General features: G+C 42.6%; 1 protein-coding gene and 1 long non-coding RNA gene across 5 annotated transcripts; one reads left to right on the top strand and one right to left on the bottom strand.

Annotated features, from left to right (window-relative positions):
- The first annotated feature begins 33867 nt into the window (after positions 1-33867).
- On the top strand, positions 33868-122559 carry TBC1D1 (TBC1 domain family member 1). 4 transcript variants are annotated; one of them, XM_081924368.1, is made up of 22 exons: positions 33868-34517; positions 47261-47718; positions 75429-75962; positions 78008-78097; positions 86150-86254; positions 86438-86570; positions 87995-88086; positions 88905-89015; positions 90252-90380; positions 90792-90878; positions 93331-93605; positions 96548-96703; positions 98039-98158; positions 99739-99878; positions 102645-102830; positions 105839-106000; positions 108028-108186; positions 111847-112091; positions 112737-112896; positions 115941-116110; positions 117644-117814; positions 120347-122559. In XM_081924368.1, exons 2-22 carry the CDS (start codon positions 47302-47304, stop codon positions 120548-120550), a joined length of 3846 nt encoding a protein of 1281 aa, XP_081780494.1. In that variant the 5' UTR covers positions 33868-34517; positions 47261-47301; the 3' UTR covers positions 120551-122559. The 4 variants fall into 4 exon arrangements, with proteins under 4 accessions (XP_081780494.1, XP_081780495.1, XP_081780496.1 ...); XM_081924369.1 differs by lacking the exon at positions 96548-96703; XM_081924371.1 differs by lacking the exons at positions 33868-34517; positions 47261-47718 and adding an exon at positions 64249-64533.
- LOC309377429 lies at positions 96604-102683 on the bottom strand. The gene is made up of 3 exons (XR_014171562.1): positions 102552-102683; positions 97999-98115; positions 96604-96690 (listed from the first exon to the last, which is right to left on the bottom strand). It is a non-coding gene; the product is annotated as an uncharacterized lncRNA (long non-coding RNA).
- Positions 122560-144179: the final 21620 nt, after the last annotated feature.

Here is a 144179-nt window from a genome sequence, read left to right as displayed (position 1 = left end):
CATTTAGGAGTGAGATGGGACGGTAGTTTCTAAGTTGATTCTTTTCAGTTTCCACTTTGGGTATCAATGTGATGAAAGCTTCTTTCCACGTTTCCGGTGCCCTTCCTCCCCCCATAATCTGATTGCAAACCTCCATTAATGGAAGAGTCAAGTAGTCTTTTAATATCTTGTAATACTTGGAGGTGAGCCCATCTGGGCCTGGAGATTTGCCCAACTGCATATTCTGAATGGCACCCTCAATTTCCTGTTGTGTTATTTTACAGTTCAAGATTGATCTCTTCTCCTGGGATAGTTCTGGTAGACCATTGAGTTTCAGAAATCGTTCCATCTCAGACACTTCCTCAGGCCCTTGTGTATACAACTTTTTGAAGTATTTCTGGAAGCACTTTCTAATTTCACCTGGTTTCTGGATATTTTTCCCTTCCACCTCTAGATTGGTAACGTAATTAAGTTTCTGTCTTTTTTTCAACTGCCATGCCAGCAGTTTTCCACATTTGTTTGCTGACTCAAAGGATCTTTGTCTCATTTGTTTAATTTTCCATTCCACTTCTTGGTTTATCAATTTCAAATATTGTGCCTGATAGAATTTGATTTCTCGCAAGATCTCTTTGGATTTTGGTTTAGATCTCAATCTTTTCTCTCCATCTCTTATCTTCTCTAATATTTTATCCTTTTTCCCATTCCAGAGTTTTTTCTTAATTGTGTTTTGTTGTATCAGAAGCCCCCTCATTACAGCTTTGCTAGCGTCCCATACTGTTCTTTTTTCCACTGAGGTGTTCAAGTTGATTTCAAAATAGTCCCTTAATGTTTTTTGGGCCTTCTTTACAAACTCTTGATCTCTAAAGAGGGTGTCATTCATTTTCCATCTGAAGGATCCGGCTGGAGTAAGTCTCAATTCCATTTTCAGGGCGTTATGGTCGGAGCAAGTCTTTGGGCAGATTTCCACTCTTATAATCTTCGGTGCCAGCCCTCTAGTTGTCCAGATTTGGTCGATTCTCGTCCATGACAAGTGGGCCTCAGAAAAGAAAGTTCCCTCTCTACCTAGGGGATTCCTTGTCCGCCAAATGTCGATCAAATCCATATTGTCTGTCAGTTCAAAAAAAGTTTTCGGTAGTCTGCCATCCTTAGTTAAATTTTGGCTCTGTGACTTATCCATCAAAGTGGAGACTACCCCATTCATATCTCCCATCATAATGATGTTCGAATAGTCCAGATAGTCCAGTAATGTCTCGTGCAGCTTCTTATAAAATTCTGCTTTCCCCTCATTTGGTGCATAAATTCCTAATATCAAAACTTTTTCTCCTTGGGATTGTATTTCAATTGCCAAGATTCTCCCTTGCTCATCTTTGAACAAAAATTTCGGTGCTAGGTTCTCCTTTACGTAGATCACCAGGCCTCTCTTTTTTACTTTGTCTGAGGAAACAAATTCTTGGCCTAGTCTTTTGTTAATTAGTACTTTCCTGTGGAGCCTAGTCACGTGCGTTTCTTGCAAGCAAATTACATCCAAATTTTCCTTTTTCAAAATATGAAAAATCTTTTTTCGTTTTTCCGGGGAATTTGCGCCGTTGATATTCCAACTGTACAGCTGCAGAGACATCCTGTATCAATCTGTTGTTGCTCTCTATGGGGTGTCCTCCTTTTTATCCGGGTCCGAGGGAGATGGTATTGGTTCCAATCCAGGCTGTGGAGGAGGCCAAGGAACTGCTATTCCCTTCTGAAGATCCTCTCCGTGATCGTGCAGGAACTTCTGGTTGTCCTCTTTTGTCTTGATTCTAACCTTCTTTCCTTTGTATTTAAAAGATAGGCCTTGTGGGAACTCCCACCTATAGGGTATTCCGTTGCCCCTCAAAAGTCTAGCTAGGTCAGTATAGATGACCCTGAGATCCAGTAATTGTTTTGGTATATCCTTATAAATCTCTGCTCTTCTATCCTGGATCTCAAGTGATTTATTAAAGTGAAGGTCAAGTATTTTGTCTCTCTCCTGTTTAGTCCTTAGGATAATCAAGCAGTCTCTTGGTCTGTCCTTCCTGGTGACACTTCCCAATCTAAATGCCGTTGTTATTTTGAAGTCTTCGTCCTCCTTTATTCCCCAGAATTTAGAAAATTCTGCTGTCAAGAAACCAGTCAAATCTTCCTTTTCAAGCTCTGGGATAGAGCGTAATCTTAAATTATTTTCCCGGTTTCTCAGTTCCACCATAGACAGGTAGGCCTGCTGGTCACTGATGTGCTTATGTAGTGGCCTTACCTCTCCTTTCAATTCATCCACTTTTTGAATTGCTTGATCAGCTTTTTCGTTTGCAGCTTCGGCCAATTTCCGATTCTCAGAAGTAGCGTCTTTTAAATTCCCAATTGCTTGTGAGTGCTGTACCACTTGTTCAGATAGCTTTGTAATGGAGGATGTGGCTAAATCAATTTTTGCTGTTTGGTCATCAACCTTCTTATTTAAAATTGCAAATTGTTGTAGCATTTCCTTCAGAAGTACATCAGATCCACCTACAGCCATATCCTCTATTGCTGGTTGTTCAGCTTCCTTTAGTTCAGCTGTTATTGAAGGTTCAGTTCCCTTCAATTCAGCTACTGTTGGAGGTTCAGTTCCCTTCAGTACAGCAGGAACTGATGATCTACGTAACTGGGAAGTCAAAGTTGTTTGCACAAGCTGGCCTTTTGCTGCTTTCGCTTTTGCAGATCTTGTTTTCGGTTGGCCACTCATTCCCCACCTGTCTATGAGTCAAGGTCAAGCTGTCCAATGTTCCATGGGAAGGACAGACCTCAATGTAGATAACCACCGCGGAGAGACAAAACAAAGTTAGTTCCCAAGAAGTTGTAAATCCCAGTCTCCACCAGAGGGAGAACAGTTAGAGGGAGTACAATTGGAGTTCAGGAGAGAAGGAAAAAAGTTATGGTCGCCATTAAGGATCCTGCAGCTAAATAGTTGACCAATAGTCCTTAAAACATTTTTTCCACCAGCAGAGCCCTTCCAAAGTTGCCAGAAATGTCACCTCCCAAGGCGCAGGATACAGTTACTTAGTTATATAGTCCAGAGTTGCCTCTATGTATCTATCTCAATTTTATAAATTGTATCCGCAAAAGACATTCTTTTCCCCTGCCGTCCCGAGGCTGGGTTTTAAACTTTAAAGTCCCCAAAGGAGAAGGTTCCACACTGTAGAGTAAATTAATTAAGAAGAAAAAAAAAACTTGCCTTTCATTTCAATCCTCAGTTCTGTCAGACGCATAATACTTCCACTTTTAAAATCCTTTTCTACTGCTTCCAGCCTGTCGGTTCCTTTGCCTTTGATCTGTAAGCTTTGCCGGGAGACGGACTTCCTCTTTTTCGTCTCCCGCTTTCAGCCGAATTTCAAAATTTATAAATCCAAAATAGAGTAACACTTACTCACGAGTAGATAATTTAGAATCCAATGGTTGAGGAAGAAAGGTCGGCGCTCATCGGCAGCAGCCGCGCGGCTTCGCTCCCGCAGAAAGAGCGATGAACTCTCAGCACCGCTTCCCCTCTGCGCTTCCGGAACCCCTTACGGGGTCCCTTCTTCGTTTCGGGGGTCGCTCCAGGTGCCCGCTGAGTCCCACGGCCACGAGCTCACTCTGCTCGTGGTTTTTCTCAATGGATCGTCGCTGAGCCGTAGCAGACGATCCTTTTCTGCGGAGCCCCTCTTTAGAGACTAAAGAGGACCGCCATTGCCATTTCGCGCCGCCTCCGGAAGTCAGTTTTTTCTTCTTTTTTGACGGCATTCTTGTGTTCTGCGATACGTGCATTTATTCGTCTGTTTGTTTGTCCAATGTACGTGGCTGGGCAGACTTTGCAGGGTATTTCATAGACCCCTTGGTTTTCCAACTGGATTTTATCCTTGGGGTTTCTGAGGATATTGGCTATTTTTTGGTTGGTGCAAAAGGCTGTTTTGATATTGTGTTTATGGAGGATTTTGCTAATTTTATCTGTAGTGCCCTTGATATAAGGAAGGAGGGCCATGCCATTGTTTTCTTCTGTGTCTTGGTTTTTGGGGGGTGTTTCTTTTTGGATTAGCTTCGTAACCCTGTTTTGCTGGTATCCATTGGCAATTAACACATTTGAGAGATTCTGTAACTCAGTTGTCAAGTGGTCTTTGTCAGCCAGGCGTTTGGTTCTGGAGATGAGAGTCTTGGCTACGGAGTTTATTTGTGCAGGGTGGTGGTGTGATTGTGCATGTAAGTAGCGGTTGGTGTGTGTTTTTTTCCGGTAGATAGTGTGTCCTAGGGAGCCATCAGGTTTTTTGTAGATTAGGACGTCAAGGAAGGGAAGTTGGTTGTTGGCTTCTATTTCCATAGTGAATTGTATTTTGGGGTGTAGGCTGTTGAGATGTGTGAGGAAGCTATCCAGTTTTTCCTTCCCGTGTGGCCAAATTATCATCTCCAGAACCAAACGCCTGGCTGACAAAGACCACTTGACAACTGAGTTACAGAATCTCTCAAATGTGTTAATTGCCAATGGATACCAGCAAAACAGGGTTACGAAGCTAATCCAAAAAGAAACACCCCCCAAAAACCAAGACACAGAAGAAAACAATGGCATGGCCCTCCTTCCTTATATCAAGGGCACTACAGATAAAATTAGCAAAATCCTCCATAAACACAATATCAAAACAGCCTTTTGCACCAACCAAAAAATAGCCAATATCCTCAGAAACCCCAAGGATAAAATCCAGTTGGAAAACCAAGGGGTCTATGAAATACCCTGCAAAGTCTGCCCAGCCACGTACATTGGACAAACAAACAGACGAATAAATGCACGTATCGCAGAACACAAGAATGCCGTCAAAAAAGAAGAAAAAACTTCCTCTCTTTTCCAACACATGAAAGAAACAGGACACGAAATTAATTTTGCAGATTCCAAATTGCTCTTTAACATGGAACATCACCACAAGAGAATAATCATGGAAGCCATCGAGATAGAGAAACACCCTCACAACATGAACAAGCGTGACGACACATCCCGCTTGCCAGACATCTGGAAATTAGCCCTCCCCACAAAAACTGACACCAGATCCAGAGGCACACAGAACGCTATCACCAATCAACCACACCAGACCCAAACCCAGACCCTCTCCACAGATAAATTACAGACACCATCCAGTAGCCAAACCATGGTGGCACCTCCGGATGCTGCACCCCCCTGCAATCCCTACACAGATCTGGCTGACACAGGCCACAAAACCACAGCTCGCCCCTATACACGAAGCCAAGCCAGAGCACAACTAAGTGCAGTACAGCCATCTTCTCAGAAAAACTCTTCACAAAGTTCAAGAGGTCAAGACACAAAGACTTTAGCAACTAATCCACACCTAATGACCCACCTAAGTGGTACTCAGGATATCACTCAAGAAATCACTCAAGATATCCCTCAAGTAATTAAGGAACAAAAGAAGAAAAGGCACACTAGCCTGGGAACTTCCTCTCTGCCCAGAACATTGGAGGCTATACACCACACCCCCTCAACAGTATTTATAGGAACTCAAACACTGAGATCCTGCTCTGTTCCAGTAACAAGAAGCCGAAAGCACCAGCCTGAAGATGACGAGTGAGACCTCGTCGAAACGTCGCCTAGACACCCCAACTTTTACACGGGAAGACACCCGAGGACACCAAAACCTGCATTCCTGTACCCGTGAAAATCTACGAAAGCATATATATATATATATATATATATATGTCCAGTAGCACCTTAGAGACCAAATAGGTTTAGTCTTGATATGGTTTCTTCTTGTTCTTCTGTGCATGCACACGAAAGCTCATACCAAGAACAAACTTGCTTGGTCTCTTAAGGTGCTACTGGACTTTTCTTAATTTTTTAAAAATATATTTAACATAATGTCCAGATTGGCCGCAAACGCCAGAACACAGGCAATGCAGGCCTATTCCTGATCAGTTAATTAGTACTGGTCATGTACTGGTCTGTTTTAGCACTGGGCAATTTTTCAGTATCTTGACCAAAATCCTTATAGTTAAGAAGAAAATTAATATTTGATTCTTGATTTTGTATTGTGTGCTAGTTAATTGAACAAAATAAACCATCATAGCAGATATTAATCTAACATCAAATAATGAGCCTACCTAAATATCTTTCTCAGTCTGGTATCTGAGGCTGACCTTGTGGGTGCCATGAATGTTTCCCTGGCGAGAGCATTCATTCATTCATTCATTCATTTATTCATTCCTTATTAAATTTCTATACCACCCTTCATCCAAAGATCATAGGGCGGTTCACAACGTAACAATATAAAATGAGAATTCCAAAAAACAACAACCAACAAGCCGACAAACATATTGTTTTTGCTTTATTAATGCTTATGCACCAAGAAGATACACAAAAAGAAATAGACATCATCCCCAAGGGGCCTAATTCCCCCCCCCCATTGTTTTTGGTTTCTTCCTCGCACGGTAAGGGTGAGTCAGCGGTCAGCCTTTCGTCCCCGCCATTTTCACTTCTCTTCAATCCTTTCTCCCTGTTAAGTTGTGGGCAAACATGTCAGACGACACAGCTCTTCTTTAAACAGCTCTTCTTTATTCAGATGCCAGAACAGAACTAGGCTGAGGAGCTCAGTCAGCCTGCTTATATAGAGCTCCAGAACAATGCAACTGTTGCCATTTTCTAAAACTATCCAATCACTGAATGTCACTTTTCAATCCTTCATATATAAGTTGGCCGCTTGGAAACTCTGCCAGACCACCGGGGACTGGTAGCCAAGTCCAGGGGGGGGGGAGACACAATTCTTGCTGAGGCTGTGGTGCGACCCTAGGTGGCGTTGAAACCAAATCCCCTGGATCCGCTGCTGTGGGTGGAGCCTCCGCAAGTGGAGTGGTCTGAGCCTTTAGTGAGTCTGGCAGACCCTCTAAAGTGGCTTGGTTCGGCTCCACGCTGGCAGTTTGCGAGGGAGGTGTAGGTGAAGCCTCGCCATCTGTAAGTGTCTCTTCCGGAGCCACGAGTGCAGTTGGGGGCACCACGGTAGTGTCCAAGTCCCCAACCCTGCACCTAAGCTGGTCTATGTGCCAGCGCCACAAGCATCTGTCTTCGAGTGCCACCTGGTACGAGCGAGGTCCAGTGACTCCCACTACTGTGGCTGGCACCCAAGGAATGTCCCCCACATCAGGACACCCATTCGTCGCAAACAGGCCTCGCAGCACCCGGATGACGGCCTCGGTAGTGGTGGAGGGCATAAGGGCCACCTCCAGCCATTTGGAATCGGCGTCCACCACAACCATAAAGGTCCGGCCGTGAAAGGGGCCGGCCAGATCGATGTGCACCTTCAACCAGGGTGTCTTTGGCGTCTCCCAGGTGTGTCCCTTAGCTGCCGGTGGTGCAGGCCTCGATTCTTGGCATGCTTGACAGGCGGACACCCAGGCAGTGATGGCATCGTCCATGTTAGGCCACCAGACGTAACACCGAGCCAACGCCTTCATTTTGACGATTCCCGGGTGGCCAACGTGCAGAGCCTTCAGGACACGTTGACGGAGTCTTTGGGGAATCACGATGTGGTCTCCCCACAGCAGACAGCCGCAATGAGCCGAGAGTTCATGTTGTCTGGTTGCGAACGCTTGGAACTCTGATGCAAACAGCTCTTGTGGCCACCCCCTCCACACCCAGTTGAGCACACGGCTGATGGTGCGATCCTGGGCAGATGTAGAGGCCACAGTGGCAGCTGATACAGGTGCTGCCGGAAGATCCTCAATCAGGAGGAGCAATGAAGCTGGAGCCGGGTCTTCCACAAACACTGGAAGAGGGCAACGGCTGAGGGCTTCGGCATGGCCCATCGATTTCCCAGGGCGATGAACGAGCCGGTAGTGGTAGACAGCCAGGAAAACAGTCGATCGCAGCATGTGCGGCGAGAGGACCGGTGGAGTTGGACGATCACCGGCGAGGAGGCCCAGGAGCGGGCCAGTGCCTCCTTGTCGAGCTGGCTGTAATTCCGTTCACTCAGAGTAGCGTCCTGGAAAAGTAGGCCAGCTGTGCTTCTCTTCCGTCTGGAAAACGGTGACTAAGGACAGCGCCAATGCCAAAAGTTGAGGCGTCGCAGGCAAGGAGCAACGGCCTGGATTCACTGTACTGTACCAGCACACTGTCCGATGAAAGGAGAGCCTTGACCTCGTTGAAGGCCGCCATCTCCCGATGACCCCAGGACCAAGGCGTCTTTGTGCTGGGGAGTCGGTGAAGAGGCTCAGCCACCATGGCTTTGTGGGGCAGGAACATGTTATAAAAGTTCAGCAGCCCCAGGAACGCCTGTGACTCCGTCTTGTACCTTGGGATGGGGTCCTGCTGGATAGCGCGGATCTTGGATGTGGTCGGGTGAAGGCTGGAGGCATTGATAAGATAGCCCAGGAACTGCACCTGTGGAACAGCGACCTGGCACTTCTCCCTCTTTACCTTGAGCCCGACCTCTTGGAACCTGGTCAGCACGGCATGGAGGCGCTCGAACGGCTTCTGGTGTGAGTCTGTGGACACCAAGACGTCATCAAAATATGGTACCACGCCTGGAAGCCCTTGCAGGAGACGCTCCATAAGGCTTTGGAAGATGCCAGGAGCCACGCTCACCCCAAACTGCAACCGGCGGCAATGGAATGCCCGTCGGCGGGTGACGATCATCTGGGCTTCAGCAGTGGCATCATCGACAGGCAGTTGTTGATAGGCTTGGGCAAGGTCGAGCTTAGCGAAGAGCTTACCCTCACCCAGGGAATGCAGCAGGTGTTGGACAATAGGAACTGGATAAACGTGCTGCTGAGTTGCCTTGTTGATCGTGCAGTTGTAGTAAGCGCAGATTCTCAAGTCTGGCTTGACAGGCGTGACGATGGGGGTTTCCCACTTGGCGTGGTCAACCGGCTCCCAAACTCCTTGGGCAATCAGCTTCTCCAGTTGTTCGTCCACCTTAGCCTTGAGAGCAAAGGGAACCCGGCGTGGCTTTAGCTTGATGGGGGCGACTTGTGGATCAAGACTAAAGGAGATGGGCGTACCTGTCTATTGCCCCAAAGTGCCGTCATAAACCTCGGCAAAGTCTTTGACCAGACTCTCAGTCTCTGCGTTAGAGATGCAATTGATGCCGGTGATTTCCAGGCCGAGGGCATCAAACCAGTCTAGCCCTAGGAGGCTTGGCCGCTGACCTTCGACCACCACCAGTCGGAGCAGGCCCCAAAAATCCTTGAAGGCGATGTGGAACCGGCCAACGCCTACCACGGGAATGTCGTTTCCCTGGTAGTCTCTCAGGTATACGCGGTGAGAGTCGAGTTGCCTTTTGGACACTCTGCGTACCAGTCTTTAGATGGTGCTCCAAGACATGATGGACAGGGCAGACCCGGTGTCGATCTCCATGTCACATGGAGCTCCTTCAATGATCACCGTGACGTTCAGCTTGCGTCACTTAGGCGAGTTGGTTTGGCCAATCGTGGTTCCAGATGGGCTGCGGCAGTTGGTGAGAGCGAAACAGCTTTCCTTGGCAGACTGGAGTGAAGACTTGGACTTGCGAGTTGGTGAAGGGGTGTGTGTCAGACGGAGCCGATCGGCAGACCTTAGCGATGTGGCCCCTTCTGGAACACGTCCGACAGATGGCGTCTCTGAATCGACACTTGGCACGGGAATGGTTGCCTCCATAGCCGGCGCATTCCGGTTGGCCCTTGGACTTCTGTTGGAACTTCCTGCGCTCCCACTTTGTCTGGTGCACATCATCGTCTTCACTGGAGGATGCCTCATCACTGCTGGCCTCTTCGTGATGCACGGGAACTGGCTCCCTAGCAAGACGCGGGCTGCTGGCCTTGCGGATCTCCTGCGCAGAGCGTTCAGCAGCTTCTGAGGCCACAGCCTCCTCAATGGCTTTCTGCAGCGTGAGGTCTGGCTTGGCGAGGAGACGCCGTTGCAGATGGATGTCCTGGACCCTGCAGACGATTCGATCCATCAGGGCATCGTCTAAGTCTCAGAACTCGCAGTGCATTGCAGCCTGTCGCAGGGCGGTGGTGTAGTTGTTGATTGACTCCCCCTCTGCCTGGTTCCGGTGGTAAAACGCATGGCGGGCAGCAATCTTGGATGGTTTTGGTGCGTAGTGGTTGCGGAGCTTCTCTTGGATCGTGTCCCACGGTGTTGCCTGGACTGCTTCAGGCGCAACCAATGCTCGGGTCGTCTCAAACACCTCAGGCCCACAGAGGCTGAGGAATAGGCCCCGCTTCCGCTCTTTAGATACTTCTGTCAGCTCGTTGGCTTGGAGGGAGCAGTTGAACCGAGCGAGGTAGGAGTCCCATGAATCAGAGGCTGGCGCTAACGGCGGTAGAGGCACAAGTGAAGCCATGATTAAGATGCTGGCAAGAAGGGCGATGGATGGTTCTGTTCAGTGATTTCGCTCAGTGATTCAGCTCTGCTCAGAGGGTGGCTGCATCTGGCTGTGCTCTGATGTCCATCAATCCCACCTTCGTCGCCAGTTTTAAGTTGTGGGCGAACATGTCAGACGACACAGCTCTTCTTTAAACAGCTCTTCTTTATTCAGATGCCAGAACAGAACTAGGCTGAGGAGCTCAGTCAGCCTGAATAACTATCTACAGTATCCCCCTGCTGGCCCAGGGTGAGAACTTCAGTACATAACACTCCCTCCTTCCTTGTTTTGCTGGTCCCGTGGGTTACCCAAGAGGCGAGGTCCAAGTCCGGTCCGTGGCCAAAGCTGCAACGTGGAGGCAGTCCGTAGTAGCTGAAGCTGGGTGCAGGGCAGGGAGTCCGGTGAAGTCAGCAACAGGCTTGCAAGCAGGGAACCAGGGCGGGTCAGGAACTCAGGCAGGAAAGCAGGACAGGGTTCAGGCAGGAACTAGCAACCAACAATGTTGCTCCCTCAACTTGGGACTGGGGCTGGCCGGCTTTTATCTGCCCCGAGGCATAGGGCGGGCACGATCCTCTGGTGACTCGCCTCTCCTGGTCTGGAGGTGACCACTCCTCCTGCGGGAACTTAGTTCCCTCTGCAGCTCAGGAGAGGCTGGAGGGTTACCTCGATCTCATTGCCCTCGTTCTTCCCTTACTCCCTTTTAACTCCTCAAAACAAAGCACCTTCTCTTCACCCTTCATGCCGGCAGCTCATTCCAAATCTTCTACAATTATGTCCCCTTCTTCAGGTGCTGGCCTAATACGGGCCCGGTTTCGGGCTTTGGCCTTCGCCAGCTCTCGACAGTTCTTGAAGATTTTTGGCACAACTGGTGCCAGAGGAGGCTGCTCCTTGGGCTGGAGCGGGGCCACTTTGTTCCTCTTTTTGAGGTGCATTAGGCCTCTCAGTCTCCTCAGCCACTCTGTCCCGCGAAGGACTAGTCTGCCAAACCTTCCTTCTTCCTGCATGTTTCCTGCTGGCTCCGCCTCCTCTTTCAGCAGTCAAACTCGGAAGAAAATCCAAATACTCTGATTTCTCTCTTACCGCCAACCACACCTATACACCTCTCACCACCTCTCCTCACAAACCCACAATGGACATCTGTAGTTGGTGGCTTTTAAGGGAGAAGCAGGTGATGTCACAAAGGAGGGCAGGCCATTGTTACCATGGCAACCCACCCACCTTGACCCTGGGCCCAACTCCCCCCCCCCCATGTTTCTTCAGAACTTGGAAGAACCTGCTGTTCCGTCTGCAGGTGAAGCTTCTCTTTTGGAGCTCATGTTTCTATACCGGATCTTTCTTCATTCAGCCCCATTTCCAAAGGGAGACAATCCCAACAGCCCTTGAAATGCAGTAGAAGACTCCCAAGTCTAGGGGTGTCCATAGCACAGGATTAGACAATCTGCTTTGCATTCTCACCATCCTCATAGATAATCCTGGATTACATCTCCAGCTGGGGCAGAGAATGTCCCCTGTCTGAAACCCGGTCAGTTGAGACGATGCTGAGCTGGATGGGCCAATGTCTGACTCTGTCCAGGGCAGTTTCCTAGGAATATTCCTCTTCAGTCATTTACCCTGAAGACAAGCAAGCTAACTTCTCCACACGACCAACAATCCATTTCTCCACTAAAAGACAATATGGAAAAGTCCCAGTTTTATATACAACAATGCAAGGATAAAAAATCTTGAATATCAGAGGAAGCAAAATTCTGGCCTCTGTAATGAAGCAATAGGCAAAGGGTCCTGAAGGAGAGCAAGTTGGGGGGGGGGCATCAAACTGGGATTCCTGCATTGCAGAGGGCTGGGCTAGATGGCCTTTGGTGTGGCCCCCAGTTCCACGATTCTGTAATTTGAGGATTGTACTCTGTACTGGGTCCTGTTAGATTTATGCAGCATCACTTTTCCTTTTCTCCTTTTTTCCTTTTGCATTTTATTTGTTATATTACATCAGTAATCATTCTCATATTACACTACAGGACTTACTATAATATAATTTCCAACATGTATAAAAAAATCATATACCAATTTTATATACCTAGAAAGAAAATGAAACAAAAAAAAGAATGAACAAAGAAAAAACAACCCCTCGAAATCATATACATACCAACACCTAGACTTCCTGTCTATCCCGTAGTATATTCCTTTTTTTTAACAAATGAATGTACTCTTATTATTGTATAATTCCTTGCATTTTATCTAATACATTCCTATATCAATATGTGCGTTTGTGTTATTTCAAATCTCAGTCTCACTCCAACATCAATCAAATACTAGCATAAATAGCGAACCTTTACTGTATTTTTGAACATATGTTTTATATCTTTCCCACTTTTCCATAATTTTTTGTTTTGAATTGCCCCTCAGGGTATTTGTTGACGGCGCCATTTCAGCAAATTCTTGCAGCTGGTAATGCCAGTCCATTATTGTTGGGGCTTCTTGTTCCTTCCACCCCTTTGCCACCCAAGTCTGAGCTGCGGCCGTTGCAGATAAGAATACCTCCCTAAAAGCCTTCGGGACGTCCCTGCCAACAAGGCTTAACAGGAATGCTTCTGGTGTTTTATAAAAAGTTATTCCAAACATTTTTTCAACTCTTTGTAAATTAAGCCCCAGAACACTTTGATCTTACTACATGTCCACCACATATGATACTTGTCGCCATTACTCCCACCACACGCCATTAAACTTGTGACGCTTTTTAATTCTATCTATCACTCAGCCCTTGTACCTAAGTCGTGGAACAACTCAATAGTGGTACCGATCTTTAAAAAAGGTGATAGGAATTGCCAAGAGAATTACAGGCCTATAAGTTTGTTACCATGCATAAGTAAAATCTATGCCAAATCTCTGCTTATTAAATTGGAAGAATGGATGCTGACAAAAGGTCTACCTGGTAAAGAGCAGGCTGGTTTTAAGGCAGGATCGTCAACTCTTGACCAGTGTCTAGTGCTAAGTCATCTTGTGGATAAATATGTCATGAGAAATAAACGAAAACTCTTTGTGGCATTTGTGGATTTAAAAAGTGCCTTTGATTCGGTCGACCGCAACAAACTATGGACTAAACTAGAACACCTTGGTATCGACCCATATCTACTTACACTGATTCAAAGTTTACATTCTAATAACCAAATATATGTGAAAGTATCAAAAGATGGTAGACTTGCAGGTCCTATTCTGAATAATCGAGGAGTTAGGCAAGGCTGCATCTTGGCCCCTACCCTATTTAATCTATTTTTATCTGACCTACCATTACATCTTCAAAACGCAACTTCTCATACTCCTTATTTAAACAATAGCCCACTCTTTTTATTACTTTATGCAGATGATGCTGTAATTATTTCACTCTCTGTTTTGGGTTTAAAAAAATTATTTAAGAGTTTCTCAAACTACTGCTCTCTCAATAATCTCAAAATTAATTATGATAAGACAAAGATTATGCAATTTGGAAAGAGAGGGAACCCAAAAGGCTGTATAATTAATGGACATCTAATACAGGAAGTTAAGCACTTCAATTATCTGGGAATCACATTCAAAAATAATATGAATTGGAATACACATATATGTGCTGCAATAGTTAAGGCCAAAGTGACAGCCCACCACATTAAATCCTATTTTTTTTCTCCAGGAGGAAACAGATTTATTCCAGCTGTATTGCAAGTGATTGACATGAAACTTTGTGCCCAACTTCTATATGGCACACCAGTGTGGATTTCAGGTGACCTCAAGAGGTTGGATAAATTTCACGCATCCCTTTTGAGGTCATTATTAGGACTTGCAAACTCTGTAAAATATGAAACAATATGTTGTGAGCTGGGAATATTGCCTTTATCAGTAAGAGCATGGCTGAGCACCTTGAAATATTGGATCTTCCTCCATTATAGAGCCCTATCCCCTAATTCTCTACTTTACGATCTTTTAAGTGATAGTGCAATCTACAATCTATCATTGATTTGTAGGAGAAAACTGGATTCGATAGGGCTCACTCTAACTGACTTTGAAATCTCTGATCCCAAAGATACATGGGATTACATTAGGAAGACTCTCACAGAAAAAAGTGTTCTCGCCATGCTTGAGGTTGCAAAGCACAGCACCTGCTCTCCTATCCACTTAAATCTCCCTTTGTGTAGAGATTTCCAAAAGGGATACATGACAAATCTGAAGAAACATGAATCGTGTAGGCTGTTTATGTTGGCCAGATTTAACATGTTTCCCTCGGTGGTAGTGAGAGGAAGATACTTAGCTATCCCAGAATCAGAGCGTCTCTGCAAATGCAGAAAACAGGAACCCGATACTCTAGAGCATATATTCTTTTCCTGTGATTTTGGCAGTTACGCCAGAAGACAATTATTTGAGGCCCCAAAATTTAATAGACAGATTTTTACACAACCAACTGTTCAGGACCTGCTGGCGGACAGCGATGATCAAATTACTTTAATAGCGGCTGAATTTTTAAGCGCTGTCCATGAGGAAAGAATGGGCCATGACAAAAAGACTTGGTGGTTTTTAATGGTAGGTGATGTTGCTGTGTTGTATTATATTATCTATGTACATCGATTTATTTCTTGGAGCTAAGAATAGGACTGGGATAGATTGTGTTCGCTGAGCCCGTATTTTATACAGTCTGTATATGATGTTTGTTTGTTAATGTGTGGTGTGCTATGCCTAGTAAAGGATTTTGAATTGAATTGAATTGAATTACTCCCACCACACCTCCAACAAGTATTCGCTAAGTTTTTATACATCTTCGATAGTCTTGAGGGGGTGAGGTACCATTTGTGCTGCATCTTTAACATATTAAAAATGCCGTGAAATGTTAATCAGCCAAACATTTTTGCCCGTCACCTCAAGGTATGAAACAAAGGCACCCAGGCAAGACTTCCTGAGGAGATCATTCCGCAAGTGGGGAGCCACTGTGGAAAAGGTCAGATCTGTGGTGCCACCCTCTGGACCTGTCATGTAGAAGGCACAACAAGAAGGGCCTTAGATGATGATTGCAGGGTCCAGGTCAGTTCCTATTGGGAGAGCCGGTCCATTTCACGAAGCAGTATCTCTTGTTTTGTGACTGACCCTGGAGCTCCTCATAATCTGCACACACCCTGTCCAATCCTGTCCAACTCTGCCCCGACCATGATTCTCTTCCACTTGCCTATCCTGACTCCAACCCCTCCTCGCCAAACCCTGATTTGAACTTCATTTCCTCATACAAGGGATCTCCACCTTCCCCCTGAGGATCCTTATACATTGTTAGAAGTGGGGAGGAGAGAACTCTTTGTTTGACATGTGCCCCCCCCCCCAGAAAACTTTCAATCAATTAGGGTATTTCAGGTTGGGTATAGATTGATGATATGTCCATCCCCTCGTTCTGTTGCTCTCCAGCCACCATTGTCTACTCACCTGTCCAGGCAACAGGCAAGAAGTGAATGAGCAGATGACAACCAATGTTCTTTCTCCCTTGTCCACACTTGCTTGCTCCCTCTATCACTGAAGGGAAAAGCTGGATGAGCAAACAGGGGGTGATGCCAAGCAGCAAGAACTGGCAGTCTGATGACCATGCAGTGGGAGGGTCCTTGTGCAAGTGCCCAACAGTGCCCAACAGTGCCGCCCTGAATCCAGCGGTTCTCAAACTGTGGGTCCCCAGATGTTGTTGGACTACAACTCCCATCATCCCTGACCACTGGTCATGCTGGCTAGGAATGATGGGACTTGTAGTCCAACAACATCTGGGGACCCACAGGTTGAGAAACACTGCCCTAAGTTGAAATCTCAGCTCTTCCTGCTTGCACCAAGTTCTACTTAATGTGATCTGTGTGTAGTGTAGTGTGGTGTAGTGGTTAAGAGCGGTAGTCTCGTAATCTGCAGAACCGGGTTTGATTCCCCGCTCCTCCACATGCAGCTGCTGGGTGACCTTGGGCCAGTCACACTTCTCTGAAGCCTCTCAGCCCCACTCACCTCACAGAGTGTTTGTTGTGGGGGAGGAAGGGAAAGGAGAATGTTGGCCGCTTCGAGACTCCTTCGGGTAGTGATAAAGCAGGATATCAAATCCAAACTCCTCCTCCTCCTCCTCCTCCTCCTCCTCCTCTTCTTCCTCTTCTTCTTCTTCTCAATTACAAAATTGCATGAAAGTAGACTGTGGGGGAATGCTGGAGAACATGGCATTCTGAGTCCCATTCTGAGAAATTCCTTGCATGTAAACCCTGGTGTCTCTAAACAAAGCAAGAGCTCAGCTAGCAAACGCAGCGGCATGGCAGCTAGAAGTCAAAGGATCCCGTATCTGCCAAGAGCCAAGGTAGTGCTGTTCACTATCCATTTCTGAATAGACTTAGTTCTAGATGCAGGGAAGTAGCTGTGTTGGTCTGATGGAGTAGAAATATATATATATATATATATAATGTCCAGTAGCACCTTAGAGACCAACTAGGTTTAGTCTTGATATGGTTTCTTCTTGTTCTTCTGTGCATGCACACAAAAGCTCATACCAAGAACAAACTTAGTTGGTCTCTAAGGTGCTACTGGACTTTTCTTAAGTTTTTAAAAATATATTTAACATAATGTCCAGATTGGCCGCAAATACCAGAACACAGGCAATGCAGGCCTATTCCTTTTATATATATATATATATATAATATCTTTATTGAGCAATTTTTTAAAATATACATAAAAAAAAATACAGAAGAAAAAGAAAAAAGACAAAAAAAAGGAAAAAGAAAGAGAAAAGAACTTACAGACTTACAAACAATAGACCTCCGTCCAACTCGGTTTAGGCTTGTATCCTCTTATACTCTTTCTGCAGTTGTCATTACACTAAATCTAAACGTCGTAGGTGTTAAATACCGTCTGCTGTTAAATTATTAATTCCCAAATTAACCTCAGTGTAACATATAAATTTATCCCAGTCATTTTTTAGTTTTGCGTTATTGTGATGCCTAATTCTTTGTGTCAATCTCGCTAGTTCTATATATTGAAACAGTCTCGCTTGCCAATCTCTAATCGTAGGCATATCGGGGGATTTCCAATTTTGCGCTATTAAAATCCTCGCCACCGCCGTGGCATACTGAAAAAAAGTTTGGTCTACATTCTTTATCTCCTCTCCAATCATGCCTAAAAGAAACGCCTCAGGTGTTTTAGGTAAGTTATACTTCAATATTTTTTTCAATTCCTCATGAATTTGTTCCCAGAATTTTTTCACCACGCCACAAGTCCACCAGATATGGAAAAAATTCCCTACCTTAACTTTACACCTCCAGCATGTGTTGTCTCCGGTCTTGTACATCTTCCCCAGTTTTGCCGGGGTCAGGTACCAACGGTACATCATTTTTTCTAAATTTTCACGAAGAGCCGTGCATGCTGTAAACTTCATGCCCTTCTTCCAGAGTGTCAACCATTTATTATATTCCACCTTGTGACCAAGATCTCTGTTCCATTTAACCATAACTCCCTTCACCTTTTCATCTTTAGTGTCCCAGTCCAGTAGTTGTTGATACATTTTGGAAAGAAGTTTATTGTTACCTTCTAAAATTTCCACCTGGTATTTCGAATTTTTTTCTCGCTCATCCCTAATTTTTTATGTTCCCACCACAATGCATTGATTTGGTGGAACTGCATCCATTCCTTGATCTTATCCTTCATCTCATCATATGGTTTAACCTTCCACCCCTCTTCTGTTTTAACTAGGAGATCTTCGTACGTCCATCTTTCACCTGTCATATTTAGTTTTTTTATTTTTATAATATCAATTGGGGAGAGCCACCAGGGGGTGCCTTTTTCAAGCAATTTTTTGTTCCTATTCCAGACTTCAAGTAGCGAACCTCTAATAATATGGTTAGAGAAGCCTCTGTGGACCTTGCCTTTCTCCTGCCACAAATAGGCGTGCCAGCCAAACCTGATGTTAAAGCCTTCTAGGTCTAATAAATCTGTATTCTTTAGAGTAGCCCAGTCCTTTATCTAACATAGGCAAACTGCCTCGTAGTAAAGCCTTATATTCGGGACTGCAAAGCCCCCTCTCTCTCTTGAATCTGTGAGGAGTTTAAACTTAACTCTAGCCCTTTTCCCCTGCCATATGAATTTAGCCAAGGTTTTTTGCCAGCTCTTAAAACGTGTAGTACCTTTAATTACTGGAATATTCTGAAATAAAAATAGCAATCTCGGAAGGATACACATCTTAATCACGGCCATCCTTCCTGTCCAGGATAATTTCAACCTATGCCAAGTATCTAGGTCTTTCTTAATTTCTTGCCACACCTTGTTATAATTATCTTCCACTAAATTTATATTTTTCGGTGATATCCAAATTCCCAGGTATTTTACCTTATTTACGACCTTGATACCTATTTTTCGCTCCAGTTGAATTTTAACATGGTCATCCAGGTTCTTTATTAAGATTTTAGTCTTTTTCCTATTTAATTTAAATCCTGAAAGTTTACCAAATTCCTCCAAAAGTTCTATTACACTACTGGCACTATCCACTGGGTTCTCTAACGATAAGACCAAATCATCGGCGTAGGCCTTTAATTTATACTCTTTTTCACCGATTCTTATCCCTCTTACATTTGATGTTTCCCTTATTTTATTTGCGATTACTTCCAGAACCATGATGAACAACAGGGGTGACAATGGGCATCCCTGTCTTGTACCTTTCATAATCGTAAAGGGCTTGGAGAGATTGTTATTAATAATCAACCTAGCCCGTTGCCCTGAATATATTGCCTTTATACCTTCCATATAAGAGCCTTCTATTCCTGCCGTTCTCATACATTGTACTAAAAATTTCCAAGAAACATTATCGAAGGCCTTTTCGGCATCAATAAAGATCAGGGCTGCCGGGAAATGCAGGCCTATTCCTTATCAGTTAATTAGTACTGGTCATGTACTGTCTCTTTTAGCTCTGTGCAATTTTTCAATATGTTGACCAAAATCCTTATAGTTAAGAAGAAAATGAATATTAGATTCTAGATTTTGTATTGTGTGCTAGTTAATTGAACAAAATAAACCATCATAGCAGATATTAATCTAATATCAATTAATGAGCCTACCTAAACATCTTTCTCAGCCTGGCTGACAGTGTGGGTGCCATGAATGTTTCCCTGGCGAGAGCATTCATTCATTCATTCATTCATTTATTCATTCCTTATTAAATTTCTATACCACCCTTCATCCAAAGATCATAGGGCGGTTCACAACGTAACAATATAAAATGAGAATTCCAGAAAACAACAACCAACAACCCGAGAAACATTGTTTTTGCTTTATTTATGCTTACGCACCAACAAGATACACAAAAAGAAATAGACATCATCCCCAAGGGGCCTAATTCCCCCCCCCCATTGTTTTTGGTTTCTTCCTCGCACGGTAAGGGTGAGTCAGCGGTCAGCCTTTTGTCCCCGCCATTTTCACTTCTCTTCAATCCTTTCTCCCTGTTAAGTTGTGGGCGAACATGTCAGACGACACAGCTCTTCTTTAAACAGCTCTTCTTTATTCAGATGCCAGAACAGAACTAGGCTGAGGAGCTCAGTCAGCCTGCTTATATAGAGCTGCAGAACAATGCAACTGTTGCCATTTTCTAAAATGCCTGAATGCCACTTTTCAATCCTTCATTTGCATACAAAACTATCCAATCATTGAACGTCACTTTTCAATCCTTCATTTGCATAACTATCTAAAGTATCCCCCTGCTGTCCCAGGGTGAGAACTTCAGTACATAACACCCCTCCCCACCGAGATAAGGCGACAGGTTACAATGGTAATGTTTTCCTTATATACAGCACTACACGTAATGGTTCAATTAGGCACTAAAGCATATTGGTTACATTTGACATACTTAGACCAACAGTGATACATATCCAACAACATAGTCCTTTAAATAGGTTGGCCGCTTGGAAACTCTGCCAGACTGCCAGGGACTGGTAGCCAAGTCCGGGGGGCCACACAATTCTTGCTGAGGCTGTGGTGCGACCCTAGGTGGTGTTGAAACCAAATCCCTTGGATCCGCTGCTGTGGGTGGAACCTCCGCAAGTGGAGTGGTCTGAGCCTGTGATGAGTCTGGCAGACGCTCTGAAGTGGCTTGATTCGGCTCCACGCTGGCAGTTTGCGAGGGAGGTGTAGGTGGAGCCTCGCCATCTGTAAGTGTCTCTTCCGGAGCCACGAGCGCAGTTGGGGGCACCATGGTAGTGTCCAAGTCCCCTACCCTGCGCCTAAGCTGGTCTATGTGCCGGCGCCACAAGCGTCCATCTTCGAGTGCCACCTGCTACGAGCGAGGTCAAGTGACTCCCACTACTGTGGCTGGCACCCAAGGAATGTCCCCCACATAGTTCCGAGCAAAGACCTGGTTTCCTGGAACAAATGACCGTGGCACGTTGGCACAGCCTGGGGGTTCGGCCATGGCAAAGTCCGGGTGCAGCCGGTCGAGCGGTGTCCTGAGGCGGCGGCCCATAAGCAGTTCAGCAGGACTCCGCCCTGTGGCCGCATGACGGGTGATGTGTTGCACGAAGAAGTATTTGGTGACCCGCTCGTGCCAGTCTCCCCGGTCCAGGCACGCAAGTGCCTCTTTTGCCGAGCGCACCATTCTCTCCGCTTGCCCGTTGCTGGATGGATGAAATGGTGCCGTTAGGGCATGGCGGATGCCCAGTCCCAAAAGATACCACTCAAAAGTGCCTGACGTGATCTGCGGTCCGTTGTTGGAGACAAGGACATCAGGACACCCATGTGTCGCAAACAGGCCTCGCAGCACCCGGATGACGGCCTCGGTAATGGTGGAGGGTATCAGGGTCACCTCCAGCCATTTGGAATAGGCGTCCAACACTACCATAAAGGTCCGGCCGTGAAAGGGGCCGGCCAAATCGATGTGCACCTTCAACCAGGGTGTCTTTGGCGTCTCCCAGGTGTGTCCCTTAGCTGCCGGTGGTGCAGGCCTCGATTCTTAGCATGCTTGACAGGCGGACACCCAGGCAGTGATGGCATCGTCCATGTTAGGCCACCAGACGTAACACCGAGCCAACGCCTTCATTTTGACGATTCCCAGATGGCCGATGTGCAGAGCCTCCAGGACGCGTTGACGGAGTCTTTGGGGAATCACGAAGCGGTCTCCCCACAGCAGACAGCTGCGATGAGCCGAGAGTTCATGTTGTCTGGTTGCGAACGCTTGGAACTCTGATGCAAACGGCCCTTGTGGCCACCCCCTCCACACCCAGTTGAGCACACGGCTGATGGTGCGACCTGGGCAGATGCGGAGGCCACAGTGGCAGCCGATACAGGTGCTGCTGAAAGATCCTCAATCAGGAGGAGCGATGAAGCGGGAGCTGGGTCTTCCACAAACGCTGGAAGAGGGCAACGGCTGGGGGCGTCTGCATGGCCCATCAATTTCCCCGGGCAATGGATGAGCCGGTAGTGGTAGGCAGCCAGGAAAACAGTCCCTTGCATCATGCGCGGCGAGAGGACCAGTGGAGTTAGACGATCACCAGCGAGGAGGCCCAGGAGCGGCTTGTGGTCAGTGATGAGGTCAAAAGTCCTGCCATAGAGGTATTCATGGAATCTCTTCACTCCAGCCACAAGTGCCAGTGCCTCCTTGTCGAGCTGGCTGTAATTCCGTTCAGTCAGAGTAGCGTCCTGGAAAAGTAGGCGAGCGGTGCTTCTCTTCCGTCTGGAAAACGGTGACTAAGGACAGCGCTGATGCCAAAAGGTGAGGCGTCGCAGGCAAGGATCAGCGACCTGGCTTCACTGTACTTTACCAGCACACTGTCCGATGAAAGGAGAGCCTTGACCGCGTTGAAGGCCGCCGTCTCCTGATGACCCCAGGACCAAGGCGTCTTTGTGCTGAGGAGTCGGTGAAGAGGCTCAGCCACCGTGGCTTTGTGGGGCAGGACCATGTTATAAAAGTTCAGCAGCCCCAGGAACGCCTGCAACTCTGTCTTGTTCTTTGGAATGGGGGCCTGCTGGATAGCGTGGATTTTGGATGTGGTCGGGTGAAGGCCGGAGGCATCGATAAGATAGCCCAGGAACTGCACTTGTGGAACAGCGATCTGGCACTTCTCCCTCTTTAACTTGAACCCAGCCTCTTGGAACCTGGTCAGCATGGCATGGAGGCGCTTGAACGGCTGCTGGTGTGAGTCTGTGGACACCAAGACGTCATCAAAATATGGTACCATGCCCGGAAGCCCTTGCAGGAGATGCTCCATAAGGCTTTGGAAGATGCCAGGAGCCACACTCACCCCGAACTGCAACCGGCGGCAACGGAATGCCCCTCAGTGGGTGACGATCATCTGGGCTTCAGCAGTGGCATCATCGACGGGCAGTTGTTGATAGGCTTGGGCAAGGTCGAGCTTAGCGAAGAGCTTACCCTCACCCAGGGAATGCAGCAGGTGTTGGACAACAGGAACCGGATAAGCGTGCTGCTGAATTGCCTTGTTTATCGTGCACTTGTAGTCAGCACATATTCTCAACGACCCGTCTGGCTTGACAGGCGTGACGATGGGGGTTTCCCACATGGCGTGGTCAACCGGCTCCAAATCTCCTTGGGTGATCAGCTTGTCCAGTTGTTCGTCCACCTTAGCCTTGAGAGCAAAAGGAACCCGGCGTGGCTTTAGCTTGATGGGGGCGACTTGCGGATCAAGGCTAAAGGAGATGGGCGTACCTGTATATTGCCCCAAAGTGCCGTCATAAACCTCGGCAAAGTCTTTGACCAGACTCTCAGTCTCTGCGTTAGAGATGCAGTTGATGCCAGTGACTTCCAGGCTGAGGGCATCAGACCAGTCTAGCCCTAGGAGGCTTGGCCGCTGACCTTCGACCACCACCGGTCGGAGCAGGCCCCAAAAATCCTTGAAGGCGATGCGGAACCGGCCGACGCCTACCACGGGAATGTCGTTTCCCTGGTAGTCTCTCAGGTATACGCGGTGAGAGTCGAGTTGCCTTTTGGACACTCTGCGTACCAGTCTTTAGATGGTGCTCCAAGACATGATGGACAGGGCAGACCCGGTGTCGATCTCCATGTCACATGGAGCTCCTTCAATGAGCACCGTGACGTTCAGCTTGCGTCACGTAGGCGAGTTGGTTTGGCCAATCGTGGTTCCAGACGGGCAGCGGCAGTTGGTGAGAGCGAAACAGCTTTCCTTGGCAGACTGGAGTGAAGACTTGGACTTGCGAGTCGGTGAAGGGAGGGTGTCAGATGGAGCCGATCGGCAGACCTTAGCGATGTGGCCCCTTCTGGAACACGTCCGACAGATGGCGTCTCTGAATCGACACTTGGCACGGGAATGGTTGCCTCCATAGCCGGCGCATTCCGGTTGGCCTTTGGACTTCTGTTGGAACTTCCTGCATTCCCACTTTGTCTGGTGCACATCATCGCCTTCACTGGAGGATGCCTCATCACTGCTGGCCTCTTCGTGATGCACGGGAACTGGCTCCCTAGCAAAACGCGGGCTGCTGGCCTTGCGGATCTCCTGCGCGGAGCGTTCAGCAGCTTCCGAGGCCACAGCCTCCTCAATGGCTTTCTGCAGCGTGAGGTCTGGCTTGGCGAGGAGACGCCATTGCAGATGGATGTCCCGGACCCTGCAGACGATTCGATCCATCAGGGCATCGTCTAAGTCTCAGAACTCGCAGTGCATTGCAGCCTGTCGCAGGGCGGTGGTGTAGTTGTTGATTGACTCCCCCTCTGCCTGGTTCCGGTGGTAAAACGCATGGCGGGCAGCAATCTTGGATGGCTTTGGTGCGTAGTGGTTGCGGAGCTTCTCTTGGATCGTGTCCCACGGTGTTGCCTGGACTGCTTCAGGCGCAACCAATGCTTGGGTCGTCTCAAACACCTCAGGCCCACAGAGGCTGAGGAATAGGCCCCGCTTCCGCTCTTTTGATACTTCTGTCAGCTCGTTGGCTTGAAGGTAACAGTTGAACCGAGCGAGGTAGGAGTCCCATGATTCAGAGGCTGGCGCAAACGGCGGTAGAGGCACAAGTGAAGCCATGATTAAGATGCCGGCAAGAAGGGCGATGGATGGTTCTGTTCAGTGATTTCGCTCAGTGATTCAGCTCTGCTCAGAGGGTGGCTGCATCTGGCTGTGCTCTGATGTCCATCAATCCCACCTTCGTCGCCAGTGTTAAGTTGTGGGCGAACATGTCAGACAACACAGCTCTTCTTTAAACAGCTCTTCTTTATTCAGATGCCAGAACAGAACTAGGCTGAGGAGCTCAGTCAGCCTGAATAACTATCTACAGTATCCCCCTGCTGGCCCAGGGTGAGAACTTCAGTACATAACACTCCCTCCTTCCTTGTTTTGCTGGTCCCGTGGGTTACCCAAGAGGCGAGGTCCAAGTCCGGTCCGTGGCCAAAGCTGCAACGTGGAGGCAGTCCGTAGTAGCTGAAGCTGGGTGCAGGGCAGGGAGTCCGGTGAAGTCAGCAACAGGCTTGCAAGCAGGGAACCAGGGCGGGTCAGGAACTCAGGCAGGAAAGCAGGACAGGGTTCAGGCAGGAACTAGCAACCAACAATGTTGCTCCCTCAACTTGGGACTGGGGCTGGCCGGCTTTTATCTCCCCCGAGGCATAGGGCGGGCACGATCCTCTGGTGACTCGCCTCTCCTGGTCTGGAGGTGACCACTCCTCCTGCGGGAACTTAGTTCCCTCTGCAGCTCAGGAGAGGCTGGAGGGTTACCTCGATCTCATTGCCCTTGTTCTTCCCTTACTCCCTTTTAACTCCTCAAAACAAAGCACCTTCTCTTCACCCTTCATGCCGGCAGCTCATTCCAAATCTTCTACAATTATGTCCCCTTCTTCAGGTGCTGGCCTAATACGGGCCCGGTTTCGGGCTTTGGCCTTCGCCAGCTCTCGACAGTTCTTGAAGATTTTGGGCACAACTGGTGCCAGAGGAGGCTGCTCCTTGGGCTGGAGCGGGGCCACTTTGTTCCTCTTTTTGAGGTGCATTAGGCCTCTCAGTCTCCTCAGCCACTCTGTCCCGTGAAGGACTAGTCTGCCAAACTTTCCTTCTTCCTGCATGCTTCCTGCTGGCTCCACCTCCTCTTTCAGCAGTCAAACTCGGAAGAAAATCCAAATACTCTGATTTCTCTCTTACCGCCAACCACACCTATACACCTCTCACCGCCTCTCCTCACAAACCCACAATGGACACCTGTAGTTGGTGGCTTTTAAGGGAGAAGCAGGTGATGTCACAAAGGAGGGCTGGCCATTGTTACCATGGCAACCCACCCACCTTGACCCTGGGCCCAACTCCCCCCCCCCATGTTTCTTCAGAACTTGGAAGCACCTGCTGTTCCGTCTGCAGGTGAATCTTCTCTTTTGGAGCTCATGTTTCTATAGCGGATCTTTCTTCATTCAGCCCCATTTCCAAAGGGAGACAATCCCAACAGCCCTTGAAATGCAATAGAAGACTCCCAAGTCTAGGGGTGTCCATAGCACAGGATTAGACAATCTGCTTTGCATTCTCACCATCCTCATAGATAATCCTGGATTACATCTCCAGCTGGGGCAGAGAATGTCCCCTGTCTGAAACCCGGTCAGTTGAGACGATGCTGAGGTGGATGGGTCAATGTCTGACTCTGTCCAGGGCAGTTTCCTAGGAATATTCCTCTTCAGTCATTTACCCTGAAGACAAGCAAGCTAACTTCTCCACAAGACCAACAATCCATTTCTCCACTAAAAGACAATATGGAAAAGTCCCTGTTTTATATACAACAATGCAAGGATAAAAAATCTTGAATATGAGGGGAAGCAAAATTCTGGCCTCTGTAATGAAGCAATAGGCAAAGGGTCCTGAAGGAGAGCAAGTTGGGGGGGCATCAAACTGTGATTCCTGCATTGCAGAGGGCTGGGCTAGATGGCCTTTGGTGTGGCCCCCATTTCCACGATTCTGTAATTTGAGGATTGTACTCTGTCCTGGGTCCTGTTAGATTTATGCAGCATCACTTTCCCTTTTTTCCTTTTTTATTTTGCATTTTATTTGTTATATTACATCAGTAATCATTCTCATATTACACTACAGGACTTACTATAATATAATTTCCAACATGTATACAAAAATTATATACAAATTTTATATACCTAGAAATAAAATGAAACAAAAAAAAAGAATGAACAAAGAAAAAACAAAAACAACCCCCCCAAATCATATACATACCAACACCTAGACTTCCTGTAGATCCCGTAGTATATACCTTTTTTACAAATGAATGTACTCTTATTATTGTATATTTCGTTGCATTTTATCTAACACATTCCTATATCAATATGTGTGCGTAGTCTTATTTGTGCAACAATGTGTCTCAACTTTATAATAACTTCTCAGGAAGGGTGTAGCTAGGCAGAAGTGAAAGTTTTAAAATGCAGATCTGAAAGTAAGACCGCGAGAATATGTTGAAAGCAATATAGCAACATTGATCAAAACATCACACAGTTGGTCCTATTGCTCGATTTGTTGTCAGCCTCTGAAATTGGTTAATATGCAAAGACTTAACTGATTGGAAAAATGGGATCAAGCAGATTTTTTTTTGCTAGCAACCCATTTTGTGGATGAGCAGAAAACAACTTCTTTATGTGATGCTGAAGAAAATGTTACTAGCTTTGCTACATTCATTTAAGTTCGGCTTGTTACAACGCAGTCTTCCAGTCATGATAAGTAAAAAGGTCCCACTCAACTGCATTTTAAACAAGTTTTAAAGTTAATAATAATAATAATAATAATAATAATAATAATAATAATAATAAATTTTATTTATATCCCACCCTCCCCAGCCGAGGCCGGGCTCAGGGCAGCTAACAACAATAAAACAGTACAAAAGTACAACACAAACAACACTCTAAAATCATTCATTATAAAATTAATTCAAATCAAGCCACTGGCGACCATTGGGCCAGAGCTCCGCGAAAATTGCTGAGGGAGGGAGTCAGACTGTGCCTTGGCCAAAGGCCTGGTGGAACAGCTGTCTTGCAGGCCCTGTGGAAAGATGTCAAGTCCCGCAGGGCCCTAGTCTCTTGTGACAGAATGTTCCACCAGATCGGAGCCACAGCTGAAAAAGCCCTGGCTCTAGTTGAGGCCAGCCTAACCTCTCTGTGGCCTGGGACCTTCAAGATGTTTTTATCTGAGTTGCTGAATATAACTCATTTCTTCACATTTACAGATCTTAGAACATGCAGCTTCAACTTAAAGGGGAAAGATTATTTATTTCATTAAAAATTATATACCTCTTGATTGTAGAAAAAACATCAAAGAGGTTATATTGTGTGTAAAATATCCAGTGTTGTATCTGCCTGTTTGTTGCATTTGTTGGAAGTAGGTTTTTGCCTAGGATAACTTATTCCACGACAAACTTGCTAGTCTTTAAGAATGCTACAGGACGTTGTTCTGCGGCTGCTGTGTTGCAACTGTGCTGAATCACTTTGGAGTTGCTAGGGAAATTAGCTGTGTTAGTCTTGTACACCTATCTGCTGGTGTAAATACTTCAATTTACAGTGCTAGTAATGTTAAAGTCATATGTAGAAAGGGATAGACCAGCCTGATTTGAAACAGCAGGTTACCAAAAAGCAACAACATGCTCTAGTCCTGGCAAGGTCAGTTCAACCCTTATGACAGCTTTGTTATCTGATCTCTTCCTTGCTTTAGACTATAAAGTAATACTGCCCTTATATCCTCGCAAAGCACACAACATTCAGGTTCTGCATATAGTCATAGCTTTTACAACACAAAAATAGACCTGGGAAAATAAGCATGTCATTAGAAAAGAATTTTCAAGGCCTGCTGAAGCCAAGGGAAAATATTCCAATCACTAAGTTGGGTTTAAATCAGGCGCTCATTAAGGAGTATGTTTTCTGCAGCAGCAACCAATCAGAAATACCATATTTTTTGCTCTATAAGACTCACTTTTTCCCTCCTAAAAAGTAAGGGTGTTGTATATGTGTGCGTCGTATGGGGTGAATGCAGGCTGCGCAGCTATCCCAGAAGCCAGAACAGCAAGAGGGATTGCTGCTTTCACTGCACAGTGATCCCTTTTGCTGTTCTGGCTTCTGAGATTCAGAATATTTTTTTCTTGTTTTCCTCCTCCAAAAACTAGGTGTGTCTTGTGGTTTGGTGCATCTTATAGGGCAAAAAAGACAGTAGATGCTTTTGTGGTTAAAATGGTTTCCTTTAACTGTTCCCTGTTCCTTTACAATCTTGTCACTGGTCAAGAGTTTCCTTTTTCATAATTATATTCAGGATAAAATACTAATTATTGTAGATTCGTGCAGGAATTGTTCTCATATCTACTTGGTAGAAATATAAAAAATCCAAATTATTAATATCTATTTGTTGATTTTTTAAAAAGTGGTGGATGCAGGTAAAACCATGAACCAGAATCCCACAAGTCACCCTATACTGTATTAAATAAACAGGTTTCTCCCTTCAGTTCTCCCTTATAATGTCATATTTCCCTAGTTGCCTTTTGTAATGTTTAGAAACCATTGTGTTCCTTGTTGTGTATGGTTGTCTCAAAAGCTGCTAACATGGTTAAGGGTATGAAAGGCCATATTCAGATTACTTTTGGGGGGATTACTTATTTTGTGCCAATTTTAAACATTATTTTTTTCAAGAATCCCTGAAAAATAATTAAACTTGCAGGGTCCAGAATGAGGATGGCATTCCTCTATAGGTCAGTCCTAAAATGCATATAGTCTTTGCTAGATGTGAAAAACGTTAACTGAAATAAAAATATTCAGTTAGAAGAGGGTTCATTCAACCAAATGGAGCAATTTTAACAATTTGTACTTATGACAATAGGTGAGACAACATGTCAATGCAGACAGCAGGTGGACATAAATGCAAGCACTTTTCAGGAGGCTTTTGTGGGGATCAGATGCTCCTGTTTCATTTTATCCTATCTGATTTTCCTGCCTCTCTGTATGATAGATGGGAACAATAGTGGAAATACTGGGTGTGGTACCTTCACAATCCAGAATGCGACACCAGTAATACTTTCCTGTGTATTGTACTGCAGCAAATGGTGCTGTACTGCAGCACCATCTTCCCCCCAAAAAAACTTTACAAAGTTCTGATTTACTGTCAAAGTTGAAAGTGGGAGAAGCTTCCATTTTAAGTGCCGTATTTTTCGCTCTATAACACACACCCGACCATAAATGCACATAGTTTTTAGTGGAGGAAAACAAGAAAAAAAAATTCTAAACGAAACAGTGGATGTATGATTTTTGTGGTTCATGCTGTGGCCACAGACATGTGATCTGACGGTGAGTTTGGGGTAGCCCAATGCAAAAATCCTGAGGATCCATGTGGATCCATGCTTTGTAACCACGTTTTTGCACCACTGTGGCCCCAGGCTACAGTGGGTGCGTGATTTTTTTGGTGCAAGCTGTAGCCATGGACATGCTATGTGATCTGATGGTGAATTTGGGGTGACCCAGTGCAAAAATCCTGAGGATCCATGTGGATCCGTGCTTTGTAACCAGGCTCTCTGTCCCTCTCTTCTCCCGCTTTGCTGTTTCAAAGTGAGCAAAGCGAGCCACGGAGGAGGGAAGGAAGGGGACCCATGGATCCTCTGCTCACAACCGCCATCCGTAGGCATTCTCTCCATAACACGCACAGACATTTCCCCTTACTTTCTAGGAGGAAAAATGTGAGTGTTATAGAGCAAAAAATACGGTATGTCCTTTGAACTCAGTGTGAGGGTGTGTGCTGTCATCCTTCTGGTTAGATAGATCTCAATTGTTTTCTCCCCACAATATTGGATCGTAGTCTTAGGTTCTATGGCTTGCAAGGTGATTGTGGAACAGAAGGGAGAAATCCATATGATCAGATGGATTCTAATAAACTGATCAGAAATGTGCAGACGCAAAGGAAAGAGGGGGCTTTGCCCTGCCAGACTTAAGGCTGTATTATGAAGCCGCAGCTTTCTGCTGGCTGAAAGATTGGCTACTTCTTGAAGACACTGACGTGCTAGATTTGGAAGGTTTTAACAATGCTTTTGGGTGGCACGCATATTTGTGGTATGACAAAGTTAAGATAAACAAGGCCTTTAAGAACCATATTGTCAGAAAAGCAGTGTTTAATGTCTGGACAAAATACAAAGACTTATTAGAAAATAAAACTCCGAGGTGGCTTTCACCCTTGGAAGCTAAGGCTTGGAAAAGACCCAATATGGAAGCCTACTGGCCGAAATATTGGGAATTGTTAGAAAAAGATGGGGACAACTGGAAATTGCAGAGTATGGAGAAAATGAAGGATAAAGTGCGAGACTGGTTACATTACGCTCAGATTAAGGAAATTTTTAAAAGTGATAAAAAGCTAGGATTCCAGGTGGAGAAATCGAAGTTGGAGACAGAGCTGTTAGAACCTAAGACTAAGGTACTTTCAAGAATGTATAATTTGCTGCTGAAATGGAATACGCAAGACGAAATGGTTAAGTCGGCTATGATAAAATGGGCACAGGACATTGGGCATAACATTATGTTTGAGGACTGGGAAAGGTTGTGGACCACTGGGTTGAATTTCACTGCATGTAATGCTTTGAAAGAAAATGTAATGAAAATGATATACAGATGGTACATGACCCCAGTTAAACTTGCCAAAATATACCATTCGTCTGATAACAAATGTTGGAAATGTAAAGAAAATGAAGGAACATTCTTTCACCTCTGGTGGACTTGCCCTAAAGTGAAGGCCTTCTGGGAAATGATATATAACGAGTTGAAAAAGGTGTTTAAGTATACCTTTACCAAGAAACCAGAGGCCTTTCTTCTGGGCATTGTAGACCAGAAGGTGCTAAAGAAAGATAGAACATTTTTCATGTATGCAACAACAGCAGCAAGGATACTACTTGCTAAGAACTGGAAAACTCAAGATCTACCCACACTGGAAGAATGGCAGATGCAACTGATGGACTATATGCAACTGGCGGAGATGACTGGCAGAATCCGAGACCTGGGAGAAGAAAGGATTGAAGAAGATTGGAAGAAATTCAAGACCTACCTGCAGAAATATTGTGATTTAGTGGAATGTTAAGAAGGATGCTTGGTTATAAATAATTGGCCATCATTAAAATAGATTAAGAATCGATATTTAAGCATGTGGTCATAGATTTGGAAATAAGATGATAATTTGCTTGACAAAAATTATTAAAGATGCAAATGGGAGCGGGAGGCGTGAGGAAGCTCAAGAATATTATGAAACTTTGTTAAAACAAAGCAATAATGTTCATTATTATTGTATTTTCTTATTAAAAAACCTTAATAAATATTTATTTAAAAAAAAGAAATGTGCTTCTTTGCAAATCACAATTTTATTTTTCATATTATATATTTTTTTAAAAAAGCTCCCTGTTCACTTCTGACTTGGTGAAATGGATTTTTGCTAGTTTGAAAAGGGCCAGGTTGCCCTAAATCAAACTCTTAGCTAGCATGCATTGTAGTACCATTCAGAGGTGTCTGGTTTTGTACACGAAAAGTCTGCTGTACCAGACCATGGCTTGGTTCACAAATATTAAGCGAAACTATGGCTTGGCATGAAAAGGAAAGAAAACGATGGGTATTTCATTCTTTACTCAGTTCTGTGGTTGCTGTAGTACCAGAAGCCATGGTTTGCCTTAGCATTATGCCTGAACCTAGCCTTGTGTTTTGTTTTGTGTCAAACAAACTAGCCCGTAACCAAGGTTTGTTCTCGGCTCAGTGCTTGTGGTTTGTTTGAGTAGTGATCTTGTGGGAATTCACAACAAGAATCAGAAGAAAGTAACTGCAAAGCTTGAGCATGGCTGGAAGGCCGCAGGTTTCGCCTCTCTGAATTAGAAGCTTAAATAGAAATTTCCGTGCTATAGTTTATTCTGTCAGAAACTGGCCATTTTAAATTGTTGCCCTAAGCAGCAGAGTTCAAGTCTATTAGTCTTCAAGAAATGGTTCAAGATACATTTTCACAGGATAATTCTTGAACTAGATCCCTTTTTAAAGTATGTTTCTAGCCCTCAAGGAGAAGACAGCTGACATTTTCAAAAAAGTGTTCTCTGCTGAATCTCCTATTATTTGGATCCTGTAACGAAAGCTTTTCAGGATTAAACTGGGTTGCATATTACCCCTTACTTTCAGCCAGGAGAGAAAAGGGCAGAGTCTGAGATTCTGGTTCAGACACACAAAAAGCAGTTGTCACATGTGCAATGGGGCAAAGTCCGCGAGTTCATACTTGGGATCCTGTAGCTGCTGTTGCAGCCTCAGTCATGAGGAAATGCAACATTAAAAACAGTCCGAGTCCCTTTGAAAATGTGTCTAAAAGCACCAATAAAGGTTTAGGGGTTGCTACTTCTACCAGAGAGGTCCAATCTACATATGCACACAAACAGGGCACAAATATTGGAAACTAGTAGCACTGAGCTACTGTTAGAAGATGGTGACCCATGCAACTCTCACAAAGGCTTAGAGTCAAAGAAACGTAGAGTTGGAAGGGGTCACAAGGATCATGTAGTCTAACCCCTTGCAATGCATGAATCTTCTGCCCAGTGCAGGGCTCCAACCCACGACCCTGAGATGAAGAGGTTGTAATTTTATTTTTTTACTTGGGCCTTTTGTAGCACATACAAACGAAGTGAGCGCTGATTTTTCCTGTACTTGTGGCAACGGCTTACAATGAAATCCGAGGCGTGTCTAGAACCAAATCCCACCAAACCCTGTGGCAAATCCTGCCTAGACAACAGGACTGGGCCGCAGTCAAGTTAGTACAGGCAGATGTGACCAGGGACTCAGTTATACAGCTGTAAATATTTAAATCATAGCTGTCAACTTTGAGATTTGAAAATAAGGGATCAGCAGCCTCGAAAATAAGGGATCAGCAGCCTCACCTGTCCCGGGGACAGTCTACGGGATATCTAATAATCCGGGATAGCAGCGGGAAATGGCGCTGGAATAACGGAATTTCCCGCAAAAAAAAGGGAAGGTTGACAACTATGATTTAAATGTGTTGCAAAGTGCAATATAGAAATGTGACACTAGATGGCGGTGGCGAGCTATACCAAAATCAATGTATTTTTCAAAACGTTTTTTGAGGGGGGAAGCATTTTCACAGCGGTTTTAAAATATATGTGTAGATTCCACCTAAGTCATCACTCGAGGTGTAAGGGGGAGCACGAGGAACCCCCAAAGTTGATGGGTGTTGCCATTCAAATGAATCTCGTGATCAGCTATGGGGCTCACTCTCAAAACCCCTCCCCATATTTTATTTGTTCAAGTTGGCTCCCCTGACTCGAGGGCTTCTCTGCCCTGAACGTGAGTACTGTGCCTTCATCACCCTCAGGAGCCTTCGGGCTGAGGAGGGACGGCGGTGTGGTCAGGTCAGGGTTCGGTGTGGCGCCCTTCTGCCTCGAGCGCCCAACCGGCCCGCCTTTTTGTGGTGGGTTCCGAGGGGGGGGGGGAGCAAGAAAAGGCGGGAAAGAGAGAGAGGCAGGCAGGCAGGCAGGCAGGCAGAGCGCGCGCGCGCGCCGGCCTGCAGTGCAGCTGTTTCTCGCACATGACCGCGGCGAGACCGGCTGCTGCTGCTGCGCCACCTCCAAGTCTCTCACTGCGTGTGCTTTTCTCTGAGGCGATTATTCTGAGGGGGAAAGCGCGCCAACCCGCTTCGCCTCAACACCCCCAAGGCTTCGCTGGCGGCCTGTGGAAACTTCTATTTTTACAGCGCGCAACTCCTTCATGGCCCCTCCGAGGCCGCCCAACCCCTTCCCGGCCCGGTCCTTCCTCCTCCTCCTCTCTCCCTCGAGAGACGCGGCTGCTGGATAAGGAGCCATTGCCGCCGGTGCATGTGCCGGCTTGTTGTGGCTCTTCCCTCCGCCGCCTCAGCTGCGCCCTCGGGGGAGAGGCGGGCGCGGCGGGGCAGCCCAGAGAGGGCGCTGTGAAGGAGCCGCTCCTCCGTTCGTCGTTTCTCCCTCAAGGGGACGCCGCCGCCTCACCGCCCGCCCGCCCGCCTTTGACAGCCCCGGGGGCGGGGGAGCGAGCGACGCCGGTCACGTAGCGAACGAAGCAACAGGAGCCGCTTGCGCCCCGGCCAACTTCCTCGTCGACCGCGGGACATTGCCGTCCCCTCAGGGACGAGGCGGGAGGGTTCCGCCTTCCTCTCTCGGTCTTCATCTTCCTCGCTGACATCTCCGCAGACGGCGCACTTCCTTTCAAGGCACACACTCATCCTGCGCTGCTGCTGCTGATCGGTGAGTGATCTTATCTCACCGGCCCCCCCCCCCACGACGTCCCTTCATACTTTTTCTCCCTTTGCAGGTTGATTGACGCAGCTTCTGGGGGTGGGGAGGAGGGTGCAGCACCCACCTAACCCCCCCAGACACCCCCCCACCCCGTGGCGACGCGATGCGCCACGGAGCAACCACGTGTTGCTGTTGCTGCTTCCACTATGACCGTATGTGGGCAAGAGGCTTCGCCGAGGGACGTGGTCTCTCTGCCCCGAGGAGCTTACAGTCTGGATTTTCACAGGGAGCTGTGATGGCGCAAGGTGGCATGGAAATCAATGGAGGCTGTTATGCAATGGAAATAACCAATACCCCCCGCTGCGTTTGGTGGGGGTCGCCTCACCCTCCAGCAGGGGTGCCAACATAGGATTTTTGTTGGGGGGAGCAGGCTTTTGTTGGGAGGGGGCAGAAGAACCTCAGATTTGTATTGATTTGTATTGATAAGGAGGGGGCAGCTACCCCCCATGGCACTCCCTTGGGTGCCAATTTGAATAAATATTGGAGGAGACAGGTAAATCCTGCCCCAATTAATTGATCACGTGATGCAGCGCACACACAAACACCATTTGAATGGCAATGCCCATTAAGGTGGTTTTTTTGGGGGGGGGGTTAAAGGAACCTTGCCCACTAGGAGGTGGATCCTATGCCCTCCAGTAGGCATGCCTTGGGTCTCACTTCAATTGGGACTGAGGAATATAGATCTTACTCAGCTACGCTTTGGCTTTGTGGTCTCACAACCGCAGCCAGCTTTGCACGGTTAGAAGGAAGCTGCGGATGCCAAATGGGAACGTTTTAATAACTGGCACTGCTGACACTGACAACTTGCCTTCAATAATTGTTGCATCAATAAATCACAGTAGAAGGATTGTGAAAACTAGGACAGCTCTCTCTCTCTCTCTCTGTATATAAACAGTTTTAGGTCTACAACAATGCATTAAAATGTTGGGTTTTTTGTTTGCATGTTTGCTTGTTTTTGTCCTGTCTCAACTCGATCACCTTTAATCTATTGGTATGAGCAATGATGTCTGGTTGGAATCCCACAAATATTTGGTTAAAAACCTGTTTAATACATTTCCTGATGAACGCACCTTTTGCCACTTTTTTCATAAACACCCCACCCTGCTTTTCATCTAGCTCCCAAAGCTTACGACAGTACCAGCACTAAAATACTAATTAATGTAATATGCCAGGTGAAAGTAGCATATTTGGAAGTAAAGTTGAGTTTTGCTTTTTATTTTTATCATGTGGATATCATGCATATATCAAGATTAAAAAGAAGTGTTTTGTGTGCTGTGGGTTAAAGCCTCAGTGCCTAGGACTTGCTGATCGAAAGGTCGGCGGTTCGAATCCCTGCTGCGGGGTGCGCTCCCGCTGCTCGGTCCCAGCGCCTGCCAACCTAGCAGTTCGAAAGCACCTCCGGGTGCAAATAGATAAATAGGGACCGCTTACCAGCGGGAAGGTAAACGGCGTTTCCGTGTGCAGCTCTGGCTCGCCAGAGCAGCAATGTCACACTGGCCATGTGACCCGGAAGTGTCTCCGGACAGCGCTGGCCCCTGGCCTCTTAAGTGAGATGCTCCCCACATGCTTTTTATTGATTTTCAAAATAAAAGATACAGAAACATAATACACAAAATTAAATTCTCATTTTCACAGATTTTAAATATGACTTCCTTCAACCTTTCCTCAAATCATCCGTACTGACCTCTTTATAAGATTTCGCATTTGTTAGTTTGTAATGTCATTAAACATTTTGATTCTACCATTTCTCTTTCGACAATACCCTTTACTCTTTACAGAACTCCCTTAAAACCCACCAATGTTATTTGGCCCTCACTTAAATTTTCCAGATAGTTCGTAAAACTTTCCCAGTCCTTGATAAACCTCTGATCTTTTAAGTATCTGATTTTCCCTGTCATTTTGTCCATCTCCACATATTCTAGCAATTTTGCTCTCCATTCCTCAATCGTCGGCAGACCTTCTGATTTCCAACTTTGAGCCAATAGGACTCTTGCCGCCGTTGTTGCATACTGGAACAGCTTGTGGTCTTTCTTTTTTATCTCCTTCCCTAGTAGGCCCAGCAAGAAGGCCTCGGGTTTTTTAACAAAGGTGTATCTTAAAATTTTTTTCAGTTCGTTATACACACTCTCCCAGAACTCTTTAACCTTTTGGCAATCCCACCACATATGGTAGAAAGACCCCTCCCATATCTTACACTTCCAACACTTATTGCAGGAACCATACATTTTAGCTAATTTTGCAGGGGTCAGGTACCAGCGGTAAAACATTTTCATTAGGTTCTCCTTCAGTGTCACGCAAGCCGTAAACTTAATATGTTGTTTCCAAAGTTTTTCCCATTCTTCAAAATAAATGTTATGGCCAAGGTCTCTAGCCCAGTGTACCATTGCCGGCTTGACTTCTTCGTCTATTAAGTTCCAGTCTAGTAACAGGCTATATGTTTTAGATAGGGTTTTGTAATTATTATTAAGTGTCTCAATCTGGAATCTAGAGGGTTTATCGATATATCCTTTTTCTTTGTTATCTTTCTTAAACATGTTATTTATCTGCAGGTAGTGCAACCAATCGTAAACTTGTTCTTTAACCTGGTCATACGGCTTCATTTTCCACTTTCCTTCCTCTTTCATTAATAGTTGTTCATAAGTAGCCCAGTTAGCCCTCATATTTGTTTTTTTAACACTCATAACTTCTAGTGGCGACAGCCAATGCGGTGTTTTGGGCTCTAGCATGTCTTTATACCTCTCCCATACCTCAATCAATGGGCCCTTAAAAATATGATTTCCGAATTCTTTATGTGTTTTCCTGCGGCCGTGCCATAAATAGGCATGCCACCCGGACCGGTTGTCATGTCCCTCTAGATCTAGCACTTCCCTATCTTCCAGTTTTATCCATGTTTTCACCCAGCATAGGCATGACGCCTCGTAGTATAATTTCAGGTCTGGCAGGGCAAAGCCGCCCCTTTCCTTCGCATCTGTTAACAATTTGTATTTTATTCTCGGTTTTTTGCCCTGCCAGACAAATTTTGAAATCACCCTCTGCCAGTCCTTGAATACCTTCATGCCTTTAATCACGGGGATATTCTGGAATAGAAACAGTACTTTTGGGAGGACGGACATCTTAATTGTGGCTATTCTGCCCCAAAATGACAGTTTAAGCCTGCCCCATGTTTCAATATCTTTCTTGACTCCCTTCCATACTGTTTCGTAGTTGTTTTTAAATAGGTCTATATTTTTTGGCGTTACCCAGATTCCTAGATATTTTACCTTCCTGGTCACCTCTATTTCCGTTTCTCTTTGCAACTCCTCTACTTCATCCGTGTACATATTCTTAACTATCATTTTTGTTTTTCTTTTATTTAGTTTAAAGCCTGCCACCTTCCCAAATTGATCAAATTCTGCAAGTACCTCTTTTAGTGAATCATTTGGGTCTTCCATTGTAACAACCAGATCGTCCGCGAATGCCTTGATTTTGTACTCGTTTCGCCCAACTGTAACACCCTTTATACCTTTGTTTTCTCTTATTGAATTTAGTAGAACTTCTAACACCATTATGAATAGCAGTGGGGACAGTGGACATCCCTGTCTTGTTCCCTTTGTTATTGTTATTTCTGCTGTCTCCTCGTTGTTTATAATTAGTCTTGCCTTTTGGTCCGAATAGATTGCCTTTATCCCGTTGTAAAATTCGGTACCCACTTCCATGTATTCCAGTTGTTTTAATAAGAAGTCCCAAATTATATTGTCGAACGCTTTTTCAGCGTCCACGAATAGCAGCAGACCTTGTTTATCACACCTGTCCGTTAGGTATTCTATAATGTTTACGATATTTCTTATGTTGTCCTTCATCTGCCTACCCGGCAGAAAGCCCGCTTGATCTGTATTTATTCTTTCTACCAGAACCTCTTTTAGTCTCCTTGCCAGAATTCCTGCAAAAATTTTATAATCGATATTCAATAGGGAGATCGGTCTGTAATTCTTAATCAGTTGTAAGTCTGAGTCCTGTTTGGGGATTAGTGTGATTAATGCCTCCCTCCATGTCTCTGGGATTTCTCTCTCTTTAAGGATATTATTCATTACCTCTTGCAGTGGTTTCAACACAGCTGACTCCATCTCTTTATAGAATCTACCAGTAAACCCATCTGGTCCTGGGGCTTTCCCTTTTTTTAAGTCCTTTATTATTACTTTAATTTCTTCTTCCTCTATTGGAGCACCTAATTTTCCTTTCGCCTCTATAGGGATCTTTTTTATATTCTTAGCTCTTAGAAATCTTTCTATTTTCCTCAAGTTGTTCTTTTCGGTGTTACTAAAGAGCCCTCTATAAAAGTCCAAGAAGGCTTTCCTTATTTCTTTAGGCTTGTTTATTTCTTCTCTCTCCACTTCTATTTTGTTTATTGTGTTCTGTTCCTTCCTTTTTTTGAGTTGCCAAGCTAGTAGCTTCCCTGTTTTATTAGCATATTCAAAACTTCTCTGTCTTATTTTTTTAACTTTCCATTCAATTTCCCTATTTATCAGCATCGCATACTGAGCTTGCAGAACTTTAATGTTCTCTTTTATTCTCTTATTTTTAGGATTTTTAATCAGTTTTTGTTCGTTCTCCCTATCTGCTGGAGGATTTCTTTTTTCCCTTTTTCTCTTTTTTTGTTCTTAATTGCACCTTGTTGAATGAAGAAGCCCCGCATCACCGCCTTTCCTGCATCCCACACCACTTTTGGTCTAATTTCATTGCCTAAGTTATCCTCAAAGTATTCCTTTAACCTTTTTTTAGCTTTCTCTACTACCTCTTGGTCATCTAGCAAGTAGTCTTTCATTCTCCATCTATATGATCTTCTTTCCAGACCTTTCAGTTCCATTTTTATTGGGTTGTGGTCGGAAATTGTTTTAGCCTGGATCTCCACTCGTACCGATCTTGGAACTAATTCTGCTGAGATCCAAATCTGGTCTAGTCTCGAAGATGAGTCGTTCGGTTCTGAGTGGAAGGTGTATTGCCTTTCTTGGGGGTGTTTAAACCTCCAAATGTCTACCAGATTACAATTTTGAACCATTGAGAAAAAGGTTTGGGGTAACTTTCCTTCTTTACCTGAACTGTCCCTTAACCTGTCCATCTCTAGGGACACCACCCCGTTCATATCTCCTAATAATATAATTTTCTGGTCAAGGTAATCGGATAGCATTCCTTCTATCACCTTATAAAATTCCGATTTTTTGTCATTGGGTGCATATGTCCCCACTATTATTATGTTTTCTCCTTGCCAATTGATCTGTACTCCCACTACCCTCCCTTCCTCGTCTTTAAAGAGCTGTTGCGCTTCGATTTTTTTGTTGATATAAATAACCACCCCCCTTTTTTTGCTTCGGTCCGACGATGCGAATTCATTCCCTAATCTTTTATTAATCAGGATTCTTTTGTGCTTTCTTGCTATGTGGGTTTCCTGTAGACAAATGATATCTAAACATTCTTTCTTTAGGATGTGCTCAATTTTATTCCTTTTGCTTTTGTCGTTCAATCCGTTAACATTCCAGCTCCAAACTTTTAACGCCATGATTGTTTATTTTTATGTGAGCCTACTGTCTCCCCTTAAACCCTTCCCGCTGTCTCCTCCTCCTCTTCTTCTTCCTCCCCCTCTGTCCTCTCTGTTTCACCCTCTAGGTCTTTCTCATCTTCAGCCTCCTCGCATTTATCTTCTTCTTTTTGAATTTTTAGTTCTTTATATTTCCTTAGGAATTTACTGGTTTCTTCTAAGTTTGTCAATTTCTGTCTCTTACTCCTGTAAGTAAAGGAGACTCCTTCAGGAAACTCCCACTTAAACTCTATATTGTTCCTTTTCAATGTCTGGGCCAGTTCCTTGTATGGTTCCCTGCGTTTTAAAAGCCTAACTGGAATGTCTTTAAAGATTACTATGTAGTTTCCCCCTATATTCAGCCTTTTCCCTCTGTTTTTTTGGAGAATCATATTTCTCATTTCCTTATCCTTAAATGTAACTAAACAGTCTCCTAAAAATTTTTTATTTCTGGTTGGTTTTGCTTTCAATCTGAATGCAGATTGTATTACCTTTCCCATCTCTTCTATTGGGATTCCCAACCAGAGAGCTAACTCAGTTGTTAATTTCTCTTTTATGTTTTCTCCTTGCACTTCGGGAACGGCTCTCATCCTAAGATTGGCTTCTCTTTGTCTGAGTTCATTCATAGCAATTAAATCTCTCATATCTTCTTGACTTTTATTTAATTCCAGTATCTCGGCTTTTATCTTATCCTCCTCACGTCTCACATCTTTCATTTCTGATCTTGTCTTTTTCAAACCTTCTTCCACTGCCTGTGTCCTTCTAAATACCTCTTTTAGTTGGCCCTTCAATTCGTTAACAGTTTCATCTATTTTTTTATCCATTTTCTCCATTCTATTTTCTAATTGTTCTAATTTAAGCTCAACGTTTTTCTCACTTTGTTTTATCTCGCCAAACATTCTTAGAATCTCTGCCCTAAACTCCCCTTCTTGTTTAGATCCCTTTCTATCCCCTGGAGTTCCCCCTTCAGGCCTTTTCCCCGTGTTAGACATCTTAATTAGTTAAGGGTTCCGGGTACTTTGTACGGGAGACAATCTTAACTTAGAAACTTGTTGGCCAATTCCCCTTAAACCCTTAGTAGATCAGGAACAACGTGTTTGGCAGTCCTTGTCAGCTCCTCCTAAGAGTCCTTATAAATGTTCACATCGGTCAGTATAAGTGTATGTCTTTATATTGTCAAACTTAGTCAACTAGTCCCTTTCACGTTGAGTCTTCATATATTTGTCATGGGCTTACCAAAGTACCAAAGGTAGCTGCGAGGATGGTAGGCAAGATACTCTTGATAAGCTCCTTGAGGGTATACAAAGATAAGATAAAAGGACGCTCTTCAAAACCCCTTCAGTTCAAGCTAAGGAAGAAAAGAAAGTCGAAGAAATCAAGAGCATATGAAAATAGAAGTAACGCGTCCAGGGGGGGAGACCAAAGGAAAAAAAAGGAGAGAAAAAGGAGATCTGGTTGTAGTAGTACACTTTATCCACTAGATGGCGCTCGCTGTTGCTGCTCGACTCCAGGAGAGATCTCTCTTCCCGTTTAGACTGGGGGATGGGAGACTGTTGCCGGACGCTATATAGTCCTTGGAGTCGCCCTCGGAGATTAATAATCCGTTTAGATCAGCACCAAAACCTCATCGGGTAGGCGAGGTACAGCCAAGAGTTGAGAATCGCGCTGAACCGCGTTGTTGAAGTAGGTAGCCTTTGTTGTTTAATCTCTTCCGCGTTCCGTTTCTCCTAATGGCGACGGCTCCTTCTCTTCCGCTCACCCTTGCTACGAACAACGCCACCTCTCCACCTTCCCCTTTGGTCTTTAATCTTTTGGCCGGTTCTGGGCTGATAACTTTGCCCTCTGTCCCCTGTTTTTAACGACCGACAAATTTGTTGGTCGGGTAGTTTTGTAAAGTTAGTCTTTTCAGGGGAACATAAACTCACTGGTGGAAACTCTCTTATTTTCCCGGCTCTGAGGCTTCCCTGCGTATTCGCTGATTCCGGATAAGAGTTGAACCCCCGTAAAAAGTCTGTTTCTCACCGGGTTTCTCTATTCCAAATCGTTGTATCTCCTCAAACACAGCTCACTCCCCGGTTCCTTTTTGTATGGAAGCAGAGCGCTAGTCTTCTGCGAGATCTGGGCTGTCCGCTACCAGGGAGGGAGGAAATGGCTGCCCTGTACCTGCTGCTCAGCGCCGCCGTTCTCTTCACCTTTTTAAAAGGTTACCTGACGGTGGGGCGAGCAGCGTCCAGTCCCTGCTGGGCCCCTGTATCTCCGGACACCCTCCGGACGTGTATCTGGGGTGCTTGCGCCCTTTTGCACCCCCTTTTACCTCCCTTGTAGGACCGGGTTCGCGCTCTCAGCCGAATCCCTTCTCGCTCCGAAGACGCGCTCCACCGGAAGTCCCCTGGCCTCTTAAGTGAGATGGGCGCACAACCCCAGAGTCTGTCAAGACTGGCCCGTACGGGCAGGGGTACCTTTACCTTTACCTTTATTTCCATTTTCTAAGAGACAGAGGCATAGATTTATTTCTCAGTGCATCATTTTGTTGAGATTCAAAGACAGCTTTGAACGTTCTTTGTAGGCTCTAACTTGTGCCAATAACAAATTGTAGAACTAAAGGCGCCAACTTTGCTCATAACTCAGCACTGCGCTTGTGTGGTTTTCTCTTCTGTTCAGAGATCAAGTGATAGAGGGTCACTCTGCCATTTAGCACTGCAGAGCTTAGGATACAATTTCAGTCTGGGATTTTGCTGTAATGTTGAAATCCCAGTGATACAAGTTCACCTGCGTTAGTGATGATGGAAGCATAAACAACCTAGGAATAAGCATGTAATTTGGGAGGCAGTTTCCTTTTTCAATTGCAGGATGATAACCCCTTCTTCACTCCAAAAATAACCAAATATTGTAACCAGCCTCATCTGTACAAGTACAATGAGGGGTATAATATTTCCTAGTGGAGAATAATCCAAAATGTACTGGTTGGTTAGCAACTTTTCTCTTTGGAGTTTGCTTGTGCTGTATTTAGGGTGTGCACTTGGAGTATTATGGGTAAAAATAATGTCTCAGGAATGTCACAGCAATAAACTCCAATTGTGCTGCTCAGAGTGAAGCGTGCAAAGTAATGTTATACATAGCACAGTACACTCTGGTTTCAAGCTCTATGTTTGTAAAGGGCTTGGAAAGGCTTTTTAGCAGTATTAAAATTACAGAGACAGGGCATAAAAGAGGGGAAAGGTTACAAAATGCATCATACCTGAATATTTAAGGGTAGCTGTAGTCATAGAGGGGAAAACTGCTTAGAGTAGTTAGGAAGGTAGGAAGCTATCCTTTACTCAGTCAGACCACTGGTCCATCTAACTCAGTATTGGCCACACTGACCAGCAGTGGCTCTCCAGGGTTTTAAATGGGTGATGTTCCCAGCCCTCAATTATGTCCTCTTGAGGAGTAATAGACTATAGCCTGCACCATGGCCAGTTCTTTGGGTAGATGGTGAATCAGGCATCTGCAAAACATCTATAAGCAGAGTGACTCAATTCACATATAGGTCAAGGTTACTGATCCCAAGATGCCAAGGTTACTAAATCTGTGGAGGCCATTTATCTAAACTTGTCCACCTTGTATGTGCATTGTAGGCCCATGTGCAGTGTAGCTCTGGGGTGTGGGAAGCAGTCAGTAAAAAATACAAGTTGGGGGGGAGGCCATAGCTTTATTGATTACAACGCAAGAGCTTTGGCAAAGCGAAGGCCTATATCCATGTGATCACCAAGGCAGCCTGTTGGGTGATGAGCTGTGTCTGGACAGCAAAGATTGACCAATTTTGAGATTTCCGCACAGTATGAACCACTTACAGAGAACCTCCCCTGGCCACTGAGGCGAGGGTGCCATGGCTCATCAACCCCCAAACTGGGCTTCAGGACAGAAATCTCTGCCCTCCAAGATCCCTTAAGGGGAATCTCCATTAGCTGGGAAATGGTGACCTTTGCCTGGTCCTCCCTTATAAGGATTCAGCCTAGTGCCTTTTCCGCCATAGGAAAGTTGTGACAATTAAATATTAGATAAAAGCAAAATTACAAAGAATAGCATTAGAGGGTGGGTGGGTGGAAAGATCAGCGGGTGACTGTGGTGGAAGTTGGTTGTGTCCTCTTTTTATGTTCCTGGAGTGGACCAGACCCTGGAGTCTTCTCTCTGATCTGCCCCAGAGGCCCTGCCGCCTGGGAACCCCCTGGGAACCCAGCGATGAAGCTGAGTGGTTCCCAGTTTCATCACTGAGAGAGGTGGGGTTTCCCCTCCCCCAAATGGAAAGTCTGGATTCTTAGAACTGTTATAAGCACCTCACAAAGTGATAATGTCCTAATTTAACTACAGTAAGTACAATTCACTTGCATTTAACTTGTGCACATTCAGCTTTATGTGCATAGCAAAACAAATAAAGGGGAAAGAAAGCAGGCACGGTTCTGGGGGAAATGATTTAGCCATCCCACCTGCCATTGAACTCAATGTGCTTTGACCAGGGCTTTTTTTCAGCTGAAACTCACCAGAACTCAGTTCCGGCACATCTCAGGTGGGCACCATTTCCATTCTAAGAGAACGGGGGAGGTGTTCATGGTGAATTCCAGTACCTCTTTTTCTAGAAAAATAGCACTGGCTTTAACTATATGTAGTTTTGGGTTTAGGCATGATCCCCAGAACGTAACTCCTGCTTATGTTGTGGGTTTACTGTAATTCTTTCTTAGATGCTAAAGAAGAACATTCCAGACTTTTCATGTTGATGATACACTTTTTAGACATGCATCATTTTGCAACACAGTAATTCAGTTTTACTAGCAAACCAGAGGTTAAACTAATCCCTTTCCAGCCCCAGGAGGAGCATGGGGAGCATTCGTGCGACACACCTACACATTGCAGCCAACACGCTAATATGTCGCGACACACAGTTTGGAAAGCTCTGTACTAAAGTATTCAGGTCACTTAATCTCAAAATATTCACACTGATGTTGCACATGTGCACACACACATGACGGTAAAATTACTTATAGTAGTTGGTATTACTCTAGAAGTCTCTCACCTTTACTGTTAAAAGCATGTTGAGGAGAAGATACCAAATATATGTGGCTTCTCCCATTTTTCAAGTCTATTTTCTGGCTGCCACTATAAATCAAACATTCAGCTAGTAACTGAGGGTTACTAAGACCTCCCCACATTCTCAACGTGTTGTCCAATCTGTGCCTTGAATTTCACTGACTGCTGTTAGGAACTAGACTCCATGCTCCACATTTTGAGGGAGAGAGGTAACATGTTCAACCTTCTCTGGAGTTGGATGGTCCATATACTTTTGTGCTTTTGTTTATTGATGTTTTGTTTATTGTTTATTGACCACTTTTGTTATGTGATATTTTTATATGTTGTAAGCCGCCTTGAGCATGGTTTTAATTTTGGAAAGGCGGCTTACAAATAAAATGATTGTGTGATTGATATATCAAATTTCAGCTTTCCTATCAGTTGTGGTGAAAAGAAATTTTATGCTACATCTCTGAGTAAGTAAATGAGGAGCATACAAATGTGCGTCCAGGAATAATAAGCTGTTCTGATAATAAAGTATAGCTTTTCCTTTCTTAGTTCTTAAGCACCACCTTTTTATTTCTTAGCTAGCATTCCTTTTAAAACAAGATACTTTCCTATCTATGAACGGCTGCATGGGAATTTGAACTCATGTGTCCTATTTTAGGCCAGTTTTAAGAGATTGCTTATGTACTGCATGTTATTTAGGAAAGAGGCTAATACTCCTGAGCTATTATTTAGGAGCCTCACTGCAGTACAGATGGTGGGATTTGTGACTGTAGCTAAGCTCAGAGATTGAAAAGAACATTACTATATAAAATGGAAAAAAGAGGCACTCTTGCTATCTCCCTCAGAGTTCAAAAGGCTATGAACTGTTGACAGTTGCTCTCAATCGTCTTAATGTGCTTATAAGCTGAGCCACTGCATATTTTAAGTAAGGAGAACATTTGTCAAAGTACACAAACTTTCATTATGTTGCAAACAAGCATTAAGTCAGGATAAAAATAGTAGACCAGAAAATGTAATATGATTCTTGTGGTGTGATGTATCATCACCTTTGTACCTCCCTAGATATATGGGTTGCTATAGGTTTGATACTGCTTTAGAAGAATGCTCCCCAGGAAGGTCAAAGGGCCAGTTCCTAGAGGATAAGGGCAAGCTAATGTGCAGTCAATATGAACTCAAGAAAAAGGGGGAAGGGTTGTTCGCATCATTTAGTCCCCAAATCAAGACCCAACACCCACACAATCTTTGTCTCCTACTTCCTCCTTCCACACTTGTTTTCTTATTGCAGACAAAACTCTGGCTGTCTCCCTGCCTGCCTCCCTGTCTTCCCTTTCCTACTTAGCCCATGGTGTTGCTAAGTCGTGATGCTTCCTCCTTCTCAATATCTTCAAACAGGGGTGAGGAACCTGTGACCCTCCATCTGTTGTTGGACTGCAGCTCTCGTCTGCTCTGACCATTTGCCATGCTGGCTGGGGATGGTGGGAGTCTGTGGTTCTTGTTACACAAGCTACCATATTTTTCTGTGTACAACAAGCCCCCGTGTATTAAGATGCCCCCTGTTTTGGGGGACTCAAAATTAAGAAAATGGGGGGAGATTGCCCCTGTGTATAAGACTACCCCACTTTTAAACTTTATTTTTTAGTAAAAAACAACAACGTAGTCTTATACATGGAAAAGTACGGTATTTCTTAAAACCTTTGGATATTTTAATTTGGACTTCAACAGTCTTGCTTTTTCTTGTGTTTTCAATGAGCCTGAAGACAAAACCTTGCATGAAAATGTTGTAGCTCATAATTGGACCCATATCAAACAACCAGAATGAATCTACTATAGTGCTGTGGCTTTTAAATAATGAAATAAACTTTATAGCTGGCTGAGGATCATCTGAGGCTTTAACATCCCCATGTTTAAATATGACTTGACTCCTGTAATACTTTTGCCCTAAGTGTGAATCACTGTTGTTAATGTCTGATATGTATAATTACACAAGAAGCTTTTCATTTTATTGCTTAATTTTACACAGTCACTGACATGACTCTTAAATGATAAAAGAGGAAAATTGTGTTAACCATGTAAATATCTTTTCTTTCAGAAGTAAAAGTCTTCATCAAAAAATTGTTTGATGACTCAAACATGGATCCCATATCGTTCAAAGTTAAAAATCCTGAAGCAACCAGTGATGGCTCAATAGACTTCAGTCTTCAGCTAGTAGGTTCTCTGCCAGTACACTCTCTAACCACTATGCCAGTGCTCCCTTGGATTGTGGCAGAGATTCGGCAGCTCAGCACACACTCCTTGAAGGAAGATCCTAACTCCAGCCAAATACGGCTTTATGTCTCACCGACCAGGCTGCGATGTGAAGCAGACACAGGGAAAACCCAGCAGTGGGATCCTCTGATTTGTTCCAGCCTATTTGAGTGTAAGCCACAGCATGTCCACAAACTGATTCACAACAGTCATGATCCAAGCTACTTTGCCTGCTTAATAAAAGATGGAGCAACAAACCCCCAAAGTATCTGTTACGTATTCAAAGCTGATGATCAAACAAAAGTAAGTGATATATTTTTGTTTACATTCAAACCGAGAGATAGTAACAGCTCTTTTAGAGAATGTGTTGCAAATTAAGATGGCATTTAAATAAATTGTATGGTAGAGAGATGCAGCTTCTGTGATGGTTTGACATCCATGCCATACATTTAAGATATGTTACATCACACAAAGAATCCAGGGAACTGTAGTTTTATAAAGCTACTGGGATTGTGGCTCTGTGAGAGGTAAACTACACTTCCCAAGATCCTTTACAGGAAGCCATGACTGTTAAAATGCTATAAATGTGCTTTAAATGCATGATGTGGATGTGAATAGTTCTATTCCATACAAGCTGTATATGATTATTTTCTCAATATGTAAAACAAAGTATCCATTCATTTATCCAGAGCTTCCCCTATTTCATAAATATAGGACCTCTAAAACAAATTATATTAGTACTCTATGACGCTTGGTATTCAGTCTGTGTCAGTGTGCACGAAGAAATTGTTCAGTAAAAGTGGTGCAAATAGAGCAGTTAAAAAGGTAAAGGGTAAAGGGACCCATGACCATTAGGGCCAGTCGTGACCGACTCTGGGGTTGTGGCGCTCATTTCGCTATATTGGCCGAGGGAGCCGGCGTACAGCTTGTGGGTCATGTGGCCAGCATGACTAAGCTGCTTCTGGCGAACCAGAGCAGTGCACGGAAATGCCATTTACCTTCCTGCCGGAGCGGTACCTATTTATCTACTTGCACTTTGACGTGCTTTTGAACTGCTATGTTGGCAGGAGCAGGGACCGAGCAACGGGCGCTCACCCTGTCTCGGGGATTTAAACTGCCGACCTTCTGATCGGCAAGTCCTAGGCTTTGTGGTTTAACCCACAGCGCCACCAGCATCCCTAAATAGGGCAGTTAGGGAGTGATAATTATCCTGTTTGTGCCATATGTCTTTAACTCTCAGCTTCTGTTACCCAGAGAACAGATTCAGTTAGTACAGTTATCTCTGAATATGGCAGTGTATTTGGGGACCATTAATATTTTTAGCCATTTTCTTTCCATTGGAACTTCCTTTCTGCATAAAATAATGAAAACTTTAGATTGGTGGTGGGCCAGGGTTGTCAATTCTCAGCACCCTCAGTAGCTTTTTGAGGGGCTACTTGAACTTGTATAAAACTACTGTAATATGAATCAATAGTATAGACACGCCATAGATAACTTGTGATAAAAGTTTTTGCTTTTGTGTTTGTACAACCTTCTGATTGGCAAGCCCAATAGGCTGAGTGATTTAGACCACAGCATCACCCGCGTCCCCACAATAAATATGGCTTATCATAGGCTCCCCAAAGAATGGAATTGCAGTTCCTCTAGGAAAGGGAATAACTGATAAACCAGTTTTAAGTCTGCAGTATACATACCTCTTTCCATTCCAGACCACATGCTAGTAAATATTAGTCTATGTGTAATTCCTTGAACCACAGGATCTGGGTGTCAAAGGCTGTTTTAGCACGACTGGCTTGGCTGCACTGGGCGCTGTGCTGCAGGGGGTGCCACAACAGTGCTGTAGAATGGAGCATGAGAGACAAGAGTGATGGTGAATTTTAGCGTAGCACAGGTCACCACTGAAATTTGAGAGCCTAAAGTCTGCCACTGTGGGTATTAACTAAAGTGTAGGGTAACAGTGCTGGGACTGACATGCCCCAAACTGCTATGTAATAAATGTGTTGTGACAACAGCATTACAGATTTGTTCCAGATAGCAGGAGGCTGATAGTTCCTTCTCTACCTGTTTTCCTTCCTCTGTTCCCAATATGCCTGGAGTTCTGATCTTTAGTAGCTATATGATGTCATATTGTGAAAACAGAATGGATCGAGTGTCCCTTGCTTTGAGAACTGTTGATCTCAATCAGTGAATGTTATGTTATAACCATGACAATTAAAATCATGGGGTGTCTACCTGCCCCGCCCCCTCCCCAAATACTGATGGCAATAATAATCACCTCAAACACTAGTAGATGATGTTATTATTGGTTATTTTTGTTAATATATATTATTGATCACTGTTTGCTGCCTACCAAAAATGCCCCATTTTGTTTTACACTGTGAAAAAATGATGGTAACATTTACTTGCTTGGCTAGTTTTGGGAGCAGTTTGACAAAACAAGAAGAACAAAACAGTTAAGTAGAGGACTGTGCATGTTTTAGTTTCTTTTGGGGGTATGGGTTTATTATTAACATCATGTTCTAGGAAAGAGCCGAACATTTTCACACAGCTACAAACATCAAATGGATGCAAAATTTATAGTTCTAAAGCATAACATAACATAAACATCTTGTCCTTTTCTAAAAGTCCTATCATGTAAAAAGGATCCTGATTTGGAAGAAGCTCAAATAATTGTGACCCTTGTTTATACCAAGTAAAACAAATATTTCATTAGAAAAACATTTTTTTAAAAATACTTTGCTGCCAAATATGTAGTGAGCCTCTAAACTAGTTCTGGTATTTGTAATCTGAAGGACAAATGTATCTTTAAAAAAATCTGTCCGTAAGATTGTTTTTGGGGTAGCATTTTAAACTTGGGGAATGGTTTTTACTTTAGTCATTAGGTGGCTTCTCAGCCATGTGGAAGTTTTTGAAGTTGAGAATGGGTATTTTTCACGAGACTTTGCTTGAGATCCATGAGCTCTCTCACACTATTATAATGATGTGGCTGTAATATGGTAGCAGACATTGGCCAGGATCTGAAGAACTATGCTGGTTCAGTGTTCCAATGTGACTCTTGACTTGTGCTTTCTTTGAACCCTTTCTTTTGCCTTTTGAACATAAATGGAAGTTTGTGATTTGGGTGTATCTATTACTCAAAAAACAAAAATCCCTCTGCAGAAGTGCAAGTCCTGGAAGAGACAGGACTTTCCATTTTAGGTCCTGGCCATATCAGTGAAAGACAAAATGTATAGCACTGAACATGCATTTTATACCGTAGGTTAGCAAACTCATTAACAGTAAGTTTTTATTTAAGAAGGAAGTGAGAGAAACGTGCAGTTAAGCACTTTCTCGCACACTCCAATTTTCTTCCTCACTTCCTTCTTTGGGGAAAGTAAAGTTAACAAACTGGCAAATGCTGGTTTGCACCAACCATGAACCAGAAATCATGACTGGAAGTAGGTTCTGGTTTGGACGCATACTTTGACTTACACCAGGTGTGGGGAACCTGTGAGCCAGATGCTATTAGACTGCAACTCCCACGAGCTTACTGGGGTAAGCATGGTCAATGGTCAGGGATAGTGGGAGCTGTACTCTATAACATCTGGAAGGCCAGAGGTTCTTTCTCTCAGGCTTGCATAAAGCATGGCTTGCCCAATGTCCAAATTGATTATGTAAACCATTCAAAGAATGGTATGCCTGAATTAGGAAGGAATCAACAGCATGCTCATGGAGGAGAGAAAGTATACTGTTCTATACAACCTTTAGAGTTAAATAATAAGATGAAAGTATAACTATACAGTACAAAGGGTAATGGTTGGTTGAAATGAAAAAAATCAATGTCCACATTAGGACAATATCTTTATTAGGCCAACCAAAATATCACAAAGCAATGCACAATCTTTTGAGTTCTCCTGAACTCTTAATAAGGCTAGGTAGTATACAAAGCAAGAAAATAAAATAAAAGTGGGGAGGAGAGAGAGAGAGAAAAACCCCCAATTGCTGGTGATTAACCCATCATTTCCTACATGTTGAAAGAGTTTTATGATGGACTGATAGGGGAAATAGTAGACATTCATATGAGGTCCCCTAGGTTCTATGCAGGTATAGATTCTCTATCTCTGGAAATACAAAAATACAAGTTAGTTTTATATCGCCAAATCTTATTCTTTAGTCTTTGATCTCCTCTACAGAGGCCAGTCAAACAATTTCAGCATCAGGTGGTTTTGCTTCAATGAGAAAACAAGCCTTCTTAAAACCTTTGATCTCAGAATGCTATTGAAGTGTTCGTCTTTGATATTTAGTTCCACAAACATGCATAGGAAGTACAGTATCTTGAGAAACTTATTGGCCTGGCCAAACAATAAACACATGCTGGCCTATTAATTGCTGGTTAACAGGCACTTACAAGGTGGGCTTATATTTATATTGGGCTGGGAAACCTCAAGCCCAGAGGCAGAACCCTTTCCTATGGCTATGCCCTCCCCTCACTGTATGCTTCCTTAGTGCTTTTGTTTGACTAGAATGTATTGTTGACCTCTAATAATGCTTCTCACATCCTAGATGGCATATGGAGGGGTGTATGTAGAAACATCTGCATTTGCATGGCTGGAATGTATAAAGGAAAGAGTCATACCCAATGTTATGCCCACTTTTACCTTTGGTCCCACCTACCATGGGCACATGGCTCCCACAAGCTTCTCTCTGAGGTAATGTGGCTCTCAGGATGAAAAAGCTGCCTTATCTTGATTTGTATGAAACATTTCTGGATTTCTACAGGTTTCACAATCTAACAGGTATTCATATACAGTTATACCTTGGGTTGTGAATGCTGCGGGTTGCACGTTTTCGGGTTACGGACATGCCGAACACAGAAGTACCGGAACAGGTTATTTCTGGGTTTTGGCACATGCACAGAAGTGCTAAATCTCGCTTTGTGCATGCGCAGAAGTGCCAAATCATGTCGCGCGCCTGCGCACGCAGACATGGCGCTGCAGGTGGCAAATTTGCCTCCCGCATGGATCACATTCGCAACCCGAGGTTCCACTGTAATGTTTCAGCTGTTAGAAGCCCCTTTTCCCATGCAAGCTAACAAAATGTCTATGACTGAAAAACCCCAATAAGTCTTTTATTTCTGGAAATAGAGAAATTGTGACTTGTCTAAAAGCTGTTCAAAATCCACCAATATTTTCAAATGGCTCTGCCCTGCTAACACAATTTTGAGCAGTTGCTTCACTCAGTATCTAAAGTTCAGAGTTTGGGAAAATATTTGGCTTTCCAATTTTTTTACACCAAGTCAATTTAGAAGCTCAAGTAAAAGAATGCAACTTTGTAGCAGGAGTTGGAAGAGAGGAAAAGAGGGCCACCACACAGGTGCATTTTATTATTCTTTATCTTAGCCAAAAGACTGAAAAACAAGAAGATACAGCAGTGGTTACCAACTGGTGGTCCATGGACTGCAGGGGGTCCATGGAAATTACCCAGGGGTTTTTTTTCTGAACAGCCAAATATATTTGTTGCTTAGGATAATAATAGCACCCAATTGGTATTGCACCATTGTCAACCTGACTCCAATCTGCAACTTAGAATAATATTTTTTGGGAATGTGTTTTGAGAAAAATCCATATTTTTGAGGCTTGTAATAGCTGGCTTATACTGTAACCAGCCTTTGTTTGATTCCAGTTCCCCAATAAAGATTTAAAGTAACTATTAGGACCAACAGCAAGAATCTAATGTGAAGAATTCCCCCCACCCCAAAGTTGGCTTCCAGCATATGCTCTTAACTGACTTAGGGACATGATAGGCAAGGAGGGATTGGAGAGGGAAGAGTAAAAGTGCAGTTGCATAAACATAAGCTTTGTTTTGCCTAGAGGCGACGAGTATGCAACAGTACCAATAGTATCGTATTACAATTGGACAGTTAAGTATAGCAGTACCCAGTTGCGATCAGTTGGAGTACTGGATTTGTCCCATGTTTGCTGTAAATGTCCTCAGTACTGGCTAGAAATAGGATGTTTATCTAAGTGACTTTGTGCCTGGCAAGTTTGGTAGTTCTTAGGTTATTTTAAAGCCACTATTTATTAGTGATTATACTTAATGAGTTCAGAAGAAAGATGAAAGTTATCCACATTTTCTTTTATTTTAGTATTTCACGTGGTGTTTTTCTTACTGTATAGTCTTTTATTTTGAGGCTTTCATGTGTATTTTGTATTGGAAAGATTGCTAGTAACCCCTATAAATAAATAACACCGAGCATCAAATTGCACATTAACTTCAGTGTGTTCACTTTTTGTTACAAAACCATATTATTTCACATGGATGTGTATTTCTATTCTTTAGAGTGTTGGAATATGACCTGAGAGACCAAGGTTCAAATCCTCACTTAGCCACGAAACTCAGTGAGTGACATTGCACTAGTCAGTCACCACCACTCAACCTAACCTATCTAACAGGGTTTGTTAGGGTAAAATGGGAAGCAGTAAGTAACCATGTATGCTACCTTGAATTCCTTTAGTGAAAAGTGGGATATAACTGGAACAATACAATACATGCACACTACTGAAAGGCTAGTGGAAGTGTCTGGCATTCTGATCAATAGTACAGTAGGCTACCAGACTACACAGCCAGTCAGGACTGAGAACTGATGAGGATTATGTACATTATTCCGCTATGAAAGGCATAGAAAAGACACAGCAAACTCCCCAAACATTGGTTGCTAGCTTTAGCTTCGTGATGGAGGATTATTATGTAATTTATTGTTTATATCTGACACCAAGGCTTTTGTAAGCATCTCTCTATTAAAATTACCCAGACAGGACATTCAACTGTGGGATTAGAGTTAGTATTGTTAATAATAATAATAATAATAATAATAATAATAATAATAATAATAATTTATTATTTATACCCCACCCATCTGGCTGGGCCTCCCCAGCCACTCTGGGCGGCTTCCATAAAAACCAAAAATACAGTAAAATATCACACGTTAAAAACTTCCCTGAACAGGGCTGCCTTAAGATGTCTTTATAGCATTTGACTAGCAAATGTTAAGACAATCTGCAAAGTTACGAGGAAATACTTAGAGAAACACTCCCCCCCCCATCACTCAGATTTATATAAACGTTAATGCCAGCAAAAATTGTACTGGTGCCCTTTTCTATCTTCTGTCAAATGCTGCAGACCTCATTTATTTTCTTTGTAAGGTTGCTCATAACTTTAAAGATGCAGCTGATTTTCATTTGAAGGAGCAGAAATAATTGAAACTTGAGTTCATCTAGCTCTCCTGAGAGAAATAAACTTTTTAACCGACTTGTCAGAAAAGTAGACATTTTAAACATGGAGCAAAAAATGACGTTTGATTTAAATCAAGGGCCACTAATATGGCACTCATGTGCCCTCAAAGGCTTTCCCTGGTGCCCATGGGGTCACCTGCTGAAATGAGGCTTGAAAGAAGCATCTTGTAGCCCATAGAATAAGGTATGGTGTGTGCTTTGTTGTCTGTGTGGTGCTCACAACAGTTTGTCTTTTTTGCAATTGTGCCTGAAACGTTTGGCGACCAGTGATTTAAATGATCCATCTTATAGCTCAATAAATATCTGATAAAATCTGTAGCATTGATCCAGAAGCACAATCAGTACTCCTGAGAGAAAGTTATGTTCTTAGGGGAAGGTCTATACTTCAGAGGAAGAGTATATGATTTGAATGTAGAAAGTTCCAGGTTCACGCCCTGGAATTACCCCAAGGTAGGCTGCAAAAGACCCTGGTTTGAAACCTTGGAGAGCCACTACCACTCACTGCAGAGAGAAGATTGCACTGAACAAGATGGACAAATGATCCAACTCAACATAATGTAACGTCAGTGTTCGGCACCCATTGGACAAATGTCCCCATTCCTGAAATTTTGGGGCAAAACATCATGTTTAAAAAGAAAAAAAACTGTGCATAGCTATCCTTTCCTGTACCATTTCCCAATCATTTCCAAGGTGTTGGGTTTTTTTTTGGGGGGGGGGGGAGGAAATAGTTGAACAGGCTTTCCCCATCTCCGCAATAGCAAGCTGTTTTTTTCTTTCTCCACTATGTTTGTGCAGTTATACAGTATTACTCTTTTAACATAGGAGACACCATTGTAGCACTAAGAGAGAAGTAGCTTTCATTGCCCTATTTTTTTTTTAAAAAAACCCTCAATACAATCCTTTAACTTTATAAGGAGAGAACTCTGTGAAACAGCAGAGTGCCAAACTCACATAATTCAACCATTAAGCTATAGGTCAGCTCTAAACTCAGGAATAAGACCAAAAGCAAATAATAAATTCTAGTTCGCAAGCACATGCCTTGCAGAACAATGAAAAATGTGAGTCTAGTTTGATGTTCTAAATCAACAGCCCACAGCAAAGGCCTGCCTGGATTTTCCAGGAGGCTGCTATATAGTCGAAACAGCCAATAAGGCCCCATGTGGTCAATAAGCAACAGGTGGCCCTGAGCCGTTGAATAATAGCACCAAGAAAATCCAGCCCAGGAACTCAGTCCTGACAAGAAGCAAGGAAGATCTGACAAATGTAGAGATTACAGTGAACATTGAAAACCACCACCATCCAGTCTACCTTTTATTGTTGCACATGGTGTATAGGTAGAGCCCCATGCTTGCAACTTGATCAACAGGAGCTTTGCACCTAGTTTTGCAGTTGGGGGGCATACAGTTCGTATGGACAAGGAAACACATATAGGCCCCCGTGTGCACATTAAGACATATGAGGGCAAGGCAGACAGGTTATATTATGGGGAATGTGGGCCACAATCCCAATTTCCCACCACACATACAGTTGGTGAAACTAAGCAACTCGCCTTTCTACCCACTGGTTTCCCCCTGCCAATATCCTGCCCTCTTTCATGTCTCCCTTTTCTCTGCATCCCTAGGATGCCTTGTTGTGCTGCAGTTCCCTAAAACAGCCACACTGTGGAGCTATGGCTTTTTCAAATGTTCAACGTTCAGACACCGAATATGTAGATATTTAACAATATTTTATCCCATTACTTCCTTAGGAAAAGGCCATGGCAAAAAACAGAGTGGATTCTGGTGGTGGGCACCACTGAGCATAGACCCAGCTTATGTGCTGATTTTAAAACTCGGCACTTCTTGCTAAATAATAGATTTTACAGTCTTTTCTATAGCACGTGAAATGTCTTCTCTGTGTGCATGCTTAGAGGCATAAGGGTTTCCTGCTGCATCAAAAACTGTTACCTTTACCAGCTTCAGAACAAATAATTGTGTGGTTAAGGAAATCTGACCTATCTCCATGCAACATAAGCCTAGATAATAAAGAGTTAGCATTTATTGATAATAGAAAAGCTGTCAACAGTTAGTCACAAGTGGACAAGGAAGTAAAATGATATCACAGTCTGATTCTCAATTATATTCTCTAATGTGGACAGCAATCCTGTGAACAAAGCTAGAACACTGCCAGCCTATATGTGTATATTCATAAGGGCTCAGCCAGGAGACAAAAGTTTTAAGCTACTAAGATAACCATTTTTTAAATAAAAGCTTCTTTTATTTTCATTTCTATTGGTCCAAAAAGAATACTTGTGTGTTAAATTATGTACAGTACACTATGCTACAAGGCAGACGAGTCTCAGTCTTGTATTGGTCCCCATGTTGCAATGGTCTTCTTTCTAAACAATAACATCAATAAAAATTCAGATTGATTAGAGCTATTAGGGCAGGCAGGGCTGCTGATTTAAGGCATGGCATGGGGCATAGACTCTGTTGTGTTCCCTTCAAAGGGCCCATGGGCATAGTAACTTACTCGATTGGAAAAGTAAGCAGTTACATCATTCGAGTTAAAATCAGAGGGACTGGAGTTACTTAATCAGCTGGAGTTACTTAATCAGCTGCATTATGCCTATTTTATGTAAAGCCTTTTTCAGTTTTGTAACATGCATTTATGTCAAAGTTCTGATCATGTTCTCAAAAAGCCAAGGATGTTGGCTTTGAATACTTTTAAAGCAAAGGATAAACATACTGTACTGATATCCTTGTCTTAAGCGCATTTAATTGACTTTGCTTAAATCTGATGCAAATGTGAAATTTATGTTGACTGGAACATAGATTTGTAGTGCAATGCTATACATCAACTCAGAAGTACCCTTGAGTTTAATCATATTTATTCCCATATAAGTTTGTAAAATGTTGCACCTTAAGTTTCTATTATGTATCAAACAAAGAAACAAAAAGAGAGAAGTTTATATTTCTTTCTAGTCTTTTTGTTACACATTGGTGGTGTTATTAAAATTGTTTCTGAGTCATTTACTCATAACAATATTTACTTGGAAATAAGTCTCACTGAGTTCAGTAAGACTTAGTCCTAAGTAAGTGTGCACAGGATTGTAGTCTCAGGGTTGTGCTTTAAAAGTACAGGTGTAACATGGTATTCCAAACTGTGCAACACAAGATAAAAAGATCTCCGTTCCATTCATCATGTTTTATTTGCCTGTTGATTGCTAAAAACTGCTCTTGAATGCATCTGCCAGTACAAACAGTGTTGGTGTCTGTGTGGGTCTCCAATTGCAATCCAAGCCTGAGACATTTCTGAAAGTCGTGTCAGGAAATTGGAACCTCTTTAGTTTGCCTTCACAGAAATAGCTGCAAGTGTGGGGAGTACTTTATCTGCAGCTTATATTTCAAAATAGTTTATAACTCTGGAGATGCTCCCACTGCAGTTTCTCACTTGAATTTTTAGCTGAGAGATTGGGATTGAGGAGGAGAGTGAACTTTCTTCTAAATACCTTCCCTACGTTTTATTTTTAACTGTTTCCACCAATAACATCTCTCATAGACAGTGATGGTGAATTTCTACAGAAATTGCTTATTATGAAATAAGTTGTACAAAACTGTGTTTCCCAGTAGATATCATTTTTATAGTTTTAATCATGCCCAAACCATATCTCATCTTGGAGGAAACACTAGGATATGATTTAGTGGTTACTGAGAACAAACACAAAATCCAAGGAATTCACATAAAACTTGATTAAAACCTGAACACTCAATTTGATTTCATATTGGCCAACATTATTTTAAAATCTGTTTTCAGTGTAATGCAGACAGGATTATCAGTGACGCTATTAATGTATTGTCATGCAGTAAATGGTGTATCTGTGGCAATTCCAAAAGTAATGAAAGCTACAAGTTTGATTGTTTTGGAACTGGGTCAGAGGAAGCATCAATATAATCTGGAAAGAGCCTTTTCTCTGATGTTAATGTTATTCTGGTGTTTCATGTGGATAAGGAGATGTTTTTTGATAGGGTGGCTGCATTTTCTGCACATGAATTCAAAGAAAGGCCAGCTATATGTGGCATTTCCCACACACCCTTTAGGGTTTTGTTGTTGTTGTTTTTCCCTTAGGGTTGCTTTCCTGCTTGAAGCTCACAGCAGAGGCTGGGTGGAAGAGAGGTCACCCTTGCTCATTCTGCAAGCAAGCTCACACTAGTTGGTGGCTTCCATGCATTCATTTCAGGGGCTAACACTGAGGTCATGGTTGGAGCAGTTCATGTTGTGACATCTTTGGTATGAATCTGTGCTTCTATGTATGGGCTATACACACAGGTTCTACGAATTGCGTGATTGTTTGGCATTTTGTTTTTGTATTTCTTTTTCCTATTTCTTACCAGGTTCTAAGTTTAGACACTTTGCTTCAAAATAAAACTAGCAGACATCTAACCATTCAGTGGTGACATTGGCATCTTCCCACAAAAAGTAACATCCGGAACACCTTAAAGCCCCTTAAGCAAACGCACAATTCCAGCTTCAGTTCCTACCAGATGCAGATGGTTTGCCATCTTCCTCCACAGACAGGCATCTTCCCTAACCTGACTTCTTAAAGTACAGCCAGGATGTAGTGGTAGAGACCTGCTGGTTCATGAGCTAAATCTGGCCAATGGATAACCACCAAGTGGCCCACTGTTTACCCATCTCCTCCTTGGAGCTACAGCCTTGTGGCTAAAATAAACCTTTTAGTCCCAGACAATCTTCTTGGAGCTGACTCAGGAGGAAGAGGAACTGCCAAAATCACACAGGCTGTACACAAAGTCCCAGATTGTGAAGGTACTGGTAGGCGCCAGGCAAAAACATATCTCTCTAACCAGGCGTTTGGCTGATTAGCACTCTGTGGCTTTTTAAATGTGTTTGTGGGAGGTGGGTAGTTAGTGGTTTGTTTTTATTTTACTATGTATTTTGTATTCTCGTTTTGTATTTTTCTGTTGTGAACTGCCATAGGATCTTCGGATGAAGGGTGGCCTACAAATTTAATAAATACTCCTAATAAGTGTGGCAAGTGAATAAAAGGGAGAAGTAGCTTGACCCCCTTGGCTCTGTGCTTTCTTTGACCTGCATTGCCCATTGGTGCCAAGCACTGAGTTGCCAATACATGAGTGTAGTGTTTAGTGAGGTGGGTCAAGTGATCCCCCCCTTTCCTGATTCAAGAGGAAAATGAACCCTGACTTCTAGATATGAGGCAATTGCATGGCACTACTTGTGTGCCCCCGGTGTTCGCTCTGAACGCCTGGAACTAAAGACTACCATTGTTTGCTCACTTCCACCAGGACCTTTAAGGTAAAAGAACAGTCCAAGCCATGGAAGCCGAGTGTTGTGGAGCCCTTTGTCATGCTGCCATAAACTAAAGGAGTTGCACCAGTAACTATACACAGATCTGAGGAGATGTCAGTTGGAAGGAAAGCAAAGAGTATGGCTGACCTGGCCCTTATGGTCAATGCACGATAGGTACCTGGGGACCATTCACTCTAGCATGGTCAGCTGTGGCTTTTGTTGCCATTTTCTAGTGCCTCATGCCCAGCAGTTTTGCAGTTTCTGCAGTGTCATAAGACAGAACTTTTGGGGAGATTCAAAGGGTTTATTTTTCTTTGATTTTTTTTTGAGGGGGCGTGTGATTGTTTCAATGTCAGATAATCCAAGCCCTAAAAGCTTCATGAAATACAAAAATATCCTTCAGTTTCTAACATTGGGTGTATTATATAACTTTTCTGTGGTTAGAATAGGATTGCCAGTTAATACATATGCTATCTCAACATTGCCCAGATTGGGTTTGATGTGAGGCTGTGGGGAAGAGCCCGCAGTTTCTGATAGGCCTGAAGCAGTCCACATTTTCCGGTAGGTCCAAGAGCAAGGCCCCACATAAAAGCCATGCCTTCAGACTCAATAGCTTACGTTAAAGTTGTTGAGGTGTGGCCTTGTGCTCTACTTTTTTGGCAACCGGCTCCAAAGTTTTTTTGGTTTTTTTAATGCAACTTTTTCTGCTTGGTTGGCTGCCTTCTTCTCAGAGAAATCAGCCCTCATAGGAACAGCAAGTCTACTAAAACTCTGGGCCCCAAAGAGGCAATTTACAGTTTGGCCTCCCTCTGGAGCAACTCTCTTCAAGCCTGGAATGATCTGTCATGAGCAACGTTGTGGTGGCTGTTGTAGTGACTGACCACTGAGTTCCCCTGGGAACTGTCTCCATGGCAGCTGCTTTAAAAGGAAGTTCTGGTAGAGACTTGGAAGGTGAATGTGTACAAGGCAAAGTTTTCTACCCCAAGAATTCACCCAGCTGCCCTGTTCAGTCTATCTCTATAACAGATTATAAAATGCTGTTTTCAAGAGCTTTAAAAACACTATACAGTGCATATGGCACAATTTTGCTTTTTGCTATTTTTTGGATACTATATTATTGAGTTTTCCATTCATTTAAAATGACTATACAGTACCTTTGGAAATAGCATTGCTTAATCTATTCACAAGCTGCAATAAACATTAAAACACTAAGTTCTGTTTTAAGTATGTCTGTACTGCTAAACGTTTTTTGGAGGAGAGGAGGTGGAACAAATGGACAAACATTAAGGGGAGGTAAATAGAAATAAATTATTGAATACCTGAATACTTTCCAGGTAGCTCCACACAAATAAACCTTTTTGAACTTGCAGACTTAATTTTTACTATGCAACTGGGAGACAGAAATGTTATAACATGGTCAGGAGTCCCTAGTCTTATGGCCAGAAGCCAATCTTTGCTGCTAATTGTTCACTGTCCAGTTTACACTTACCATTTATAGGGATATGGTTGTTGGGGTGGGTCGCCCCCCCCCCCCCGTTATTCAGCTAATATTCCAGAATAATGTGGGGTGTTTTTTAAAGCCTTTTCTTTTATTGCAAAACAACAACAACAACTTTTGTGAAAGAAAGATCCTGAATGGATCCTCAATATTTTTCATCTGTCTGGAATATGTACAAGCAGGACTTTTTTCAGCAGAGCTCACAGGAGCTCAGCTCCAGCACCTCTCAAGTGTGCACCATTGCCATTCTAAGAGAAGAAGGGAAAAGGTCTAGAAAAATAGCACTGTGTACAAGCACAGTGTCCTGGTTTATTTGTGGTTTGGGGTTGGTGGGCATGGCTTGGGAGACATCTGTTTTGTGCTACTTCTCTCTGACCTTTGCAAGCTGTCAGTTTGTGACATCGACAGATGGAGATGATGTTGAGTCAAAGCTCTGCCCATGACAACATTCATTAGCTGCAGACAAAATTTCATCACAACAACCAAGTTCGCCATAGCTCAGGCTGACGCACCTTCGAATCTCCTATACTATCACAAGATTAGAATTCCAAAATGCTAGGCATTTAAAAAATAATAATTAAAATTCCATGAAACAGCTGTAGCTTTATTCATGCTCATAACGATGATGTTTACTGCTGGAGGATCATGAGGGTATGTAAGGAGTGTGACTAGAGCCACAGAACTTTTCTCAACTTGGACACAACCCACCGTTAGTGCAGAAAGGAAAACCCTGCACTCACTCTCTAATAACAGCAGCTTGTGACCAATGGTGCAGACAGTCAGCTCCACATTCACTCTTTAAAACGTTGGGTCAAACAGCACAATAAAAGGTAAGAGCAGAAAGGCCTTGCCTTTCCAACACTGTTTAAATAACATAACTCATAAAGCACCTGAGATTTGCTAAGTGCTGTACACAGATTACAGTCACTGCCCATATGCTTACATTTAAAAGACAGGAAACAGAATGGAAAGGAAAGTTATATAGTTCTTATAATGAGCAGCTTGGAAGGAAGCAGCTGGTCTCTCACCCAAGCCTATGGAGTGGCTCCTGCTGACCCATCTTTCCCTCTGACGTGAAATGGCTGTGTTATTATTATTATTCTTAAAACTATTAATTAAATCTGTTAGTCGCTTTATCTTACACGGGGTAATCTAAAGTGATTTACAACCAAATAGACAGATGATAAACCTCACATAGATACATTAAAATCAAGAGATAAGAGAGATATGTTAAAAACATCCCACCCAATTCTAAAAGGTCACAAATAGTTAAAGGCCAAAGGCCAGGTTTTGCCTGGTGTTTAAAGATATATAATGATGGTACCAGGCAAGCCTCCCCGGACAGGGCATTCCACAAATGGGAAGCCATTACAGTCTGTTCTTGTGTTTCAACCCTCTGGATCTTTCGTGAAGGAGGCACACAAAGAAGGGCCTCAAATCATGAGCACAGGTTTAGGTTGTATGGGGAGAGGCGACTCTTGAGAGGAGAGGTTTAGGACAGCTCATCTCTTGTCCAAGCCAATAGACTGGGCTTTGCTATGCTATTCCTCCTATAGTAGCCATGTGATAATACTGGCATTACAGTGAATAATTTTGAAAGTAAACTCATCTGATGTATATCAGCGTTTCTCACATTTATTCTAGAACCAGAAGCCTGCAACCAAGAAATTTATTCAATATATGATGTAGACTCATCCCGACATTCATTGGCAGCTGGTAACATTTTAAATTTATAGGCCTTGCTGTTTTTCATCACAGCACTTATTTAGGGATGCTTGCAGAGGGTCATTACACATGTGCAGAGTGCAAACCCAACACCATCAATTATTCTCTGCACATCTACGACAGGGAAAGAGCTTCTGTGTAAGAGGAGGGTCCAAGTATAATTTTCAGACAAGATTGACTCATACCTCTTATTTAGAAATTAAGCCATACTGTATGAAATCTATTCATCTACATGTCTATTGCCAAAAAGCTAAACACACAAAACATTTTAAAATGTGATGAAAGATTGCTTCTAGTTGCACACGGTCCCTCCCACCCGCACCGCCCCAAAAGCAATTTAACATTCAAAAAGCAATTCAACATTGTTTTTTTCAGAGGGGGAAGAAAACGGCACTTACAGTACATTACTTCACTATTACCAAAATTCATTATATTTTGCAAAATATGTTTAAAAATAAAGTACAGGACAAGCGTCCAATATATATTTCATGTTAATATTGCAAAAATCACTATTCCACTGTTGCTCCAATATTGATGTACTAGTGGGGGCTGCAGTCCTATCATGTCTACTCAGAAGTAAGTGGGGCTAGGACTGCTGCAGAAAGACAAGAAACGAATTCAGTGAATTTGGGGGTTTTGCATTTATTTTCAATTAGCAGTGACATTATTTATTTGTAAAATGGAATGTTTCTAGAAAGTCCTATTAATGGCTGTGTTGTTGGGAGACTGTGCGTGTTGTTTTAAGTAAGTTCTATGAATGCTCTCTTTTATTCAGAACTCCTTAAAAGTTGCCAGCATATGTTCATAACTGCCCTCCTTGGCATGTTATTGCAGTTCTCTCTTAAATAAAAAAAAAAAACCTGCCCCGTTTCACAACTTCCTGAGTGATCTACAGAGCAGGACTTTGTTGGTACTTTCTTTAACTGCCTCTCCCTGGGAGTAGGTGGAGTCGTCTTTTGAAAGCAGCCTATAGAAAACCTCACTCCTGCGCGTAACCCACCCAGCCTTTTCCTTCCTTGCAATGAATCTCTGCGATAGACTGTGGAATTGTGTGCGAGAGACCAGTGACCTCATAGTTGCTTGCAGAGCTTGGAAGGAGCGTGGTTTTCTGCAGCATGGAGCGAATAGCCTGAAAGAAGTGCTTTCTTGTTTCTCAGTAAATGAGCTTACTGCTCGAGGCAGATGCGGGAGAGGGCGGTTTTATGAGAGCGCAAACGCTGAAAAAGGAGAGGAGAAAGTGGCTGGAATTGCAACTTTCCGCACACTGCTGCATCTCTCCTTGTTAGGATGTCACCATTGTTCAACTGGGTGGCGAAGGTAGGAGGAGTTTTAAACTTCATTCATCTCAGTTCTTTCTATTTAGATATGCAGATCAATGGCTATGTTTTGATGGTGGGGTGCTGCAAGAGAAAAATGCAGCTGGAGAGCAAACGTTTAGTTAGAGGAAAGTTAAGTCTATGTGGCTTTTTAAAATGTACAAAATCTGTGTGAAAACGCCTAACAGTACAACCATTATGTGTGTTTACTTGGAAGAAAGTGCCACAGTGTTCAGTGTGAATCATTCTCCAATATTTGTGTTTAGGATTGCAAAAGAAGCTAGAATTATTGTGTTACAGCGAATTTGTAGGAGTTGGTGTATGAACATTTTAGTATTTATATGTAAAAGAAGACAATTTGCATCAGTTTAAATCTGGCCATTCTTGTTGGTTCACCTAGTCTGCTCCAGAAATTGAAAGAGTCCTTTGGGGTAGCTTCGGACTACGCTTGGAGATGGACAGCCCATAAGCAGAGGTTGTTTATGTTTTAGTTATTTGTCTTGGAGTGTTGATAGCAGCTTCCATTGTAACTTAGCTTTCTTCCAAGTGTGGACGCTGAGCAGCTCAAAGGGTTAAATGTGATAAGTGGGGTTTTTTGTGCCTCTGAGGAATTAATAAACTGATGGCCGGTTCTAGTTTGTGATTCAAAATGGGGATGTGAGACAACCCAAGAAACACATCCTAGAAGTGAATTGAAAAATGAGGACATAAATCTTGGACATAAGTTATTTGACATTTATCTCATTTTCTTATGAGTACACATTTTACTATGGAATATAATACCTTCAATTTCTTCCTCAAGAGTTTGTGTGCTAATATCTTTGAACACCTCAAGAAAATGAAGTTAGTGAAAATTGATGCATTCCTCTTCTTTTATTGTCCAAAAGGCATAATCCTCTCTCTTAAATGACTAAAACAGCTGCTTATTTTTTATCACCTTTGTACCTCACCACTGGGTCTTGTATAAAGGGCGTGTTCTGTATACTCAAGTAAGCAGTAGCATATTCTTCTTCCCGTTCTTTATTCTGTGTTCAAATTTCCTGTCCTGACTGGAATTGAAAATTCTGAGCCTTGCTAGTGCCCACAGGAATTTCCATGTTTCTAACTGGAGAGTGAAGTATCTAACCACTTACTTACTTTCTTACTTTCTGTCACATGGATTTGTGAATGAAATACCAATCCACTTACTGTTGTCTTGGATTCTTACTGTTGTCACTAGGCTACCTTCGGCTGTCCTGAAGGGAACCACCAAGTTTCTAAACATAATCTCAGGATTGTTCCTCTTGCCATATATATACACACTTAAGTGACATTTTGAAGTAACAAAGTAGGATAAGTAATTTTTTCTTGATCTATTCTTGGCATCTGCCTGTCTCTGGAGTCAATTGGGGAGTGTGCCTTATCTTAGTCACATGAACAAATTAAGCATATTGGAGTTTAGAGTAGGAGTATTGACAGAATGGGAGAAAGTAAAGACATACAATACTATCTTGGCCACAATACATTGTACAGTTAACTGATTGTTGTTGGACTACAAATCCCTTGCCATTGCTGACTGTGGCTGATGGTATTTGGACCCCATAAATTTCTAGAGGGCCACATGTTGCCATCCCTGCTTTACAGCTTTCGTTAGATCCCCTTCCTGCTGGCACTGCCCATGATTTCTCTATACCAGGTTTCCCCAACCTGATGCTCTTCAGATGTCTTGGATGAGAACTCTCATCATCTCTGTCCATTGGCCATGCTGGCTGCAGCTGATGGAGCCCACTGGAAGGACCAAAATTACTCTAGGCTGTTGTTCTGTTTTACAGATGAGGAACAGAGAATTTGCTAATGCCATGAGTCATTACCTAATCAGAAGAGAGTCCTTGTACACCCAGGAGTGACCTAGTTCTAACCTTTTACAGCACAGTAGCCTTTACAGAAAACTTAAGTGTTCAAAAATACATGTCAAAGCCTTTCCCTTAATTCTGTTCTAAGTTGATAACTTTTAATAGTTACTATGCTGTGCTTTTCACTAACCTTTCCCGTCTCTTTTTGACTATAGCATTAACCATTCTAAATCAATTCATTAAAAAAAAATATTTGAACATTTGGAATTCGTGGGTGAAAATATTAGCCCCTGCTACACCTGCTCTATTTTGGGTCATCCTTTTCCCTTTGTTGACAAATATTTCAAATTTAAAGAGTGGAAAGCATGTGGCTTATTGAGAATCAAAAGACGTTTTCCATCAAGACACTTTGGCAAACTGTCTGCAAAAAGCCAAAGGCCTGGCATTTTCCCAGGTGTTCAGTAAATAAGGGGGAAATGCTTAGGTCTCCAAAAAAATAATAATAATTATGCACTCAGTCAGCAAAAGAGGGCCCTACAATTTGCAGCATTGTTCTTGAAAATATCACAGGTGTGAGTGTTGGAAGCAGACTGTGGTATTACAGTTCCAAAAGAGGCAATGGAACTCATGGACTGCCAAATATTTCCAGGCAAAACTGGTCCAGATTAAAGAAGTTACCTTGGATTAACAACTCCTTAACACCAAACTGGGAGAGGGTGCAGGGACACAATCTGGCTTGCTGATGGTGGTAATGCCAAGACATGGCAAGGCACTGGAAGAGGATTTTTACGACTGTATCAGACCTGGGCAATTAATAGATCACATTAGAATTCTCTTTGGTACAGCAAGGTTGGAGGTAGCTAAGGACATTAAGAAGCTCACGGATAGAAAGGTTGTGGAACATTGTCAGTAGAAGAACTCATACATAATAGCAGAGAAATAAAAATATAGTACCCATTTATAGTTTAATGGCATTAAAGATTCATAATCTGGAACATTTTCACAAAGTGTGCTGCTCTGTATCCCATTTTTAGGACCAGAATACAAAAGTCTTATAGGGAGTTTTTCTCTCCTAAATTATGTGCAACAAACATGTAGATTGTCATGTGTGGCAGCTGCATGTACAGGTGTTTCACTGCATATATCCATAGTAGCAGTTGACTTTCTGGAATGCATTAATACATCTATGCAGTTTTTTAAAAAAAATAGAGCCCATGAAAGGCTCTGCATGTGTGTGTAAGAGAAAGAGAGAGGAGAGAATGAATTTCAGTCCTCTGTATTGATAAGCCAGAGGGGCTGCACACTTTATGTAGCAGTCATATTTGCCTTAAGTGCACTGGTTTTACAGCAGTGTTGCCTGCAGCAAACGCTAAGTATGTGAAGGCAAATGCATACCTCTGCCTCCTCAAACCCCACATTATCTTTTATACCATATTCAGATTGTACTTTATCCCCTCTGCGACGGGGCTCTTCTGCTTTTGACAGTAAACCTGTTTGCCTCTGTTCATCTCCCAATCTGTTATCAGCTACTGCAGCCTGTTCTTTACTAGTCAGCAACAGTGCTAAGCAGAGAGGTACAAGACTTCTTTCACACATGATCAAGCTAAAATTGAAAACAAACAGGTAGAGAAGCCATGCAGTGGTTATGGCTGCAGCAGGTTATACTTAGCTGTCCTACTTACTTTAAAAAAAGACACACACATTTTTCATAAACTTGCTTTGCAAAATATGTATAAGTTGTGTTAGTAGTTCAACCTGAGAAGGGGGAAAAAACTGTAATTGGTCTGTATCTTCTCTGTGTGCAGCTGACCATCATTATCCTCCCTTGAAATGCTTGTTTGGCAAACATGTTCTTTATCTTCCAAAGGAATTTGATGTTTGTTAAAGAGAGACTCCTCCACCATTAATAACTTGCATACAGGAGCCAAGAAAATGGCAAGATCTTGCCTCTGGATAGCAAAATATCACTTTCATGTTTCCATTGCTCTGTGTCACCATCCATACTGTTGGGACTGTTTTAATTCCCAGTAACTGCTGAAGTGGCTAGAGAAAAGAAATGTATAACAATCTCCATAGTATTTGCAGGATCTGAATATAGTAAAGTATCATGGAAGAGCAAAAGATCCCTAGGGAGTTACTGTTTATGGAGCCAAACTGACCTTTGAGAGACACTGGATAAACAGTGCTTTAATTATCATTTTACAGCACTAATGTGAGAGTTACTGAGCCATTTCCTGTGTAACCTGCATCATGAAAGCTCAGAGACTATGACCTCAGTCATAGGGAGCAGAGAATAGATACTTCATCTTGCTCCTCTTCACTCCTAGCAGCCACAGCCTGCAGGGATCCTTCTCTTTTCCTTAGCCAGCTTTTCATACTGTCACTGGTATCATGGCTGCCCTATATTGAACCATTGTCAATGCAGTAGTGGACCAGGGGCCCTGCTCTGTCCTGGATTTTAGGCAAGTCAATCAAAAAGTTGCTTTGGGGTTTTCAACAACAGCAACCCTCAACAACTTTTGGGGTGTCATTGTCTTTACCTTTTGAAATATGACAACCCTATCTAAACAAATTTTGACTAATCTGTTTTACATATGAATAAATCTACCGGGAAAACTGTTGCCTTTGAGGAACTGTTAAGACTACAACTTCCATTATCTCTGACCATTGCTGTCTGGGATTGATGGGAGTTGGAGTCCAACACCATCTGAATGGAAAAAGGTTCCTCATCCTTGGTTTTATCCTGTTTATATGAACACTGGGTTTTGAATTTGTAAAGACTTGCTAGTGCTTGACCAGTTATAGAAACACAATGGTCTGTGCAGCTCATTCTGGCTCAAGATCAGCTTGTTCATTTGGGAATCAATATCGACGCAACAGTAGCTCCTTTGAGGAATTCACTCTTACTTCGTTTAAATGATTTAAACGAGACATTGAAAATAGGAACATGAATTATTGAAATGGTCACTCGTAAAAGCTCCCTAATTAGAATTTTAAAGGAAAGGAGCGATCAGGATGATAAAAGAGGGGTTATAGGAAAGAGCCATAGCTTCAGGTCACCCTCAAATACAATAATTTAAAATTTAATAAATGACTACTCAGGCTCAATCCTATGCATGTTTAGGATTGGATAAGTCTCAGTGAACTCAGTGGTGTTTGCCTCTTAATCGTCATGTATAGGACTTCAGCCAGAAGGCTTTTAGCATTTGTTTTGCTCAAATTAGTCCATTGCCATTTTAATGTAACCTGAGCTAGGCCCAGCTATTGTGGGTACTCCTCTAAACCCTCTGCAGACCAAGGGGATTGTTTGGGTGGAAAGAAGAACATATCAAAATCTGTGCTGGATGTCATAATCTGAATCCTGTACACATCAACTGCCAGAGGCTGATATGGATGGAGTTAAAATAGAGTGGCTTTATCTTTTGGCTGCCCCAGGTTAAAATGGGCATTCAGAAACTCTTATTTTCAAATGCCCTATGATAAGCACCGTGTGCCTTTTACATTTAAGAAGCAGTTTATATACTGCTGGCTACTAGTCATTCAGTCAGGGTGAACTAGCACCCAATATAGAACCACACTACATCTGCAATAGCATCTTCATTTCTGCTATGTTCCAATGCTATTTTCAATGTGGAAATAAATGTTGTTAACACCTGTCCCCCCCCCACACACTATCGGCTTGGAAACTGCATTTACTGGATTGTTATTTGTACAATATAGTAGTTCAGTCTGCTAGACTTCCTGCTGTTAGAGAAAGATGGTGATCTGTACATTTCCAAAACATGACTGTAGCCTATGTAAAACAGTACAAGCTTCCTGTGTGTGAGGTCAGGTGTTTAATCTTGGCATCTGCACTAAGTTTTGAATTTTAAGGGATGTTGGAAACCTCTGCCTGACATCCTAGTGTTGCTACTAGTCAAAGCCAATAGTCAATACAGGCCAGGCCTGACTCACAACAAGACAGCCTCTTGTATACTTAGCTATGGCTAAGGCTTAGCTATGGCTTAACAATGAAAGAGGGACACTTATTTTCTTTCATTATTATTATTATTATTAATTTAATTTATATACCACCCTATACCTGGAGGTCTCAGGGCAGTTCTTTTTCTAGTGAGAGAAGCCAACTTTATTGATTCCTTGTGAAACCATTCTTTAAAAGGACACCTGCTATCATATCTTTAGAATGGGGCAGGTGCATCCTCTCCAGCACTAAGGCTGTTTCCTGTTCTAATTATAGGACTAGAAACCAGGGATTTTTTTCCCCAGCCAGAACTCCCCGGAATTCTGTTTCGGCACCTCTCAAGTGGGTGCCATTGCCATTGCAAGAGAACAAGGGAAGTGTTCATGGTGAGTTCCACCACCTCATTTTCTAGAAAAACAACACTGCTAGAAACTATAGAAAAAGTAGCATGGTAAGGCTTGCAGGATATATATATTTTTAAAGGGTTCTAGTAAATAGCAAAGGAAGGCTACAGTGTATCCCTGTTTCACTTAAAGAGCTTTAATGCTTCTTCTTACTTGACTAGTCCAAACATAGTACAAACTGGTAGCTGGTACCATCGGTTGATTGAGCAACAGAGAGTCTTAAGGCCTATGAAGGATACTTGTCTCAGTTCCGAGAATGATTTGGGTTAGTGTTGAGTTAGAACTGCACCAGTTTCCCCAATCTTTAACCATCCTACTTCCTCAAATGACGATAAACCCTAAAGGACTCCAGCGTCACACTGATTTCCTAACTTTACTTTGCCATTTACCAAAAGCAACTTTGCTATTTAATAGGAACATAAAAAACAGCCTTATACCAAATCAGGCTGCAGGCTTATCTAGCTCACTGGCAGCAGTTCTTCAGGTGGGCTCTTTCCAGTTCAAAATCCCAGGGAATGAACCCAAGGCCTTCTACATGTAAATTATGTCTACCACTAAACAATGGCCCTTTCGCAAAGGAAAGGTTCAGTGTGCATTTGCATGTAGCTTCCCCAATAGTTGTGCAGTTAGAGAATGCACATGCCCTATTCCAAATGCATACATCCCTTTCTTAGTGGCTTCACCAAAATGACATAGGCTTATCTCACCCCACATAATGCTTAACAATCTCCCAGACCATAACACCTTTTTGCATACTATAACCAAGAGGTTTGTCCTTCATTATACACAGATAATATAGCATAGCTCTGACATAGCAGGCAGTTGTAGATTACAGGTTAAAGGTGATCCACAGTGACAATGAATAGTTCCTAAGTTAGAAATGAAAGCCCCCTCTATTCTTACAAGAAAGGTTAACTGAAATATTAGCCCCAGGGTAAAAAAGGTAGGAAGGTAAGAGAATAGGTCAAGGGAGACTCAGATCATTCCCACTGCAGTATAGAACAGAAGGCAGGGCAGGTTCCTGCTTGTCCTGTCCAGAGAATGCACATCCTGTATCTGGAACTGACAATACCCAGCAGCTAGTATACTGCTGGATCTGGGACTCTGAACTGTGAGCAACCTGGTCTTCTAGAAGTTGAAACAACTCTCACAAATGTAGGCACAGATCTAAAAGTATTATATTTGATGCATGACAACTTAATGCAGTATATTCCTAATGCGCTCCTAAATGCACACTGAATATTAAATGGTTGATTCCTGAAAATGGAAAATAAGGTTAGGAACCTAATGTCTTAGCTGTTGCTGATAATGTGTTTTTGAGAGCTAGTGAAAAGGAAAAGAGGTAGCAGAAAAATTGTGTACAAATACTAGGAGATGCTTGAAAGAGTTTTCTTGAAAAATCATTTTTTCCCTCTTTCACTAATGAACTGCATAATAAAATGTGTGTCCACAATCAGTGCTGTTTGTCCAGTGCTGTGTTAATGTAAAGGATCTTGATACTAGGTATATCCATCATTCTGTACTTAATCCATTCTTGGCACAGATTCTGCCAATACCAGATCTGAAGCTCGTCTGGTTCAGTGTCCTCCTATAGTTATCAGCCAATTCCCATCCTGAATGGATTGTTTAAAATGTTGCTTCTGAAAGCAGTGTGAAGAACTAATCAGTATTTGACTCGGAAGGTGGCCTCTTTTGTGGTAAAAGCTTCCAATCTCAGGAAAAGATATCTGTAATTCATTTCAGATTATGCTTCCAACTCTACAATTCTATGATTCTGTGGTAGAGTTTCTGATTTTTTTGAGAGACGAACATTCTGACACATGTCTCACCCATTTTTACATTTTTAGTTTTGTTTAGGAAAGATCTAATAAAAAGTTTCTCAGCTCGCTGTACAAACAAACAAACAAACAAACAAACAAACAAACAAACATATACCCCCCTCTCTCTCTCTGTATAATATATATACACACACCCATATATATACATACACATACACTTTTATGTGGAGTTTTAAGCATATTTTATTTTGTTCTCTTTTGATGTGGTCTACCAACTAACTTAATACATTATATTCTATTTAAAGAAATACTTCTGCTTCCATAATATAGCCTTCCTCCTGACATTGAAGGGCAGGATCCTTTTCCTAACACTGCAAACAAACTCTGGATTTTCCCTCACCTTCCCTCAGGTTGCATAAATTTTTCCTTGTGCTATATTAACTGAAGAAAATGCAAACATCAGCAGCCCACCCACAGTGGGTTTTCTGTTGCTTCTGCTTTGCTTTTTGAAACTCAATATAAAGCCCTGTGTGGACAAGCCCAAAGTTTCCTATGCTCTGGGAACTGCACAGTGATGTTGTTTTAACATTGAAGGAGCACCCAAACATTAATTCTGTGTTTACCTGGCTTTCTAAGGATATGTTAGTGCAGTTGCAGGTCAGACAAATGAGGAAGATGAAGTTGCAGCCAGTATTGAACAGAATCAAATATTACATTACCCATTCTAGCCTCTAAGCGTAGGAAGGCTTTTTCTCCCCTGTTAGTGTGACGTGGTCCCCTGCAGCCCTCATTTTTGGCTAATGTTGTGTGGGGATGCATCTCTTTGATTGCTGCGTAACATCCCACAGGTTATGGCTAGAATCCTGACAATATCAGTGCCTTGATCAGATAGTTCTTTGTATCAAACTTGGATGCATATCTCCTAATACAATGTTCATAGAGTCCCATTGGACTGCCAGTTAGTAAGCAGTAGGGAATAGAGCCAAGGCTGTTGCTGGACTGTGCTACTGTCTCTGTGCCTAGAAGACAGAAAGAGGCTTGGATTTCTAACTCAGGAGCTATTGCTTGCCACTGTGGGTCACTTTTAACCTGTAATCTACAACTGCCTGCCTATAAATTGCCTGCTTGTTATCTACAGCAAGTAATTTTCATCTCCTAATTTTTATTGGAGGACGACAGGGTCTTTCTCAAAGGAAAAAAGCATTATAACATAAAACATGAGCATTCTAACTTCGCATATTGGTCACAGGCAAAATATTAATACTCAGTAGTACTCAAAGGTTTTGCCTGAACCAAATAAATGCTAGATACTTACAGCATTGTACTGCTAATACCAAATATGGGTAAAGTCCTTATTCATACCAGCCTTAGAACAATGACATTTTTTCAGTGCCTTTATTATTTAAATAGAGCCATCAAAAATGCATGTCATTTTACAAAGTGCAAGAGGGCAAGTTCAGCTCTTACTCAACTGCTTTTTTAAAACAACTACTTAATATTAGTTCAGAGTGCAACCAAACTGTATGTTGACTGAGTCATGCACCATGCTCAGAGAATGAAGTAATTCTTCCTGTCTCATTTTCAGACCATTCTTGTTTCCTTATTGTAATCCTCTGACTAATGCTATCGAAATATGTCTGTTATCTATAAAAAGACCTTCTGAAATCTTTGTCAAATCCAGAGGCAAATATTTTCTATTACAGTTAAGGATGAAATTTGCACCTGCATTAAAAAACGCACACACAAATTAATGCACGTACAAAGGGGAAAGAGTTTTCCAGAAGGGATTTTGTTTGATGCTTTCTGGGACATTATTTCTCTAGTTATGTAGAGAGATGGTTCTAAAAGCAGAAGTCTTACTTTTTTACTCCTGCACTGCTTGTTTCCCCATTCACTCTGAGCAGCTACATCTCTGTTCTGAAAAGCTGCCTTCTATGGAAAGGAGGGTATAATCTGAAAAAAGTATGTATTTTACAGGCTAATACCATCAAGCTTCGAATCAAGAAAAATATTTTTAAAGCCAGAAAATTTGGTGTGATTTCAGTGTTATGTTTGTGGTTTGGGAGCTGCTTCCACATGCTTGGTTCCTTGCCATGCCAGTAACTTGTTAGTACCAGAATTGTGTGTGTGTGTGGGGGGGGGTAATTGGCAAAGTTGCTTCCCATACTGCTTCCCATACATGAGAGTTGTAGGGCCAAAGATTGCCTATGCCTGTGCTAGAGTCATGCATTTGGCTTCATGTTTGAAATTTGCATTTTGCTGAGCTATATTTACTTTTCCCTAAAGTTTATGACTGCCTGAAACTCCTTTCATACCAGAACATACTCTGGTCCTAATCCAAATACATTTTCTCTTGTTCAGGAACAGGAGGGCATTAGGTATGCACAAAGGTTTGCTGACTTCCCCTTATGACAGCAGGCCCTGAACATCACATTAAGTAGTTCTCAAGAGTACACACAGCTACCATTGTTCAAAAAAACTGAAAACAATGGATTTTAAAAAGAGAGCACAAACAGCTTTGGGATTAGAGTATATAAAAAGCTCCCATGCACATGAGGAATACTGTGCATAGCGCTTTGGATCTTAGCCTCTGTGTTCCAGGACAAGTTCACATACAAGCGTGTATGTCACTTGATTTCCCTTCACTCATTGTTGATAACTGGCAGCTTAATGTAAAATCAGATTTCATTGAAAATCTTTGTGATATGATAATCCTCTCTGTTGGGTTAGAACTGTGATGGCAAACTACACATATATTGGTTTTCCTTTCATGTTGGGGTAGCCAAATAATGAAGATGCCTCTAGCTTCCAAAGTTAATTTGTACAGTGGTTTTTCTGATCCCACATCACTTTCTGTCACTTTAAAACCCCCACTTTCTTCCTCTTATTTGAATGGCTCTGATATTGTCGTTTTCTTGCAGGTGCCTGAGATCATAAGCACTATCAGACAAGCAGGAAAAATTGCACGGCAGGAGGAGTTTCAGAACAACCTCTCAGATGTGGAAGATCCTTTTAGCAAAAAATTTGAGGTGCTATTCTGTGGCCGAGTGACAGTAGCGCACAAAAATGCACCTCCAGCCCTCATAGATGAATGTATTGAAAAATTTAATGATGTTAGTTATACCAAAAACTTGGATTCTGGTCCATTCACTCAACAACATGAAACTGTCAACCATTCTGGAGGATTTTCCATAAGTGATAAATTCCGATCCGTCTTCCAACCCTTAGTTAATGAAGAACAGGAGAAGAGGCCGATGCGGAAATCCTACTCTCAGCCCGGACTGCGTTCTTGTTCTTTCAAGAGAGATTCACAAGCAGGTTGCCTGAAGACAAGTAACAGCTTTGTCAGATCCTTTGATGAAGATGCTATTTCTCTGAACTTAAAAAGTCGATTTATTCAAGGGCAAAACGTTCAGCCAACGGATATTGCTGGGAACCGGATAATGTTGTTCACGGTAAAACAGAGTTGTTGTGTTTAATTAATTAATTGCACTTCTTTCCCACCTTTTTCTCCAAGGAGCTCAAGGTGGCATACATGGTTCTCCTCCTCTTCATTTAAGCCCCACAACAACCCTGTGAGGTAGGTTAGGCTAAGAGGCAGTGACTGACCCAAGGTTACCCATGGCAGAGTGGGGATTTGAACCATGATTTCTCAAGTCATGTTCTAACACTCAGTAACCACCACACTGCATTGGTTCTCTGATACTATCTCTGAACACTGGATAACATGGTTACAGAAATGGATATCCAGAGCTTTTGTGCATTGCTGCTAGCTGATTTAAAGTTAATTGAGTTCAGGTGTGTGTGTGTGTGTGTCTGTGTCTGTATATGTGTTTATACAGAGAACGATGGAGTACTTTCTGTTTACTGTAGCATAAATCTGCATCATTTGTCCTCAAAGCCAAACTCAACCCTACAGGATCACAGCTAAAATTTATTTTCTGTGCTGTGGCTCTTGATCTTGTAGCTCCATCAAATGCACCCATTTAGCACCACTCCTTCCCATATTTGTCATTTTCCTTCTTCTTTTTTTAAGGAAATAGATATGAAGTAATAAAGGGAAGTACTTCGGTTCTTGCACTTCCTCACCACTGAGCAACTGCACTTTGTCCTCACATAGTTAGAATTAAGAACCTGTGCAAATTGCAGGTCTCCCATTTAGTCCCGGGCCTCTATCAATGTAGAAAGTAAGCACAGTTCACTCCCCCCCCCAAAAAAACCCCCACCGCATCTTAAAACTTACAGACTATTATAGTAGTCCTGTAAAATCTCAAGCCTTAAGCTGGCATTCTGTACCTGATCACACCCTGTAATATTCCATACTGTATCTACCACATACAAACTATGGCATGTGGAGCACCTTCAACATAACTGCATTTTAAGTAGCCCTTGTTTTGTGTGTGTGTAGGCCATGTGTAAGATGGAAGCCTAAATGTATGTAATACTTTTAAAGACCTTCCAATTAAAATTGGGCAGAACAGAAGAAGACTGGCTAGGCTTCCCCTACGAAGCTCTGCTTTAACAGACTATGAGGTAATGTCTAAGGCTTAAAACAGCCTTCTTCAAGCAACTTCCCTCCACAGTAGTGTGGGTTGGTTTGGGATATCCTGGAGTAAATTATGTTAGAACAATACCTGAACACTTTAATGCTCTGGAGACAATATGACTGCATGATGCAAGTTCTCGCAAACAAGAACCTGTCATTCACACATCAAATTCTTTAGGTAAACTTTTGAAACAACCTGAAAGGTATAATGTTTGAAGAAGCCCTCTGTCATTTACCTTCCAGTAACACTAGATTATATTGATCAGTTAATGTTTAACCTGTTTTAAGTTTCATAGACACATAAGATGGCACACTGTTTCTCCCAATATGCCAGCTCACCAGAGAGAAAGAAAATGAGCTAAATTTGTGGGAAATACTGGCATTGCCTTTTCACTCATGATTATGGCTCTGACTTCAGTCCATAACTCAGAAAGTTCTCTGAGGTGCACATGGAACTCCTGACAGTGGCAGGTGCACATAAATGGAAAAACGTAAAGTCTCCTCTTTTGAAATTACTAAGGAATGATTGTGTGGAAGCTCTCATGCGTACTGTGGATCTTTAGGGAGAGGGAACATAGCTCATTGGTAGAGCACATGACATCTCCAGTTAGAACAATGAGGTAGCAGGTAATGTACCTAGCGAATAACAGTGCAAACAGTATGATGCTAGATGAGCAAATAGTCTCATTGGGTATAAGGCAGCTTCTTTTGTGCCATGTGCAGGGTTGGGCTAAATTCCTAAACAAGTGTGGTGGTGGTTGTTACCCACCTTTCACCCGAAGGTTCCAGGACGAGTTATAGCAATCTAAAATACAATATGAAAGTCCTAGTTTGCATTGTGGCTGATTTGTCATGCAAAATTCAGCACACCCACTACAGTCTCAGAAAATCATATTTTTGCCTACAAATTATTTTGAAAGGCAACTGACTAATATTTTGTTTATTTTTTTTCAGATTGGCCAGTCTGAAGTTTACATCATCAGTCCTGATACCAAAAAAGTAGTTATTGAGAAAAGCTTTAAGGAAATTTCATTTTGCTCTCAGGTAACAAGCTTTTGATTCCTTCTTGGTTCTTAAAAACTTGGGTGTTGTTTTCCACAACAGGGCAGTGGTTTTCTCCCACTAAATTCCATTACACCATTTAACAAGCCAGGATCTTTGCCCTAAAACCAGTGTATGACTCAAAGAAGGGAGGGGACATGCAGAGGCAATGTGGCAATGATTTATAAAGTTTTGGGTGATCATTTAGGTGCACGAAATAAACTGCTAGGGAAGAAAATAAACTAAAATTTGAATGAACAGAAAGTAACAGTTTTTTGACAGTTAACTTGTAAAAGCTGCTCCCTTTAAAATCTGATCTCTGATGGAAGGACAGAGTGATTTTCTTATCACTTAAGAAATGTGTGTCAGGGTAGATTTCTAAAACCATTGTAGTGGTGACCTTTGCAGTCAGTATGTGGTGGGAACACTGTAATATTAGTATTTGTGTCTCATTTGCAATGAACTTCTTCAGCAATTTTTTCCCCAGCAACTAGGGACATAGCTGTCAACATTTCCCCTTTTTTAAGGTAAATTCCCTTATTCCGAATAGGATTCCTCGTAAGAAAAGGGAAAAGTTGACAGCTATGATTAGGGATCCTCTTCCCAGTTTGTCCAAACCATGAAGGCATCAAAGCTCACTGAGTGTGACATTCCTTCGAATAACCAAGGACTGTGTGAACCCCAGTACATTTGAAAAGCTTGCCTGCAGTGGAACTTGAAGTAAATTAACACTAATCCCAGAAATTTACTTTCTAAAGGAAGTTTGTCAGACAGTAAAGGAACTTTTGTCAAAGAGAGAGAGAGAGGGAGAGAGAGAGACACAGAGAGAGAGATAGAAAGCTGTGAGTCAGCACTTAGCAGGTTGCCCTCAAGGTCAAAATTTAGCTTTCTCAGACCCAACAGGAAATAAATTCCAAATTTAATGACCCAACTCCCTTTTCCAGTCCTTTGGATTACTTAACTAGTGACCCAACCAATGGGAAAACTAGTGACCCAACCAATGGGAAAAACTGTACACATGCTCCTGTTTGCTGTCTCTAGAGAAAGGAGGGCATATGCTACAACTGTACATCCTCCCTTGGACGCCAGCCACAGACTGTTTCCATAGTAACTGTTGGCAGTGATGCTTTAAGGCTTGAAGATGGGAAAATCACTCTGTCTTGCTTCTGTTCTTATGAAACAAGATTCTATAACTTGAGAAGCACAACCTTAATGGATATTAAAATGTAAAAATCTGAGAAGTTTGGGTTTATGAAAGTATTTACCCAATTCCTCATGGATATCATTCATTCACCAACAATTATGCTGTATGTTTTAATGTTCCAAGGTCACATGGGAACAGTATCTGCCTATAGGCACCAAACTGTACCTATAAAATCTATTATTTTGGGAGCTGTATTTACTGCCATGCTGTTTTGCCTTGAATTACATTGAATCCTAGAACTAGGGGTATTCTATGCTACATAAGCATTGTATCCTGCATTTCATTGTTGCCTAACTCATTCATCTTTTGCTCACACCGATTACTTCTTGTTATGTGTGCCAAGTCACAGAGTCTTCATTTCTTAATCATGTTATGTTTTGTTCGGTTCCTGGGCATCTTAGACTTAAAGCTTTAAAGCTCCCATAATGCAACACAACCTGCAATTAGAGACATGCAGTTTTCTCATTTATTGATTTTACCCCATCTTCAAATCTAAACTGGGGCGTTTTGTCAACTGCATCCCTTAAGAACTCCAGGGGGTTGGAAGCATCTTACCCAGCTAAGAATTGGACATGGGCTTCACATGTACCAGCACTTACTGAAGAAGGGAGCTCCACCAGAGTGTCTTCTCGGTTGAGCAAGTGATGTTTGAGGGTCGCTGTGGTGTTTTTTAAAGTTCTCCAAATATTTTGTCAACTCCGCCACGTGATCAGCAACATGTGGGCCTAACTTTGTTTGTTGGTGAAGAAATTAGTTTATGTGCTTTCATGTTTTTAAAAGCAATTGGCCGGCTATTCTCCTTTTAATATCTTGGGAACTTGACTGCTGACAGAAGGAAGGGGTTGTGGTTTTTTTCCATGAACAAAATGGAAACTTGAAGGCCGCTCTTTGAAATGTCATCCAGTACATGGCTCTCTGGGCTTAATGCCACTCCACCACTCAACCTACTGATTACTTTTATGTCAAGCTCTGGGCACTGAGATCCATACCAAGCAATGGTATTGATATTCTGCTTCTCTTCTCTCCCTCTCTCCTTTTAAGAAACATATTAATCTCTTCATTAGAAATTAGAAATGGATTGGATTGGATCCAGACTACATTAGCTTCACTTAACTTCCATTAAAACCAGTGGACTTAAGTCAGGACTTCCGTCCCATTGGTCTCAGTACAAATCAAATGCAACTAAGGAACAGTGTACCTCGGGTTAAGAACTTAATTTGTTCCAGAGCTCTGTTCTTAACCTGAAACTGTTCTTAACCTGAAGCACCACTTTAGCTAATGGGGCCTCCCGCTGCTGCCGCGCCACTGCTGCGTGATGTCCCATTAAACTTTAATTAGTTTAATGTAAATGCCCAGTGCACTTCCTTCTTTAAAAGTCTCACCACGGCAGAGGATTTCGCGCAGCAGCTAAGAAGGGCAGGAGAGGCAGCATCTTCCCAAAAGGAGTCCTGGAGCATGCGGTTTGTAAATCAAAATAAGGTTTATTTACAAAACACCCAAAAACAATCCTGGCGACGAACCACACATCTCAGCAAAAACACACACCCAAAGGGGAGAAGGGGGAGAACAAACAAACAGGGGGACTATTTATACAGACTCATGTTCCTGGAAGCCTAATGACCTCCAGCTGCTCAGTGATTAGAGCGTTTCTGCTACTCTTTTAACCCTTTGATAGCAACACCCCCTCTCGCTCGTAACACTGAGCTGTACCAACCTTAATACAAATTTAAACCTGAACAGAAACATTTATGAGATTGCGGACTCAAAGCTTTTGTAAAACCGTCTGCGAGATTTTCTTGGCTTGGACAATACTTTAGTTCAATTAAACCTTGTTTTACACTTTGGCATACATTTTGATAACGGATATCCAAGTGTTTTGTGTGCGCCTTGAATTGACCTGATTTAGCTAGTTTAATACAAGGTTGATTGTCTTCCCACACTCTGATAGGTAGGGAACATTCTCCAAACAATTCTTGTACCAGTTGCTTATAAAATTCCAGTTCTCTACATATATCTGATAACGCATTGAACTCAGATTCAGTTGAACTTAAAGCTATAAGTGATTGTTTTCTTGATCTCCAACCAATTAGTGCATTTCCAAATTTTATCGCCATTCCTGACACTGATTTTCTATCTGGTCCAGCATCTGCCCAACTGCTGTCGGCCCAACATTCAAGTTGTGTGCTGCCCTCTGCTGATAGTTTTAAGCGAAAGCTTTTGGTAGTTTGGAGATACCTTAAAACTCTTTTTACTCCTTGCCAAGCATGCATTGATGGTTTTTCAGCTTGTCTACACAGCATGTTGACAGCATATGTTATATCGGGCCGAGTCCACTGTGCAATGTGGAGTAGACTGCCTATCGCTGACTGGTAAACCCCGGGATTACAGAACTCTGCCTTTTGCTCAGTTTGAGCATCCTTTGTGTAACTTAACTCCATTGGGGTTTTAACACCAGCACAGTTGTTCATTTTAAACCTTTCCAGCAACTGCTGGATTTTAGCTTCTTGGCTAAGCCAATAGTTACCATTTTCATCTTGCTGAATTTTAACTCCTAGATAAACAGATACATTGCCTAGTGATTTTATCTGAAACTTTTCTCCAAGCTTTGTGGCAAATTGTTGTGCAAGTTTATCATCCTTTCCACTGTATAATAAATCGTCAACAAATATCAAAACTGCTTCTTGTTCACATCCCGAGCCTTTTAGATAAAGACACGCATCTGCTGCGCTCTTTCTGAACCCCATGCTCTCTAGAGCATCGTTTAAGCAGGAATTCCAATTACGGGCGGACTGTTTCAACCCATAAATGGATTTGTGTAGGCGCCAGACCTGGTTTGGCTTGTCTCCTTCAAAACCTGGTGGTGGTGTCATATAGACTTCCTCCTGTAAGTCTGCATTTAAATAAGCCACATTGACATCAAAATGAAACAGCTTATTTCCCTTCTTAGCTGAAGAGGCTAGAAGCATTCTTAATGACTCCGATCTTGAAGTAGGGGCATAGATTTGAGAATAGTGAACACCTTTGCGCTGCGAAAACCCTTTTGCAACTAGTCGGGCTTTATATTGCAACTCTTCAGTAGTTGTGGGCTTTAAGCGATATACCCATCGACAACCTACAGCTTGTTGCCCTTTCGGAAGCTCTGTACTTGTAAACACACCGAGGGACTTCATTGAAGCCATCTCTTTTTCCATTGCTTCCTGCCACTTTACGGCTTCTGAGCTTGGAAGCTGTTGTACTTCCATATAGCTTTCTGGCTCACACTGTGCCATATTTACGTATACACTTGTCACCTTAAACCGCTCTGGCGGCTTGCCCTTCGTGGCGCGTTTTGACCTGCGCAATTGCTCCTCTTGTGCCCCCTCTGACCGTTGGCTGTCAGAATCTGTCTCAGACTTTATATCTGGACGCGCCCCTAGGGATAAAGACCTCCGTTTAGATACCTCCCTTGGGCTTGGTGTTGCAGGTGACCTGCTTTGCTTTTGCTGTCTGCTAGGCCTACTGACTGGCGAAGTTGGAGCACTCCTAGATTCTGGCTTTTCTACCTTAGGAGAAGAACCTCGTGCCTGATCAGAATCTGCATCTGAACCATGTGCACCATCCCCTTCTGGCTCATCACTCTCTGGACTTTCTTTCTCAGCATGAATGCCTAAATCATCTCTCAAAATGTCAGGGTTAGCGTGTAAGTGAGTCCATCCGGACTGCTCACAAAAATCAGCGCTCCTACTGAGGACCACTCTTGTAGTATCCCCACCTGGGTCCACAAACCTCCAAGATTTGGCATGTGGTTCGTACCCGCAAAAGATGAGTTTCCTAGCCCTTGGACTTCCCTTTTTCCTTAACGCTTTTGGGATAAGTACATAGGCTTGAGATCCAAACACCCGAAAGTAATTAACTTTGGGCTTCTTCCTATATAAAGCAAAATAAGGCGTAGTATCAATTACCGAATTATATACTCGGTTCAGAATATGAGTAGCCGCCTGCCAGGCTTCCGCCCAGTAACTTTGAGGAAGTTTAGCATCAAACAACATAGAGTTTGCCAACTCTTGCAGAACCCTATTTTTACGTTCGGCCACGCCTCCTTCTTGGGGGGAATAAGGTGTAGACAGACGATGCTTAATTCCCTTTTTCTTAAAGAAATTCTGCAACACAGACCCGGTAAATTCTGACCCTCTGTCTGTCTGAAAAGCAAGTACTCTAGTACCGAATTCAAGTTCTACCGCATGAACCCAATTTTTAACTGTTTCTGCAGTATCTGCTTTTGTTTTGAGAGGAAAAAACCATGTAACCTTTGTTTTGTCATCCGAGAGACACAGTGCATACTTTGAACCTCCCATGCTAGCAACAGGCATTGGGCCACATAGGTCCATATGCACAAGTTGGAATACTTTGTCAGATTTCCTATCTGAACTGGGATAGCTGCATCTATGAACCTTCGCACTTTTGCATGCAGTACAATCCAAATACTTAGTACATTTGTTCAATTTGCACCCTTCTGATAATTCAGGTTGCCTTTTAACATACTGAAAATTAATATGCCCTAAACGGCGGTGCCATAAATGAACACAAGAATTATGGGTAGGCGTGTTCACACAACCAGCATGAACCTGTTCAACTTCATCTGGACTTGTCTCAAAATAATATAACCCATTTCTGCTTTCCACCTGCAAAAGAGATACGTTATTCTTTGAAATAGTGCAAACCCCATTTTCAAACACAGTTTTAAACCCATTTCTATCAAGTTCTGACACAGACAAAATACACCCCTTCAGTCCCTTTAGCACGTAGGCATCAATTTCTGTTTGCAAACAATTTAAGAACACTGTGCCTACAGTCTCTAAGGAACGTTTAGTTGAATCTGCCATTGTCACAACTTTAGGGGTTAGCAAATGTCTGCAATTCTGCAAACGTACACTAGATGGCGCCACCAGGTGGTGAGATGCACCACTGTCGATCAACCAGCGTAGATTGCTGCCTTGGCCACGCCCTTGCATCAACGCCATTGCTGAAGCCATGTGCTGTGTGCTGTGGGAGTAGCCACGACCTCCTCCTCTTCTTCGACGTCCCCTGGAACTCCTTGTCTGGTAACTAGGGGTAACGGCCTTGTTGCTGTCTTGACCAGGTTCACGTGTGCAATTCCTGATTAGGTGGGAAGGGGAACCACAGCGAAAACAGTGTCTAGCTGCAAAAGCATTTACTGTGTGCTCAAACTCAGCATCAACACTCTTAGGCACAGCATAACTCCCCTTTAAAGACAAACCTCTTTCTCTTTGCCTTTTATCCTGTTCATCCGCAAGCCGAGAAGAAATGTATTCAAGGGTTAATTCAGTTGAAGGCATAGCTTCCAAAGTTAGAGCTAGAGTCTCATAGCTTTTATCAAGAGAAGACAACAATATGTATGACTGCTGCTCCATAGAAAAAGGAATGCCCAGCTGTCTTAGTTGATTAAAGGCAGACACCATTTTGGCAATATGTTCTTTCACACACGCTCCCGGTTGGAGACGTAAATCAAACAAACATCTTGTAGCATGGATCTTGGCCCCCGCAGTGTTTCTGGAATTTAACCGCTGCAGAACCGTCCAGACCTCATGCGTGTTCTTTAACTCAGAAACATAAGGCATTTGCTCTGGTCCCACTGCCAAAACTAGTAGACCTTGGGCTTTCCTGTCGCGTTTCTGTGAAGCTGCTGCTGCTGCTTTGGCTTCTGCAGACGCGTCTGCAGCTGCCTGTAAAGGCGGTGCTTCAGTACAGCTCCACAACTCTTTTGCTTGCAACCAAACCCTTACTCTAGCCTTCCAATCTTGCCAATTTTTCCCATTGAGTCGCGTAAACGGGACAGTAAAACTTTCCTGGGACTCTGCCATCCTCCCTGGGGCTTAGGAACGATACTCACACACCTGTAGACCGTCTCCCAGCTGCTGAGGTGGCTCCTTGAGGAATCAGACGTCTTCCAGCGAGTACAAACTGCGCAGTGCCTCTTTAAAACTTTTCTAGGCACGTTGCAGGACTCAAGCTGCTTTGGAGGCTTTCGTTGTCGGCAACCGCTTCTGTCTTCACTCCAGTCCTTGCATAAATCACTCTGAACTGCTCTCCTTATCTCCTTCTTGACGTACAAACATCCATAACCTGTCCCATTAAACTTTAATTAGTTTAATGTAAATGCCCAGTGCACTTCCTTCTTTAAAAGTCTCACCACGGCAGAGGATTTCGCGCAGCAGCTAAGAAGGGCAGGAGAGGCAGCATCTTCCCAAAAGGAGTCCTGGAGCATGCGGTTTGTAAATCAAAATAAGGTTTATTTACAAAACACCCAAAAACAATCCTGGCGACAAACCACACATCTCAGCAAAAACACACACCCAAAGGGGAGAAGGGGGAGAACAAACAAACAGGGGGACTATTTATACAGACTCATGTTCCTGGAAGCCTAATGACCTCCAGCTGCTCAGTGATTAGAGCGTTTCTGCTACTCTTTTAACCCTTTGATAGCAACACGTGATTTCTGTTCTCATCCTGAGGTAAATTTCTTAACCCGAGGTACTATTTCTGGGTTATAGGAGTCTGTAACCTGAAGCATCCGTAACCTGAAGCGTCTGTAACCCGAGGTACCACTGTAATCCAGACACAAGATTCACTGGGCTGAGGCAGTTTAGATTTGCCAATCTTGGACTTCCATTGTATAATATGTGTGTGTGTGTATTTTTTATTTCCCAATGGATTACTTTTATTTTCTTGCAGTTAATATTTATTTTGCACGCCTTTCACAAAAGTTTGTATGTCAAGATGCTGCTTAGCGGACTAATTACAAGTCTTTACCTAGCCTTTATGAATCTTTGATATAATTGTTTCTATTGTAGGGAATTAGACATGTGGATCACTTTGGATTTATCTGCAGAGAGCCTTCGGAAAATGGAGGCTTCCATTTCGTTTGTTACGTGTTTCAATGTACAGATGAAGCTCTGGTAAGAACCTTTAGAAAACAAAAACAAAGAGGTGCTGGACATAGAATATCTTCTATATAAGGTTCTTATTTACTGTGAAGCTTGATATTTGTCACTATTGGGCTAATATAGAACAGCAGTTAATACATTGTTCATTAGCCTTCTTAAATACCAGGTCTTCACCTCTAGTTTTCTTTGCTCCAGGTTGATGAGATCATGATGACTTTGAAACAGGCTTTTACAGTAGCTGCTATACAACAAACTGCCAAAGCACAAGTCCAACTCTGTGAAGGATGTCCCATGCAGTGCCTGCATAAACTCTGTGAAAGAATAGAAGGTAGGAATTATGCAGCATGGTACATGTTTGCTTTTTTAAAAAATATGCGTATGGATTATTGCTAAGTAAACAATCAAGCATGAAGTGCTTTGCCAAACTTATGTGTATTTAAAAACAACTTTGCTACTTGAGCAGTACTCAAGAAGTCTGGAGAAAAGTCCTTGTCTGTCAAATATTTGCATGTTACAAGGTCCAAAATACTAAAAAGATATTTTTCAACACTTTCATGTGCTGGATAGAAGAACTGGGGGGCAAAAGAGGGTGTTGTTGAGGTTGGGTTGGGTTTTTTTGCAAGCCCAAGAAAGGGTCTTTGTTTTTTAAAAAGTATTAGATATACAGTCATACCTTGGTTTTCAAACAGCTTAGTTCTTGAACATTTTGGCTCCCGAATGCCACAAACCCAGAAGTGAGTGTTCTAGTTTGCGAACTGTTTTTGGAAGCCGTACATCCGGCAGGGCTTCCACAGCTTCTGATTGGTTGCAGGAGCTTCCTGCAGCCAAGGAGAAGCTGCACTTTGGTTTCCAGACATTTTGGAAGTCGAACAGACTTCTGGAGCGGATTCCGTTCGACTTCCAAGGTACAACTGTACCTGGGATTCTTTTAAACTCCAGAAGGGATTGTCCCTCATATCTTAAAGGACTGGTTGAAAGATGGTTTTGGCTGTAGCTAAACCAGTGCAGTTTGCTTAGCATCAAACAAAATGTCTCCACTTGGTTCTCTTCCTCCAAGTTTCAGCAGGCACAAAGGATTTGTACAGGTGGCATCCATAACCAAGCCCCCAGTGATTGGCTACTATCTGGGTCTTCTTCCTATTCCGAGCTTATTCTTTTCCCCTGCTTGTGAAAGCATAGATTGCGGTCACAGTCACTTCAGGTTTGGGGGTTTTTTTTGCTTCTCTGCTTTTCACCTTAGTGTGGTGAGTGTAGTCCCTGTCTGGAAAGCTTATTTTAGATGGACATGACTTTGTGAATATTGCCTGACTAGGTATTGTCGTTGGGTTGTATCCAACTAAGTGATAATACTCAGAATAAGGTACCCTGCCCGTACGGGCCAGTTGTGTCCGACTCTGGGGTTGTGCACCCATCTCACTTAAGAGGCCGGGGGCCAGCGCTGTCCGGAGACACTTCCGGGTCACGTGGCCAGCGTGATGAAGCTGCTCTGGCGAGCTGGCACCAACGCAGCACACGGAAATGCCATTTACCTTCCCGCTATAAAGCGGTACCTATTTATCTACTTGCACTTAAGGGTGCTTTCGAACTGCTAGGTGGGCAGGAAATACTCAGAATATAACAACTGAAATCAGTAGATGTGACGGACTTAAAACTATTGATTTCAGTGGGTCTACTCTGAATTGACTGTAGTCAGACACAACCTGTCTAAAATCATTTTGTTTACCCTATATTTGTTTGCCTGTTGCTTGTTAGGGTTACATCCTTCTAAAACGAAACTAGAAATCCAAAAGCATCTAACAACGCTGAACAACCAGGAGCAGGCCTCAGTCTTTGAAGAAGTTCAGGTAACCGTCTTGCCTGTTTCTTGTGGAGGGGGGTGGGGTGGAACAGGAAATATGTCCTTTAAAGTACTCAGATGTTTATTATGGTGGATCAAAAGAAACAACAACAGACCCTTGGCTCACAAGTGAAAAATACTGGAAATTATTTTTAAAATGCTGAAAATTGTAAGAGAGAGAGAGAGAGAGATTTCTTATGGAGACAATTAGATTAGTATTGGGAGCTGGGATTGCTGCTTTCGGCATTCCTTGGCAATTAATGACAGAAGCAACTGATCACAGTAACTGACTTCACACACTTCTGTGGTCCTCATATCTGCTCTTGTCCAAAGAAGTGTGAAACCATGTAGAAGCCCAACAGGGCTTGCTTTTCTCAAAACAGTAGGGTCACCCCCACTTCCATGTTACATGGCAAGCGGTCCTCTCTTGTTGTAGTCATATCTTGAAATCTCAGTTTAGCAGTTATATAAATTAAAAGGCTGTAAGTAAATTTCTAAAATAATTATTCTTCTACCTAGAAATCTTCTATCTAAATCTGTCAATGGGGCAATTTATTTATTTTTGCCTTATCCCGCTTGTATCTTCACTGTGAATTGTCTATTTACTTATTTACGAGGCAGTGTAATCCGTTTTTCTCAGCTTGGGTTTTGTTTTTGGAGTTAGTTTTTTTTGCTAGCTAAATTTGTTTAGTTTGTGATGCTGTTGCCATCTACTGGTATTTTAGGGTACAAGCAGAAATTTAACCATACAATGTCCTGACAAAAATTAAGTAATAGGGCAAAATCTGGATGGCTAATATAGATGTTCCCTTTTTCCTATTGCAGAAAATAAGGCCAAGAAATGAACAGAAGGAGAATGAGTTAATAATCTCTGTCCTGAGAGTTATGTATGAGGAAAAGCAAAAGGATCATATCCACCTTAGTGAAGCCAAGCAGGTAGGCAATTGTAACCACCCACCCTTTATAGCTGGAAAATATCTATTGGTGCATAAAATGAAAATACCTTTTCTATAAAGGTCTGCACATGAGACCTGATCTGTATTTTCTGAAAATATATGGCACAGCCCTCCTGGGAGGATCACATATTTAAATGTTGCCCTGTATAACTCGCATGTATTTTGTTGTGTGAATTATTTGATGTGTTTTTTAGAACTTATTGTGTATGTCAACTGCTTTGAGATGTGTGTGTGTGTGTGTGTGTGTATCTCAAATTGGTGTATAAATGGATCATGAATTAAAAATGAAATTTAATAAATTTAAATCCTTGTACTTAGATAGCTACCATGTGCAGGCTAACTCAACCAGCAAGAAGTTGACCAGTAAAGTGTCTATTTTGACATTGCTCTGAGTGGTGAATAGGTGCCATTGCAAAGGAGGAGAGAAAGCCACATTAGTTTAAGCAGAATGCTCTCCTGTGGCAGTAGCTGTGTACTGAATTGAACAGTAGACGACACAGCGATTCTTCAAACAGCTCGTTTATTCAGAGGCCAGAACAGATCTGAACTGAAGGGTTCAGTCAGCCTGCTTATATAGAGCTCCAGTACAATGTAACTGTAACAATTTTCTAAAACTATCCAATCACTGAACGTCACTTTCAATCCCTTATTTGCATAACTATCTACAGTATCCCCCTGCTGGCCCAGGGTGAGAACTTCAGTACATAACAAGTACAACATAAGTGCAAGCCCACTTGAACCTTTGCCGTTATTTTATTCAAGCATCTATCCATATTTGACCCTGAGTACTTTCTCTGGTAACCATCTTCTCCAGTAATTGGATACAGTCTTTACATTTCTTTGGAAATACTACTTTCTTTCCCCATGAAGGATGCCTCAACCACCTGGCTCTCAGTTCTGACTGCCCAGAAACTTGTACACAAGAAATAAATGCAATCCAAATTGCTGTGTCTAGGACATATTTTGGGCTGGGGGTGGGAGCTGATTTGAACGGAGGGGAAAGATTTCCTTGTGTAAGGGGGAAAATCTGATCCGTGTAACAAATATTTAGCCTTTTAGATCTTTTTTGTTCCGAGTTAGTTCTAAGTTCAGAACGGGCGTCATACAAATTGTGTGACACTTCTAGAAAACATGGAAGGATGTCTTCTATGGAAACTTGTTCTATTTGTCCCTATTTTTTCTTTTTAAACAAATGTTTGTTATTTTAACTTTCTAGACGTCACAGTCATCAGTAGAGGCCATGGGAAATGAGATGCCAAGCAGCACACCCCGGTTCAGACTGGATATGTTGAAGAGCAAGGCTAAAAGGTCACTGACGGAGTCATTAGACAGTATTTTATCTCGGGTAAGGCTCTTTAATTTTGTTATCTTATGTCTGATGGCATCATATATGTTAACTGAAAGAATTTTTTAACATAGTGCAGATATCCAGTCATTTGATTGGTGATTTCTTAAAATAGAAAGGAAGGAAAACATTGATGACTACGCAAAAGGTTCACTTATTAAATTAGTACTTGGCGGTCATGCTTTTGCTGGTTTCCAAGTTGCTTGCAAATATCAGTGTGAGTGACCTTTTTGAAGGAGGCTGTTGTTTCTTATGCAGAGCAAGGCTATTCTTAGTCCACTCAGGAAATTAAATTTAATAATGATCTCAGCACAGTGAGAACTTTGCGGGGGGGTTATTGCAAGGAATCGTATGAATTTTCAGATTTCTTTATTTATGTGTCCCTATATAATATGAGGATTTTCTTGGTAGGGGAATAAAGCCAAAAGTCAATTGGAAAGTTCTGGAAGTATTGATTTGGACAGCTCCTTATCTAGCACACAAAGCACAACAAGTAAAGTAAGTGAATGTCAAAACATAAAAAGTAACAATATATATTTACAATACTTAATATTATTTCCTAAAAGGCAGATGGCCCGTTGGGGGCACACAGTTATATTATTAAACAGTGTTGAATTTTATTTTGAAAAGAATGAATTATATTTGTTATCGTAAACAGGCTAGTGGGGGGGGGGAATAGTTTGCTGCTCTATAGCTCTCTTGGCTGCTCATATTTCTGTAAGTCACACCTGTATAATTTTTAGCACATCAGTGACCTAAAAGTTTACAAAAACATACCTACTTGATCATCTGGATAGGATTCTTAGTCATCTCAGACACTTAATTGACAGTTATATAAAAACCTAGGGCCTGCAGTTCCCTTCATTTTGACTTCCTTTTTTTAATAATAATTTTTCATTAGTTTTGAATTGCAATCCAATAATAGCCTCATTATAACAGTACCAATTTATAATACAAGTAATAATGCCAATCGTTCAAATACCAAATTATATAATTTAGATAAAGTGGCCCACACATGCTAGATTTGATGGTTTGATGATTTTCTTTATTTCTGCATTCCAAAATCCTACTAATTTCAATTACATTCTGGTCATAATAATAATCCCTTATATAACAACTGCAATATTAATAACTTCTATTAGTGTTGACACATTAAAGGATTTGTAAAACTAGAAGTAAGGAACTCAAACTATATCCTTGTTCTTCCTGTGTGTGCCATTTCTGTCCGTGGTGTTTCTTCCTGTCCTTGTAAGATGTTATGTCCTTCTTTCCCCCGGTTGTTGCTGTTATCCATCATGCCTTGGGTGGAGCTGATATCCCATTGTTGTTCAAGAAATTCCTCCATCACTCCATCCCGTGCTTTATTGTTTTGCAACTTTAACAACAGCTGCAAAAGTTACTCTGTCCCAGTAAATTACCTGTTGTTACTATTTTTCCTCTCATCCTGGGAAGAAGAGCAGTCTCTCGAACTGCAGATGACTCAATAAAGAACCCTTATCAGTTCCTTGGCAGTTCACAGACACCTTTCATCCTTCCTTCCAACTGAAGATATATGAGTAATTATACTTCCAATTAAATCAAATTCTAAGTCTTCTTAGTATTATTCAGTTCACTTCATAAATAATAAAGGATGGGGAAGAGTAAACCTTTTGCAAAATAGAGTTTCCCTCCCTTTTCCCTTTTTTTACACACACAGTTCCATTTGATGTTCTTTTCCATATTTATAATCCAATTTCTTCTATCCTCGCTTGTACAAATTTATTTTGAACTAACATTCAGAGGAGGGTTGCTGAATCATAAATGTAGAGAAGAAAGCTTTAAATAAAGAAGCTGTAGACTCCCCTCCCCCACCATCTTTTGCTCTGAATGGAGTCTTATCTTAAGTTCAAACCTTAAAGTCCTTGCAGTTGGTTTGTTCCGCAGTTTGTGATCTCATCTCTTCTAGCATGTGCCTGTACTTTAGTCCAATTAAGCCCTAATTAACAGGAGAACCTCTGCTTTTTAATGGCGGGGTTGGAGGGTTTTCGACAGGTGAAGTGCTTTTGCTCTCAACGCCTCTCCCCCCCCCCTCTGCATTTCATGCTGGAGCGAGAGTCAGGTACCGAGACAAACTGTGAGTGAAGCCCGTTTCCCCCGTCCCTGGGGGGAATTTGCGATAATAATTACCTTCAATCATCCTTGTTTTTCCTTTGCCAACGATCTTCCGCTGTGGTGGGGGCTGCCTCCATTAAGGCAGAGCAGAATCGGAAGCCGCTTCTTTTTAACTTCCTGTACATCTCCCATTCCAGGCCAGACTTACCTTCTGCAGCATGAGTATTTTGTTCATGGTTCAATTCATGTTTTGGATAAGCGTATGAATAACAACATATTCTTGGTAAACCCTTCTGGGATTCCCATAATAATAATAATAATATAATTTATTATTTATATCCCGCCCATCTGGCTGGGTTTCCCCAGCCACTCTGGGCGGCTTCCAACAGAATATTAAAATACAAAACCTATTAAACATTAAAAGCTTCCCTAAACAAGGCTGCCTTCAGATGTCTTCTAAAAGTCTGGTAGTTGTTTTCCTCTTTGACATCTGTTGGGAGGGCGTTCCACAGGGCGGGTGCCACTATCAAGAAGGCCCTCTGCCTGGTTCCCTGTAACTTGGCTTCTCGCAGCGAGGGAACCGCCAAAAGCCCCTCGGCACTGGACCTCAGTGTCCGGGCAGAACGATGGGGGTGGAGACGCTTCTTCAGGTATACTGGACCGAGGCTGTTTAGGTCAGCACCAAGTCCCAAGCAGGAATGAAATCTCATTGGAACTATACATGCAGACAATGGAGAAATGAAATTGCAGAAGTGCAGCCACAAAGCATATATGATACATGCAGAGCAGCTGGAAAAAATTAACAGTTATCACCTCTACACCATGCTTAATTATATGTGCATATATTTTATGTTGACAGGAAACATCTCTGTTTGAGAAAGAAGACCTTCCCCCAGAGAGCCCCCTCAAGGCAAATGGATCTGTAGGTGATATCTCAAGTGAGCTAGAAAGCCTGTCTACTGAACAGTCTGCAAAATCAGCTTACCAGGGATTTAGAAGACGAGCTAATACTCTGACCCATGTGCCAACTGAAAGCCAGGAAGCCTCAGAACCCACTGAAGCATCTCCGACTGTTCCCCAAAGGAAACTTATGAGGTATCATTCGGTGAGCACAGAGACTCCAAACCAACAAAAGTAAGGCTAAGTTTAAAACAGGATGCTGTTGGGGGAGAAATTTGGGCTAAATGTTTTAAGGTATGTCCATTTTTAGAGAAAACGAGATCTCTGGATAAGTCTGTCTCATATATCCAACCATAGCATGTTTCTGAACATACACGTTAAAATTCTCAGATAATGTGACAAAGTGTTTTTCCATAGCAGGATGCTTTATAAATGAAACGTCAAAAAGTATTTGGGTAACTCATCATTTGAAACCTTTGACTTCCTCTCTGTCGCATTAGTGCTCCTACTCATTGGGAAATATGAATTAACTCTTAAGACTTTGAGGAATATTTGTATCAAGGTCCATGATTCAGACACTAGAATCCATGCACGGACTGTCTTACTTGCAGGTGTTTTCCTGTTATTGTCTGTTAGTGAAGTGCATGCAACCAAAGAAAATGCATGCTATTTCCTTTCCAAGAACAGTATGGGAAGTTTGGATAGTACCTACAGTGGTGCCCCGCAAGACGAATGCCTCGCAAAACGAAAAACGCGCAAGACGAAAGGGTTTTTCGGTTTTTGCGTCGCTTCGCTAGACGAATTTCCCTATGGGCTTGCTTCGCAAGACGAAACGTCTTGCGAGTTCTTGCGAATTTTTTTCCTTTTTCTTAAAGCCGCTAAGCTGTTAATAGCCGCTAAGCCGTTAATAGCCGCTAAGCCGCTAATAGCCGCTAAGCCACTAAGCCGCTAATAGCCGTGCTTCGCAAGACGAAAAAACCGCATGACGAAGAGACTCGCGGAACGGATTAATTTCGTCTTGCGAGGCACCACTGTACAGAAATGAATGCTAAATATCTAGTGACTACAAATGCTTGTAAATTGGGCAGGAGGAGGGATACATTCCTCTATTTGCTGATAGAGATTGGGGCCCTGTCCTATTTTGCCCAGTTGATTGCATGAAATGCTTTTATATTTGCTGATCAACACTCCTCATATTCTTGTGTCAGTATACTTCATATGTTTTCTAAATATTTGCACATGTTAGCTGTGTGGCTTTGCTAAAAATGCTGGTTTACGCTGGTTTGCCAGGCATGTCTAGACTATTACAAATTGGGATTTGTGCCAAATCACCTTTTTCTTCCTTACACAAACCAGAAGTGGCAGAAAGAGGAGGAAGAGTGAAAGAAAGAGGTTCTGTGGCTTTGGTTGATTTCCTTGTCCTTTCTTTGAACCTTGTTGCTTGTTATATCTAGAGGGCTTTAGCATTACAGCTATGGACTTGCAGATTGTTCATCAGTATCATTTTGCCACAACACTATTTTCTACCTGCTGCTGCTTGCTCAGTAAAAGCTGAACTTGCTTAGAATGTTTTATTTCACAGTTCATCTTTGATCTCAACTTTTGTGACACAGAGTACTGCTGTATTGTTTTTGCTTGCATGTTACAGAGCTGGTAAAGTTTTGGGGAGTAAGGGAGAAAATAGGGGTTAGTTGTTTTTTAAAAAAGCCTTGCTAAGTTTAATTTTAAATATAGGCGATATATACTTCCATTGCTTCAAGCACATATAGTCAAATGTTCTTTGCTCTGAACTTTGGTTATGCAAAACCCAAAGAAGGTGTGCATCACTTTAATGCAGGGTTCAGCAAACTTTTTCAGCAGGGGGCCGGTCCACTGTCCCTTAGACCTTGTGGGGGGCCGGACTATATTTTTTGGGGGGAAATGAATGAATTCCTAGGCCCCACAAATAACCCAGATATGCATTTTAAATAAAAGCTCACATTCTATTCATGTAAAAACACGCTGATTCCCAAACTGTCCACGGGCCGGATTTAGAAGGCAATTGGGCCGGATCCGGCCCCTGGGCCTTAGTTTGCCTACCCATGTTTTAATGTTCCCTGCTATCCAGAATAGTGATTATCTTAAATTCAGATTTATTATTATTATTCCATACAAACTTATCTAGACAACTGAGCTTGCTGGGAACTTGATCCTGCATTTGTGTTGCAATTACGTGATACTTCAAGGGAACTTCTTCCCACAGTAGCTCCTTAGAATGACACCAGAAATGCATCCCCCAAAAAGCATTAACGTGTTTCAAAATGTTTAGGCATCCCTCCACTATACATTTTGCATCAATAGTCCTGACCCTGCATTATCACCTGGTCTGTTGGGTGTGGTTGCTAATGGGCATGGAAATTGTTCAGAATCCGTATATCAAAGCCTTGGCAATAAAACCTTGTTGACAACTCAAGGCCTGATGCAGGCTGGGAAATATATGTAGGAGAAACCAGCAATCACCCTTTCTGGACTGTAAAGCCTTCCCACGGTCTTGAAAGCTGTGCTCCTGTTGCTCACATAAGCGTTGAGAAAATGAGTCAGGTAATCTTGGCTTGTTTAGGGCTAGAAGAGGACCATTCCAAGATTGTCGTATGTCTGCCTTCCTACGGGAGACATCAGAATATCTTTTAGGTTAGGCCAGCACCATGGAGGAGGCAGAATCAGTGGAAGAGCACTCTCATTGTCCCTGGTGCCTGTACTGTTATTTAACATGGTTAATACAAAAGCACTGATGTAGTGCATCTTTTTTTATTCAGCTCTTTGCCCTTTTCTTTTTGTCTTTTTTTAAAATTTTATCTATGCTTTTCATATTTATACATTTCGCTAATTTACAATCACTTTAACATTTCAAAACTTGACTTCCTTCCCCCTCTTTCTGCGGTTCCTTAAATTTACTTTTAATATCTTCCGCAAATCCAAATTAACTTAATTTGCTAGTTTATTCATCTACTTTAAATATATATTCTTATAAAACTGCAGGTTATTACAGTAATCCTTCCAATGTTCTTATCTGTTTACAATTTATCTGTAAATATTCAGTGTTTTCTTTGATTTGTCACGTTTCTTTCTGTCTTGCCTTTTGTTTAATCTTCCCTGCTGGAACCCTCCTTGTAAAATATGAATACACCTGGCTGCAGCTCTAAAAGTTCTTCCGATCAGTCATCACCGGCTCCTCCTCCTCCTCCTCCTCCTCCGCCAGCTCGTCTTAATCCCTCAGCCTCTTCGCCCAATTTCTTTAAACATTTTAGGCATAATTCAAGCGGAGAACAAAGTGGGCATGCTGTGCCAAAGAGGTGAGAGAAGAGATGTGGGGAGTTTGTTTATGATCCACATTTTAAAGAACGTTTTAAAACATAAAAACCACCAGAAACCCCAGTGGTTTCATGCTTTCACCTATATGGATGTACTTTTCATGCTTCATTTGAGGTGTTTCCTTAATTATGTGGAAATAAAAATAAGTTCTCACAGCCTTTGGTGGGCTATGTAGTCTGAGGAACAGGAGTGGACTTTTCCTCTACTCTGAGGAGCATCTTCTGAAGCTTCTCTGTAGTGGCATTATCCCACACTCAGATTATTGTTTACTAGGCACTGTGGTTTAAACTTTAAATTTGCTATGCTCGCTTCGGCAGCACATATACTAAAATTGGAACGATACAGAGAAGGTAAACTTTAAAATTGCCGATCGGAAGGTCGGCAGTTCGAGGCCCCGCGATGGGGTGAGCTCCCGTTGCTCGGTCCCTGCTCCTGCCAACCTAGCAGTTCAAAAGCACGTCAAAGTGCAAGTAGATAAATAGGTACCACTCCGGCAGGAAGGTAAACAGTGTTTCCGTGCGCTGCTCTGGCTTTGCCAGAAGCGGCTTAGTCATGCTGGCCATGTGACCCGGAAAAACTGTCTGCGGAAGCAGACAAACGCCGGCTCCCTCGGCCTGTAAAGCGAGATGAACGCCGCAACCCCAGAGTCATTCATGAATGGACTTAACTGACGGGGGTCCCTTTACTTTTACCGTATGCTATTGCAAAGCTTGAGAAAAGCAGTGGGAATAGATTGACCTTAAATGTCCACCTAACGACTCTCTCACGACTATTTCAAGAAAGTTAAAATGCATTTGTTTGCTGCACATTTGGTGCTAGGAAAAAAATTACATGGATCCAGCCTAAATCTTCTTAATTCTAGTAAATTTCATGTAAGGGTCACATGGCAACCCTACACAAACCATCATATTTGGTGATTTTCTGCCTCGTTTCCCTTCCATTTCATGAGACCAACCCAGGAGAAATCACTGCTGCCCCACTCATTTCTGGGGGGGAGGTGAAAGCCAAGGTGATTTCTCCTCCCACTGATTCAAAAGTCCAAGAAGTAAGGTTTCCTATTCATTGCTCATTTGGATTAAAGCCCTAAAGAGACTTAAAATGTCTTTCAATGTTAGCCTTTGATTTCTTGTTATTTGTTTTAACACCTACAAGTATTATTTTTCTGATTTGTTATTTGTTTTAACACCTACAAATATTATTATTTTTCTGGTTTAATACTGATCAGGGTTTTTTTCTGTTTTGTGTTTTTGTTCTCAATTTCACCTGGTATACTTACACTTCCTCCTTCTGAACTTCCCCCTTTCAACTACTCTCAGCACCTCCTACCGTTCTGCTCTACGGAAAAAGCTTCACTCTTCCTCTTCTGTGCCAAACTTCTTAAAATTTCTGGCTCCTGTAGATGAAAATAACACCTCTGACTTTAGGAACACAAAAAGGTAGGGTTCTCTTCCTGCAGCTGAAAAATCTGTGATTGTTTAAGAAACATTGTCTCAGACTGCAGTGGGAATTTGTAAAAAGTTATAATTGTTCATAAATGGTTGGTGTGGTAACTTAATTAAAAAGCCATTTCACTTCAGTGTGTCTTATTCATATTTACAAATAATATAGATAATGTGAAGAACATGGCTTTTCTAAAGTTATGTGATGGCAGTGATTCTTATAAAGTGCTGTATTTTTCGCTCTATAAGACGCACCAGACCATAAGATGCACCTAGTTTTAGGAGGAGGAATATAAGGAAAAAAATATTCTGAATCCCAGAAGCCAGAACAGCAAGAGGGATTGCTGCGCAGCGAAAGCAGCTATCTCTCTTGCTGTTCTGGCTTCTGGGATAGCTGCACAGCCTGCACTTGCTCCATAAGACGCGCACACATTTCCCCTTACTTTTTAGGAGAGAAAAAGTGAGTCTTATAGAGCAAAAAATATGGTAACCTGCCATCCTTATTCAGTAGCTTTTCAGTGACTGCTGTTTGTGAGCAGAATGGTTCAAAGTTGTAGTTTCTCACATTCCACACGAACCCTCCCTACCTACTGTTCGTTCAGAAACTCAAAGGGCCAAAGTATACATTTCATTAATGCTGCCGCTTTTATTTTGGAGGAAATGCAGCCACAGGCCCTGAATTTGGAGCCATTTCCCCAATCTGGAGGGGAGTCTCTCACCAGTTTCCTATCTGCCCCACCTTGCTTACTGTGAATCCACGACAAAGCTCTTCACATTTCTTTTGGAGAGAAATAGCAGCTTTTTCTTCAAAGGAAAACCAGTAGCGTTAAGCACAGCTTTCTAAAAGCGTGATTAATGCATCTCATAGTAGTTTGACTCAAAATGACGAACAGAAAATAAAGAATTGCAGGTGGAAAGACGACAACAGTTTACCTGAGAAGAAAATTGTAAGCGGCAGGGTGCCAGTGGCTAAGGGTCACTAGCATAAGTGAGGCCATTGCAAGAAAGTTGCAGTAATACCGACTATGTGGAAGAATTTTCTACTTGTGGCCGGATTTGCAGAACCTGGGAAAGTGATTTAGAGTTTGATGACTTAGGATGTCACCTTATGGGGATGCTGCTGCATAATCAAAAAGTGTGGGGGAATGTTATGTTGTAGCTTTTTCTCCAAAAAAATAAGGGTACGATAAAAATATGTGTGGGGAAGGTAAAAAAAAAACCCATAGGCCTTTCTTGGAGGTTTATATTACCTCTCACTCCCACTGCTTCATTTTTATAAAAGGATGTTCAAGGTTCAGAGCACAAGACTCTCCATAGGCTGTTTTTGTCAGAGGTATTTTGGGTGAAAGGGGTAGCGCTAGCAACTAAAATTAAATATTAGTTTCACGTGGGCCCAGCATTTCTCTAAAGTGGCCTGCCTGTTACATGAAGAACTGGTGTTTTTTCTTTGTTGCTGCAAATACTTAGGAGGATTTGTTCATTCTGCTTGACTGCAAAACATATTGCAGTTAGCCTCATTTTACAGTTTTTACCGGAACGATAGACAAATCTGGTTCTGACAATCCTTCTAATTTTAGTGACTACAAGCCCAAGTCAAGTGAAGTGGCTTCTATCCACGAAAGCCCTGTGAGGACCCGCCGGCATTCATGGAGACAACAGATATTCTTAAGAGTGGCAACCCCACAGAAAGGATGCGATTCTCCTAGTTGGCACGATGGTAATGGTCTTCCTTAGATAAAAAGAACTTGCCTAAGTTATGCTACAGATAAAAGATCTAATCTTCTTGTGTGGATTTTTGTCATGAATTTCCAAAGACCATATTCATAATTAGTGAATCTACTGATCCAGCAGGATTCTTCTTAATGTTCTTTAAACTCAGAAGGATTTAAAAGGCAGCCTGAGAAGGCAGTGTTCTCCATTTAATTTGTTGTATTTGATGCAAACATTTTTATGTCAGCAGCAGATGTCCCACTAATATCCTGGCATTACCAGCTGCATCAGGCATAGGCAAACTCGGCCCTCCAAATGTTTTTGGGACTACAACTCCCATCATCCCTAGCTAACAGGACCAGTGGTCAGGGATGATGGGAATTGTAGTCTCAAAGCATCTGGAGGGCCAAGTTTGCCTATGCCTGAGCTACATCCTCTAGCACCACTTCCTGCTATTAATCTGATTTGTAATTATGTTGGCAGCAGGCACTAAAACTACACAACTTGAGGAGGGGAAATGGTGGTGGTCGCCCTGCTAAATTGTGCTTGCTGTTTTCAACATGTACACTGGGTGGCACTGTTTCTTCTGCTTGTGATTCGAGAAGATTAGAGCTGCTCAGTTTGAGTCCCTTGTGCTTTTAAAGGTCAAACGCCTCATGAGTTTGGTTCTTAAGGAATCATAGCAGCCAGCTCTAGGGGGCTGTGGGTGCTTGGTCACCCACAACAATTGTGGCAGCCAGGCACCCAGAAAGTCAATGAGAAAAGCCGGCGAGCGGGAGAGAAGCAGTTCAGCTCCACCTTCCGCAGCCAGCAAGTGAGACACCCTTTTCAAAGAGGGGGGGGGGTGTTTGTTTAAGACACGGAGTCAGAGTCTCTCTGCTGCCAAGTCCAAGCCCCTCCCCATGGAAAAAGGTGCCTCGCTGACTCTGGAGAAGAGGAAGAGGAGCTGCTGCTGCTGCTGCTGCCGCCACTAGCCTCCACAACCTTGATGTGCAACGTCACATGCACATGCCTGCACATGCGTGTGTGCATGCGACGTCACACGTCTGCATTGCAGCAGCAGGCACCCACAATCCCGAGGGTGAGATGGCACCCCTGCAATGAATTAAGATCTTCTTTAACTTTTAAGAATGGAATGACTGTTGTTTCTAGCAGTGCTTTGCTTTTCAGTCTGTGCTTTGGGAGGATTTAGATTCTTGCATTGAAAGTAAGGAGCACAAATGATCAAAGCTCTGGAATTTGCTAGTAATGCTGGCTATGATCCATAGAGGCCCACACATGCAAACAGAATGGGTGGTGACTGTTTTTTCCGCCCAGCAGAAGCTGCTTGTGTCTTACAGGATATACCTTCTGTCCTTTGAAGTGGCTTTTGAAAGGGTGGGGGGTGGGCCGCACACCATGTGCAGCACTTTGATTGAGACCACTGTGTTCATGTTACGTGCTCTTTTAAAGGAACTACTGTACTGAGAATAAAGTCCAGTTGAGTTTGATAAGCCCTGTATACGATCCAGATTTTGTAGGCACTGTTTAGCCAAATGCAGGACTATGTGTAAGAAGAGCTCAGAAGTGGTTGCGAGATAATAAAATTCAACATCCTTAGAAACTGTTCTTATTTTTGAAAAATGAGTTGCTATTTCTATAACAGCTGCAAAAATGGGCACCCATGTGTGGTTAAATATCTGAAGCAAAAGACAGAGTGGTACGATTTGCAATTTCTGAGGAGGGGTGGGGCTCTAATTACCTCCATTGTTCTTCCATTGGAAGCAAAATAAATTATCTGAAAATGTTCATAGTTTACACATATTGCAGATATGCAGAATTTCTGTCAGCTCACAGACCTGATTAAATATGCAGGTTTTTCTAAAGTTATTTACAAACGCTAAGATGTATTAGCACAACAGTACACTGATTCAGTTTGCTTACTTTGTTGTCCTTTGCTTCATTTCTTTGCCTTTTTACCATTTGGAAACTGAAGCTGAGAAATAATCACTTTTCCAGTGCCAGCACAATGTGTTTGTGGCGGATTTAAATCCTCAGCTGAGATCTCCCCCTGATTCCAGTCTTTCATTTTAAGCATTCTGCTCATATGGACATTCATGTACAGTCCCATTGACCTCACTGGAATGAGTGTTCCAATATAAAAATCAATTCTTGAATTATTCTGTTTTGATTATTGGCATCCTAAAAGTACTGTGGTATTAGCACAATATGTATCCAATTTTAAATGTTTATTTACTGGTGGAGACGAATTCATTTCATTCATATATATATATATGGCAAGGAGAAGTAAAATCTGCATGTAGGTGTGTATAGAGCAGCCTTCTCCAAAATAAGGTGGATCTTTCCATTGAGAGTTGCGCCCAAGGTATTCAGGATCTCCAGTAGAATTTTTGACTTTAAAAAATTAGAACAGTTGACTTCCAGCCATATCACAAACTACTTCTGGGAGCTTCTTTGGTTTTGTGTTTTTGGTAAATTTCACCAGATGTTACAATTGCGAAGAGTAAAGTGACATGCATTGCATAGCGATGGCATGCAAGCCACTTTAATCTGCTTCCAGGATCTCCAGCTCTTTTGAGATTAGCTATTCATTTCCACCCCTACCTTCTTGCACAGACTGGGAAATTTTCTCCACAGCATCACAAACCTTTATTATCAATATATTGTAACTGATGCTTACCTGAGGTGTTGATCTAGAAATCCAAACTAAAAACTATTAGATACCAATAAAAGACTTCTGAATGCTTCTTTCTTGCTTTGTCACCATATTAAGAATACTCCGAGTTGGGCGAACTTCCACCCAGATCACCATTGCAAGCAGTTTGTGAAGATGGCCCCTTTAGGGCAGTAAAAGAAGAGAGGAAGAGGACACCCAGAGAGCTTCGGGAACTATGGCAAAAAGCAATTCTGCAGCAGATACTACTACTTAGGATGGAAAAGGAAAATCAAAAGTTGCAAGGTAAGTAAATTACTGGATCAAAAACTTGAGGAATGGCAGGAGCAGGGGAACCTTACATCATTGGACTTTTTACCATGACAATAAATAAGTGTTCTGGAAGTATTGTTGATAACATTTGCCTTGTGTTTATTCAGATTCCTTTCTTCCCAATATCCTGTCCTGTTTGCTTTCCTTCTTTTGCTGTACTTTACCCATAGTTTGTTTACTTTATCTTAATAGTCTCTTTGCTTGTTTTATCAGTGGCTACTCTTAGCCTAGTTCCAGGAAGTGCTGATAAGGTGCTCATTTTCTGACTCTTTTGACCTGTGGCTTTGGTATATTTGGATCCACCTTCTAGATGCTTAAAGTACTCAACCTCTGTTAGTGTCCTGCTAAGTCATTCTGAGTGAAAATCTCCCAAGACTTGAGCTCGCACTTTAATCTGTGTGAGAGGTACTGGCTTCAAACTAGTACTGGTGGAAATTGAATGTAATCCTACAAATATTTTAAGTGCAATAGGGACACTTGAAAAACAACAAAAACAACCCTGAAACATTTATTTCTGCCTCGTAACCTCAATAATCCATGAAAGAGGCAAAAATAGAAGACAGAATTTCCCCTTGACCCTCTCCTCCATACAAGCCCTTTCACAACTTCTGTGGCTACTCACAGCTATGATCTGTCTGCTGCTTTTAGTTGCATTCTCTCCCCCCCCCCCCCTTTCTCCTTTACTGCATGGCCCAGGTAAGGTGCTAATAAGTAAATTTATTTTGTCATGATCCGGAAATCGGAGGCGAGGAAAAACCCTTTATTCTTTGTTCGCATATGGTTTTTAGCATGCCACTATACTGTGCAATCTTGAAAGGAACTGGCAAAACCAAACTGGAAAAGAAGTATTCTTCAAAATGTAAACTGAAGTTGCAGTGGAGGACTAAGGCTGCACTCTCCTATAGATTGTCTCACTCCTATAATAAATGAAAGTGCTGTTTTTTATGATGCATAATGCTATTAAATCATAAAAGTGACAGCATTCTTATGATGTATTGGAATAATATGTCCCAAGAATGACAGTGTGCTGGCAATGTATCATCACAGCAAGGGCTTGTTGTGCATATATCAAAGCAGACATCATTAAAGTGATAGCTACGATATGACAGATTACTTTTTAAATATGGTTCCAAGTTATGCTTAGTGTCCAGGCAGTGCTTTTAATGCTGCCCTTTAAGTAGAAGGAAACACAGTGCATTAACTTGTCTTTTTTCCATCTCCTTTTGCTTTGGTCCCTCTGTTCCAGTTCTCTCTCTATAGGGTTTCTTCTGGCATATGGTAGTCCCTAACCCTAACCCTTTCATCTACAGAAAAAGAGCAATACAGTCAATTTGCATCTTATGCATGGGTTACCTTCTGGGGATAGTGTTTAAAGCCGAAATCATGCAGAGTCAAAACAACCCTTTAAAAACCAGAAAGTGATACATAAAAAACATAGTACAGCACTTACCAGTGCTTTTAAGCTCTCAGGCATGCTTAGTGAACTCTGGGAAGCTCTTGCAGGATCTTTTGGGGCCATCCAAGATCTCATGAGAGCTTCCCAGAGCCTTCATGTGAACCTCCCAGAACTTGGTAAGCAAGTCTGGGAGCTTAAAAGCTCTTTTCCACACTGGGAAAACCCAGTGCAGAATGAGCTTGTAAGCTGTCTTCCCTCCATGCATTTAATTTGTGTGATTTCAACTGGCTAGCCTTCAGCTGTGTAAAGTTGCGAGTTGAGTGTACTTTCTGTCCTCAAAATGCAATTAATCCAGGAGATCTTGTAACAGCAAAGCCTTCCCTTCCCTTTGCTGGGCAGCAAAGAGCCTCAGGATAGGCAATTATCTCCCTCTTAGCATGGTAAGACCCAGAATAGGGTTGGGATTCCTCCTCCTTTGGCCGAAGGTAGTGCTCACAGCGAAGGGGCACGGGTGGCGCTGAGGGTAAAACCTCAGCGCCTAGGACTTGCCAATCCCATGGTCGGGGGTTCGAATCCCCGCGGCGGGGTGCGCTCCCGTCGTTCGGTCCCAGCGCCTGCCAACCTAGCAGTTCGAAAGCACCTCCGGGTGCAAGTAGATAAATAGGGACCGCTTACCAGTGGGAAGGTAAACGGCGTTCCGTGTGCTGCGCTGGCTCGCCAGATGCAGCTTGTCACACTGGCCACGTGACCTGGAAGTGTCTGCGGACAGCGCTGGCTCCTGGCCTATAGAGTGAGATGAGCGCACAACCCTAGAGTCTGGCAAGACTGGCCCGTACGGGCAGGGGTACCTTTACCTTTACCTAGTGCTCACAGCATTTCATTTATTTATATACCGCTTGACTGTAAGTGGTTTACAGAAAATAAAACAAACATTAACATGGTAGTAAAAGTTGAAAACAGGTATTTTTAAAAATTGAAAATGTAATTACAACCAACAGTTAAGCTGAAAGCAGATTAAAACACACGTCAACATCTGTGCATCTGGAAAGACTTTCTTGAACAAAAATGTTTTTAGCAGGTGCTGAAAAAAGTACAGTGAAGGCACCTACCTGATGTCAGTAAGCAGGGAGTTCAGTTTCCCCTTCTTATTTTTTTATCTAATCCTGACCCCACATAGCACCTACCCACATGATGCTGACTGTATGGCTCATGTTGGCTACATTTTCAGACTAACAACAGTTTTCAGCTTGGACTAAAGCCTGTACTATTTTCTATGTGTAAACAGTAAACAGTGCAGGTAAGATGAATGTTTTCAGTAACTTCATGCAGTAAACTGCTAGTAAGGACAAGCCCTAGGATGACACCTTTCAAAATGCCCATAATGGGGCAGCAGCACATTGAATATGAATCAGTAGCATTGTCGTATTCTTATATTACCTTATTTCCCCTTTGCAGCTGCTGAAACACGCTTGCCTTTTTTGAGTGTCATGGTTCATTAGGCTGACATTTTCAGTGAACTGTCAAAGCTCCATTTATCATATGCTGAATGTCATTAGCATGTACCTCTTTAATCTTTTTTGTCTAGCTTCTGAAAACAATCTGCTAAACAAACGTCTGAAGCTTGATTATGAAGAAATCACCCCATGCCTCAAAGAGGTAACGTTGGTCTGGGAAAAAATGTTGAGTACGCCAGGAAGGTCAAAGGTGAAGTTTGATATGGAAAAAATACATTCTGCTGTTGGAAAAGGTAAGTGTACTGAATTATTGCAGACATGCGCACACGTTCTTGGAAAGTAAACTACCAGAACACCTATTTAAATAATGCGGGTAATGTATTATATGAATATGGCTGCATTTCATGAGTCTGCAACTGCTTGGGGTTCATTCACTCTCAGTGCTCATGGAATAGACTTCGAAAACTTGGGAGGTTATCATGGACAGAGCCACAAAGGAATTGTGAGTAAATCGGGAAGTCCCAATTTTGAATCATGCCTCTGTCACGAGCAAGACACACACTCTCAGTCCTAGTCAGCACCGTCTGCAATATGGGGAATAACTGCAAGCAGATGGAAATGAATGGAAGTGCTGTGCATTTGCATATAGACATCAGGATTAATTATTCAAGATCTTCTTCAGGAAGTTAAAATGGGATCAGTGACTTGATCTAAAGTAGGGATGTGGAACCTGTGGTTCTCCAGATGTTGCTGAACACCAGCTAAGGTTGGTTGGAACTGGAGTGAGACAACCAAAAGTCCCCATTACTGCTGCTTTTATAGATTATATTCCCATTTCTGACATAGCCCCATAACATACTCTTTTATTTTAAACATCCAGATGGATAATTCTTATTTATTTTAAATATTTATAAGCCGTCTTTCTGAATAAAATTATCTGAAGACTATAATGAAAGTGTTAACAGTGAGGGAAAGGTAAAAGCTATTCCTCTTCTTCTTTTTTTAGCAGAGTTATTTTCTGTGTACGGTTTTAGGTCGCAGTCTTATACCCACTTATCTATTGAACACATTGGTACTTACATCTTGCTAGGCATGTATAAGACTGTGCTGTTGCTTTAGTTTTCTAGGGAAAATTTTAAATATTTATAAGCTGTCTTTCTGAATAAAGTTATCTGAAGACTTTAATGAAAGTGTTAAGAGTGAGGGAAAGGTAAAAGGTATTCCTTTTTTTTTTTTTAGTAAAGTTATTTTCTGTGTACAGTTTTAGGTCACAGTCTTATACCCACCTATCTATTGAACGCATTGGTATTTACATCTTGCTAGGCATGTATAAGATTGTGCTGTTGCTTTAGTTTTCTAGGGAAAATTATTTGAAGAACCTTACCTTTTGTATCCCACACATAGTCTGAGAAGCTGGATTTTTTTGTTCCTGCTATGATTGCTACAAGCATGCCAACAAAACTAGTCAGTATTCTTTCCCCAGCCAGCAGTAAAATGTGTGTGCATTTTAAAAGTGAATGCAAGAACTGTACAATTCTCATTGAGAAAGACCCTAGTGACTACGATCCTCCACTGGCAGTAATGATATTGCTCCCAGGAGAAATTGCCAATTAGGTTGCTTTAATGTCAGTGGTGCTGGCACCAGTAAGCTGTGTTTTTCTGTTCACTTCTCTCCATCTCTTCTTCTCAGTGAGGATAAATGGGATGGAGCAGCAGACACCTTCATTTGGGAACTATGCCTCAGTGGGGTGACATACTGCTGAGCAAAAACAGAAAGGGGGTGCTTCATTAGCGTTCCTCACCCATCAAATTGTGCCTACCTTTCAGTAAATTTTTCACATTACTGTATTCAGAAATTTGTGGACTAAGGGCTCTCAATGGTGACTTTAGAAGAGGGAAGAGAGAGAACATCTCAACGCCCCTTCTACATCCATTAACAGATGTTCTAAGCATCATTGGAACAAAGCAGTATCTCTTCCATTAACTTACTTCCTTCTTAATCATAACAGGCAGTGGGAGATAGTATATTCACCTTACTTTGTCCTTGGTGATTTGAGAAAAGAGGGATTGTCTACCTCAAGATCCCCACCCTGCCTTGAACTTTAGCTCTACCACCACCACTTGGCGTTTAGTACTGCTCTTGACGATTTGGCCCACATGTGAGTTTATGTGAGTTTAGGTGCAAATTATTGGATACTGTAGTTGAGACAGATGGCTGGTACAGTGATTAATAGTATGTGGGGTCTCCCCCCCCCCATTCCAATTAATTATTTTCTTTTCCTTTTCCTTTTTTTGGTTCCTATTGCCTTTTTTTGGAAAGGAGTTCCTCGCCATCACCGGGGTGAGATCTGGAAGTTTTTAGCAGAACAATACCAGCTTAAGCCTCAGTTTGCAAATAAACAGCAACCAAAGGATACACCTTACAAAGAACTCCTAAAGCAGCTAACCTCTCAGCAGCATGCAATACTTATTGACCTAGGTAAGTCTACAAAAAATAATAATAACCCTGACATAATAAAAAAAATCCTTCCAGTAGCACCTTAAAGACCAACTAAGTTAGTTCTTGGTATGAGCTTTCGTGTGCATGCACACCTGACATAATACTTAGCATTTTGTGTTCTGCTGAGAAGGTACACTTTTAAAAGTCATGATTTTATTTAAAAGCTATTGTTCTGTTGCATTGATGAACTCCCTAGGTTGGAGACAATGCCTGGTGCCCAAAAGTATTCTACTTGCACAACATGGGGTGTTCAACCTCATGTTTCTTTTTAAAGGGCAGATTAAAAAGTAGAATGTGGGTCTAGGTCTCATGACTGCAGAGGAGAAATTTGAAAACATAAAGATATATATGATAACTGCATCACAGGGGGTTGGACTAGAATACCCTTGGTGTCCGTTCCAGCACTACAATTCTATGATTCTAAAGATTCAGAAACTCAAAAGGGTTTGAGTGGCATTGGAAGTAGGTCTGCTGCATATAGTTTCTCTCCAGCGAATCTACCCAAAGAAGCACTTATAAAAGCATGTAAGGCAACCCATGATTTGCCATGATGTGTTCCAGGTCATCACATTTGACAGTGTAGTGCACATAAGCCCTTCCCCTTTTCCGGCCACTTCCGTGTCACCACGGTGTGCATCAATGGAACTCACGTAAATCGGTTGTTTCCTGTATAACATAACTTAAAATCTCTTAAGTAAGTTCTAAAATTCTAAATAACTTCCTTATGCATCTGTTTGTTCCAATGCTGTGTGAATGATGACAAAATTCGGAAGAATAGTTCCTGACCACTCAAGCAGTAAGACACAGTGTATAAAGTCTAAAGGTAAAGGTAAAAGGACCGCTGACCATTAGGTCCAGTCGTGGCTGACTCTGGGGTTGTGGCGCTCATCTCGCTTTATTGGCCAGGGAGCCGGCGTACAGCTTCTGGGTCATGTGGCCAGTATGACTAAGCCGCTTCTGGCGAACCAGAGTAGCACACGGAAACGCCATTTACCTTCCTACCGGAGCTGTACCTATTTATCTACTTGCACTTTGACGTGCTTTCGAACTGCTAGGTTGGCAGGAGCTGGGACCGAGCAGTGGGAGCTCACCCCGTCGCATATTTTACTGTGTATAAACTAATACAGATAAAATGTCAGTGTAATGAAACAACTTCTGAATATAATGATAAAATACACTGCATCCTCTGCGACTTCCCGTGCCTCCTACACTTCACGTTAGTGGGGACTTTTTCTCCATTCCCCACAGAATATAAATGGCAACAGCCCAAGATTAGCAAGGCACAGAAACACATTGCTATGAGTTTTCAGTGTCTCACTACAAAAATGAAAATGTTCCCAACACATTTTGAGTGTAGCCTCTTATTTAGGAAAAAATGGGTTTTTAGACAAAATATATACAATACTAAAAATGCAGGGATCTTTCGTTATCCAACACCACATCAAATTGTATCAGAGTGTTAGAGCATTTCAAGTTAAGACATGTTGAACTGTCAATAAGCAGTGGTTAAAAGGTTGTGTTTTTTTTTAAAAAAAGCATGTATTAATATTATAGCTATACATTTAAATTAGATTATATACATATTGGCTGGTTTGTATTCAGAGGTAGTTTAGTAGCTTTTTAGATTAAAAAACATAATTGGTATTTGCTAATATTTGAAGCTAAATGTTTAGATCCCTTCATTTGAATGTTGTATTGGATTGTTCCTGCTTGCCGCTGTAGCTGTATCTTTTAGCTGAGTCACACATACTTTTGCTTGTTTCTTAAGCCTCTTTCTGTGAAAACAAAGCCTATGCTTGAAATGTTTTGGGAACATTTTCTCCTTGCGTTGCATAGTACTGGAAGAGTGGCTTAGGAGCCTGTGCAAATTGCCTTTCACCACAGTTAATTCAGCCAGCTTCCATGTGAGTTTTAAGATCAGACACAGCAGATTGCTGCCTTAATCCATATCCTTCCAAGGAAAGGTGTATTCAAGAAATACCTGTCATCAGTTATCATGTAATAAGAAAGGAAAGGGGAAAATATTAAGCACTCTTCTTGTTCATTCTTATTATTATGTCTTTTTCCATTTTGGATATCTATTCCCTTTCCTAGTTAGCTCATGCTTTCAAAGTGACTCGGTTGGGCAGGACTTTCTGCCAAACAGGAGACATTGAATAGAACTGTTCAGCGTGTGTTGGAACAACTCCTACTTTGGGCAGGGAGGTAGCTGCTGCAATACAAGCTGCTCTTCCAGTTGGGAAGCAAATCACGCTACATCTGCAGAAACACTCTGTTTCCTGCCAGCCTGGGCAGTGAGCAGCCAGAGCCAGGAATCAAACAGTTTCTTCCTAGTATACAGTGTGCAGAGCACTAATCTGTTTGCAGGAAGACTTAGCTTCGGGCTTTGTCTTAGTTTTTGAAATAAGAGAGCCCTGATAGCATCTGGCAAGGCAACACACCTCCCATAGATGCAATGTTCCGGAAATTAAAGGGTGGGGTGAGATTTAACAAGTGCGGAGCTACAAAAGACTGCTTTAGCTGCACTTGAAAGGATGTGGGGGATGCAGGAATAAACCTACCTTGAGTATATTTTAACGTGGAAGAAAAGAAAAACTGGTTGTTTGTCTTGCTCTCTTTCAGAGTAGCAAACATTTTCTTCCCAATCCTCATGGAACATCTACATGGATCCCAATCTGATTTGTAATCCCAATTTGTAAATCTGGATCAGATCCGTTTCAGGCCCATTCTGACCAGGAGCCAGTTCACAATCTGGAAATTGCAAATCTTCCGAAATACCATTTGCATTGTGAACCCAAATCAGCTCTAACTTTCTTGTTTTTTTCACATAGGGGCATGACATTTGCAGTCATGGTAGTCCCTACAGAGGGGATCAGTCCTGAAAAGTTTCAGATGGGTAGCTCAAGTGGTTTTCATGATAGCCAACTTTATTTTCAGATTAAAATGGACATAACATTTTTGTTTTTTCACATGAAATTTGAAAACATGGTAGCCCTTACAGAGGATGAACCCTTCAAAATTTGACTAACTTCAATGGTTTTCATGTTAGCCACCTTTAAATTAAAAGACTGAGTGTGCCATGATGCCAATTCTCATGCTCCTTGTGTTTATCCTGTTCCTGCCATCAATATTTCAAAAACATTCGAGGTATTTTATTTAATTAGGTGTGAGGTAATGGGCATGAGCAGTCAACATTAGGCAGACACTGGCAGGCTTGCAGGGAGGGGGATTATACAGGTACAGGAGTCTTTTAAGGGGCAGATTGCCAGCAATGAGAAACACACAACATATTCATAGGAGTCACAGAAGAGCCCCTGTCATATAGAGTGCAAAGTCTATATTGGATTTAAATCGTTCAATCTATAGCAGGCTTCCTCAGCTTCAGCCCTCCAGATTTTTTTGGCCTACAATTCCCATGATCCCTTGCTAGCAGGACCAGTGGTCAGGGATGCTGGGAATTGTAGTATCAAAACATCTGGAGGGCCGAGGTTGTGGAAGCCTGATCTATAGTATCAAAGCAATTAGACTTTATAGTTTATTAGACAAGTGGCCTAACAAAATTGTTTGCTTCACAGGAAAACGTGGCATGTTTGCTTTATTAATATTTGTGTTGCTAACCCCAATTTTTAATTTTCACAGGCCGCACCTTTCCGACGCATCCATATTTCTCAGCCCAGCTTGGAGCTGGGCAGCTGTCACTTTACAATATCTTGAAGGCCTATTCCCTCTTGGATCCAGAAGTCGGCTATTGCCAAGGCCTCAGCTTTGTAGCCGGTGTGCTGTTGCTTCATATGAGTGAAGAAGAGGCCTTCAAGATGCTCAAGTTCCTTATGTTTGACATGGGCCTGAGGAAGCAGTATCGGCCTGACATGACAATTTTACAGGTTGGAGCTCCAGCTTGCATTTATTTTATTTTTATATTTTAAAAAATGCAACGATGTAAGAATTATATATTGTGTTTCCACCCTATGTTCATAAAAAGAAAGCACAATACGTGAAACACTTGTGAATTTTTATTACCTGTGTACTCAGAAAGGTTGAATGAGAAGGGTGCCAAATGGGAACATTGTCAGCTGTGTATCTGCTGAAGTTGGGGCACAATTTTGGAGTGTGTTAGCAGGTCAATAGGCTGCCAGTGGCTGTTGTGCAAATAGACTTATGAGGTTTTCCTCAGAGAAAATAAAAGTATCCTTTAATAAGATTGTGAAGATCACCAAATCACAGTATTTTTAGCTGGCATAAAAAGGGGAAGAAGGATAGTTTTCATTTCCGAATACAATGTAGAAGGCCAATACAAAATAGCTTCAGTTTTATTTTTATTTTTCTCAGGTGTGTGAATGCTAATTTGTGGATATGAAAATTTTAGTTTGCTTCCTGGAAAGTATACTTAGGATCACAATTTCAACTGAATGCACCAGCACTTACATTCTTATAAATGTGTGTTTGGACCATCACATAAAGGTCCAAGGGAAAAGTCCTTTAAACATTTTGTCTGGTTTAACAACCTTTATTTTTATTTGCCTGTGCAGATCCAGATGTATCAACTTTCTCGACTTCTTCATGATTACCATAGAGATCTCTACAATCATTTTGAAGCACATGAAATTGGACCTAGTCTGTATGCTGCCCCCTGGTTTCTTACCATGTTTGCTTCTCAATTTCCCCTGGGGTTTGTGGCTAGAGTGTTTGGTAAGTCACAATAAATGTTAAGGATACCTAGGATCCATTAAATGTATTATTTGTTTGAAATTCAGGAGGGTTTTTTCTATAAGTGGGTTAAACTGCAGAGCCTAGGACTTGCCGATCAGAAGGTTGGCAAGTAGATAAATAGGTACCGCTCCGGTGGGAAGGTAAACGGCGTTTCCGTGCGCTGCTCCGATTCACCGAAAGCGGCTTGGTCATGCTGGCCACATGACCCAGAAGTTGTATGCCGGCTCCCTCAGCCAATAAAGCGAGATGAGCACCGCAACCCTAGAGTCAGGCATGACTGGACCTAATGGTCAGGGGTCCCTTTACCTTTTTATGAGCCAATCAGCTAATAGGACTTGACTGGTTTTCTTAAGATTGTTTGGACAAGAATGTGGAGACAGAGCATAGCAAATGCAGATGCTTTCGTTCCACCATGTCAAATGCTTTATCTTTGTTTTTAAACAGAGGAATAGGTCTTTCATGACAGTAACCACTCTTTCTGACAAATAGGCAATTGGTTAAAATGGGACAAAATCATTTTTAAATGTGTCATATTCTATGGACAGTCCCACAAAAGCATTGTGAATTTTGCTTAGGCTGTTAGTAATTTGGGACAGTATTCTGATTTGACTGAGCTGCATCTTATTAACCTAAGTTCCATGGTTGACAAAAATTTGATGGAGGCCCTAATCTCTGCCTAAACCTATTGATTGCATCATACCCTAGTATGGAATCAAGTTGACATTCCAAATATAACATGTTGAAATTATAATCCAGCATTCCTCTTCACAGTCATGCATAATAAAAAAAATATGATCTTTGGCATTACTTATCAATGTCTTGCTTGAATGCACATAAACTAAAACATATGCTATCTGTATATATCCCACCCTATATGTTTCCAAATGTAGAGTGGTTGTTTTTAATTATTGTGTATTTTTTCTGTTTCATTTCCCTTCTTGCAGAGAAACACAGGCAACTTGTTAAAAAAGCAAATACACTTGAAAGGCACTGTACATATGTAATGAAATATAGACAAGTAAAAGGGCTTTGTGGAACAAAGAATGAGACTAGTTAGGGAGGAGATATAACCAAAAAGCAAAACTTTGCTTGCTACACTGGAAGCAATGATTCGCAACAATACTTGGAAAGTTGCTCACAAAACTTTGTATAAGGAGAGCATTCTCTCTCTTTAAAATAATGAATTGCAGCAGTGGATAGCCATGTTACTTACTCTGTGGCATCAAAGACAACAAAGATTTATTTTTATGAAACTTTAGATGAAGAAGAAGAAAAGGAGAATTGCACACCTTAGTCCCTTTCCTTTTACATAAATATTTGAATCAGGGCCCTATTGGTTTAGCAGCTCACTCTTGTGGATGTTATGCTAGAGTAGGTCTTTGGGGAACCCAGATATCAGATAAGGAATTTCTAAGTTAAAAAAATTGGCTGTGTGGACTTGAGGGCTGCATTGTGTGTTCAACCCCCCCTCTGTTTTTTCTCTCTGCCTCTGTGAACTTTCAACACCCCCATGTAGATATGAGGGTCCTATACCAAAAAGATGTATTCTCTTATTTGCTCAGCAATAGAAAAACAATGTTAACTCTGTTTCCAGAGTGTATTTTTGACTCATGCTGACATTTGTTTGGATGTCTACATTACGTCGTTACTGGCTCACCACCCAGATCCAGCAAACCTTTGCCCTGGATATGTTCTTAAAACAATTGGCCTTTTGTTTAAATGTTTGATGTGTTGTACAGGGATCGACAAATTATGTGCGGCCCTGGTGGCCAACCAAGAAATTTGTTGTCATGTGGATATCCTCCAGGGGGGAAGGGTCTTGATGTATATTTGAGATGCGGCACAAGGTCAGGCACAAGCAGAAGCTTCTCTGGTTTTCTTCTTCAGTGTGAAACTGTAAGGGGCGGCAGAAGCCAGTGGGGTTTCTCTGCCAGGCACCTAGAGCTCCAGCCCCATGGCAGGCAACCCTCCATGCCTGCACCATCCTTCTTAGTGGGTAAGGGGCAGAGAAGGTGTGTGGGCTTCTGCAACTGCCTCTACTGTCCTTCCTCTGCTCAGAGCCAGGGAAAGTTGATGGAAGCATGCAGGGTTTCTTTGCTTCTCTCGGGGTCAGAGCACCACCCCACTGCCAGGCACAGAGACCAGGCATTGTGCTTGCCCTGACCCTCTTCAGCTTGGAAGCAGAATTATGTTTTGGCTAAAATAAGTAACGGGTTCCATATTTGCTTTGGGGAGTGGTGGAGAATCAGCTCTCCCCTTCTTCACCTCTAGCGTTATGAAGAGGTCTTGGGCCTGTCTCCCTTGCCTGAGCCTGACTGACCCCTCTCTGTGGTAAGATCTTTGAGGAAGATTATAAAATGCTTCTGTTTTATACAGGAGCAAGACAATTGGTATGTCTGCCACACTAACATAGCATAGGTCACCTTGAACTGATCTCTTATCTCCTCCACGCCCAGCTTCTTGCATAAACACTGCTCTTGGCTTAAATTGAAAATTAGTTTTGCTTGGCTATGCTTTCAGCATTATCTGCCCTAATTCTAGCATGTATTTTAGTTTTAGTTTTTTCCTTCAGTGTGCTCTCTTAAATTTGGATGCCTTGCTGGAAATTAATTTTGTCCGACTTTATTTAAGTGAAAGACATATAAGCATCAAACATTTATTATAGATGGCAAATGATTGTAAAGTTAGACTGGAACTAACAGCTGTCAGTAGAATGCACATATGGTGTAAGTGGAAAGCAATGTAAGATATATGTCAGACAGAAAACTGTCCATTTCTTCCGTTGTTTCATTAAAATATGACCTTTGCTGCAGGATACATTGAACTGCTACATGCATTATTTTATCAGTATGTCACATATTGTTAGAAATCTTCAAATCGGAGAACTGGAATATAGCTGCCATTACCAGAACAATTATTGATACACAGTGGTACTTGAGCATTTGGTGGATTCCAAGCTGCTTAAAATTTTCGTTATAATTTCTTCTTTGCCTTCTCCCCCCACCCACTCTCCCCCCCCCCAGACATGCTGTTTCTCCAAGGATCAGAAGTTATATTTAAAGTGGCTTTAAGTTTGCTGGGAAGCCATAAGCCCTTAATTCTGCAACATGAAAACTTGGAAACTATAGTTGATTTCGTTAAATGTATTCTCCCAAATCTGGGTTTGGTACAGATGGAAAAAACCATAAACCAGGTATGAAGCTAGGTATTACCAGGAAGATGTAAATTGCAAAATTACTAGTAATTTATTGATGCCCCAGTCAAGAAATGTATTTGTACTCAACCCACCCACCCACAACTGAATTGGCTTATGCACTTGGAGAATGTAGATGTTCCTTGCGGAGAGCTAAGAAATATTTGTAGAGACTAGCCAGAATTGTTTGGGGGTAATATTATAGCTGGATTATATAGCTAGATTTCCTCCTGTGTTTTCATAGTGAGCATGGACAGTTTACTTGAACAATGGAAATGCTTTGGATGTTTGGCAGTAGTAAAATATGTCCTGTGCACAAGAATCAAGGTTGAGTTTCCTCTCCACATAATATAACGCAGTATTTCCTGAAAGCAAGAAATTAAGCTAATGCTCTGCAAAATGGAAGCAAGGGAGAGAAAGTAATTAAGGGCAAATAATATTTACTTGAGACTCCTAGCCATTCTACCAATTCTCATCATTTCCCTGACATTTCATCTTCTAAACTCCACAGTCTGTCCATCCCTCCCTTCAGCTCCCACCAGGTCCTACTTTGCAGCCTGCCCAATTCCATCAAACCCTTTGAATGCTTCACTTCCTTGCCTCTCAGATTCCAAGGCCTTGGTATCCCTGCATGTCTGGCATTCCAGTTTTTGCCTCTTTTACCGTTCTTTCTAGAAATCTGTAGTAAGGCTTTCCCCAGTTCATTTCTTAATGACTCCTCCTTTCAGTGTATTGCACCACTCTACAACCTAAGTACGTTGCAGTTGGTGATCTAGATGTTGTAGGTGCATAGTTCAGCCCTCTAATCTATACAACTCATAGCAAAATAGATGCGCTCTATAATCTAGCCCCTTGGAAGAGCACTGTTGTCTGTGGTTTTACTATGTTTTGCATACAGTTGGTTATCTCTCTGGTGTGAATTAATATTCTAAATGCTCTTTATTCAGACAAGCCCTTTTTGACTTTCAAAAACTAATAGGATCTTAGCCACTGGATGCCTTGACTTCCTTTGTAATCCTGAAATGCACCTGATAACTTGTGGAGCTAACTTATTTGTTAGGCATTTGGGTGTTTTGTGTTTTCAATGTTCCCTTAATTTTTACAAGACTTTATCTCAGGAGGCTCATAACATTTTTGAACAAGTGTAATGAATGAATGAATAGCGTGATCTATAATGTGATCCTCTTAGCTATGAAACTAGCTGTGAAACAACCTGACATGTCATGAGGGCATTCTCTCATGACAAAAATGCTTCTATATGATACTAAAGTGGTTGATACTACTTTTAGTTGGTCACCCTGTTACTGGAGAGAGAGAGAGAGAGAGAGAGAAGAAAAAGGTTCAGAGGCAGCAAAAATGAAACACTGTTAGACAATAAATTTTGCTTGGGAAGAATGTTTGGATTATCTGACGCCCCAATTTCTTATAGACAGTGAGCCAAACAGGATCTTATACAGAATACGCATGCAGTGGGTTTTCTGGTTGTTGTTTTCTTTTTTAAAAAAAATCTCTTCCATTTTACATATGTACTAGGTATTTGAGATGGATATTGCCAAACAGCTGCAAGCTTATGAAGTTGAATATCATGTGCTTCAAGATGAATTGATAGATTCTTCTCTCAATGACAATCAAAGGATGGATAAATTGGAAAAAGCCAACACCAATTTACGTAAACAAAACTTTGACCTCCTGGAGGAGCTGCAGGTACTGATTGCACATTATACAATATACATTAAATATAGCTCAGTGGCTAATAACTTGGCTCATTTATTTACAGCTGGATGCATCAGTAATCAGTGAGTTTTTGTATTTGAAAAACATTTGCACATCTAGCTTCTGGAACCCCTCTTGGTGGAAAATCAGATGGCTATGGGATTTGATTATCTTTAAAAAAATTAAAGTCCTGAAATGCCTAGTAGATTTGTCATCTCTCTCTCATCTTGTACAGGAGCATAACTACATTGTGCTTTTAAATACTAGGTATCTGTACCATGGGGATACAGGCAATTGCTAATAATAATAATAATAATAATAATTTATTATTTATACCCCGCCCATCTGGCTGAGTTTCCCCAGCCACTCTGGGCGGCTCCCAATCAGTGTTAAAAACAGTACAGCATTACATATTAAAAACTTCCCTGAACAGGGCTGCCTTAAGATGTTTTCTGAATGTCAGGTAATTCTTTATCTCTTTGACATCTGATGGGAGGGCGTTCCACAGGGCGGGCGCCACTACCGAGAAGGCCCTCTGTCTGGTTCCCTGTAGCCTCACTTCTCGCAATGACGGAACCGCCAGAAGGCCCTCGGCACTGGATCTCAGTGTCCGGGCTGAACGATGGGGGTGGAGACGCTCCTTCAGGTATACAGGACCGAGGCCGTTTAGGGCTTTAAAGGTCAGCACCAACACTTTGAATCGTGCTCGGAAACGTACTGGGAGCCAGTGCAGATCTCTCAGAACCGGTGTTATGTGGTCCCGGCGGCCACTCCCAGTCACCAGTCTAGCTGCCGCATTCTGGATTAATTGCAGTTTCCGGGTCACCTTCAAAGGTAGCCCCACGTAGAGCGCGTTGCAGTAGTCCAAGCGTGAGATAACTAGAGCATGCACCACTCTGGCGAGACAGTCCGCGGGGAGGTAGACAGCTGCCCTGGACACAGAGTTAACCTGTGCCTCCATGGACAGCTGTGAGTCCAAAATGACTCCCAGGCTGCGCACCTGGTCCTTCAGGGGCACAGTTACCCCATTCAGGACCAGGGAATCCTCCACACCTGCCCGCCTCCTGTCCCCCAAAAACAGTACTTCTGTCTTGTCAGGATTCAACCTCAATCTGTTAGCTGCCATCCAACCTCCAACCGCCTCCAGGAAAAAAGAGATGAAGGAAGTAAATTTATGAGCTGCTTAGCCAACACAGCAACTGTTATGCTCTATGACATCAACAGAAATTGCTTAAATAGTGCAAATGTTGCTCTCCAAGGTCTACACAAACACACATTGTTTCCCATTTGGTTTTTGTTTTGTTTTGTGCATGGTTTTCCCCCCCATTGGGATCAAAATCGGGAACTAAAAAGATGGAAAGATTAGAAATCATCCAGGTTCATGCTTCCCAGGTCAAAGCTTGCTAAAGTTGAAGAGGCGAAAAGCCAATTTCACAGTCTTTGGCAGGTTGTTATGGGCTTTTTTTGTTATATGTTTGGTCTGAATCATGATTCATGTTTCCTTACCTCAGCATCAGTGAGGCTCATGCTAGATAGATGTAGCTCTGGATTAACAATGCTATTCTTAATTAAAATGCCTTGCTTAATAAATTTACTCATGAATTAGTCAATTCATGACATAGATTTATTGGCTTTCAGTTTTTCTACTCAGTATTATGTTGTAGGCTTAAGTCATTCTGGAGCTTAAGTAAACAAGGTTTGGAAGGAATGTGGAGAATATATCATACACAAAATTTAATTCATTATTAAGTAGCAAAGAGATCATTTTCCCCCAGTGGTGGCTGTGGAGAAGTTTAGTCGTTACATTGTTGGCAGAAATCTTCCCTGCACCAAACATTGATGTCCACATTTGTCCCACATTCTTTTTTTATCTAGATGCAGTCCAATTCTACTCTATTCATAAACTCTAAAAAAAGCCATGAGGGAAACAAGCTTTCTTCATTGCCCCAGTATAGGCTCAATTTCATTTTGTGTAGAAACTCCAAAACTGGCTGTAAGTTAAGTATGCCAGTAATTTGGATTGCTGTACTGTATTTATGGGACGCAAGTGGCGCTGTTGGTTAAACCACAGAGCCTAGGACTTGCCAGTCAGAAGGTCAGTGGCTCGAATCCCCGCAACGGGGTGAGCTTCCGTTGCTTGGTCCCTGCTCCTGCCAACCTAGCAGTTCGAAAGCACGTCAAAGTGCAAGTAGATAAATAGGTACAGCTCCGTCAGGAAGGTAAAAGGTGTTTCCGTGCGCTGCTTTGGTTTGCCAGAAGCGGCTTAGTCATGCTGGCCACTTCCCTTACGCCGGCTCCCTTGGCCAATAAAGCGAGATGAGTGTCGCAACCCCAGAGTCGGTCACGACTGGACCTAATGGTCAGGGGTCCCTTTACCTTTTACTGTATTTATTGTTCTGCACGTGTGAATTTCAGCTGGCTTCACATAAGAGGAATAGAAAGGTGTGCTGAGGGAGCATTTTGCGTGTTCTTACTTGTTTTCCTCACAAGCAATCTGTATATGTTTCTTGTTTGTCCCTTAAGATGGCAAATGGAAAGATCCAAAACCTAGAGGCCATGGTTGATGCTCTGCTCAACAATGAAAGCAAGCTGAGGCAGACAATTCTCACCCTAGAACTGGAGAGGAAAGCACTGCTGGAAACGGTAAAGGAGATGCACATACATTCAGCAAGCCCCAGTGGAAAGCCTCTTCTTACCAGGCAAGAACATATGGATTCTGCTAACTGACAGCTGCAGACATAATGGAGGAGGCAAGTTCAACACAGATAAGAAGGGAAGAAACGTTTTCTGAAGTCGCTATCTTTCAGAGGTGTCCTTTGTATTGTTCACGCCTTAACTTTGAGCGAAACAAAGACTTTGCACAAAAGAGATGCATGTTTTACTAACGGAGGAAAGTCTTGCTTGTTCATATCTACAATTCTTTTGAATTAAGCATATATGCAATGCAACAAGCAGAAGGACCTTTTTATGCTGCCTTGTTCTTTTGCTTTTGACTGACATTTCCACTTCACTGTAAAGGTTTGCTGTCCCAAACTCTGCAGCAAGTGCTTCTCTACCCAAGGGCTTACCCATGTTGCTTACAAACTAAGCATTTTTAAAACTCTACTTTTAAACACTGTGTGCTCCAAAGGTGCTGGAGAATGACAGCGCTAGGAGTTCCTGGAGCGATTCCTTCTCCCTATTTGAGGGGCTACATTATTCATCTGCGATTGGACTTAGTAAGTTTGTGGCACTTACCCCTCTGCCTGAAGTTGGAGTGGATTCCATTTATTCACATTGTGTTTTTAAATCCCTTTTGCTGCCTTAAGACACCAGTTTAGTGAACCCAGTAAGTCTAATTTCACCATATGCATTTTGAGATTGTTATCTGTTGTTACAAATCTGATATCTTTTAATTACGGGAGGTGGAGTGTTTTTTTTATTTTTAACATCCAACATCATAGCATGCTTTAATGCTCTGATGAAGTAGATGAACTTCAGGATACTACCTTTTTCTTCTCTAAAGTGTGTTTTAACAGGTCTGAAGCTTTCATGTCATTTTGATGGATCATGCCTTAAAGTGTTGTTTTATTTATTTTTGAATTATTGTATGTTGCAAGCCTTTGGTTGCCAAATGGAAATCTTTATGACTGTCAGTTTTAATTTTAGAAGTTAATTGGACCCTCAACCCACTCTGATGAAATTTTGCTGTTCAAAACATTACCTTCTGAAATTGTGGTACTTCCAAGGGTTGGTTTTATGAAAGACACACTTAACAGTGCAATCCTACACATATCCACTCAGAAATAAACCCCACTGGGTTCAATGGGATTTACTCCCAGGACAGCAGTGTTACACAGAGCAGCTGGCTTATTTGAAGTAGGAGTACAGTCTCTCAATAAAAATATATCCTTTTTTCTTCATATAAACAAAAGCATTTTTAAGACCTTTGAAAGCACTTCAACTTACAACTTCAGGTAGTGTATCATTATTCATCAGTAAGCAGTTCAATATATATTACAGAAAGTTCAATTGATAACACAAATTTATTTATTTCCAAATAAATTTGTTGACTTGAAATGTATGGGCATTTACTTTAACTAGTAATGTTACAATTGATAAACAAATTATGCATTAAGAAGTTTTTTTCTTCCTGCCAGCAGTGGTTGACAATAATTATTATATTGCGCAGTGAATTCCCTGTCTAGATATAAGGCGAAATCCAGAAACATTAAGATCAATTGACTTCAATAGGATGTGGACCTCACATCAAACTTAAACCTATTTAATAGTCATTCCCTCTGGCAAGAAACCCTTGGACAGCATTCTGTGAGGGGTGCTAGAAAGACTTTTCAACACCGTTACCAAGCTAAATTTACAGGATTCTTTAAGAAACCATGATAGTTTAACTGGCATATAATTATTCTATGTTGTTATTTAGATAAGCCCGAAGTATTGTTTATGTTGTATGAAAAGGTTAACACATTCCTTCATTTCTCACACCTCTCAAATTCACTGCGTAGTTTTGCATCCTTAAACAAAAACAAACTCTTATTGATTATGTTGTGAGTCAGCGCTTTTCCATTCACATTTTTACTTTTAAAATTATTGTTTCATTGTGGGTTCTTCAGAAATTTTATTATTTTTACTCTTAGGAGTGCCCAGCAATCATGTATTTGGACAAAGGCAATAACTGATATATAAGCTTTTTATCACTAAAACAAAAGAGCAATAAAAAGACTAACTAACCCAGCCAACTTCATATTGTGATGTTCAAAAATATAGAGTATTGGATCTCCTGCAGTAGTCCTATGGGATTATTAAATACAAATATGAAGAATCAGTCGGTGGAGAAGGCTACAAGCCCCTGGCACCTCTTCCTGAGACTGTCCAGAATGCACATTGGTGAGCCTTCCTCCATAGAGATTGCCACCAACAGGATGACTTCTTCTCAACCAGTCAGTATGGCCTCCTCAGCTTGCTGTGGGACAATCACTGCTGTTAGCACTCAACAGCCTATTCCTCTGTGTGTGTCCATGTGCGAGTGTCCAGCCCTTATAAGGATTTTCAGTCCAGCCATTTTTACTTTCCAGATCTGATGGGAGTTCACTGGTTTGCACTGAAGCAATTGGGGACATCATAAGCAAGAGAAATATTGCTAATTAAGCTGCTAAATTGCACTTCAAATTCAAGGTGGGAACTGCCAAAGTTTTGCATGAGGATGGCTGTATGTTAATTTGCCTAGCATTCTTTCAATACATCCGAGAGAGAGAATCTGAACCCAGGTCTTCTGAAACCCACACAGCACTGGCCATTTTGCAATTATTTTTGCCACAGAGACTACCAGGACTAAATGATGTTTCTGTGCACTCTGACTTCTGTCACGGTGCCCCGTTGTGCCAGAAGCGGTTTAGTCATGCTGGCCACATGTTTGTGGACAAACACTGGCTCCCTCAGCCTGAAGCAAGATGAGTGCTGCACCCCATAGTCGCCTTTGACTGGACTTTGACTGTCCAGGGGTCCTTTGCCTTTTTTACCGTACTAGGACTGGTGTTTTCCGCAGCAAAAGTCCAAAGTTTGAATGACAAACACACTTTTTTAAAAAAAAAAATGGGCATGACTGCATTGGAGAGCCATGGGCCACCAGCTGTGTGTATGTGGAAATTTAACAATATGTACCTCATTCCTACTTCAGGGCTTAGGGAGATTTAAATGTACCTGCAGCAAACATGGTTGCTCTATAAAGTATGTTGGTGACTGCTTTGGAAAGCAGTAGCTTTCACTTTCAGCACATAGGTCAGTATTCTCCCTTCAGAAATATCTCCAAATCTGCTAAATTCCCATCTGATCTCATAATACAGCAGCTATATTATGATTTCCCCTTGCTTGCACAGAATTGTATAGACTATGTTAATAAGTTCTTCCTTTGACACCCTTCCTTTGATACCCTGAAATTCAAGGATGCAAATCATACGAGTTTTTGTAGTTTAAAACAATCTGGCCAAATTCAGGGACTTCAACCAAAGAATGAATAGGAATAATGCTGTGCGAATGAAAGGCTTCTAACTTGGTGATTCAGCACGTGCTGGGCGTGCTGGGCATCTTATCAGCATGACAGGAAATTGATGGCCTTCTCTCCAGATGAGGAACAAGCAACCCCAGAGAGCTGGAAACCAGCCAACCCGTGTGGTTTTATGAAGACAATAGGACTGGGGTGGGGTGGGGATGCATACAAGTGCACCATGGAGTGGAATTTAATGAAGCATATGCTTGCTTTATATATCAGTAGGTGACAAAATATTGGAGGCATAGGAATGGATGGACAGGGTCAGGAACATCAACTACAGCTCCTGACGAGGACTGCTGAATTGGCAGAAGATGGCTCTCTTTAAAGAAAGTTGCGAGAGTGAGAGTAGGTAGGAGAGATTATGGGGAGAGTGTTTGGGGTAGAACTTCCCAGGAGAAGTAGTGAAAAGGTTTGGGTGCAGGTGTGAAGAATGGGCTTCAGGTGGGGGCTGAGCTGAGCAACAGTATGGCAATGGGACATTCGGCTTTCAGTTGTAAATTGCCCCCAGCATTCAAATTAATAAGTGGATACTACTAGCAGAACTGCTTTTACAATCTGCAGATCTAAGGCAAGTCACTCTTGAGTGGAAACCTTAAACCTAGAAGGGATGGGGCATGCAAAAAGGTAATTCTTCCGTGCTGGCTCTGGCTGTGCAAAGGGAGAGGGGCAGTGCAACTGGCGTGGGGTGCCCTTCACCAGTCTTGGAATTCCAACAAATGCCTGGCTGTGCTACCCTCATCTTTGGACACCAAGGTGTTTGCCCTTCTTCAAGCAGTTTTCAACATAAATAGAAAAATAGAAAAAACGCCATTTACCTTCCCACCGGAGTGGTACCTATTTATCCACTTGCACTTTGACGTGCTTTTGAACTGCTAGGTTGGCAGGAGCAGGGACCGAGCAATGGGAGCTCACCGCGTCGCGGGGATTTGAACCACCAACCTTCTGATCAGCAAATCCTAGGCTCTGTGGTTTAACCCACAGCGCCACCAGCATCCCCTTGAGACTTCTTAGGGTAGTGATAAAGCGGGATATCAAATCCAAACTCTTCTTCATCTTCTTTTTCTTCTTCTTCAGACACTGACTCGCAATGAACATTTGATGCTTATGGTATCTTTTGCTTCATATTGCTTAACGTAGGGAGAAACAGCCAATGCACAGGGCTGCCAGGAAACCTGCCTTTTAACTAAACAATCTGAAGTACCAGGAATCCAGTCCCTCAAAGCAGGCTTTTTCAATCTAACCCCAAAGTTAGCCAAGAAATATTTCATAAGTATGATGACTGTACAAGTTCCTGCTTATGCCACTGGGATTTTAAATGGTTTATTGTGCTGATAAACTGGGACAAGTGGTTATTATGCTGAAGACAAGAATGAATTTGGACTGTAATTACACTGTGCTGGAATTTTAGCAAAAAAAAAAAAGCTGGAATTTGAATTTCCTTGTGTTTCTAAAGGAAAAAGTTCACATGAATGGTGACAGGCCTCATGTCTCTGGAAATCACAAACGATCCATTAGAGCCAATTTGTACATGCAATACACCTTCTAGGAATATTCAGGGTTGGGAATCACATGGTTGAATGTTCTTAACATAAAACAAGCTCTGCATAGAAAACCAGCACATTAGGAAGAGAGTTAGGCTACATTTCCAAAGACAGGGTGAAGCATTTAATCATGTAATTATCTGTCAGTATTCAAAATTGATGGGGGCTATACCACATTATTGTGAGCATGTAAATCAGCTTGTGCTCAACGCTGTTCTGCTTGCGTAATTGTGCAGTGTGGGTGAGGAGAGAGAGAGTCTATTAAAACAATATACAGTGTGCACGCCACTTACACATGGGTTCAGTTCCAGGGGTCTGCGTGCAGAGGCAAAATTGTGCAAAGTCAGGAACGCCGCCTCCACAGCACTATCAGAGCCTTCCCTCCCCCTTCTCCAAGCCTGGTAAGCGAGGAAAACTGACTGGGCATGTAGATGGGGGGAATAAATAAATGGAAAGTGGTGGGTTTTCCTAGCTCTCCTTATTTATTTATCCCCGCCCAACCCATACAAGGTTGCAATCGCAAACCATCATCTATGACAGACAAAATGTGGATGCTTTTGAAGGTTTGGCAGCAACACTATCAAACCAATTAGCCCATGTTAAAATGCAAGGGGGAGTGTTGTAGCTCAGTGTGAGAGCAACTGCTTTGCATGCAGAAGGTTCAGTCTCCAGCTAGGGCTGAGAGAGAATCCCGGCTGATGCCATGAAGAGCCGCTGGCCGACAGCGTAGACAAATAACTGAGCTAGATGGTCTGACTCGGTATAAAGCGACTTCTTGTGTGGAAGCTACCGTATTTTTCACTCTATAGGACACACTTTTCCCCCTCCAAAAATGAAGGGGAAATGTGTGTGCGTCCTAGGGGGCGAATGCAGGCTTTCGCTGAAGCCTGGAGAGCGAGAGGGGTCAGTGCGAACTGACCCCTCTCGCTCTCCAGGCTTCAGGAAGCTATCTGCAAGCCTTCGGAGTGCGGAGCGCGGGAACTCCTGCCGGGCTCTGAAGGCTTGCGGATAGCAGCCTGCAGCCCGGGAAGCGCACTGCGCTCCACGGGCTTCAGGCAGCTATCCGCAAACCTTTGGAGCGCTCCCCCAGCCCGCAAGCTCCGGGAGCGGCGGCAAGGCTGCGCAACCTTGCCTCCGCTCCTCGACCAGTTCTGGGGGCTGGGGTCAGTGGAAGCTTGGGCTTCCACCGCCCCAGCCCCATGGCTAAAAATGAAGCCGTGCGCAGCCTCTCCCGGCTGGAGAGGTTGTGCATGGCTAAAGAGGAAGCCAAGACTGCCAGCGGGATGGATGGGGCTGGGGGGGGTTAATTTCCCCCCCTTTATTTCCCCTCCTAAAAACTAGGTGCGCCCTATGGTCCGGTGCGCCCTATGGAGCGAAAAATACGGTATTTTCAGGTGTAGGTGGCAAGATGCAAATTCCAGACTAGATACAAATACCGGTGCCGTTAATGATTTGAACTGCAGCAAGCTGTCTCTCTTGCTTTTCATTGCTATTCCTTGCAGTTTCTTAGGCCAAGTAGTCACAGAGTTCTTCTAGCTGGGTCATTTCGGTAAGGCAGTGCTGCAGCCTCTTTACCGCAACACTGACTCACATCCCTCCCCCCTCCCCCACCTTCCCACCACTTCAAAGTTTTTGAAATCCCGTTAGGTAAACTTGCAGCCAAAAAATCCTCCAGTAGTTTCCAGACACAGCATGACTTGTCCTGTTTCCCCAGATTTATTTACATAAGCTATTGTAAGATGAATGAATGTCTCCTGTTACTCCCACCTGGAGACTATTTCTCATGCATTTCCAGCACAGAACCTTCTGTTTTAGCATATTATCCCTGCAGGGATTTTATCTCTGAAACACAGGAAGCTTTCTAATTGCGATGGTTGCCTAGGCCTCTTCACAGGTGCATTGTTTTCCATTCCTCTGAAGGGATAACTACTCTCTCTGGCTAAAAACGGGATTCCAATGATTTCAACCGACTCTGGCAATCTCGTGTATTCTATTCTAGATGCCAGAACATGCCGACTGCTAATATCTTCAGGCTAATTGCACTCTTTTCCATAGGTTAACTATTTTTGCTGAGTAGCATGTATATGTATGTGCATTTATATATTCCATATGAGTGGGTGTGTATTTTTATATTCTGGGAATTTTCTGGTACAGGATGATGCAGGCAGTATCTATATTTATAACAGTCAACATAGCTTGTTGCGTCTCAGTGAAGGGCTTTTAATATCTTTACCAGAGTCTCACCTGTTGATGAAAGAGCCTTATACAGTGGTACCTCGGGTTACATACGCTTCAGGTTACATACGCTTCAGGTTACAGACTCCGCTAAGCTAGAAATAGTGCTTTAGGTTAAGAACTTTGCTTCAGGATGAGAACAGAAATCGTGCTCCGGCGGCACAGCAGCAGCGGGAGGCCCCATTAGCTAAAGTGGAGCTTCAGGTTAAGAACAGTTTCAGGTTAAGTACGGACCTCCGGAACAAATTAAGTAATTAAATCGAGGTACCACTGTACATTGTCAAATTGTTGGTTTAGCAAGGCAAGTGTAACCTGCTCTGACTGCAGGGCTTTGGTCAGAAACTACCCAATAATCTTTTAAATTGGCCCAAGTTGGCAGCCCACCAAGAGCACGATAAATTTCTGCTCTGAAACTACAATTGGTTCAGAACTCAGCAGCTGGATTACTGATGGGGGCTGGTTGCCAGACACACATCTCTCTCATTTCAAAGTAACAATTCCAGTCGCCGGTTTTCACCTTCGTCCTATGGCAACCTATGGCCTTCCAAAAGTTGCTGGATTACAGATCCTATTATGCCTTTTGGCCATGCTTTCTGGAGAGAACAGCGGTTGTTGTCCAACAACACCTGAGGACCCAAGATTGGGCAAGAGTGAACCTGTGAGCATGTCTTGTGCCACTATTGTGGACCTCCTGATTCTCTTACTTTCACATCTACTAGCAGCAACCAAGGATGTGGTGGGTAGGAGAGGAGGAGGGTAGCAGAGCCAGTTCCTAGTTTGAAGGGATGCTTGACAAAGTGTCGTCTGGCAAGTTCTCCTCCTTTGGGCATTCTGGGAAATAAAAATGGGTGCCTGCTGCTTGCAACTACCAGGCATGAGGTACCAGGACTGGCATTAGCACTGCTGGGCCCTCCCAGAGGCAACAGCAGCTGCCCAAGGGTACCAGATGCTGAGGCCAGGCCAGAGCATGATTATTTATGGACAAGAAATAAACAAAATTGGGTGTCACAGAGGAGCGTGCAAAGCAGCCCAGATTTTCGGTGTTTAGATCTGCTGTGAGAGCAAGCTCGCACAGGTCCAGTTTTGTCATACAGGTCTTTTGACAATGGGCACTTGTGGTGAACTGATCGCGACTGATTCATGGAACCAGTTTGTCATGCAAACAAGCTTTTGCTGAAGTGGAGTGTACCAGAACTGAAAACAGCAGATCTGAAAGAGTTTTGTGGGTCAAAGGCACGAGCAGAGAGGCGTTCACTTTGCACTGAAGCTAAGAAAACACATTTCCCCCTTCTCCCCCTCTACCCCTGCCCCAAAGTTCAGAGCTCAACCAAAGTGAAAAGAAATTCGCTGTCAGCCTTTGGTTTAAAAAGAAGTAGGAAGTTTGCAAATTGCATACGGCGGGGAAGGAGGAAATGAGAGTTTAAGAAACAGCTTACTACAAATGCAACTGGAGCTACTTGCACATTTAGCTGGTGGGTCGTCTTTGCAATGTCCAAAAAGGAATGTGCAAGAGAGAAAAAGCACGGACCATGCATGCCAAGTTCACCAGAGGTGCCATTTTAGCTCTCATTAATTGGGTTCCCCTTGCAAACTAAGAGGCATAGCTGCTTTTAATGTGTGTCAGGTAATTGTGGTGAACTTTGCAATGGAATGCAGATCTATTTGGCCTTGTTATTTCTGTGTTATTCTTCCTCCCGTTCAGTTTTAAGCTGTTAAATTAGGTTACTTTATTGTTCTGTTACAATGTTAGATTTTTTTTTAATGATGTACTTACTTATTGACAATATGATTTGTAATTATTATGGAGTGTATGTGGTTTTATAATCGTTAATGTTTACTGCTGTTCATTTAATCTGTGATGAGCCACTTTGGGCACAATCTTTTGGGAAAGTGCCATAGAAATTAGAAGAGGAATGCCAGGAACAAGATTCTCAGCAAGATTTGAAGCCCTGCTCTGGGACATATTGAAGTATGTTTGTAATTTTTTTTAAGCAGTGTATTTTAAGAGTATTTGTTGCAGGTTTTTTTATTACTCTCGTAATTATATTTGCTTATTTAAATAACCGTTAGCAGCTCTGCAATGTTTCTACTCGCAGAGCAACTGAAAATAAGTATTTAAAACCAGTAAAATATTGTATAACAACAAATAAAAACACATTAAAACAGCAAAGGTGGTGTAAAAGTATCTGCTGCAAGAATTTTTATTTACAGAATATTTACTAGGGATCCATAAATCATCCTGAGGTTCGACTGAGAAAGGATTAGGTTTTTGTAAGTACCTGGTTTGGGAACTTGCAAAAGACAATAACCACTCAATGAGCTGCTTTGGGCATAAAACTAAGCCAAACAACGACTTCTTAGCATGAGTATTCCCAAAGAAGATATCACAGCAGCTGAACTCCCTCTGCCCCTACTACTGCTGTATTGCCGTAAGCCGAACTATGTTTGGCTTGGCATGTCCCAAAGCTCATGGTTAGTCTCTGCCAGATAAACCATGTGCTATAAACACCCAAGAACAAATCTTAGTCACAGCTCATGGTTTGTTTGGAGTGAGACAAACCATGAGGTTCAGGTTGGGTGACACACTACATTAAACCATATCTTGGCTTATGGCAGTTCAGCAACAGCAGTGCTGGAGGAGGGGGCAAAGCAGTTGTGATGTCTCATGTTTATGAATTAAATCATGGCTTAGTGTTGCATGTGAATCAGCGGAGTGGGTAGAACAAGTGAGTTGCCAGAAATATAGTTTCTTCCAAGGAAAAGTCTGGTGCACAGGGGGTGCTGTCCTGCTCTCTGCCAGCTTGCCCCGATGTTCTGCCAGCCAAATGCACAAGTGCATATTCAGAATTACCAGGAAAACTTGGTCAAAGCCTCATGAGAACCTGGTGAGCTACCCGATAAATTCCAAGAAATGACCAGCTTTGAGTGTAAGCAAAGATTGCCACTTGATGGATAGTGAAAGAAAACTCATTTCCCAATGGGTGCATATTCTGTAGCATTATCAAACTGGTGAGCTTAATAATCCCTGGCTGTGACTGCATATGAAACCCTGGTGAATGAATGGGACTATAATTCATCCGACAGGGTGCCAATATTGTAATGAATGACTGTAGGAACTGATCCCCCCCCCCCATGGTCCAAGGTAATTGGCTTTTCAACCAGTGGATACAAGACTTGCGTAAGGCCAAGACCTACAATCTTCTTTTCTTCATTAATTACATCTCTTAACAATTATAGACCATGAAAGCCATTCAGCTGATGCAAGCGTGTGTTTCACTGTGCCTTGCTGTATTAAAGATGAAGGTGTAGATTGTCCTTAATTGAAATGGAGAGCATCTCAATAATCCCTGACTGAAGCCTCCTCAAAACATGTTTGAGAGGATTTGTGTACCTGTTTTGTAGGACCTAGCACCTCAATCTGCCTGATTTTAAGAGGCTCATTGTTTCAGATGGCGACAACTCCCTTGGGCAGCCTGCCCAGTGGAGCCAAATTTGGAGTGAATTTTGAAATGTTGCATGTTACGATCCAGTGTCAACTGACATTTAGCAAGATATTTAGATTATAATTAGAAGGCTTGTGAAAGATGATCCCATAGGTTGATAGCTAGCCCAACAATTCCACAGGAACCTCTATAGATTTCTCTCTTCTGTTTGTAACCTCACCTGCCCTACCTCCACAAAGAGCTCAGATGAGCATTTTTACCCTCAGAGCTGCAATGTTTAGCAAATAATAGACTGGAAACTTTGTGGTTGATTAAGAAGGTGCCTTCAGTTAATCATACAGGGTTTTGGGTGGGTTGTTTTTTTTTAATGTGAACTATTTCTGCACAAGTTTATCACAAAAACAGCCGGGGATAAATGTCAGCTTAGAAGAGACATTACATTGTTTTGTCACAGGTGAGATAGTGCCCTTCCTTACTGAAACCTGTATAACAACTTTAGTATAGTAGTACAGTACTTGCTTTGCACACAAAAGGTCCTTGTACACATGTGCACGCATACACCCAAATACACACAGCCTTTAGCCCCACTTCAGGATATTTTAATATAAGCTATAAGCTACTGAGATCACTGTAGGTGGTGACAGCAGCCATGAAATTAAAAGACGCCTGCTTCTTGGAAGAAAAGCAATGACAAACCTAGACAGCATCTTAAAAAGCAGAGACATTACCTTGCCAACAAAGGTCCGTATAGTTAAAGCCATGGTTTTCCCAGTAGTGATGTATGGAAGTGAGAGCTGGACCATAAAGAAGGCTGACTGCCGAAGAATTGATACTTTTGAATTATGATGCTGGAGGAGACTCTTGAGAATCCCGTGGACTGCAAGAAGATCCAACCTCTCCATTCTGAAGGAAATCAGCCCTGAGTGCTCACTGGGAGGACATATCCTGAAGCTGAGGCTCCAATACTTTGGCCACCTCATGAGAAGAAAAGACTCCCTGGAAAAGACCCTGATGTTGGGAAAGATGGAGGGCACAAGGAGAAGGGGACGACAGAGGACAAGATTGTTGGACAGTGTTCTCAAAGCTACCAGCATGAATTTGACCAAACTGTGGGAGGCAGTGGAAGACAGGAGTGCCTGGCGTGCTCTGGTCCATGGGGTCACGAAGAGTCGGACATGACTAAATGACTAAACAACAACAAATAAGCTACCGAAACAGGCAAATTCCCATTCTCTCCCCTTCTATTTTTCTTTCACCACCGAGCTGAGACCCTCAATGTTATGTAGGTCCTGGAAGCTCAAAGGCTCATAATAGACATGTTCGTTGGTTTGTTTTGAAATTTTATTTTCATTATTTTCATTTTATAAGTGAATAGACATATGCATACCAAGGGGTTTCCCCATGCCTGTAGAAACGACTAATTTTGGATGGGCTCATTTCACTTACAAAATGATCTACACTTCACCTCTCATGTTTGACATTGGAGGGAACGACCATATGTGAGTCCTTCGCTATATTAGCCCCTGTGGCTAGATAACATGTGTTGTATTTCCATTGAGAGGGATAGCTTTAACTTCTAAGCCCAATCAGAAAAGTCTCACAGGAGCAACTACTGAAAAGCCCACTCCAAACTGCAAATTATATTTTTTTCCTTCATTGTACCATGTCCAAGCGGGTGGCACTGTGGTCTAAACCACTGAGCCTCTTGGGCTTGCCGATCAGAAGGTCAGCGATTTGAATCCCTGTTATGGGGTGAGCTCCCGTTTCTCGGTCCCAGCTCCTGCCAACCTAGTAGTTCGAAAGCACACCAAAAAGTGCAAGTAGATAAATAGGTACCGCTCTGGCAGGAAGGTAAACAGCATTTCCGTGCATTGCTCTGGTTTTGGTGTTCCGTTGCGCCAGAAGTGGCTTAGTCATGGTGGCCACATGACCTGGAAAAACTGTCTGTGGACAAACGCTGACACCCTCGGCCTGTAAAGCGAGATGAGCGTCACAACCCCAGAGTCGTCTGTGACTGGACTTAACTGTCAGGGGTCCTTTACCTTTACCTTTCTACCACGTCCAAGACTGTTACGATGATCTGGCAAATTTCTGAATAATCTCTCCCCAAGACTGATAATTTTCCGTTCCTTGCTTATATGTACAACTTAAACTTAAACTTGTTCCCATTGGGAGGGTTGACATTAATTTCAATGCAAAGCAGGATCTAAAATGTAACTTTTCCAACTCAGATAAGAGGAAACGAGTTTTCATTTATCGGTGCTTAGATTAAAGCATGTAGTTTTTCAGGCTGATGAGGCAAAGACTTTTTTGTGTGTGAAAGGGGTGTGAAATATGCCGCTGTTTCACTGTGTTCCATGTTTGTAAGGCCGAATGTGTGGACACCTGAGGCTGTGTCATGCAATAGTGCCTGAAATTGTACTTACTGGAATCTCTAAATCACACTAATGCAAACACAAATAGTACACATTATGATCCTGGTTCTAGAATATAAAAATTAGCAGGAGAAAAGTGGAAGAACCAGAGAACCCAAATCTAATAATCATTTGCATTAAAATTGCAAAAATGTGGGTTTTCCCCCCTATGCACCCAAATGCTAGACCAAAAATCCTGTAATCTGTAATGCATATGCAATTTTGGATAATATAAGCAAGGAAGGGGTATATGTCCCTTTCTCTGGTGGGAATGCAACCTGGTTAAAGAATACTGGGAAAAGATCATTTAAGGCAGGGGTCAGCAAACTTTTTCAACAGGGGGCCGGTCCACTGTCCCTCAGACCTTGTGAGGAGCCAGACTATATTTTTTTTTGAGGGGGGTGAACAAATTCCTATGCCCCACAAATAACCCAGAGATGCATTTTAAATAAAAGCTCACATTCTGCTCATGTAAAAACACACTGATTCCCGGACCATCCGTGGGCTGGATTTAGAAGGCAATTGGGCCGGATCTGGCCCCCAGGCCTTAGGTTGCCTACCCATGGTTTAAGACATTAAAGGTATCACGGACTTTAAGTGAAAACGAAGCCTTCTTCATACTTTTGGGGCATGTTAAAAGACTGGGTACAAATAGAATTTTGTAATGGCTATGCATTATTTTCTAGCAAAAGCTTGGAGAAGAGTTTGTATGCCAACATAATTGATCAATGGAAGAGAAAGCTGAATCATCATGGCCACTGATGAAAACCACCAACCACAAAATGTTTTAAAAGAAAGTAGAATCAATGCAGATTTTTCAAAAGGAATAGGATGGAATTTATTCAGCAGGACAACCAATACCGGCTATATAAATTAGTAACTCAGAATATTATAAGCATTCTTGCTACTAAGTGTGTGTGTGTGTGTGTGTGTGTGTGTGTGTGTGTGTGTGTGTGTTTCTAGAAGGGAAAACTGTAAGAATTTAAAAATGTTTAAAAAACCTGATCCAATATTATATCAGACGAGAGAGAGAATTAAACCTCAAAAATGAGCAAATATCTGTCTTCCAGTTCATTTAATTTGCATAAATGTGCTTTTGCCCCACCCTGTGACCAGTAGCCTTTGTTCAGTTTTGAAAGCATGCAAACAAGCAAGTCTGTTTATAGTCATAAAGACTGGGAACCTGCTCTTTTCAGCAGAAAACGAAGAAAGGACATTGATCTGATAATAAAATTTTGCTGTGCTTTGTGTGAAATGGCAGAGGACACGCAGCTTTGGTTCTGATGGTTAAGTAAGAACAACAGCAGCAACATTTTAAAAAAAGGATTAACTGTCATAGACTAGAGCAATTTGATCCGAATTGTAAGAGCAAACCCACCTCCCCACCAGGTGGCACTGTTGTTCCAAACAATTAATGGGGAACTATTGTTCCTTTGCAGGATGCGAACTTTGAAAGGGCAGCGTCAGAAAAATTATTCAAGACTTATTTTGGATCTGCTTTTTTTAATTATTTATTTAATTTATTTAATTATTCTTTTGGGGGGAGTACAGGATGAGGCAATCCTTAAGGTATCCTAAGCCTAGTTATTCAGGGTTTTGTACATGAACCCTCAACCTGGCCTAGTAGCAGACAGGAATCCAGTGCAATGTTTAATAGCAGTGTCAGTGTGGTGTAGTGGTAAAAGTATCGGACTAGGACCTGAGAGACCAGGGCTTGAATCCCCACTAAGCTACCAAGCTCACTGAACGGCCTTGGGCCAGTCACTGCCTCTTGGCATAGCCTACCTCACAGGGGGCTTAAAAGGAGGTGGAGAACCATGTATACTGAATGAACTTCCTGGAGAAAAGCAGGGAGGACCTTAAGGTCCATAAATAGCAACACCCTACAGGTCCCGGGCCCTAAGAAAGTTAGATTAGCCTCAACCAGAGCCAGGGCCTTTTCAACACTGGCTCCGGTCTGGTGGAACGCTCTGCCTCGTGAGACCAGGGCCTGTGAGACAGAGTTGTTCTGCCTGGCCTTTGGCTTGGAATCAATTTGATTCCCTCCCCCTCTTTCTTTTTTCCTTTCTCCTCCTGGGAAGAGGCTGCATTTTAATGTTTTAATGTTGTATTTTAATCTTGTTTTTTAAGTTCTATTTCAATCAACTTGTTTTTATTATCAGTTGTTAGCCGCCCTGAGCCCAGTCTTGGTGGGGAGGGCGGGGTATAAATATATTATTATTATTATTATTATTATTATTATTATTATTATTATTATTATTAAAATGCAATAAATAGACTGACGGCAGTCTACTCCCGTCACTAGTCCAGCCGCAGCATTTGGCACTAGCTGAAGCTTCCAGGCCAGATATTTAGATACAGTGGTACCTCGGGTTAAGTACTTAATTCGTTCCAGAGGTCTGTACTTAACCTGAAACTGTTCTTAACCTGAAGCACCACTTTAGCTAATGGGGACTCCTGCTGCCGCTGCGCCGCCGGAGCACGATTTCTGTTCTCATCCTGAAGCAAAGTTCTTAACCCGAGGTAATATTTCTGGGTTAGCGGAGTCTGTAACCTGAAGCGTATGTAACCCGAGGTACCACTGTATCTTAGAATCATAGAATTGTAGAGTTGGAAGAGAGAGGCCCTGATGATCATCTCGTTCAGCTCCCTGCAATACAGGAATATGCATCTGGATCAGACCTGCAACATTGCTGTTATCAGCACCACGCTCCAACCGATTTTCCCTGGCCCTCTTTTTTATAAAAAGGTTCAGAAGTGCTCCTCTATTTTACATCTTGGTTGTTGAGCTGCGGGCCCCGTCACCTTTTCAGACATGCCACAAGGTATAAAGTCGTTCCTGTCTCAACAAGTTTGTAATGAAATGAGCATGCAGACTCTCGTTTGGAATGCCCACTCGCTTTTACAGACCAGACATCCACATCAATAATGCTCAGGAGCCACTCAAAGGCATTTTCAGCCTCATGCATGAAAGTCCTCTTCGGCTGAAATCTGGAGAGTAAATTCCAGTGAAACGAATGCAGCGAATTGGCTGCAACTCACTCGTGCATCTCCTTCATTTCAATGGGACTGAAGTGCAACTAAATTTCTCTGGATCGGGTCCCATATTTATGTTTACCTAGAAATGAGTCCAGCATCTTAAAAAGCAGAGACGTCACCGTGCCAACAAAGGTCCGTATAGTTAAAGCCATGGTTTTCCCAGTAGTGATGTATGGAAGTGAGAGCTGGACCATAAAGAAGGCTGATCGCCAAAGAATTGATACTTTTGAATTATGGTGCTGGAGGAGACACTTGAGAGTCCCATGGACTGCAAGAAGATCAAACCTATCCATTCTTAAGGAAATCAGCCCTGAGTGCTCACTGGAAGGACAGATCCTGAAGCTGAGGCTCCAATACTTTGGCCACCTCATGAAAAGCGAAGACTCCCTGGAAAAGACCCTGATGTTGGGCAAGATGGAGGGCACAAGGAGAAGGGGACGACAGAGGACGAGGTGGTTGGACAGTGTTCTTGAAGCTACAAACATGAGTCTGACCAAACTGTGGGATGCAGTGGAAGACAGGAGTGCCTGGCGTGCTCTGGTCCATGGGGTCACGAAGAGTCGGACACGACTAAACGACTAAACAACAACAGAAATGAGTCTCGCTGTGTTCAAAAGGACATGCTCCCAGGTAAGTGTGCAAAAGAAACGTAACAACAAATCAAGCTGCGTCGCCATTGAAAAGCTCCACCCGTTTCTTCTATCAGCACTCCATGATGACGGAGCTGTCAAACATCTGTTTGTCTTCTTCACTTCACCCGGACTAACTCACGTGAGCCAAATGCTACCTGTATCCAACGTTTCAGGGGAAACAATCCACACCGAACAAGCCGGTGTGTCACCCATGCTCAACTGTACACTCCCTTCGACAAACAAACAAACAAACAAAAACCCACATAGATTGTGAAGCAAAGAACAGCGCATTGCTCCGTAGGTGTTTTAAGACGATGCCTTTCTTCATTGACCATTTTCTCTGCTGGTTTTGAAGATAAGGATCAAGATGCTGTGGGAACAGGGTGAAACAAGAACCGTGTGTGTGTGTGTGTGTGTGTGTTGTGATCTTGCTCCACTTGCTTATGTCAACATACACTCAGAAGTCAGTTGAGACACTGGAAGTTTCAATACTTGGTATTGCTGTCAGCCCACACGAAGACTAACACGACCGCCAAAGCTATCACATGGCATGTGTCTGCGCGACCTCCTGGCCAGCTGATGGTCTGGTTTTAACCTTTAAAGCCCTATATGGCCTAGGACCCTCGTACCTACGGGACCGCCTCTCCTGGTATGTCCCACAGAGCAACTTACGGTCTTCAAATAAAACATCTTGAAGGTCCCAGGCCACAGAGAGGTTAGGCTGGCCTCAACTAGAGCCAGGGATTTTTCGGCTGTGGCTCCAATCTAGTGGAACACTCTGTCACAAGAGACTAGGGCCCTGCGGGACTTGACATCTTTCCGCAGGGCCTGCAAGGCAGAGCTGTTCCACCAGGCCTTTGGCCAAGGCACAGCCTGACTCCCTCCTTTGGCAATCTTCACAGAACTTTAGCCTAATGGTTGCCATCAATTTGAATTGAATTAATTTTATAATGAAATGATTTTAGAATGTTGTACTATTTTATTGTTGTTAACCCCGCCCTGAGCCAGGCTTCAGCTGGGGAGGGCGGGATATAAATAAAATTTATTATTATTATTATTATTATTATTATTATTATTATTATTATTATTATTATTTTTATTCCTGCCAAGTGGTGAGGAGAATCTTGCTGTCAGCAGAGGCCGATCCATTAGGACAAGCAAGGCACTGACCCAATGAGCTCCGTCTGCCCTCGGCTAACCTGCTCCTGCCAAGGTCCTTTCCAGCATGGCTGGCATCAGGGAATGGTCGGAACAGGAAGACTAGGAAGTGTGAGGAAGACACAGGATCTACCCACTCTGGAAGAATGGCAGATGAAGATGATAGACTATATGGGACTAGCAGAAATGACCGGCAGAATCCGAGACCAGGGAGAAGAGTCAGCGGAAGAAGATTGGAAGAAATTTAAAGACTACCTACAGAAACACTGTAAAATTAATGAATGTAAGAATGATGTCGGATAGAAATTAAGTGGTTTCTAGCTGTGATGTTTTAAGAGAATGGGGGGGGGGAGGTTCAGAAGCAGGTTAAAACTTATTGATAAGGATTTGCTGAATTAACAATTTGAAATGGAATACAAAAAAGGGAGGTATGAGGAGGTCTGGGAAACAATTCAATGGAAAATAAGTTGTGGAAATTTTGTATGTTTTTTAATTATTTTTCTTTTTGTATTTTTGTTATTTTTTTCTTTTTCTTTTTGATTTTTCTTTTTGTATTATTATTGAAAACTTTAATAAATATCTTATATAAAAAAAGGAAGACTAGGAAGTGTGCACTCAGTCTGAGCATCTTTTCTCCGAAGAGGAGGAGGAGGGGGAAGCCTGGTTCAGGAGGAGAGAGAGAGAAAGAGATGCTATACCGTACGAGGAAGAATTACCGAGCTACGAGATAGCGGAGGAGGAAGGGGAGGCGAGAGAGCAGCCAGCAGAGACCTCCTTGGATAATAATAATAATAATAATAGATTTATACCCCGCCCATCTGGCTGGGTTTCCCCAGCCACTCTGGGCAGCTTCCAACAAAATATTAAATTTTATCCCCCATTTGCTCCCAGTCCTCACCTGAAATGACACTGGGAGCACTGGGGAGGAAAGAAAATGGAGCCCAGGCTAGCAGCACAATAGCTACAAGAAGAAAACAGCAAAAAGCTGAGTGTGACGTCGTCGTCCCCCATGTCAAGAAACCACAAAAGAATTTCTGCTCCCCCTAGAGAAATATGGTGAAAAGCCCACCCTATCCCCATTATTCTGCCCAGAAACTGAGTGGAGAATTGAAAGCCCAGCTCTAACTTGAAATCCTGCTGGCGTTCTGGGGCATTGTACCAGAAATCAAAACATGTCCAAGAGTATATAAGGACATGCCGCGTGTCTGTGTACTCCCTGTTATCTGAGAGGATGATGACGATGACGGCGAGTCTCTGGAGTGGCATTTTAGCCTTTGGCCTGCATCAGCGTGGGGAAAGGGTTGCTCCGTTGCTCCGTCTTCTGGGAGAGATTCTGCAACTTCTCCCGGGACTCTCATGCCTGATGGGTAAATAGCGCTGAGCATTCTGTCTGCGGACCTTTCTGCAAATGACCAAACACACAGGGAAGAAGGCATAGTTATTTTCTAAGGTGGTGTAAGGCCTCTCCCTGCCTCCCCCTCTTGTTGGCTGTACATATATAAAACAAAAACCCAGCTTTTCTGAGAACCAAAGACGATATAAATAACTCTGCTACAGCTGTAGGAATTAATTCCCATCAGTCAATTGTATTTATTCAAAAAGCTAGGATGCACATTACACAGATGGCCAAATTCTTAATGGTACCACTGTATCTTTGGGGATGGTTTGCATGTCAGATGGCTGTCTTCCATCACGGTGTGTATAAATGGGATTACAGTGGTAACTCAGGTTAAGTACTTAATTAGTTCCGGAGGTCCTTTCTTAACCTGAAACTGTTCTTAACCTGAAGCACCACTTTAGCTAATGGGGCCTCCTGCTGCCTCCATGCCGCCGGAGCACGATTTCTGTTCTCATCCTGAAGCAAAGTTCTTAACCCGAGGTAATATTTCTGCGTTAGCAGAGTCTGTAACCTGAAGCGTATGTAACATGAAGCGTATGTAACCCGAAGCGTATGTAACCCGAGGTACCACTGTAGATTATTTGTTCCTCATGTGGCATGTGGAGAATATTGTGAATTGAAAGCTCATTAGGAAAAAGAAAGGGTGCACACAGACTGCATAGACACCATATCTTTAAAGCACCCCCCCAAAGAATCATGGGAAATGCAGTTTATTAAGGGTGCTGGGAACTGTAGCTCTGTGAGGGGAAAACTACAGTTCCCAGGATTCTTGGTTTGTGTGTTTTAAATATGCTTTAAATGTATATAACGTGTACGCAGCCAAAGATTCAAAACAATCAGCAAGAGTTTCATCGAAAAGTAAGGGGTGAATATTAAAGATCTTCTGTATGTGCACCTATAGCTGGCTTTGAATGTTTGACCCTCTGCATAATGACCTTGTATGGACAAGAGCTAAGTTTAACATGATGAGCTGGAGGAAGATAGCACTCAATTTGTAATGTGACCCTTATGAGCCGTTCATATACTGAACTAAAGTAAAGATAAAGGGACCCCTGACCATTAGGTCCAATTGTGGCTGACTCTGGGGTTGTGGCGCTCATCTCGCTTTATTGGCTGAGGGAGCTGGTGTACAGCTTCCGGGTCATGTGGCTAGCATGACTAAGCCACTTCTGGCAAACCAGAACAGCGCATGGAAACGCCATTTACCTTCCCGCCAGAGCGGTACTTATTTATCTACTTGCACTTTGACGTGCTTTCGAACTGCTAGGCTGGAAGGAGCAGGGACCGAGCAACGGGAGCTCACCCCGTCATGGGGATTTGAACCGCCGACCTTCTGATCAGCAAGCCCTAGGCTCTGTGGTTTAACCCACTGCGCCACCCGCATCCCTTATATACTGAACTACAATCTGTAATATGCTCTGGCCTGGCTCGCTTGGCACACAAATCCAACCCTTGGCTTAGCGAGACCATGTGACATCCCGGGCTCCTGGACAGGAGCCCACACAGCCACTATCCTCCTCCTCAGCCCCTTTTTGAAGCTGCACTGCATTGGGCAAGCCCAAGATTAGCATGGCATGTTGTTTAAACTGGGGCTTGCAGTTAAGTTGTCTCCTCACTAACCATGAGCGGCTGCACGTGTGAACGAGGCTTCTGAGCTAGAAAGCAGTTTTTTGGTGATAGCATTTGTTGTATTGTGGCTTCTAGTTGGAAGACAGGCAACCTGCCTTATACCATGAGTATTTGTGCAGTATTATCTAGCCTTGTAAAAAGGTAAAGGACCCCTGGATGGTTAAGTCCAGTCAAAGGCGAACATGGGGTTGCGGCGCTTATCTCACTTTCAGGCTGAGGGAACCGGTGTTTCTCCACAGACAGACATGTGGCCAGCATGACTAAACAGGTACTGGCGCAACGAAACACCGTGACAGAAGCCAGAGCGCACAGAAATGCTGTTTATCTCCCACCACAGCAGTACCTATTTATCTACTCTCACTGGTGTGCTTTCGAGCTGCTAGGTTAGCAAAAGCTGGGACAAAGCAACGAGAGCTCACTCCATCATCATCATCATCATCATAAATTTATTATTTATACCCCGCCCATCTGGCTGAGTTTCCCCAGCCACTCAGGGCGGCTCCCAGTCAAGTGTTAAAAACAATACAGCATTAAATATTAAAAACTTCCCTGAACATGAGGATTCGAACCGCCCACCTTCTGATCAGCAAGCCCAAGAGGCTCAGTGGTTTAGACCACAGCAGCACCCACATCCTTTACATTTACCTAGCCTAGTACTCTGAACTGGCAGCGTCTCCCTAGAGTCCCAGGCAGAGCGTCTTTCGCATCTACCTGATCAGTTTATCTGCAGATGCCAAGCACTGAACTTGGACCATCTGCATGCAGAGCCTAAGCTGTGGTCCCAAAGTGAGGAAATTCAGCAAATTTCATCTCCAGTCAGAAGTATTTGTACCTAGACATGGCAGTGGGGAGATAGGCTGTAACAGTAGGTTGGGCTGCCACAGGAAGGCTATGTAAGGTTAAACAGGTATGGGTGTGTTTCTTTGAAACAGGAAGAAGATGGGTGGATTGTTCAGTATCTGGAATCAGGTTAGGTGTGGCAGAAAGAGGAGAACTAGGGATAGCGTCTGTTGGAAACAGGGAGGAAGGGAAGGTGACAAGGATGTGCTTGTGGTATGAGATGCTTGGCTAACCTGTGTCCCTGCAGATGTTGCTGGACTCCAATTCCCATCATCCCTGGCTGTTGGCCATGTTGGCTGGGGCTGATGGGAAGTGGAGTGCAACAATTGGTGGAGAGAACCATGTTCCTCTGGAAAGTGGTGATATTGAGGTCCAACTCCGAGGTCCTTCTCGCAGTTCCCTCACTGCGAGAAGTGAGGCTACAGGGAACCAGGCAGAGGGCCTTCTCAGTAGTGGCGCCCGCCCTGTGGAACGCCCTCCCATCAGATGTCAAGGAAATAAACAACTACCTGGCTTTTAGAAAACATCAGAAGGGAAGTTTTTAATGTTTGATATTTTGGTGTGTTTTTAATATTCTGTTGGGAGCCGCCCAGAGTGGCTGGGGAAACCCAGCCAGATGGGCAGAGTATAAATAAATACATTATTATTATTATTATTATTATTATTATTATTATTATTATTAGTGTTTGGTTAACACAAGAACCATTTTTTTTCTGATGCCACAGGAGCACATAATGTGAACTCAGGCACAGAACCCCAGCTTCCTGAGAATTTCAGTTTTCCCTTTCCAAAACAACGCATTTATAGTCTTAATGCCCTTCCAATGTGTGAGTGATATCTACTGAAACCCCGAATCCAGAGACGTGCCTGAATATGGTCTTTGGCAGCGGGGGCCAAGGATTCGATACTCTGTGCGTCTCCTTGACCTATTCCAAGATGAGCAAAACAATGGTTCGTCAGGTCATAAAGATAAATCTCACATCGAATATAACTGATCTGTGAAAAGGACTTGGTGATTTGAAAATAGAGGTTTTTTGTAACCCAAGCAAATCTTTAATAAAAACTTGTTTTTAAAAAAGAAATAAATGTGACCGTTTTGAATTATCACCCTTACAACAAATCTTTCTCTTCGTACCCTCCAGGCTAGATCCCAGAACTTGATATCATATCGATGGCATCGCTGTTCTGTCAGTAAAGGAACACACCACCAGTTGAGGGAGCCATGTTGAATTGTATGTAGCATTTAATCCCACATCTGTCCCTGAGTTTTCCTTCAAGGACTGTGGAAACTGCTTCATCTAACCATATTGAAACAGCTGCTGATATTTCGCAATGGCTGGTATAGTCTGTCAGGCAGGTTGTTATACATGGAATCTGAATACTTTGGTTCCCTAGCAATTAAAAAAGCCACACACTTTGTTGTCTCGACTGTGTTAAATACTGCCATCTCTTACCCATGCAAAATCATCGTCCTAGTTTGGTTATCCCATACATAAACACTATAATATAACCCGTTCCGTTCATTTTAATAGGAAAGCTTTATAATGCAAGAGTTAATGATAGTAAAATAATTTCACACAGCAATTTTCCAGCTTCAGCTTGCTACAGAATCCATTTGCATCTTCACAGGAGCCACGTAAGGGTTTGGTTATCTATAGTGATTTACTCAAAAGCAAGGGCTGGATTCACGACTGAGTGAGATTTTTTCTATATCCAAACCACTCTCTGGCCTCCTGGTCAGCAATTCATTTTACTGGAGGAGCTCATTAAGGAAGCAGGGGAAGTAATGGCTTCTCCCCTCACCCCAAAGTGGACTGGTCTGCCACAAAGTTCCATACCCAGGGCAGCTTGCCAGGGGCAGATGGTTCTCCAAAGGAAGATGGATTTGGACCCAAGCTCATCACCTTCCTACTCTAGTCACTGTGCTTTGCAGTCATCTTTCTATATACAGCGGTACCTCGGGTTACATATGCTTCAGGT

The sequence above is a fragment of the Podarcis melisellensis genome (genome assembly GCF_964234715.1).
Source record: "Podarcis melisellensis genome assembly, chromosome: 9".
Taxonomy (NCBI): Eukaryota; Metazoa; Chordata; class Lepidosauria; order Squamata; family Lacertidae; genus Podarcis; species Podarcis melisellensis.
This window is presented reverse-complemented; position numbering and strand designations above follow the sequence as displayed.

Excerpts from the sequence above, each read along its gene's own strand:
- TBC1D1 (XM_081924368.1), top strand. The coding sequence starts at position 47,302 with ATGGATCCCATATCGTTCAAAGTTAAAAATCCTGAAGCAACCAGTGAT. Across the intron at positions 93,606-96,547 it reads GAGACTCCAAACCAACAAAA|CTCTAAAAGTTCTTCCGATC; the intron begins GTAAGGCTAAGT and ends ACCTGGCTGCAG. Across the intron at positions 108,187-111,846 it reads TGCAATACTTATTGACCTAG|GCCGCACCTTTCCGACGCAT; the intron begins GTAAGTCTACAA and ends TAATTTTCACAG.